The following is a 139,462-nucleotide window of genomic DNA, read 5'->3' as shown; positions in this document are numbered from 1 at the left end:
TAGGGCTAAAACAAATTCTGGGACTAAGAGGTGAAAAATATGGCTGCCTGTGAAATCTGAGGTCTGGGCAGCCAATTCAGAACCTTTGTTTAGAATCAATAATGGTTTTCCCAATAACAAAGCTATTATAAACTGTCCTCTTATGTGATTACTGTGAGCTATATACATTCCAAATCTTATGATTTTAGTATGTCAGCCATTGTGTCTGCCTCCAAAAGCACCGGCTGTGGGCTCCCAAGTATGTTCTTTCTCTGAAGCAATTCTATGAATGTTCGTAAATCAGTATCAGTAGGATTGGGATCCTGAGGTCACCCGGCTTCTTACTGATAAGAGCAAAAAAGCATGAGGTAGCAAATAGATTTCCTGGTAAATATAAACCCCGCTAAAGGCCAGTTTAGTTCAATGTCCAAATCTCATAACGTTTCACATATCTTGACATTTTTGTTTCTAACCTCTTCATCTTTGGAAGGTACAGTGATGTGAGTGCATACCTTCCGGTATCCTTGAGTTTTGTTCCAGCCAGATCCATGGATGAGCAAAGGATGAAAGAAAACAGTGTCTCCCTTCTCCATCACAAGGTGCACTCGGGGGCTGTTTTCATCATAGTCCTGGATCCCGTAGAACATTATGTTAACTCCCCCCTAGAACACACAAGAAAACCAAAGTCTGTATTAGAGGAACCCGTGATTCAGAATTTTATCAATGACTCATTAGGAAAAGCAAAGGTTTCCTAAGTTCTGCCAAGAGAAAGAGATAAATAGACTCTTAAGCTGTAATATATACAAAAACTTCTCAGATATCTGGTTGTAAAAATCATGGATTTGGGGGACCAAAGGAAGAATCTGAAATTTCCACTTAGCCTTCATTACTGAATTGTAAGTGAAGATCTAGACCATCTTTGCATTTTGCGGTTAACACGGGAGATCCCCTTTCCAGCCTGAATCTTAACCTCTCTTTCCCAACATGATGTTCTCTTCACCTGGAACTTTGCCTAAATAATTCTTCTTTGGCTAAGGAGTTCCTCTGAGAAGCAAACTGTTCTTCCAAGCCAACAGAGAGAAAATGCTCAAGTTTCCTCAGCTCAGAAAGCACTCATGTCACATCCAGAGTAAAGAAAGAAGAATAGTCAATTAAAACATTGTGTTTTTTTATAACTACTTCCAAAGTTACTGCTTCAGTAATGGTTATGGGGGGGGGCACGGTATCCCATTCTCCTCCCTAAGGCTCTCCCACATTCTTCTGGGGGGAAGGGCCGCTTTCCTGCTGGACTGTGTTGGGACTTTGACCCAGTACCCTTCTCTCCTGGCCAGGGTGGATTTGTGACCTAAGCTTGGTCAATCAGACCTCCCACTGTTGTCCTCACTTTGAATCTGAACAGAGGATTGATCAAAGACCCTGGTCATGGTCAAGATTCAACTGTCCCCACCAGGTGTCCCAACCTGACTGTTCCCAGGGAACGGTGACTCCCACTTTCCCTCTCCCCAGAGCCAGCCAGGCTTTCCATGGACTCAGCACGTGCCTGCGTCCCTCCAAGACACTCCCTTTGGCTTACGTCAGCCACAGCCCGCTTCTGTTGCCTGCACCAAACTTTCCCTAAACCTCAACTCAGTTTATGAATCTTACCGTTTCAGATTTTATATCCGAATCCAGACTCAAAGATTTTCACTTGGCACTAATCCCCAGTGCAAGAGTTCTAACTAATTGAGGCAGAAGTCCTGAAACCCATATTCTTTACTTCCTACAAAACCACATTCATTCTTCCTGCCTTAACAACACGTGCTCTCTCATTCTGACCATCATTATGGGGTTTGCAGGCCTTATTGTCTGATACCTAAAACACTCATAATCTCCTCTCTGGTTTCTCTGCCTCTGGACTCCTGACCTCCAGTACATCCTGCTCTAGACCTCAAGATTATCATTCCTGAAGAGCCAATTGAGCTCACCATTCATGGGCTCAAAAGCATTTGATAGTTTTCTCACACCAACAGTTCAGTCAATAAACCATTCAATGGGCACACAATGGCATGCTACTCCTCCTTCCCCAGAGCCTTCCTTGGTCTCTCTAGCCGGGAAGAGATGATTCCCCCCTCTTCTTTATCCTAAGGGCCAGCGATCAGTGCATAAGAATTACTTGGCATTTGAGACATGCATCTGGTGTTGTGAGTGTTTATGTCTGACCTCTGCCATGAGGCTTAATCATCTCAGATCCTATACAGCGCCTACCAGAGTTTCCCACGCTGGTCAGCTTTCCAAAACTTGTTGAAAGAAAAATGATTATCTTACCTGACATCCTTGAATTTTCTCTGATCCTAATTCCAAAACCTAAAACAATGTTTTGCTAGGAAAGGAAATGCCATCTCATCGTTAAAGTTCTTTATGGATACTGATAGGAAATCAAAACAATAAATCTTCTGGTTGAGATATATCCACTAGGGGCTCCTGGGTGGCTCAGGGAGTCGGGTGTCCGACTCTGGATTTTGGGCTCAGGATATGATCTCGGGGTCATAAGATCAAGCTGCATGTGGGGCCAGTGCTCAGCAGAGTCTGCATGTCCCTCTTCCTCCCCCGCTGCCTCTCTCTGCTCCCGCCACCTCTCACATGTGCAAATATCGTGAGCTCTCTCCCTTTACCTCTCTCTCTCTCTCTGCGTCTCTGACTCACATAAATAAATAAAATCTTAAAGAGAAAGAAAGAAAGAAAAGAAAGAAAGAAAAGAAAAGAAAGAAAGAAAGATAGATTTATCCTGTATGCAGACATACCTCCCACTTAGGATAACCATGTGGCTTCAGGTGGCCTTTGTGTGTGCCTGGGAGCACACACAGGCAGCCATTGTTCTCGTCGATGTGCTCCATGGCTGTCCAAGCACAAACTATGTTATTGCTGGGCCGGAAGGGGAAATAGTACAGATCCTGGTGCAAGGGATGACGGGATGTCTTCTTGCCTGAAACAGAACCTGCTGTTAAAACACACCTGAACCTCAGAATTCGTCGCCTTTGCCCGCAAAACCAGAACAATGACTATCGCTACAAAACCCAGACGACGGAAACGGCACTATAGAAAATCAGCATGCCCAGAGAAGCACCACACTGGAATATCAAATCCACAGGGTGACTCCAGATCCTACACTTTTTTTCTGGGTTTCTGGTAGCCGAGGACTCACACCATTCTCTAGCAACTCATAACATATCATGATCTGTGTTGTGCTTTATTCCTTTGTAACTCTGGTTTGAGCACAGAGCATAGTATTCAAAACAAAGTTTGATTAGTTGAAGAGAGTAGACAAATTTGAAGTTCCCTGTTAGCCTTCAAAGTGGCTGATACAAACACTATCAATGAACTAAATTAATAAAAGGCCGCCAAGAAGTTCCTTGTGAAACTAGAGGCACTTGGTGCACAGTCATTGTGTAGAATCAGAGGTCACAGAACCACATTTCCGTGGTTCCCTGTTTGCGCTCTGAACTTGGTGTTCCCCAGTCCCCAACCCCGACCTCTCTAAGCAAGACATCCAGGGTGGGAGAGATTTCGTGGTGCTACGCTACAGGCCAGTCACATAAAGCTCTGCTGGCCTCTTTTCTCCAGAAAAAGTGGAAAAGGATAAAGAATCTTGAAGGACCCATTTATTACTCCTGGTAGAATACATTTTCTCAGCATGGCCCAAGAGCTGGGGCTAGCTTAAAAATGCAGATTCCTGGGGGCGCCTGGGTGGCTCACTCAGTCAAGCATCTGACTCTTGATTTCAGCTCAGGTCTTGAGCTCAGTTTCATGAGTTCAAGCCCCGCTTTGGGCTCCATGCGGGGCATGGAGCCTACTTTGAAAAAAAAAATTTTTTTTGGACGCCTGGGTGGCTCAGTTGGTTAACCGACTGCCTTTGGCTCAGGTCATGATCCTGGAGTCCCTGGATCGAGTCCCGCATCGGGCTCCCTGCTCAGCAGGGAGTCTGCTTCTCCCTCTGACCCTCCCCCCATCTCATGTGCTTTCTCTCTCATTCTCTCTGTCTCTCAAATAAATAAATAAAATCTTTAAAAAAAAAAATTTTTTTTTAAATACGGATTCCTGGGTTCTAGCTTCCAAACCAGTTTCTCTGGGAGTGAGATCTTAGGAGCTACATTTTAGCAAGCACAAGAGCAACTGTATTTTGTGATTTTAAGAGCAACTGTAGTATGTGATTTTTTAAATTTATTTTTATTTTTTGAGAGAGCGAGAATGAGAGAGAGAGAGTGTGTACATGGGGCGGGAGGGTCAGAGGTAGAAGCAGACTCCTTGCTGAGCAGGGAGCCCGATGCGGGACTCGATCCCGGGACTCCAGGATCATGACCTGAGCCGAAGGCAGTCGCCCAACCAATGAGCCACCCAGGTACCCTAGTATGTGATTTATAAGAATAGTTTTAATTTTGTTAGGAATAATAATGTCTTCAATCAGGAAGGCCAAATTCACACTATCATAGGTGAGAATGGTTAACAAAGCTTAGAGGTGATGATTGTAATCATAGGAGCCTATGGTATATGAACAGTCATGTTCATTAAACCAAACTTTTGAGTAGCAAGCCAGTCGTCTGAAAATCCAACAATAACCCTACAGTTAACATCTGAGATCACTACTGTACTTCACCATTGTTATGACGTATGCTATTTTAAGACTTAAATAAAAGGACATATATATTTATTTATCAAAGTTTAACATTTATACACACAGGTATAGTTAGAACACCTTAAATTATTTTTTTCTCTTTTCTTTTTTTATTTTTTTGGCTTCTCCATAACAAGTAAGAGGCCTTTACCAGAATCTGGAGGTTTGTTTATTAGCATTGTATGCATGGCCATAATATTGGGTCCAGTGAAGCACTCCACATATTTCAGAATCTAAGAGAAAAGAGGAGAAAACGTTTCACGAGAAATGCAATGCACAAAAGTGGCACAAAGTACAATTATCTGTACAAGAGCCAAGATGCCAAGAATTAAACACTTGGTAGGAGCGCCTTGGTGGCTCAGGCAGTGAAGCCTCCAACTCTTGATTTCAGCTCTGGTCATGATCTCAGAGTCAGGATCGAGCCCTGTGTTGGGCTCCTTGCTCAGTGGGGAGTCTACCTGAGATTCGCTCCCTCTGCCCCTCCCCTCCAAATAAATAAATAACTATATTTTTTTAAGAAACCACTTGGTATTTCACGACACTGCAAACAAAGAATGAAAAAGTTGGAACAGGAAATCTTCAACATTGAATTAAACAGGCTTTTCCGAGCCAGTTGGAAGCCCAACCGCTTTTTCTACAAGAGAGACAAGTGTTTCTCTGAGGTATCACCTGGGAAGGACAGAAATACTCTTCTCTCAACTGGAACTGTCCACAGCTGCCCAGGGAGAAGGCAGCTTCCTCTTTCCCCCACCGAGACTCCTCATAAGAAGGGACCATGAGGGGCCCCTGGCTGGCTCAGTCGGTAGAGCATGCAGCTCTTGACCTCAGGTCGTGAGTTCAGGCCCCACGTTGGGCGCAGAGCCTACTTAAGAAAACAAGGAGGGACCGTGAGAGGCCCCAGCACACATGCAGCGGCCATGCATACCCCAGAAGAAAACAGAAGAGCATCTGGGGCCACTTCACAATCAGAGCACCTCCCATTCCCCAGCTCTTCACCGAGGCCCTCCAAAGCAGACAGAGTGAAAGGAAACGGGGGTACGGTGGGGAATGAGATGAGCAGGTCCCTGCCCCCATGGAGTCGATTTTCTGGTGGAAGAAGGGTCTTCAATAATGACATGGGCACGGAGGCTTGAGACCAAGTTAGCAATGAGCATGGGACCCGGGCTCTGGCAGCTGGGGTGCTACCTCCTTGCGTCTAACCCACCAAGGGAGGGGTACGTGCAGAAAAGACTGGGCATTGTATGCCTACTACCTGCCAGGGGCTTTATGCATCAGCCCACCTAAACCTCACAGCGGTCCCTGAAAAGTAATGCGTCCATGCATTAATAATCCTTTAAAGAGAACACCCCACACAAATGAGGCTAAAGCTAATAAACTGCCCAAGTTGGCAGAACCAATTAAACGAACAAGATGGTATTCAATCTCCAATTCTGTCTGACTCCAAAAACAAGCATATTCTACTGCTTTCTACTTGATGCCCTATAAGGAATATTGGCAACTTGGGAATGAAATGCTTGAAATGGTACCAAAATCCTAGGAGTCAGGACTCATACTTCTTGTTTTTATAAAGCGTGTCAACTTTTGGGATTCCCTCAGGCCAGTGTTTTCTTTCTTTCTTTCTTTCTTTTTTAAACTAATCTCTAATCCCACTGTGGGGCTCGAATTCACAACCTCGAGATCAAGAGTCTCATACTCCCACGACTAAACCAGCCAGGCGCCTCCGACCAGTATTTTCTAAATCCCAGTGATACTCAAGAGCCATTTTACCATTTCTATCGTACTTTACAGAGCTGCCCGATACAGTTAGCCAATAATTTCCCTAAATCGACTCACGTCTTTTCCTGATTTATTCCTGAGGTCATAGGATGGATGTGCTGGTTATTTTTTCCAATACACATCAAAAAAATACCCAACTACTAAAGTCATACCCTCCTCCTAAAAATCATTTCATGAACCAGCAGATGCATGCATGAGTCACACTTTAGAGAGGTGGGAAACCTGGACGTCCTGGTCGTGCTTACTCTACCACATGTTGCCTCTAACTTCAAGCTTTTCCTCCTTGATCAATGCTCACAAGTTCCATTTCCATAGCAGGACTTGAGTTTGGGAAGAATGGATAGTTCAGAGGGGCCACGTCCCCTCTTGTCCCCAACCTTAGGGGCTGGACATCAGAGGTGGCTTACCTGTACCGTCTTTTTCAGGAGGCAGATTTTCTTTTCTTAAAATATTTTTTAACTTTTTTTTAAAGATTTTATTTCTTTGTCACAGAAAGACCGAGAGAGAGAGAGCAGCAGGCAGAGGGAGAAGCACGATCCCTCCCCACTGAGCAGGGAGCCCAATCGGGACTCGATCCCAGGACCCTGGGATTAAGACCTGACCCGAAGGCTGACGCTTAACCGACTGAGCCACCCAGGTGTCCCATTTTTTTTTTTTTTAGACTTTCGTTATTTATTTAACAGAGGACAGAGAGAGAGGGAACACAAGCAGGGGGACTGGGAGAGGGTGAAACAGGCTTCCCGCTGAGCAGGGAGCCCGACGCGGGGCTCGATCCTAGGACTCTGGGACCACCCCTGAGCCGAACGCAGATGCCTAATGACAGAGCCACCCGGGCACCCCAGGTGTCCTAGTTTTTAACTTTTTTTTTTTTTCTAGGTTTAAGTAACATCCACACGCAACCTGGGGTTTGAACTCACACGCCAGAGATCAAGAGCCACAGGCTCGGGACACTTGGGTGGCCCAGGCGGTTAAGCAGCCGAGTCTTCATTTCGGCTCAGGCCGTGATTTCAGGATCCAGAGATCCAGCCCCATGTCAGGCTCTGTGCTCACTGGGGAGTCTGCTTGAGATTTTCTCTCTTCCTCTCCCTCTGCCCCTCCACCTGCTCGCGCCTCACTCTCTCTCTAAAATAAATACATAAATCTTAAAATAAAAAAAAAGTCGCGTGCTCTACCAACTGAGCCAGGCAGGTGCCCACGTGAGGCAAATTTTCTAATCACCCTTGGGGTTATAATTTCTAAGATGTACTATATGCAGTGTGTCCTTTAAACCATTCTCCGTAAATGGTTCATAAACTGTGATACATTTATGCAGTGGGATGCTACGCAGTAGTTTAAAAGTATGATATAGAGTAATATATAAGTGATACGGAAAGATGTGTAAGATCTATTATAAGTGGAGAAAACATGGCGACAACCAGTATGTTCCCACGTGACACAAAAGGTGTGGGTAGATAGGTGCACCTGCATAGCCATGAAAAAATTCTAGCTGAATGCACCAGAAAGCTCAGCAGTGAATGGGGCTGGCGGGTGGGAGACTTCCTTTCTCCTGTTATGCCCTGCTGTGCTATGTGGATATCTTCATAACTATGAATTACTCTTAAATAATAATAATTTTTTAAAACCGACTTTAAACCTGAACACAACCTTGGGCACCTGGGTGGCTCAGTTGGTTAAGCGACTGCCTTCGGCTCAGGTCATCGAGGACTCGGGATCGAGTCCCACATCGGGCTCCCTGCTCAGCAGGGAGTCTGCTTCTCCCTCTGACCCTCCCCCCTCTCATGTGCTCTCTCTCTCTCTCTCATTCTCGCTCTCTCAAATAAATAAAATCTTTAACAAAAATAAATAAATAAAAAATAAATCTGAACAAAACCTTAAACCTCTACTGACCAGATTCATGAGAAAAAAAGAAACAAAGGGATGTCCAGTGATGAGGACCTGCAATGTCCCTCCTGTTGTTATGCCATATCCAGAGTCGGAGAGGCTCTGTCTCTCTCTAAGGCAGAATTCCTAACCTTCTCAACCAAGGATAATGACCAAACTCCAGACAGGGTTTCTCCGTCTGGACACTACTGACATTGGGGGCTGGATAATTCATTATCTGGGGGAGGGGGCTATTCTGTGCACTGTAGGATCCCTGGGCTCCATTAGCAGCATGTCCGGCCTCTACCCCGAGAGAAGCCGGTAGTACAGGGTCCCCACCACGTGACAACCCAGCATGGCTCCAGGCACCGCCAACTGTCCACCTCCAGTTGAAAACCACTGCTCACCAGCCACAAGACAAGGGGGCCAGAGAAAGTGTAAGCAGCAATTCCAGAGGCAAGCATGCAGGTGGGCTATTGGATTAGAGGGAAAGAAAATGCAGGAAAGCTCTCGAACCTCAGGGAGAGCACAGTATCTGAAGAGTTCCTTGTCTTCTTGGAAATCTTGGACCTTTGAAACTGTCTTTTCACTTGGCATATATTCTGATTTTGCAATGGACACATCTCTCATTATCATCATTTGCTCTGGTTTCACCTCCCCCTGGCAGATCCTTTCAAACTCGCTCCTAGAAAATTAAATTGGCAGATGATGTCATTAGTGCAGGCTCCAGACACCTGGCCTGGCCAGTTCTGTGGAAAGATTCTCGAAGATGGAGGGGGTGGTGTCTCTGCACCAGGCTGACCTCCGGGCCAGGCTCAGGAGTTCTGAGGACGGGGAAGAGAAACCGGCCAGCTCAGAAGCCCCCTCTCCTCACCGTGAGGCTGGAATTCACTGCGGGAACTCACATATCCTTTAGCCTCCCAGAACAGTGGGGAAATGTCTGTGATTTGGTTGCACCTGAGTAATCAGGGCAACTACTTCTCTCATACTTACCACGGGCCAGGCCCCCTTCGAAGGACTCTTGTGTACTACACCTTATTCAGTCCTCACAACAACGCTAGGGCATAAGACACACAACAGGAAGTAGCGGGGCTAAGATTAAAGCCAGCTGGTCTGGCTCCAGAGCTCATGTTCCTAACCACTTCCCAGTGAGCCAATCACTGAAAAATATCTGAACACACACACGCTCATCTTACTCACATTCCTACTGCAAACATACAACATTTCTGTAAAACAACGAAGGGTTACTGTACCTAAAGCGTTCAATATCAGCCTCAGATACCAAATTTTTAATGACAAGAAACCCATTTTCTTCATAAAATTGTCTCTGTCCTAGGCTTAGATCATTATTATCCCGAGTATACCTAAAGGAGAAAAAAAAATTTCAAATAAGTCCAAATGAAAAATCACAACCCAACAATATGTATCGAGAGCCTGACAAATGTTCATACTCTTCCACCCAGCATTTCTATTTTTTATTTACTCTAAGAAAATAACCTGAACAGTGTTTTAAAACAAGTCTTTGGGATTTAAGTTTATTGATTTTTTTTTTTTTTTAGTAATCTCTATCCCCAACATGCAGCTCGACCTCACGAACCAGAGATCAAGAGTCACATGCTCTTCCGACTGAGCCAGCCAGGCGCCCCCAGTCTGACCATTTTTTAAAACGTTTAGATCCAAAACGTTAACTACTGCTATCACTAAAAAAATAGAAGAATAATTAATTAATTATATCCACTCAATGGGACAGGACTCAGGCATTAAAAATGAAGAGCATGGGGCCCCTGGGTGGCTCAGTTAAGTGTGGACTGGTTGTTAGGACTCAGGTCATGATCTCATGGGTCCTGAGATCAAGCCCCAAAATGGTCTATGGGCTCAGCGGGGAGTCTGCTTGAGATTCTCTCCCTCGGCCCCTCCCCCCACTTGCAATGTGTGCACTTTCTCTCTTAAATAAAGAAATCTTTTTAAAAAAATGAAGAGCATATGATAGTACGGACAGTGCTTACTATAATAAAATGTATTTAGATTTGTTTATAACCAAGACACTACTTGAAAACAAATGCAAAGAAATACAAGAAAACATTTTTTAAGTGATTATCTTTACATCATGGAATTTTGGATGACATTTTTAAATTCCTTTTATTTCTCTGATTTTCCTATTTGTTCTGTAATGAATATGCACGGTTTTTCAGGTGGGGAAACAAATTCAATAGACTTTATGTTTTAAATTGTCTAGATCATACATTCTCAGAAGAAATCAAAGTCACAAAATCCAAGTAAGTGCATGGCAAATGCACAGTCTCAGATCACCCAGTCCTTTCTTCTGGATTGGAACTGTGGCTCTACGAGAACATTCTATGGAGATCAATGTCTTCCCCTACAAAGGTAATTTAAGATAAACCAAAGATACTAGCTAATATAGCAATAGGACCACAAACTACAGGCTAACTTAAATGAGGTATAACATGCCTAAATTTGAAAAAATCAGATTATACACTTCTGATACTTTTCCCCTAATTTTTAAAATACATATAAAAAATAAAGTTTTTTAAGGTCTTCACATTTTCCCCTAGCTCTAATTAGAACAAGTCCTGGCAACAGCCAATTTGTAGAATGAGTTTTTTAAAGAATTTATTTATTCACTGTAGGGAGAGAGAGCACAGGCAGGGGCAGGAGCAGAGGGAGAAGGAGGAGCAGACTCCTTGCTATGCACAGACCCTGACCCGGGGACTCCTTCCCATGACCCATGAGATCATGACCCGGGCCAAAATCAAGAGTCGGACGCTAACCCAATGAGCCACCCCAGGCGCCCCTGTGTAATGAATTTTCACCAGACAACATGAGATGTATTTTATATCTTAGTTACCACTAGAAAAAGCTTTATATACATTGTATGGTTAAAAATGACAATTCGATCTACTTACTGGAATTGTGGAGGCTGGAAACCGTTAGGAGAAACAGCCCCTGAAGTGGGGTGAGCTACCTAGGTGTGAATTAAGGCAAATAAAATGAAATTTAGGAATCGATCTTTTCTAGAAACAACAGTCTGCCCAGGATTCCCTGGCATCAGGGAAGACTGGGTTGCACACATAGCCGCTGACAGGTACGCACGGTTGCTTACATCATTTCATTTCAGGAAGTCCAGACAAGGGACTGGAAGACCCAAGACCTTTATCGCCATGCCTGCAGCCCAGTGCAGGAGGCCTAGACCCGTAGGGCTCACTAACCGGGTCCAAGGTTACCCAGCAAAAAGGTGCCTCAGCGCAGATTTGATCCATTCGCTTTACTTCATAGCGTCCACTAGTTTATTCCACGTGACTATTTCTTCCACTAAACTGCTGAACAAATAAAAAGTGTAAGGTTAAAATCTAGAAGTGAGGAGAACTGTGCTCTTCCAAAGATGGGTACTGAATGCAGTGGGAGTCCAGTCCAAAATACAAGAAACTTTTGGCTTCTTCTTCTTCTTAAAAAAAAAAAAAAAAAAGCACTGGGTGGTGTATGCAAACTGAATCATGGAACACTACATCAAAAACTACTGGTGTAATGTATGGTGATTAACATAATAAAATAAAATTTTTTAAAAAGTCTATTAAATAAACAGTGGCTCTAGGAAAAGTATGGTCCACATAGTTCAGTATAATTTTAAGTATCTTAAAGAGCTAGAAATTATGGAAATTCTTTCTGGTTTTCTATCCAGGGAACCACAGATCATTTACTTAGCCTCTCCTTCTTCTTGTCCTCTTAATTTTTTTTTCATTGTTTCTTTAGCTTAAGGAGTGACGGTCTGAATGTCACCACTCATACACATGTTATTTTCTGTCATGTCTTTATGTAACTGGGGGCAGTATAATCCTCTGTTCTCCCTGAGGCAGAGAGGTTAATGACCTTTGTCAGCCACGAGCAAGATGTGGTAGACAGAAAGCAATATTTCAGTCCAAAATCCTTCTCCCTACCATTGTGGATTCTGGTGGTGGTGGTTGCCCAAGTTGGAGCCCAATTCGGGGCTTGAAGTACAACCCTGAGATCAAGAGCTGAGCTAGAATCAGGAGGCAGGTGTTTCAGGGACTGAGCCACCCAGGTTCATTTTCACAGTAGTCACAGACTGGACCTGGAAACCTTCATTCTGGTTCCAGTTTCCCCAGTGCCCGTGGGTTGGTGGTTCTCACCTTTGGGCATGTATCAGAAACAAGTGAAAACAGACGGCTGGGCCCCACTCCCAGGTATGTGGAATCCATGGGTCTGAGATGGGCCTAGGAATCTGCATGTCTAACAAGCTCGCCTGTGCCGGGCTCTGGGCGGTCGGCTCACGCGCGGCCAAGTGCAGAAAATGCCAAAGGAGCTGAGCGCAGGCCCCTCCGTCAGGACTTCCACTCTCCCCTCGCAAGGCAGGGAAACAGGCCCTAGGAGGGCCCGGAGGGCTGGGGCGGAGCCACATCAGCCCCTGAGGTCGGCCCCGTCACGACCCCGCTGGGAGCTTGGGGCCACCCGCGCCGGGACGCCCCGCTGCCCTGGCCCCCGAGCCCCGCTCCGTCCCGGGTGCCCGGGACACCTGACACCATCACGGGGACGCGGGCGCGGAGGAAGGGGAAGAGCTCGCTGGGCGGCTGTGCCAGGAACCCTGGAGGCCACCGCACTTGCAGCCCGAGCCCCGCGCAGCCCAAAGGATACGCGCGCCCCGGCCGTACCCCGGCCGAGGTGTCCCAGCACAGTGCGCAGGCGGGCGCCAGCACGGGACTGGTTCATGGCTCCGGCGAGGAGTCGAGTCGACCAGGCCTCGGTCCTGTGTCCGGGCGGCGGGCGGGGCGACGAGCACAAGGAGCCCTGGCCGAGCGCGCAGAGCTCCTGGGATTCCGCCTTGTGCGGAGATGCACTGAGCCTCCCGGGCCACCGTACAGTGAGGACGTCCTGCCCACAGCCCCAGCGCCTCAGTGATCACAGAGGTCGTCCCAGCCGCACGCAGCCGGGGAACTGTTGTTGTAGGGCTTAGCGACCGGGTTCAGGTCGCCCAATGAGAATTGAGCCAAAACATGACCCGTATAGCCAAGGCCTAGTTTCAATTTAGTTTATTCCACGTGACTGTACCTCTGGCTCAGCTGCTGAAGTAACAATTCAGATATCAGCCCTAGAAGTAACACGTGCTGTTCAAGAGATGCAGCTTAATTGCTTGGGAATCCAGTCTGAAATATTAGAAACACACTGGATGTTCCTTAAAAAAGAAAAAAGGCACATGAAGTAAATGACTCCCTGAAGCTTGTCTCATCCACACAGTCTAGTATTATTTTAAAATTTCCTAAAGAACTAGAAATTGTTTTTATTTTATTTTAGTTTTTTTACTTTAATCTCTACACCCAAACGTGGGGGTGGAATTCACAACCCCAACATCAAGAGTCACACATTCCACCAACCAAGCCAGCCAAGCACCCTTTCCTTCCTTCCTCCCTCCTTCTTTCTTTTTTTCTTTTTCTCTTTCTTTTTTTTTTTTCTTTCTTTCTTTCTTTCTCTTTCTTTCTTTCTTTCTTTCTTTCTTTCTTTCTTTCTTTCTTTCTTTCTTTCTTTCTTTCTTTCTTTCTTTCTTTTTTTCTTTCTCTTTCTTTCTTTTTCTTTCTTTTTCTCTTTCTTTTCTTTCTTTCTTTCTTTCTTTCTTTCTTTCTTTCTTTCTTTTTTTCTTTCTCTTTCTTTCTTTTTCTTTCTTTTTCTCTTTCTTTTCTTTCTTTCTTTCTTTCTTTCTTTCTTTCTTTCTTTCTTTCTTTCTTTCTTTCTTTCTTTCTTTCTTTCTTTCTTCTTTCTTTTCTTCCTTCCTTCCTTCCTTCCTTTCTTTCTTTCTTTATTCTTTCTTTCAGTTACTTCGGGGACAAGTATACAGGATTTGGCCACCATCATCTAGGTCATAAACATCCATTACCTCTCAAACTTCCCTCCTACACTCTTTTCCTCATTATTTTGTGTGTATGTGGTAAGAACACAACGTAAGATCTACTCTCTGAGCAAAGTTGAAGTAGATAATGCTAGCTATTGACACAACCATGCTGTATGTAATCTCCAAACTATTTACCTAGCATAACGGACACTCTGTAGCCTTAACCCATCCCCTCTCCAGTCTCCCCTCCCTCAACCCCTGGGAACCCCCATTCTCTCTGCTTCCATGAGTTTGACTCTTAAATTCCTCCTGTCAGTGGTAGCAGGTACTTGTAGCCCTGTCACTGGCTTCTTTCACTTAGCATAGTGCCCTCAAGGTCCATCCATGTTGTCACAAATGGCAGGAGCTCCTTCCTTACTAGGGTTGAATCATATTCCATTATGTGTGTCCACCCTATTTTCTTTACCCTTTCACTTGGTGACAGACACTTAGGTGGTTGCCGTATCTTGGCCCTTGTGAAAAGTGTTGCAGTGAATGAGGGAATGCAGATATCTCTTGGAGATCTAATTTCAGTTCCTTTGGATATATACCCAGAAGTGGGATTGCCGGATCATGTGGTACTTCTATTTTTAGTTTTTGAGGTCCTTCCATACTGTTTTCCATAATGGTTATGAGAACCAGAAATTCTTTCTGGATTATCTTTCTCGTGGAGTCTCGGCAGATGATTGACCTAGCATCTCGCTGATTCTTTTCTCTCCCTCGTTTTTCTCATTGTTTCTTTGTCTTAGAGTTACTTCCAGAGAGTCTCACCTTATAAACATGTTATCAGTTTTTTTTTAAGATTTTATTTATTTATTTGAGAGAGAGAGCAGGGGGAGGGGCAGAGGGAGAGGGACAAGCAGACTCTGTGCTGAGAGCTGAGCCCAAGGAGGGGCTCCATCTCGAGACCCTGAGATCACGACCTGAGCTGAAATCAAGAGCCAGACGCTTCACCCACTGAGCCACCTGGGTGCCCCTAAACATCTTATCATTTCTTAAGGGATGTCTTTATGTAATGTGGTGAAACTGCCATACTCACGGAGAAAAGCAGGCCGGGACTCAGAATTTAGTTTATTAGCTGCTGCCTATTTCCTCTGAGGGAGGGTGGAGATTTCTCAGCATCCAGAGCAAGGCTTGCCCTTTGGCCTTCATCTTTGGGTTCTCTCTCCTTTTTCCATGATTACTCCTTACCCAGACTCTCAGGTTATTTTAGGTTGACAGAAATGTCCTGGGCCTTCCCTCATGAGCTCCTAACCTCCTTGCCCACAAATTGATCATCACATGGCGGCAGCTGATCCTGATCTCGTTGACTTGACTGCCAGGGGTTTTCAGGAGAGGCCCTTATGTTTATCCTAGTTAAAAGTGAAGCATCTGGCCTTTGGCAGGTACTGGAAAGAGAATCTGCGTGTTTCTGCTTCTGAGAATACAGCTCCTGCACCGGGCTCTCGGGGGAATAGCTGAATCCTTACTGCCTTCTCCTGGTGGAAAGCAGGCACTGCTAGGAAGAGGCCAATGTAAATTAAGTTCAGGCCAACCCAGATGATTTAAAAGACAAGACCTTCAGCCACACAGGCCCTGAAAGTTATTGGCTTTCCTGACCAATGGGAAAGAGTGAGATGAAACTCCACACACCCGTAGGTTTAATGTTCCGCCCGAAGACCTTGTTTTCCAAGTGTGTGAAAATCCCTGCCCGCTCTGCCGTGAGCTGGTTTAAGTGGAGGGTCGTTGAAAGAGATGAAGGAAATCTTTGAATGTTTCCAGTTATTGTCTGCCTTTTTAAAATTAGAGGATGCTGGGTTTAAGATGTCTCACTGAAGAGCCCTTGGGGAATTAAAACAATAATTTCTCCGTGGGTAAGTTGATGAATGTCACTAGCTTTTAAAAACAGTGATTTGGATTATTTGGAGATTCCCCAAGTGCGCATCTTTAACAACTGTGTTATTAAAATAAAAATATTTGATATTTTGGCCAGCCACCTGCAGCCCTGCCCATCTGGGCTTTCTCAGCTACCGTGGGGCAGGTCAGCGCTCCCAGCAAAAGCCAGCCGACCCCTTGTGCAGTAACCCCTATCTCCGGTCTTGACTGTTCCAGAACCTCGTTCAGGCGATTCTCCTCCTCTTCCCCCTCTGTTGGATCTCCCCCTTCATCAGCATAGAAGCCTTCCGCCAGCGCCGCACTGGTGATAACCTCTTCCTCCAGCTCCCGCTCATGCATTTCTCCGCTCCTTCTGCGGCAAAACTTGAAAACATTGTGTAAATTTCCCGTCTCCGGTTTTTCTCCAATTTCCTTTGGAAGCCGATCAACCTTTTACCCTCCCCATTCCACCAAAAGTGGTGGTCAAAGTTGAGCTGCCATCACCAAGTGGGGTGGTCAACGGCTGATTCTCATTTTGAAGCTTATTAGACCCCAAACATCACAGGACCCAGGGAAACACGGACGCAACTTGCGTCCCTGCTCCTTCTCCGTCTCCTTTGCTGCGGTCTCCCTCATCCCCCAGGCTCCTTGGACATCTCTTTTCTATACACACGGGTTTCCCTAGTTATCTCTGTCTCATGACTTTAAGTTCCTTCTGTAAACTGTCGACCCCCAAATTTTTATCTCTGGCCTCAACTCTCCAGCGAATTCCAGACTCTGTGTATCCAACTGCCTGCTTCCACATCATCACCAGGATTTGTAACAGACATCTCAAAACAGAATTCCTGCCCTTCCCCCCTCAAAAATCATGCCCCCCACCAAAGAAAAAAGTATGTCTATGTCCTAAGCCCCGGAAAGGGTGAAAGTGACCTTGTTTGGATAAAGGGTCTTAGCCGATATGATTAAGGATCTGAAGCCGAGTTCATCCTGGATTATTTGGGTGAGCCCTGAATCCCAAGGAAAAATCTCTCTGGGTGGCTGACATCTCACTACGCCCTCTCCCATCCTGTTGAGCACCACTGATCTCTGGTATTTTGTGACGAAGGTGGGACAGGGAGGAAGGAAACAAAAAATCACACACACACGGGTACACACACCTCACTGCACTCATTCCCGTGCTTTAGACCTGACTTACGATTTCAGAATCTGTCCCATAAAGATCATGGTCTTTTCACATGAAAATAATTTAAGGAAGACAGGATAAAGATACTTCTAAGAGCACAAATATAATTAAGGTATGTGCTGTATTCTTTTTTTTATGGTTTTATTTATTTGACAGAGACACAGCGAGAGCAGGAACACAAGCAGGGGGAGTGGGAGAGGGAGAAGCAGGCTCCCCGCCGAGCAGGGAGCCCGATGCGGGGCTCCATCCCAGGACCCTGGGATCACGACCTGAGCTGAAGGCAGACACTTAACGACTGAGCCACCCCGGCACTCCTAGGTGCTCTATTCTAAGACAAGCTTTCTATAAATCATGTCCACACAAAGCGATGCAAGCATATTTTCTCCAAGCCTGTTTCTGATAGAAGCCATAAGTAAAACTAGTTTGAAGAACTGACCCGGTGTGCAGTGCTGAGATTTGTAATCTTTCAGCACGAACTCGAAATTCAAAGATACAGATGTATAAATCCAGCAGAAGATGAAAGGATAAAATTATCACTTATGGAACTGTTTGGGTTGAGAAATGTCAAGAGGACTGGGGTATATTATCTAGCATGAAATGCGGAAAAATCAACCAACAAACCTTTCCACACTTCTTGAGCACCTCACTTGTACAGGGCTGTCTGCAAAGTAGAGAGGAAAACAGGGGACAGCAACCCTCAGCAAGAACCTACCTAGCAAGGGCGGACAAGCTGCTGGAGGCATTTCTCCAGAGAAGAGGGAGAGAGGGTGGAACGAGACACTGCTGGGGGGAAGCGGGGTTCTGGGCGTGATGCCAAATTGCTCAAGAATGAAGAAAGGGACCTGTCAGTCCTGCTGGAACATTTTAGCCTTCCATGGCCCCTTTGTATATAGTCCAGCTTGACATTTATCATTTTATACATATATATGTTTATATATATATAAACATATATATGTTTGGGGTGCCTGGGTGGGTGAGTCGGTCAAGCATCTGCCTTCGGCTCAGGGCGTGATCCCAGGTTCCTGGGATGGAGCCCCACGTCATCGTCATCGGGCTCCCTTCTCAGCAGGGAGTCTGCTTCTCTCTCTGCCTCTCCCCCTGCTCCTGCTCGCGCTCTCTCTCAAATACATAAATAAAATCTTCAAGTATACATTATTATTAATGTAGTCACTATATTGTATGTTAAATCCCCAGAACCTATTTATCTTCCAAATAGAGGTTGGTACTCTTTCACCAACAACTGCCCACTGCCTTTACTTCTAGCCCCTGGCAACCACCATTCTACTCTCTGGAGTCATTACAGATAATTTTTAAATTGTGTGTTTGTGTGCCCGCGTCTATGTTTCAACCATTTGGCAGTAGTCATGAGCATTGTTAAGAAAACTCTAGACTTTATCCATTTTAAAATCCCTGCCAAGTATGGAAGTTAAAAAAAAACCCAACAATTTCATATTGTTGTCTTAATTTGGCTGGCTAGGGGGACTGACAAGCTTTTATAAATACATTGGTATGTGTAATTTTGTGAATCGCCTGTAGATGTCTGTATTGGGGTAGGTGAAGCTCTACTACTGTAGTAACAAGTAAACCCCGAAATCTTAGTGGCGCAACAAAATACCGTTTCCTTCTCGGTCACGTCACAGTCACACGGGAGTCAGCAACTCTCCTTAGTGCAGCAATTCAGGGGTCCCCACATCGCTTTGTGATGCTGTCCCCTAAAACCTGTGCCCCTTGAGGACACCAGTGAGAGCCAAGCGACTGTCATGGTGGCCGCTGAGAACTCTAGAGACTGGGGCAAGCTCCAACCTCTGAGAACCGGGAGTCCAGTGGAGGGTAAAACCATGACTCTGGAAGCCAGTGAGCCAAAGAGAAATGCTATCAAGCCCGGGGGGGGGGGAGGTGGGGGCGGGAGAGATCCCCGAGAGGATGCGTCATGTCCAGAGCTGCCCTGCTGTTTGACGATTCAGGTATTTGGGGATTGGATGTTTCTCTAAACTCCTGGCCCCAAACTGCTAGCTTTGCCGGTACTACAGGAAAGCAAATTATGCCACAGTCTGCCCGCAGGCCCCGGGGATGGGGCTTGGCAGCAGGGGCTCGTGAGATCTTCCTCCCTGCTGGCCCCTGCAGGGCCCGGGAAGCAATTCTTGTGAATAGATTTATTTACAGAGTACACTGTTTGAGCCACCACTTGTTTCCTCGAACAGAAATGAACACTGGCAGAGGGCTCTGGAGGGCTGTGTAAATAGCTACTTTTATTTTCATTTAAGATGTTTATTCATTTTCTCAAAGAGAGAGAGGGAGAGGGAGAGAGAGAGCGCCCACAAGCAGGGGGAGCAGCGGGGAGCGGGGGAGAAGCCGACTCCCAGCTGAGCAGGGAGCCTGATGTATGCGGGACTCTCCCCCCAGCAGTGTCTCGTTCCAGCCTCTTTGGTGAGTCCATGGTTCACTGGGGCTTGGTTCCAGGGCTTTGGTGAGACCATGGCTCACTTGGTTGAGCCATGTTTAGGTTCAAGACATGGAGACTCAACCAGAGGCAAAATGCTATTCCCATGCTCTACTTTAAGAATCGGTGTTTGAATCTGTTGGTTTTCCGTTTGCACCCTGGCATGTTCAAAAACTGCATATTAATATGCAGAATTTTAATGAGAAAAAGTACAAATTGCTGTGGAAAGTAAATTACATTGTCTATGCCACCAATACCTCATCTAGAGAAAAAGGGTGCTCTGAGCTTGCGAAGGTAGGTAGGGAGAAATCTAGATCTCTGTACACACACACATGCACACACAAGACCGTTCAGTATCTGAGGCACCATTATCTATGCTCGCTTTATTCCTTCTGAAAATAAAGTATAGGAACAGTATAGTATAGTATAGCTATTCTGGTCTCTCTTTACACAGTAAGATTGTAAAACTTAGAATTCAGATTTAACTCTTTTAAAGGCAACGTTAAATTCAGACCGAAACTGCTGGCTCATACATCTAAAATCAGAACAACTTAAACACTTGCATTTATTCATCATAACGCATGCAGAACTTGGGAGACTACTACAGTGTACTAAGTCATTTAAAAAATATTTAGCCCAAAAGTGCATATTGCTTATGTCATATTTGTTTCTCTTCCTGGACAGAGTTACAGTCAATGTTTCCACACAGCCTGTGCAAATAACAAGCTAAGCTTGATATTCCTTGGCGAGTCACTTGTGTGGCCCGAAGGATAATTGAGCTTACCAGGGCCCAGCCTTTTCAGGCTGTATGTAAAAATCCTGTGCATTTTAACAAGCTGTATTTTTGGATGCGACTACATCATAGGACTTGAAGAAAAGAAAGCACTATACCAGGAAGCCAAATAATGAACTCCCCACCAGTCGTGTGATACGCTAAACAGATTTTGCTAAGAAGTCAAACTGCACTGTCCTGTCTTCGCCTCTCCTAGCCCCCTGCTCCGTCCTTCCGTCTGCGGTCCCAAACCTCAGTGCACTTGGCCCCGTGGGGTGCTCGTCGAAGACGGATTCCCTAGACCACCCGACCCTGGACTCCGCGGGACCGTGGCGGGACCCGAGAATGTGCCTGTGACAAGCACCCGCCAGGTGATCCTAATGCAGGCGATCTGGAATGCTCTCTGGGAAACCACGCTTTAAAGACCCGTTCTTTCCCCTCGGAATCACATGAATTACCCAGACCTCTAGGTACCCACCATTTTATTAATACGAATCTTCCCGAAGATGGTTTCCTCGGGTGCAGAATCCGCTTAGCTCTCTTCCTCTCAGCACGCCTGCCACCGAGGAAATCACCAGCATTCAAGGCATGATCAACATTAAAAAGAATTCGGAGTTAGTCATCACTAGTGAATCCAAAAAAAAAAAAGCCCAACAGTACGTTCACCTTACTCAGAGGTTTCCAACACATTTTATTTTGTAGACCACTGGCCTGTAGCTTTCTTTTGAGGACCAACATCTGTATAAATCCCTAGAAAACGTCCAAGGAATGTCAGTTCCGAAGCAGCCTTTCGGGTCCCGCACACCGTACTATGGCTTGAGTTCCAGCTACACTTGCGAAAAGGCTGCCCTCTGGCTTCTGATGGAGGACGGGCGCATCCAAAGGAAAGCCTCTAGGGGCTGTCCTTTCCGGAGGGGTGGCTCCCTTTGGCAAGAAGAGGATCTGTCGCCAGGGCTTTGGTGCCCGTAAACATCAGAGACTCGCAGGGCCGGCTGCTTTCTCTCTCAGGTGGACACTCGAAGAGTCAGCGCGCTGGTGCTTAGTGACCGCGATCCGTCCTTATGGTTTAGTGGGTTAAAATAGAAGGAAGCCTCTGTTTTTAAGTAACACAGATAAACACCTTTTTAGATTGCCTATTTGTTCTAGCACTACAAAATTTAATTCAAGAAAATATAGGCCCCATGAAAGACTTAAAAGTTTATAAAACTAAAATCTAGTTTTCCCCAATAATGTGCCTGAGTTGTCTCATTTGTAAAATGGGGATAGTGATTGGTGTTTAGACTGTAGAGTTGTTGCAAGAACTAAAAGCATCAGTATAGGAAACTTGGGTGGCTCAGTCAACTAAGTGCCCAACTCTTGATTTCAGCTCAGGTCATGCTCTCAAGGTCGTGAGATGGAGCCCAGCATCAGGCTCTGCACTGGGCGTGGAGCCTGTTTAAAAGATTCTCTTTCTCTCTCTCCCTCTGCCCCTCCCTCCGTGCTCACTCTCTCTCTCTGTCTCTCTGTCTATCTCTCTCTCTCTCATAAATAAATAAATAAATCTTGGGTTTTTTTTTTCAGCACCAATACAAGTTCAGGGCTTACAACAGTGCTCAGTGCCCAGGGCGGCATAATACAGGTGTTAGCTGCTGATTTATTAAAGGAGAAATTGTTATTATTCAAACATAATCTACTGCTAAGGCACCCCGTACATGGTACCGACTGACCACACAGGAACCTCAGAGGCTAACTTCCCTAGCAAACGCCTGGAGGGCCAGAAACACAACCCAAAAGGGCAGGGCGTCCATACTCTGGGAGAAGAGAAAGACTCAGCAGTTCAACTGCTCAGCGGCTCACTCACTCTTCCTCCTACAGCAGTGACTCCAGCAAGCCCCTGTGTAAATGCCCTAGGACTAAGGAGCAGGCTGTTTGTTGTGACACACTGGCCACTTGCTGCGCACTCCCTCCCCTTTCCTGCCTCACGTCCCTGTCGCTCTTTCTGGTCTCCTGGGACTGCATTCCCCACTTAAGAGTTGGGACATCCGCTTCTGCCTCCAGCCCCGATGGTTAAGGAATTGGGGCTAAGGTGGACCTTTCCCATTGCATATCCTCCAAGCTTCACCAAGGAAAATAAAACACAGCTCCCGGTTTTCTTTGGAACTGTGAGTAAAGAGCATCGGCAAGGGGACGTCTGGGTGGCTGAGTCAGTTAAGCGTCTGCCTTCGGCTCAGGTCATGATCCCAGGGGCTTGGGATCGAGTCCTGCATCGGGCTCCTTGCTCAGCAGGGAGCCTGCTTTCCCTCTGCCTGCACCTCCTCCTGTTTGTGCTCGCTCTCTCTGTCTTCCTGATGAATAAATGAAATCTTTAAAAAAAAAAAAAGCATCAGCAAGTATTCTGAGTATGATGTGATAGAAAATGCCTGGACTGGGGATCAGAACTCCTGGATTTGCCAATATCATCTTTTGCCCAAAACAACTAAATTCCTTTTCAGAGAGCATATTACCATAAAATGCAGCAACATATATTCTTCCTCCCTACTTCACACTAATACACGTTACACCTGGCCCTTCTTTAGTTCCCGCTGTACTACTATAAGATCTCTTTTGATATCCCACCCACAAGCTGGATGCCTTTACTTCAGAAGACAGGCCTTATCACTCCCGGTTTTCAAATGAACACTGTAAGACCCAGAGAGGTTAGGTAATTTACCCCAGGTCCCACAGCTCTTTGGCATCAGAGCCAGGAATTAAAGGCAGGTTTGTCTGACCTCCAAGCTCATCTTCTTTGCACTGCTGTTCTGCTTGTCCAAGGAACGAAATGCATATAAAAAGATGCTAAACTCCATAATAATAAGATACTAATAAATGCATAGTAAAATGTACTCTGGGAGTTGAAGACTCTGCTACCCACATTTATTCTCATAAAGGCCATGTTGAGTCATTTTGCTCTGGAAATAAGACACAAAAATCAGTAACTCAGGGAGACAAAAGTTATTGCTATCCTACTGGTCAGTCCCTACTCCTTCATTTTGCTAACAAGCATCTCCGGACCATCCTTGCCATAATTTTTAAAAAATTGTCTCAGGCCACTAACGAAGATTGGCTCTCTCTAAACTATAAGAGGTGTAAAGTACACCAAGAAATACCAATGCGACCAAGCAATCAAGGAATCTGGATGCTGGAAGAATAAAGGCATATATTAAAACTATAATCGTCTTTGGAAGTGGGTTACCAAAGAGAACAGAAGCAAGGTTGAAGCTCCTGAAGCGTCATCGGCTGCTTGAAAGCTTCAAGGTGCGTGTTATGTGCTAAGTTGTTTCCCAACATTCCTAACCCCCAGTAGCTCAGAATGTGACTGTATTTGGAGATAGGGCCACTAAAGAGGCAATTCGGGGCAAATAAGGTTATGGGGATGGGCCCTAATCCAGTCTGACTAGTGTCTTTGTAAGAAGAGGTCGGGACACAGACACACGGAAGGAAGACCATGTGAGGACAGAGGGAAGACGGCCAGCTAGAAGCCAAGGAGAGAGGCCTCGGAAGAAACAGGCCTACCTGCACCTCGAACTCCAGAACTAGAAGGCTGTTACTAAGCTGCTCAGCTGGGGTGTTCGTGATGGCAGCCCAAGCACACTAATACAGTGTGTGTGTCATGGACAAGGCTCATGGGCTCCATACTTTGTGACCACAGTCAAGAGTGAGAAATCCAGGGGCGCCTGGGTGGCTCAGTACGTTAAGCGGCTGCATTCGGCTCAGGTCCTGATCCCGGGGTCCTGGGATCGAGCCCCAGGACTCCCTGCTACACAGGAAGCTTGCTGCTCCCTCTCTCACTCCCCCTGCTTGTGTTCCTTCTCTCGCTGTGTCTCTCTCTGTCAAATAAATAAATAAAATCTTAGAGACAAAAAAGAAGAGTATGTGTTCTGTTGCTTTAGGATGGAATGTTCTGTATATATCTGCGAAGTCCATCTGGTCCAGTGTGTCATTCAAAGGCCTCATATCCTTGAAGATCTTCTGCTTAGATGATCTGTCCAGTGCAGTGAGGGGGGGTGTTAAAGTCCCCTACTATTGTTGTATGGTTGTCGATGTGTTTCTTTGCTTTTGTTATTAATTGGCTCATGTAATTGGCTGCTCCCATGTTAGAGGCACAGGTACTTACAGTTGTTAGGTCTTGTTGGATAAACCGTTTAGTTATGAAGTGGCAGAGCCAGAATCCCAAAGCCCTCCACCTTCCTGTGAAACGCCCTCCCCCAGAGCATCCAAGAGGAGCGTCTGTGTTCAGGCGGGTGACAGCAGAATCTTTGCACCAGTGTTGCATTTGCAAAGCATTCCTGCTTAGAGTCAACCAGAATTCCTGCCCGCTTTATTAGTATGGTGCCTTATAAGCACTAAACCCAGAAAACAGCTTTGTAACGTATCATCACCTCCTTCTTACGGTGTTGTTTTACTTGTCTCACCCTCTAGCTTCAGTCTCACTGTCCACAAAATGGGTCCGTCACTGAGTCCTTGTGAAGTCGTAGTTATCATTCAGTTGTCCTTAGAAGTATGAGCTAAGAATTTTACTTTGGTTAAAAATATCAAACACGGGGCGCCTGGGTGGCTCAGTTGGTTAAGCGACTGCCTTCGGCTCAGGTCATGATCCTGGAGTCCTGGGATCGAGTCCCGCATCGGGCTCCCTGCTCAGCAGGGAGTCTGCTTCTCCCTCTGACCCTCTTCCCTCTCGTGCTTTCTATCTCTCATTTTCTCTCTCTCTCAAATAAATAAATAAAATCTTTAAAAAAAAAATATCAAACACAACGCCACCTCACACGCATGAGCATAGGTACTGCCAAAAACGAACAAACAAACCACAACAACAAAATAACAAGTGTTGGTGAGGATGTAGAGGAATTAGAGCCTTCCTTGTACACTGTTGGTGAGAATGCAAACTGGGACAGCCGCTCCTGAAAACAGTATGGAGGTTCCTCAAAAAATTAAAACTGGAAATACCATATGATCCAGCAACCCCATTTCTGGGTATATACCCCAAAGAATTGAAAGCAAGGTCTCCAGGGTGGCCTGGGTGGCACCGTCGGTTGAGGGTCTGCCCTCAGCTCAGGTCATGATTTTGGGGTCCTGGGATCCAGCCCCCCATCTGGCTCCCTGCTTAGCAGGGAGTCTGCTTCTGTCTCCCTCTGCTCCCCTCCCCTGCTTTTGCGAAGGGGGGGTGGGGGCCCTCCCCACTCTCTCTCTCTCCCCCCTCCAAGAAAGAAATACAACTAGGGGTGCCTGGCTGTCTCAGTCCGTAGAGCATCAGACTCTTGATCTCAGGGTCGGGAGTTGGAGCCCCACATTGGGTATAGAGATTACTTTAAAAAAAATAAATCTAAAAAAATAAGGAATACCAAACTAAAAATAAAAAAATGTTGAACTCGGCACAAACATTTTCTAGAGCTTATGAGGAATGAGCCAACTTCTCAGTCCCAGTCACCAGCTTTTCCAGCCCCCCAGCCTACACGGGAGAGGTCTGATAAAGAGAGCAGTGGAATTAGAGGTGGTTGGAACACTCAGAAAAAAACATGTCTGGGACCCGAAATCGGTGCCGAGGCTTGCGGGTCAAGTGTCTCAGCGTCCAGGAGGATGCTCTCTTCTGTAGGAGGGACAGCTACAAAAGTGAGAAGTTTGGTGTTCACACCGAACAAGCCAGAAGTAGCAAGTGCCTCGTGCGTGGGGGTAGCGTGAGTGGCCGGGGCAGCGGGGAGGTGGGAGGAGGAAGAGACAGGGCCGTCAAGGGGTCCTACCATCCCTGTTTGGGAAGGCGGAGTATTAACATGGACAAAACCGTGCTTTCAGGGAAAGTATCCAGTGCCAAGTGTCGGTCCGTGCCGAACCTCCAGGGTGGGGGTGGGGTGGGGTGCAGGAGCTGAGTTGCAGGGCTTCCCTGGGTTAATAAGGAAAGACTGCGCACAGGTGGAGCTGGTGTGAACCACGGAGCGTTATTACTAGAATTGGCCTTGGGAAACGTGACCATGTTGTGGACAGTAATTGTTCATTCAGTCAGAGGCTGATTCAATTAGAAGTTTTGCAACGTGGCTCAGTCTGTGGCTTACAAAGGGGGAGCTCCCAGCAGACACCGGGAGCAAAGGTCTATTTATCCCAGGCTGTCAGCACCAATCGCCGTAGAAGGGGATCCTTTCTATTCGCTTTGGTCTGCACTTTGAGTACCTGCTGTAGTCCTTAGAGGTTAGTCTCTGGGCAGATAAACACTCTCCCAGGGTAAATCCCCTTTACACCCACTGTGAAACCAGGCTGTTCCTCATTCTGCCAAGACGCCATGGTAGTCCCATGCCCGCTCCTCATTCTGCAGCTGACCTGCACGCCCAGCTTTCCCAGAGGGGGCCACACGGACAAAACGAGCCGTCCTAACTCATCCCGGCGTTGTCTCTTCCACCTCTTGTCCTCTTGCGGGGAATGGCTGCTTTGATATTTGTAAAATGAATGAATGGACAAAAGGGACAGGGATAAAATGGGAAATGAATGGTTTCCTGGTTGACTAGTTGGCGTGCACTCAAAAATGCATAAGGGAAATAACGAATTGTGCTGTCTGGTGTTCCTATTGGAGTTTATTTTTTTTTCTTTGTTTTTTTATTATGTTCAGTTAGCCAACATATAGTAACTCATCATTAGTTTTTGATGCAGTGTTCAGTGATTCATTAGCTGCAGATAACACCCAGTGCTCATCACAACACGTGCCCTCCTTCATACGTGTCACCGGTTACCCCGTCCCCCCACCCGCCTCCCTTCTGTAACCCGCAGCTTGGTTCCCGGAGTGCAGAGTCTCTCCTGGTTTGTCTCTCTCTCTGATGTCTTCCCATTCAGCTTTCCCTCCCTTCCCCTGTGGTCCTCCCTGCTATTCCTTATGATCCACATGAGTGACACCATGTGATTATTGTCTTCCTCTGCTTGACTTATTTTTCAAATTTCTTTTACGTTTGAAATAAGTCTCAAAAGGATTTTTGGTGCAACAGAGCTCCATACGTGCTGTTGACACAGGCATTCCTTATGTACATTTTATGTCCAGTCATTCTGTAACCCAGTTTCCTTAAACCCTGTCAGGGATAGTCTTGCCTTCTCCGGTTTCCAGTTGGACCTGACCTTAAATAGGGTGTCCTCACAAAGAAACCGACAAAAACAGTGAATCTCGATTTAGGAAAACTTGTGCCTAGCAGATTGACAAGAAAGGGACTCTGTGTTAACTTCTTACCAAATTATATTTTTTTTAAAAGATCAGGACTACGTCTCTTTGCTGCCCCCAGCTGGTGTAGAAATACAGCACTGAAAAAAAGAAATTCCCCCGAAACAAATAATGCAATATATGTTAAGAAAAAAAAAAAAAAGCAGCAGCAGCAGCAGATAGCAGGAGGGGAAGAATGAAGGGGGGGAAATCGGAGGGAGAGATGAACCACGAGAGATGATGGACTCTGAAAAACAAACTGAGGGTTCTGGAGGGGAGCGGGGTGGGGGGATGGGTTGGCCTGGTGATGGGTATTAAAGAGGGCACGTTCTGCGTGGAGCACTGGGTGTTCTGCACAAACAGTGAATCAAGGAACACTACATCAAAAGCTAATGATGTAATGTATGGTGATTAACATAACAATAAAAAATTAAAAAAATAAAATAAATTCCCCCATGGGGTGCCTGGGTGGCTCAGTGGATTAAGCCTCTGCCTTAGGCTCAGGTCAGGATCAACAGTGTCCTGGGATTGAGCCCCTTGTAGGGCTCCCTGCTCAGAGGGCTATCTGCCTCTCCCTCTGCCCCTCCCCGCTGCTCATGCGTGTGTGTGTGTGTGTGTGTGTGTGTGTGTGTGTGTGTGTGTATGTGTGTGTATGTCTCTCTCAAATAAGTAAACAAAATCTTTAAAATAAAATAAATTCCCCCAGTTCGTGCCCATCAGAAATCCAGACTATCTAAAAAATTCCCTTTAGTTTAAAAGAGTTTAGGTTTCATTCCAAACACTGAGGGTTTTCAGCTGCCTTACTCAATAAAAAATAGCAGATGAAGCCACCGTTGTCTTCCTTTGTCAGGAACAGAGAAAAATGACTTGGAAAGATCCGGTCTATTTTTTTAAGGCCGCTGCTTGGGTTGGAGAAGTCATGCAAGGAATCCTGTGTCAGAGCATGAGCATCCGCCCTTACTTTTACTCCACAATGCCCTTCATTACACGTGCCTGTGTTAGTGTTCTAGATCTGAGAAGTCTCTCATGCCATGAAGTCAGTGGGTGGTGGGTTTTCCAGAAGAGGGATGCAAAAGTCCCTATACCCTGAGTTTCAAAGGATTCCATTCGGGCCCCTGGGTGGCTCAGGCGGTTGAGCATCTGCCTTCAGCTCAGGTCATGATCCCAGGGTCCTAGAAACCGGTCCCACATTGGGCTCCCTGCTCAGTGGGGAATCTGCTTCTCCCTCTACTCCTCCCCCCTGCTCGTGCTCTCTCTCTCTCTCATGCTCTCTCTTTCTCCCAAATAAATAAAATCTTTAAAAAACAACAACAACAAAGGATTCCTTTCTGCTGGGGCAAAGAGCTAACTGAATGAAAGAAACTGATTGAACACACTTAAATGAGACATCAAACACTTTTATTAGGTGCAGCCCTCACTTAGTTCTCCTGAAAACGGTAATCGGCCACTGTTACATGTATTCATCCATGAAAGCAACAGCTCTGCACACAGAACTAATCACGTGCCAGGAGTTACCAGGTCTGCACGTGCAGTGATTTGGAAAGCAAGTGATAGAAAAGATTAAGGCAGCTTGTTAAGAAAACATTCTCCCTAGGCACCTTGATTCCTTGTGGTTTTCTCTCAGAGAGCTCCAGCAGAGGGCTACCTCACAGGTTGATCCTCTTTCCTTTCACCAGCCGCCCTCGAAATCTACACAAATCCTGGAAATAAAGCCAAACACAGTGAGTTGATGGAACACTGGGAATCTGTTCAGCATAAGACAAAGGAGATTTCTAGCATCTGCCAACAGTTAAATGGAAAAACTCTGCACAGGAGTCCTGTCAGTTAGTAAATAAACCATATTCCAGGACTCCAAATGATGCACTTGCCCACATCTAGACTAGTGTCGAACAAACTAAGAGAGCCAGTCCCCAGGAGGTCAGCCTGTCTTATTTGGCTCTGCTGTTGACCACAGGTATCTTCAACCGGCTGAGCACGGTGTTTGGTCACAACTGCCCACACTGCCGCCCTCCCCTTGTCCTGCTTTCCTTTAGACACTGCCCCATTTTGAGTGATCTGCTCCTAAGTGAAAATGATGTCATGAGTTTGGGGTTCATTTGTTTTTTCCCTTTGTTCTCAACAAAACAATTCAGACTTTTTTTGTTCCTTGTTTATTTTTGAGCAGACAGCAAGGTCAGGTGGAAAAAACAGGTTTCGAAATTCGACCTCATTCCGAAATGTAGCTCTTTCGCTTACGTCACTTTGGCCAACCTCTTGGACTTTTCACTTTCTCCTTAAGAGCGTGGAGTGAGGGGAACCTGGGTGGCTCAGTGAGATAAGTGTCCGACTCAGGTCATGATCTCAGGGTGGTGGGATCCAGCCCCACGTCTGGCCCCTCGCTTAGTCGGGAGTCTGCTAGAGATTCCCTCCCTCACTCTCTCCTCTCCCCTGGCTTGTGTGCACTCTCTCTCTCTCAAATAAATAAATAGATCTTAAAAAAAAAAAAAACAGTGAGAATGATTGTTCCACTGGGTTTTGGTGAAGAAAGTAAGAATAGGGCTATGAAAGTGCTCTTGTACCTCACAAAGAACTTTATCGCAGAAGTTAACATCATCATTCCAAGTAAAGCTGAGAAACTATATCTGCGAGACGAACATTTTATTTTTTTTAAAGATTTTATTTATTTATTTGAGAGAGAGAGAATGAGAGAGAGAGAGCACATGAGAGGGGGGAGGATCAGAGGGAGAAGCAGACTCCCGGCCGAGCAGGGAGCCCGATATGGGACTCTCGATCCCGGGACTCCAGGATCATGACCTGAGCCGAAGGCAGTCGCTTAACCAACTGAGCCACCCAGGCTCCCGAGACTAACATTTTAAAATAAATACAGGAGGGGCACCTGGGTGGCTCAGTCCGTTAAGTATCGGACTTTGGCTCAGGTCATGATCTCAGGGTCCTAGGATTGAGCCCCGTGTCAGGCTCCCCACTCAGCAGGGAGTCTGCCTGTCCCTCTCCCTCTGCCGCCCCTTCTCCTCCCCACCTCTGTGTGCCTCTCTCTCTCTCAGATAAACAAAAGATTTTATTTATCAGAGAGAGAGAGAGAGAGAGAGGCACGGCAAGAGAAGGAGCACAAGCAGGGGGAGTGGGAGAGGGAGAAGCAGGCTTCCCGCTTCCCATTCGAGCCGGATGCCAGGCTCGATCCCAGGACCCCGGGATCATGACCCGAGCCAAAGTCCGACGCTTTTAAAAGATTTAAAATCTCTTTAAAAATAGGATGAAATAAATACAGGAGGCAATTCATTTATCACGACCTGAAAAGCCTCAAACATAATGTATGCCTGCTTTAAAATTCAGAGTGTTGCACGGAAGCCCCACTTGACAAGATACGGTGCCTTCATAAGGCATTTTAAGTACTGGACCAAGGAAGGAGGACAAGACTTTCTACCATCTGCAAATGTGAAACGAGAGCCTTTTCAGACGTGGGATAGATTCACAGGTTCAGAAGGGAGAAGTGAGGTTCTTAAGCTGGGAAGGAGTTTCAGAAGATGACTCCCAGTGGCACGGTAGCTTAGTGTTGGTGTATGGTACTCTTCCCAGGACCGGAAGGCCCAGAGTTATCACGACAGTCGGTCTCCTTGGGGGTCCTGTCACCCCCGTAGGAAACGCATGCATTTATGATTAATGCACATTAAAACATAGGATCAGCTTCTTGGTTCAGAGGCTAAAATGGACTTCACCTACAAAGTAAATACGTTTATTTGCCTTGACTACAGTTTGTCTGCTAATCATCATCAGCGTTGAATGTCCACTAGTTACGAAGAATTTACAAGTGATGTGTGTTAAGTAGAAAGGGATATGAAATAATGTCTCATGCCCCCTATTGATAAGCATCAGTGGTTTCTGAAGTCTGCTCCATGACACTCCAGATGTGAACTGACCCAAGCAAAAACCTGCTTAAGAATTGCTTTCTGGGAGTCTTATTGGATTTACATATATGTAAATACTCTGCTGTATACACATAAAGGAGGCCTGTGAGTGAAAGCCCAAACCTTTAACTTCCTTCTGTGCATTCAGAAGGTAGCCTTTGTGCTTCACTTGCTCTCCTCTAGACCTGTGTTCTGTTTCCACCTGTCTGTCCTTGAACAGGATAGCCTGCATACCACAGGGCGGCCAAAGACATAAAGAAGCCTGGGGTGCTCAGGTGCCCCCCGCCTGGGAAGCAAGTACAAGCTGAAATCCCACTGTCATTCTTAGTGGGTCTCAGCAAAGCTTCTGCAAGGCGCTCTAAACAAAGCATGCTATACTTCCAAAGTACATCAGGTATGAGAGTTAAGCAGCTGAAGGAAAGAAGAAAAAATAGTCTTAACCTATCATCTCAGACAGACGTACCCTCAGCGTGCTGTCTTTTGGAATTCCATGTAATTTGTTTGCTATCTCCATAACCTCTCTCTCAAAGATTTCTTGACTGGTGCCTTTGACATCGATGTAGTGGCAGTCCGAACTGGCGAAATGGCAGGAAATTGCCTGTGCAGTGTGACAGGATTAATATTGGGGGAAAAAAAACCATTCCATTAACACCAGCAACCAAACAGGGAGACTTCTTTTAGAAAGTCAGCTATTTCACTCAGCGTTTGATTTCTAGAATGTTCCGTGGTGTCCTGTGTTAGTCTCTTCAGGGTTCAGTGACCCCCACCCCCACGCCCCAGGGACAGTTAAAGGCTGACTGAGAAATGACAAGAGGTTTTGAGCTCCCTGTGATACTTGTTTTCAAAATGGGCAGGGAACATAACGACACGAGTAAGAGGACTTTAACTTTTGAACATGTGATTTGTCTAGTGTGTGGATGTCCTCAAGTCCTAAACAGGAATGTGTTCCGGGGTTCTTCATCATCTTCCTAGAGAAGTTAGTTACTCAGCTGAGTTTGTGGTGGGTTGTTATTTCAATGGCTACAGATCGTGAAAAAAAAAAAAAAACAACCCACAAAAATACCTTGCAGAAGAAAATAATATACACGCCCACCCCTCTCAAATCAAACAGACATTTGAAGTCCGATAGCATTCACGTACAGTCCCCATCTTGTTTCCTTCTGAAGGTAAGATGGAGGTTACTTGGTTCTCCCCATTGTTGAAAAAGTTATAAGCTGATCTAAACTTAAACCCCGCTTTCCTAGTTGCAAGTTAGTTCTCTTGAGGTGACCATGTCTACTGGAAGGACTGCCTGCTTTGCCCAGAACATCAGACTTCTAGGCGGTAGAGTCACAGACTCCATTTCCCACAGAAGCCCCCACACCACGCCAAGGAGGAGTGACACCTGAGGCCAAAGGGGGAAAGTGCACACCCATATACATGGGTTTATGTATTTCTTTTAAGGGTTCATATTTTCCCAAACATTAAAGTAGTTGAAAAACTACTGAAAAATTGCAAAGTCAGTACGTTAAATCTCAGATTACTTACGTTTTTTATTCTGTAACTTTTATTTTCAAAGAGTAATCATTCTATACTCTCTCTCAACTTTTTAACATGGACCGTTTCAATATGTAGTGATCCTACCTCAGTTTATGATCCTGATCATATAGCAAGTAATATAATTTTCTGACTCATACAACTTTCAGATCTTTGGTCTCAGCTTCCTGTTCTTATACACACACAGACACATACGTTTCCATTTTTCATTTCAAGTTGAATTTTGAGGCTAAGGATCCCTGATTAAAGGCCCGAAGTGGTGAAACTCAGGAACACTCACATCATTTGTGTCACTGGGGCCGTACCCTCTGCTTGAAGAGTTCCGAGGGTCCTGCTGGTGGAGAGTCTGATCTAGTCTTTATTTAAAATGTTGGCATTGTGTTCCTCATGGATAGTTTTTGCATTAATTTTGATTTTCTAAATACTGCCCTAAAATATCATTTAACTTGATTGCTGAGGGGGTTTTTTTTGGCATCTTCCCCCCGCCCCCGTTAAATTTTGCCCCACAAAAGAGTGCCTTCTTGCCTCTCTCTCATCCCGGCCCCGTCAACCTGATGGAAATATGAATGAAGGAATGGAAGGTGAAACCTGGTAGCTAAGTCTTCACTTCAGGGAGACAACGGGGGTTGGTGTGACAAACTGGAAGCCTTCACTCAGCCCCAAAGAAGCCCCCAATATTTAGTATCAAGACCATGTTATATGGGGAAATGAGAGTCCATAGTACTGTCAGATCTGCTGAATTTTTGAGAAGCGAAAAATCTGGGAGTATGAGAAATGCCAATTTTTTTTAATGTAAGCGATGAAATCATTAGGTTTGTAAAACATTCTAGGGCTAAAACAAATTCTGGGACTAAGAGGTGAAAAATATGGCTGCCTGTGAAATCTGAGGTCTGGGCAGCCAATTCAGAACCTTTGTTTAGAATCAATAATGGTTTTCCCAATAACAAAGCTATTATAAACTGTCCTCTTATGTGATTACTGTGAGCTATATACATTCCAAATCTTATGATTTTAGTATGTCAGCCATTGTGTCTGCCTCCAAAAGCACCGGCTGTGGGCTCCCAAGTATGTTCTTTCTCTGAAGCAATTCTATGAATGTTCGTAAATCAGTATCAGTAGGATTGGGATCCTGAGGTCACCCGGCTTCTTACTGATAAGAGCAAAAAAGCATGAGGTAGCAAATAGATTTCCTGGTAAATATAAACCCCGCTAAAGGCCAGTTTAGTTCAATGTCCAAATCTCATAACGTTTCACATATCTTGACATTTTTGTTTCTAACCTCTTCATCTTTGGAAGGTACAGTGATGTGAGTGCATACCTTCCGGTATCCTTGAGTTTTGTTCCAGCCAGATCCATGGATGAGCAAAGGATGAAAGAAAACAGTGTCTCCCTTCTCCATCACAAGGTGCACTCGGGGGCTGTTTTCATCATAGTCCTGGATCCCGTAGAACATTATGTTAACTCCCCCCTAGAACACACAAGAAAACCAAAGTCTGTATTAGAGGAACCCGTGATTCAGAATTTTATCAATGACTCATTAGGAAAAGCAAAGGTTTCCTAAGTTCTGCCAAGAGAAAGAGATAAATAGACTCTTAAGCTGTAATATATACAAAAACTTCTCAGATATCTGGTTGTAAAAATCATGGATTTGGGGGACCAAAGGAAGAATCTGAAATTTCCACTTAGCCTTCATTACTGAATTGTAAGTGAAGATCTAGACCATCTTTGCATTTTGCGGTTAACACGGGAGATCCCCTTTCCAGCCTGAATCTTAACCTCTCTTTCCCAACATGATGTTCTCTTCACCTGGAACTTTGCCTAAATAATTCTTCTTTGGCTAAGGAGTTCCTCTGAGAAGCAAACTGTTCTTCCAAGCCAACAGAGAGAAAATGCTCAAGTTTCCTCAGCTCAGAAAGCACTCATGTCACATCCAGAGTAAAGAAAGAAGAATAGTCAATTAAAACATTGTGTTTTTTTATAACTACTTCCAAAGTTACTGCTTCAGTAATGGTTATGGGGGGGGGGCACGGTATCCCATTCTCCTCCCTAAGGCTCTCCCACATTCTTCTGGGGGGAAGGGCCGCTTTCCTGCTGGACTGTGTTGGGACTTTGACCCAGTACCCTTCTCTCCTGGCCAGGGTGGATTTGTGACCTAAGCTTGGTCAATCAGACCTCCCACTGTTGTCCTCACTTTGAATCTGAACAGAGGATTGATCAAAGACCCTGGTCATGGTCAAGATTCAACTGTCCCCACCAGGTGTCCCAACCTGACTGTTCCCAGGGAACGGTGACTCCCACTTTCCCTCTCCCCAGAGCCAGCCAGGCTTTCCATGGACTCAGCACGTGCCTGCGTCCCTCCAAGACACTCCCTTTGGCTTACGTCAGCCACAGCCCGCTTCTGTTGCCTGCACCAAACTTTCCCTAAACCTCAACTCAGTTTATGAATCTTACCGTTTCAGATTTTATATCCGAATCCAGACTCAAAGATTTTCACTTGGCACTAATCCCCAGTGCAAGAGTTCTAACTAATTGAGGCAGAAGTCCTGAAACCCATATTCTTTACTTCCTACAAAACCACATTCATTCTTCCTGCCTTAACAACACGTGCTCTCTCATTCTGACCATCATTATGGGGTTTGCAGGCCTTATTGTCTGATACCTAAAACACTCATAATCTCCTCTCTGGTTTCTCTGCCTCTGGACTCCTGACCTCCAGTACATCCTGCTCTAGACCTCAAGATTATCATTCCTGAAGAGCCAATTGAGCTCACCATTCATGGGCTCAAAAGCATTTGATAGTTTTCTCACACCAACAGTTCAGTCAATAAACCATTCAATGGGCACACAATGGCATGCTACTCCTCCTTCCCCAGAGCCTTCCTTGGTCTCTCTAGCCGGGAAGAGATGATTCCCCCCTCTTCTTTATCCTAAGGGCCAGCGATCAGTGCATAAGAATTACTTGGCATTTGAGACATGCATCTGGTGTTGTGAGTGTTTATGTCTGACCTCTGCCATGAGGCTTAATCATCTCAGATCCTATACAGCGCCTACCAGAGTTTCCCACGCTGGTCAGCTTTCCAAAACTTGTTGAAAGAAAAATGATTATCTTACCTGACATCCTTGAATTTTCTCTGATCCTAATTCCAAAACCTAAAACAATGTTTTGCTAGGAAAGGAAATGCCATCTCATCGTTAAAGTTCTTTATGGATACTGATAGGAAATCAAAACAATAAATCTTCTGGTTGAGATATATCCACTAGGGGCTCCTGGGTGGCTCAGGGAGTCGGGTGTCCGACTCTGGATTTTGGGCTCAGGATATGATCTCGGGGTCATAAGATCAAGCTGCATGTGGGGCCAGTGCTCAGCAGAGTCTGCATGTCCCTCTTCCTCCCCCGCTGCCTCTCTCTGCTCCCGCCACCTCTCACATGTGCAAATATCGTGAGCTCTCTCCCTTTACCTCCCTCTCTCTCTCTGCGTCTCTGACTCACATAAATAAATAAAATCTTAAAGAGAAAGAAAGAAAGAAAAGAAAGAAAGAAAAGAAAAGAAAAAAAAGAAAGAAAGATAGATTTATCCTGTATGCAGACATACCTCCCACTTAGGATAACCATGTGGCTTCAGGTGGCCTTTGTGTGTGCCTGGGAGCACACACAGGCAGCCATTGTTCTCGTCGATGTGCTCCATGGCTGTCCAAGCACAAACTATGTTATTGCTGGGCCGGAAGGGGAAATAGTACAGATCCTGGTGCAAGGGATGACGGGATGTCTTCTTGCCTGAAACAGAACCTGCTGTTAAAACACACCTGAACCTCAGAATTCGTCGCCTTTGCCCGCAAAACCAGAACAATGACTATCGCTACAAAACCCAGACGACGGAAACGGCACTATAGAAAATCAGCATGCCCAGAGAAGCACCACACTGGAATATCAAATCCACAGGGTGACTCCAGATCCTACACTTTTTTTCTGGGTTTCTGGTAGCCGAGGACTCACACCATTCTCTAGCAACTCATAACATATCATGGTCTGTGTTGTGCTTTATTCCTTTGTAACTCTGGTTTGAGCACAGAGCATAGTATTCAAAACAAAGTTTGATTAGTTGAAGAGAGTAGACAAATTTGAAGTTCCCTGTTAGCCTTCAAAGTGGCTGATACAAACACTATCAATGAACTAAATTAATAAAAGGCCGCCAAGAAGTTCCTTGTGAAAGTAGAAGCACTTGGTGCACAGTCATTGTGTAGAATCAGAGGTCACAGAACCACATTTCCGTGGTTCCCTGTTTGCGCTCTGAACTTGGTGTTCCCCAATCCCCAACCCCGACCTCTCTAAGCAAGACATCCAGGGTGGGAGAGATTTCGTGGTGCTACGCTACAGGCCAGTCACATAAAGCTCTCCTGGCCTCTTTTCTCCAGAAAAAGTGGAAAAGGATAAAGAATCTTGAAGGACCCATTTATTACTCCTGATAGAATACATTTTCTCAGCATGGCCCAAGAGCTGGGGCTAGCTTAAAAATGCAGATTCCTGGGGGCGCCTGGGTGGCTCACTCAGTCAAGCATCTGACTCTTGATTTCAGCTCAGGTCTTGAGCTCAGTTTCATGAGTTCAAGCCCCGCTTTGGGCTCCATGCGGGGCATGGAGCCTACTTTTAAAAAAAAAATTTTTTTTGGACGCCTGGGTGGCTCAGTTGGTTAACCGACTGCCTTTGGCTCAGGTCATGATCCTGGAGTCCCTGGATCGAGTCCCGCATCGGGCTCCCTGCTCAGCAGGGAGTCTGCTTCTCCCTCTGACCCTCCCCCCATCTCATGTGCTTTCTCTCTCATTCTCTCTGTCTCTCAAATAAATAAATAAAATCTTTAAAAAAAAAAATTTTTTTTTAAATACGGATTCCTGGGTTCTAGCTTCCAAACCAGTTTCTCTGGGAGTGAGATCTTAGGAGCTACATTTTAGCAAGCACAAGAGCAACTGTATTTTGTGATTTTAAGAGCAACTGTAGTATGTGATTTTTTAAATTTATTTTTATTTTTTGAGAGAGCGAGAATGAGAGAGAGAGAGTGTGTACATGGGGCGGGAGGGTCAGAGGTAGAAGCAGACTCCTTGCTGAGCAGGGAGCCCGATGCGGGACTCGATCCCGGGACTCCAGGATCATGACCTGAGCCGAAGGCAGTCGCCCAACCAATGAGCCACCCAGGTACCCTAGTATGTGATTTCTAAGAATAGTTTTAATTTTGTTAGGAATAATAATGTCTTCAATCAGGAAGGCCAAATTCACACTATCATAGGTGAGAATGGTTAACAAAGCTTAGAGGTGATGATTGTAATCATAGGAGCCTATGGTATATGAACAGTCATGTTCATTAAACCAAACTTTTGAGTAGCAAGCCAGTCGTCTGAAAATCCAACAATAACCCTACAGTTAACATCTGAGATCACTACTGTACTTCACCATTGTTATGACGTATGCTATTTTAAGACTTAAATAAAAGGACATATATATTTATTTATCAAAGTTTAACATTTATACACACAGGTATAGTTAGAACACCTTAAATTATTTTTTTCTCTTTTCTTTTTTTATTTTTTTGGCTTCTCCATAACAAGTAAGAGGCCTTTACCAGAATCTGGAGGTTTGTTTATTAGCATTGTATGCATGGCCATAATATTGGGTCCAGTGAAGCACTCCACATATTTCAGAATCTAAGAGAAAAGAGGAGAAAACGTTTCACGAGAAATGCAATGCACAAAAGTGGCACAAAGTACAATTATCTGTACAAGAGCCAAGATGCCAAGAATTAAACACTTGGTAGGAGCGCCTTGGTGGCTCAGGCAGTGAAGCCTCCAACTCTTGATTTCAGCTCTGGTCATGATCTCAGAGTCAGGATCGAGCCCTGTGTTGGGCTCCTTGCTCAGTGGGGAGTCTACCTGAGATTCGCTCCCTCTGCCCCTCCCCTCCAAATAAATAAATAACTATATTTTTTTAAGAAACCACTTGGTATTTCACGACACTGCAAACAAAGAATGAAAAAGTTGGAACAGGAAATCTTCAACATTGAATTAAACAGGCTTTTCCGAGCCAGTTGGAAGCCCAACCGCTTTTTCTACAAGAGAGACAAGTGTTTCTCTGAGGTATCACCTGGGAAGGACAGAAATACTCTTCTCTCAACTGGAACTGTCCACAGCTGCCCAGGGAGAAGGCAGCTTCCTCTTTCCCCCACCGAGACTCCTCATAAGAAGGGACCATGAGGGGCCCCTGGCTGGCTCAGTCGGTAGAGCATGCAGCTCTTGACCTCAGGTCGTGAGTTCAGGCCCCACGTTGGGCGCAGAGCCTACTTAAGAAAACAAGGAGGGACCGTGAGAGGCCCCAGCACACATGCAGCGGCCATGCATACCCCAGAAGAAAACAGAAGAGCATCTGGGGCCACTTCACAATCAGAGCACCTCCCATTCCCCAGCTCTTCACCGAGGCCCTCCAAAGCAGACAGAGTGAAAGGAAACGGGGGTACGGTGGGGAATGAGATGAGCAGGTCCCTGCCCCCATGGAGTCGATTTTCTGGTGGAAGAAGGGTCTTCAATAATGACATGGGCACGGAGGCTTGAGACCAAGTTAGCAATGAGCATGGGACCCGGGCTCTGGCAGCTGGGGTGCTACCTCCTTGCGTCTAACCCACCAAGGGAGGGGTACGTGCAGAAAAGACTGGGCATTGTATGCCTACTACCTGCCAGGGGCTTTATGCATCAGCCCACCTAAACCTCACAGCGGTCCCTGAAAAGTAATGCGTCCATGCATTAATAATCCTTTAAAGAGAACACCCCACACAAATGAGGCTAAAGCTAATAAACTGCCCAAGTTGGCAGAACCAATTAAACGAACAAGATGGTATTCAATCTCCAATTCTGTCTGACTCCAAAAACAAGCATATTCTACTGCTTTCTACTTGATGCCCTATAAGGAATATTGGCAACTTGGGAATGAAATGCTTGAAATGGTACCAAAATCCTAGGAGTCAGGACTCATACTTCTTGTTTTTATAAAGCGTGTCAACTTTTGGGATTCCCTCAGGCCAGTGTTTTCTTTCTTTCTTTCTTTCTTTTTTAAACTAATCTCTAATCCCACTGTGGGGCTCGAATTCACAACCTCGAGATCAAGAGTCTCATACTCCCACGACTAAACCAGCCAGGCGCCTCCGACCAGTATTTTCTAAATCTCAGTGATACTCAAGAGCCATTTTACCATTTCTATCGTACTTTACAGAGCTGCCCGATAGTTAGCCAATAATTTCCCTAAATCGACTCACGTCTTTTCCTGATTTATTCCTGAGGTCCATAGGATGGATGTGCTGGTTATTTTTTCCAATACACATCAAAATAAATACCCAACTACTAAAGTCATACCCTTCTCCTAAAAATCATTTCATGAACCAGCAGATGCATGCATGAGTCACACTTTAGAGAGGTGGGAAACCTGGACGTCCTGGTCGTGCTTACTCTACCACATGTTGCCTCTAACTTCAAGCTTTTCCTCCTTGATCAATGCTCACAAGTTCCATTTCCATAGCAGGACTTGAGTTTGGGAAGAATGGATAGTTCAGCAGGGCCACGTCCCCTCTTGTCCCCAACCCGAGGGGCTGGACATCAGAGGTGACTTACCTGTACCGTCTTTTTCAGGAGGCAGTTTTTCTTTTCTTAAAATATTTTTTAACTTTTTTTTAAAGATTTTATTTCTTTGTCAGAGAAAGACCGAGAGAGAGAGAGCAGCAGGCAGAGGGAGAAGCACGATCCCTCCCCACTGAGCAGGGAGCCCAATTGGGACTCGATCCCAGGACCCTGGGATCATGACCTGACCCGAAGGCTGACGCTTAAACGACTGAGCCACCCAGTTGTCCCATTTTTTTTTTTTAGATTTTCGTTATCTATTTAACAGAGGACAGAGAGAGAGGGAACACAAGCAGGGGGACTGGGAGAGGGTGAAACAGGCTTCCCGCTGAGCAGGGAGCCCGACGCGGGGCTCGATCCTAGGACTCTGGGACCACCCCGAGCCGAACGCAGATGCCTAATGACAGAGCCACCCGGGCACCCCAGGTGTCCTAGTTTTTAACTTTTTTTTTTTTCTAGGTTTAAGTAACATCCACACGCAACCTGGGGTTTGAACTCACACGCCAGAGATCAAGAGCCACAGGCTCGGGACACTTGGGTGGCCCAGGCGGTTAAGCAGCCGAGTCTTCATTTCGGCTCAGGCCGTGATTTCAGGATCCAGAGATCCAGCCCCATGTCAGGCTCTGTGCTCACTGGGGAGTCTGCTTGAGATTTTCTCTCTTCCTCTCCCTCTGCCCCTCCACCTGCTCGCGCCTCACTCTCTCTCTAAAATAAATACATAAATCTTAAAATAAAAAAAAAGTCGCGTGCTCTACCAACTGAGCCAGGCAGGTGCCCACGTGAGGCAAATTTTCTAATCGCCCTTGGGGTTATAATTTCTAACATGTACTATATGCAATGTGTCCTTTAAACCATTCTCCGTAAATGGTTCATAAACTGTGATACATTTATGCAGTGGGATGCTACGCAGTAGTTTAAAAGTATGATATAGAGTAATATATAAGTGATACGGAAAGATGTGTAAGATCTATTATAAGTGGAGAAAACATGGCGACAACCAGTATGTTCCCACGTGACACAAAAGGTGTGGGTAGATAGGTGCACCTGCATAGCCATGAAAAAATTCTAGCTGAATGCACCAGAAAGCTCAGCAGTGAATGGGGCTGGCGGGTGGGAGACTTCCTTTCTCCTGTTATGCCCTGCTGTGCTATGTGGATATCTTCATAACTATGAATTACTCTTAAATAATAATAATTTTTTAAAACCGACTTTAAACCTGAACACAACCTTGGGCACCTGGGTGGCTCAGTTGGTTAAGCGACTGCCTTCGGCTCAGGTCATCGAGGACTCGGGATCGAGTCCCACATCGGGCTCCCTGCTCAGCAGGGAGTCTGCTTCTCCCTCTGACCCTCCCCCCTCTCATGTGCTCTCTCTCTCATTCTCGCTCTCTCAAATAAATAAAATCTTTAACAAAAATAAATAAATAAAAAATAAATCTGAACAAAACCTTAAACCTCTACTGACCAGATTCATGAGAAAAAAAGAAACAAAGGGATGTCCAGTGATGAGACCTGCAATGCCCCTCCTGTTGATATGCCATATCCAGAGTCGGAGAGGCTCTGTCTCTCTCTAAGGCAGAATTCCTAACCTTCTCAACCAAGGATAATGACCAAACTCCAGACAGGGTTTCTCCGTCTGGACACTACTGACATTGGGGGCTGGATAATTCATTATCTGGGGGAGGGGGCTATTCTGTGCACTGTAGGATCCCTGGGCTCCATTAGCAGCATGTCCAGCCTCTACCCCGAGAGAAGCCGGTAGTACAGGGTCCCCACCACGTGACAACCCAGCATGGCTCCAGGCACCGCCAACTGTCCACCTCCAGTTGAAAACCACTGCTCACCAGCCACAAGACAAGGGGGCCAGAGAAAGTGTAAGCAGCAATTCCGGAGGCAAGCATGCAGGTGGGCTATTGGACTAGAGGGAAAGAAAATGCAGGAAGGCTCTCGAACCTCAGGGAGAGCACAGTATCTGAAGAGTTCCTTGTCTTCTTGGAAATCTTGGACCTTTGAAACTGTCTTTTCACTTGGCACATATTCTGATTTTGCAATGGACACATCTCTCATTATCATCATTTGCTCTGGTTTCACCTCCCCCTGGCAGATCCTTTCAAACTCGCTCCTAGAAAATTAAATTGGCAGATGATGTCATTAGTGCAGGCTCCAGACACCTGGCCTGGCCAGTTCTGTGGAAAGATTCTCGAAGATGGAGGGGGTGGTGTCTCTGCACCAGGCTGACCTCCGGGCCAGGCTCAGGAGTTCTGAGGACGGGGAAGAGAAACCGGCCAGCTCAGAAGCCCCCTCTCCTCACCGTGAGGCTGGAATTCACTGCGGGAACTCACATATCCTTTAGCCTCCCAGAACAGTGGGGAAATGTCTGTGATTTGGTTTGCACCTGAGTAATAAGGGCAACTACTTCTCTCATACTTACCACGGGCCAGGCCCCCTTCGAAGGACTCTTGTGTACTTCACCTTATTCAGTCCTCACAACAACGCTAGGGCATAAGACACACAACAGGAAGTAGCGGGGCTAAGATTAAAGCCAGCTGGTCTGGCTCCAGAGCTCATGTTCCTAACCACTTCCCAATGAGCCAATCACTGAAAAATATCTGAACACACACACGCTCATCTTACTCACATTCCTACTGCAAACATACAACATTTCTGTAAAACAACGAAGGGTTACTGTACCTAAAGCGTTTAATATCAGCATCAGATACCAAATTTTTAATGACAAGAAACCCATTTTCTTCATAAAATTGTCTCTGTCCTAGGCTTAGATCATTATTATCCCGAGTATACCTAAAGGAGAAAAAAAAAATTTCCAAATAAGTCCAACTGAAAAATCACAACCCAACAATACGTATCGAGAGCCTGACAAATGTTCATACTCTTCCACCCAGCATTTCTATTTTTTATTTACTCTAAGAAAATAACCTGAACAGTGTTTTGAAACAAGTCTTTGGGATTTAAGTTTATTGATTTTTTTTTTTTTTTTTTAGTAATCTCTATCCCCAACATGCAGCTCGACCTCACGAACCAGAGATCAAGAGTCACATGCTCTTCCGACTGCGCCAGCCAGGCGCCCCCAGTCTGACCATTTTTTAAAACGTTTGGATCCAAAACGTTAACTACTGCTATCACCAAAAAATAGAAGAATTAATTAATTATATCCACTCAATGGGACAGGACTCAGGCATTAAAAATGAAGAGCATGGGGCCCCTGGGTGGCTCAGTTAAGTGTGGACTGGTTGTTAGGGCTCAGGTCATGATCTCATGGGTCCTGAGATCAAGCCCCAAAATGGTCTATGGGCTCAGCGGGGAGTCTGCTTGAGATTCTCTCCCTCGGCCCCTCCCCCCACTTGCAATGTGTGCACTTTCTCTCTTAAATAAAGAAATCTTTTTAAAAAAATGAAGAGCATATGATAGTACGGACAGTGCTTACTATAATAAAATGTATTTAGATTTGTTTATAACCAAGACACTACTTGAAAACAAATGCAAAGAAATACAAGAAAACATTTTTTAAGTGATTATCTTTACATCATGGAATTTTGGATGACATTTTTAAATTCCTTTTATTTCTCTGATTTTCCTATTTGTTCTGTAATGAATATGCACGGTTTTTCAGGTGGGGAAACAAATTCAATAGACTTTATGTTTTAAATTGTCTAGATCATACATTCTCAGAAGAAATCAAAGTCACAAAATCCAAGTAAGTGCATGGCAAATGCACAATCTCAGATCACCCAGTCCTTTCTTCTGGATTGGAACTGTGGCTCTACGAGAATATTCTATGGAGATCAATGTCTTCCCCTACAAAGGTAATTTAAGATAAACCAAAGATACTAGCTAATATAGCAATAGGACCACAAACTACAGGCTAACTTAAATGAGGTATAACATGCCTAAATTTGAAAAAATCAGATTATACACTTCTGATACTTTTCCCCTAATTTTTAAAATACATATAAAAAATAAAGTTTTTTAAGGTCTTCACATTTTCCCCTAGCTCTAATTAGAACAAGTCCTGGCAACAGCCAATTTGTAGAATGAGTTTTTTAAAGAATTTATTTATTCACTGTAGGGAGAGAGAGCACAGGCAGGGGCAGGAGCAGAGGGAGAAGGAGGAGCAGACTCCTTGCTATGCACAGACCCTGACCCGGGGACTCCTTCCCATGACCCATGAGATCATGACCCGGGCCAAAATCAAGAGTCGGACGCTAACCCAATGAGCCACCCCAGGCGCCCCTGTGTAATGAATTTTCACCAGACAACATGAGATGTATTTTATATCTTAGTTACCACTAGAAAAAGCTTTATATACATTGTATGGTTAAAAATGACAATTCGATCTACTTACTGGAATTGTGGAGGCTGGAAACCGTTAGGAGAAACAGCCCCTGAAGTGGGGTGAGCTACCTAGGTGTGAATTAAGGCAAATAAAATGAAATTTAGGAATCGATCTTTTCTAGAAACAACAGTCTGCCCAGGATTCCCTGGCATCAGGGAAGACTGGGTTGCACACATAGCCGCTGACAGGTACGCACGGTTGCTTACATCATTTCATTTCAGGAAGTCCAGACAAGGGACTGGAAGACCCAAGACCTTTATCGCCATGCCTGCAGCCCAGTGCAGGAGGCCTAGACCCGTAGGGCTCACTAACCGGGTCCAAGGTTACCCAGCAAAAAGGTGCCTCAGCGCAGATTTGATCCATTCGCTTTACTTCATAGCGTCCACTAGTTTATTCCACGTGACTATTTCTTCCACTAAACTGCTGAACAAATAAAAAGTGTAAGGTTAAAATCTAGAAGTGAGGAGAACTGTGCTCTTCCAAAGATGGGTACTGAATGCAGTGGGAGTCCAGTCCAAAATACAAGAAACTTTTGGCTTCTTCTTCTTCTTAAAAAAAAAAAAAAAAAAAGCACTGGGTGGTGTATGCAAACTGAACCATGGAACACTACATCAAAAACTACTGGTGTAATGTATGGTGATTAACATAATAAAATAAAATTTTTTAAAAAGTCTATTAAATAAACAGTGGCTCTAGGAAAAGTATGGTCCACATAGTTCAGTATAACTTTAAGTATCTTAAAGAGCTAGAAATTATGGAAATTCTTTCTGGTTTTCTATCCAGGGAACCACAGATCATTTACTTAGCCTCTCCTTCTTCTTGTCCTCTTAATTTTTTTTCATTGTTTCTTTAGCTTAAGGAGTGACGGTCTGAATGTCACCACTCATACACGTTATTTTCTGTCATGTCTTTATGTAACTGGGGGCAGTATAATCCTCTGTTCTCCCTGAGGCAGAGAGGTTAATGGCCTTTGTCAGCCACGAGCAAGATGTGGTAGACAGAAAGCAATATTTCAGTCCAAAATCCTTCTCCCTACTATTGTGGATTCTGGTGGTGGTGGTTGCCCAAGTTGGAGCCCAATTCGGGGCTTGAAGTACAACCCTGAGATCAAGAGCTGAGCTAGAATCAGGAGGCAGGTGTTTCAGGGACTGAGCCATCCAGGTTCATTTTCACAGTAGTCACAGACTGGACCTGGAAACCTTCATTCTGGTTCCAGTTTCCCCAGTGCCCGTGGGTTGGTGGTTCTCACCTTTGGGCATGTATCAGAAACAAGTGAAAACAGACGGCTGGGCCCCACTCCCAGGTATGTGGAATCCATGGGTCTGAGATGGGCCTAGGAATCTGCATGTCTAACAAGCTCGCCTGTGCCGGGCTCTGGGCGGTCGGCTCACGCGCGGCCAAGTGCAGAAAATGCCAAAGGAGCTGAGCGCAGGCCCCTCCGTCAGGACTTCCACTCTCCCCTCGCAAGGCAGGGAAACAGGCCCTAGGAGGGCCCGGAGGGCTGGGGTGGAGCCACATCAGCCCCTGAGGTCGGCCCCGTCACGACCCCGCTGGGAGCTTGGGGCCACCCGCGCCGGGACGCCGCGCCCCCCGCCCCCGCTGCCCTGGCCCCCGAGCCCCGCTCCGTCCCGGGTGCCCGGGACACCTGACACCATCACGGGGACGCGGGCGCGGAGGAAGGGGAAGAGCTCGCTGGGCGGCTGTGCCAGGAACCCTGGAGGCCACCGCACTTGCAGCCCGAGCCCCGCGCAGCCCAAAGGATACGCGCGCCCCGGCCGTACCCCGGCCGAGGTGTCCCAGCACAGTGCGCAGGCGGGCGCCAGCACGGGACTGGTTCATGGCTCCGGCGAGGAGTCGAGTCGACCAGGCCTCGGTCCTGTGTCCGGGCGGCGGGCGGGGCGACGAGCACAAGGAGCCCTGGCCGAGCGCGCAGAGCTCCTGGGATTCCGCCTTGTGCGGAGATGCACTGAGCCTCCCGGGCCACCGTACAGTGAGGACGTCCTGCCCACAGCCCCAGCGCCTCAGTGATCACAGAGGTCGTCCCAGCCGCACGCAGCCGGGGAACTGTTGTTGTAGGGCTTAGCGACCGGGTTCAGGTCGCCCAATGAGAATTGAGCCAAAACATGACCCGTATAGCCAAGGCCTAGTTTCAATTTAGTTTATTCCACGTGACTGTACCTCTGGCTCAGCTGCTGAAGTAACAATTCAGATATCAGCCCTAGAAGTAACACGTGCTGTTCAAGAGATGCAGCTTAATTGCTTGGGAATCCAGTCTGAAATATTAGAAACACACTGGATGTTCCTTAAAAAAGAAAAAAGGCACATGAAGTAAATGACTCCCTGAAGCTTGTCTCATCCACACAGTCTAGTATTATTTTAAAATTTCCTAAAGAACTAGAAATTGTTTTTATTTTATTTTAGTTTTTTTACTTTAATCTCTACACCCAAACGTGGGGGTGGAATTCACAACCCCAACATCAAGAGTCACACATTCCACCAACCAAGCCAGCCAAGCACCCTTTCCTTCCTTCCTCCCTCCTTCTTTCTTTTTTTCTTTTTCTCTTTCTTTTTTTTCTTTCTTTCTTTCTTTCTTTCTTTCTTTCTTTCTTTCTTTCTTTCTTTCTTTCTTTCTTTCTTTCTTTCTTTCTTTCTTTCTTTCTTTCTTTCTTTCTTTCTTTCTTTCTTTTTTCTTTCTCTTTCTTTCTTTTTCTTTCTTTTTCTCTTTCTTTTCTTTCTTTCTTTCTTTCTTTCTTTCTTTCTTTCTTTCTTTCTTCTTTCTTTTCTTCCTTCCTTCCTTCCTTCCTTTCTTTCTTTCTTTATTCTTTCTTTCAGTTACTTCGGGGACAAGTATACAGGATTTGGCCACCATCATCTAGGTCATAAACATCCATTACCTCTCAAACTTCCCTCCTACACTCTTTTCCTCATTATTTTGTGTGTATGTGGTAAGAACACAACGTAAGATCTACTCTCTGAGCAAAGTTGAAGTAGATAATGCTAGCTATTGACACAACCATGCTGTATGTAATCTCCAAACTATTTACCTAGCATAACGGACACTCTGTAGCCTTAACCCATCCCCTCTCCAGTCTCCCCTCCCTCAACCCCTGGGAACCCCCATTCTCTCTGCTTCCATGAGTTTGACTCTTAAATTCCTCCTGTCAGTGGTAGCAGGTACTTGTAGCCCTGTCACTGGCTTCTTTCACTTAGCATAGTGCCCTCAAGGTCCATCCATGTTGTCACAAATGGCAGGAGCTCCTTCCTTACTAGGGTTGAATCATATTCCATTATGTGTGTCCACCCTATTTTCTTTACCCTTTCACTTGGTGACAGACACTTAGGTGGTTGCCGTATCTTGGCCCTTGTGAAAAGTGTTGCAGTGAATGAGGGAATGCAGATATCTCTTGGAGATCTAATTTCAGTTCCTTTGGATATATACCCAGAAGTGGGATTGCCGGATCATGTGGTACTTCTATTTTTAGTTTTTGAGGTCCTTCCATACTGTTTTCCATAATGGTTATGAGAACCAGAAATTCTTTCTGGATTATCTTTCTCGTGGAGTCTCGGCAGATGATTGACCTAGCATCTCGCTGATTCTTTTCTCTCCCTCGTTTTTCTCATTGTTTCTTTGTCTTAGAGTTACTTCCAGAGAGTCTCACCTTATAAACATGTTATCAGTTTTTTTTTAAGATTTTATTTATTTATTTGAGAGAGAGAGCAGGGGGAGGGGCAGAGGGAGAGGGACAAGCAGACTCTGTGCTGAGAGCTGAGCCCAAGGAGGGGCTCCATCTCGAGACCCTGAGATCACGACCTGAGCTGAAATCAAGAGCCAGACGCTTCACCCACTGAGCCACCTGGGTGCCCCTAAACATCTTATCATTTCTTAAGGGATGTCTTTATGTAATGTGGTGAAACTGCCATACTCACGGAGAAAAGCAGGCCGGGACTCAGAATTTAGTTTATTAGCTGCTGCCTATTTCCTCTGAGGGAGGGTGGAGATTTCTCAGCATCCAGAGCAAGGCTTGCCCTTTGGCCTTCATCTTTGGGTTCTCTCTCCTTTTTCCATGATTACTCCTTACCCAGACTCTCAGGTTATTTTAGGTTGACAGAAATGTCCTGGGCCTTCCCTCATGAGCTCCTAACCTCCTTGCCCACAAATTGATCATCACATGGCGGCAGCTGATCCTGATCTCGTTGACTTGACTGCCAGGGGTTTTCAGGAGAGGCCCTTATGTTTATCCTAGTTAAAAGTGAAGCATCTGGCCTTTGGCAGGTACTGGAAAGAGAATCTGCGTGTTTCTGCTTCTGAGAATACAGCTCCTGCACCGGGCTCTCGGGGGAATAGCTGAATCCTTACTGCCTTCTCCTGGTGGAAAGCAGGCACTGCTAGGAAGAGGCCAATGTAAATTAAGTTCAGGCCAACCCAGATGATTTAAAAGACAAGACCTTCAGCCACACAGGCCCTGAAAGTTATTGGCTTTCCTGACCAATGGGAAAGAGTGAGATGAAACTCCACACACCCGTAGGTTTAATGTTCCGCCCGAAGACCTTGTTTTCCAAGTGTGTGAAAATCCCTGCCCGCTCTGCCGTGAGCTGGTTTAAGTGGAGGGTCGTTGAAAGAGATGAAGGAAATCTTTGAATGTTTCCAGTTATTGTCTGCCTTTTTAAAATTAGAGGATGCTGGGTTTAAGATGTCTCACTGAAGAGCCCTTGGGGAATTAAAACAATAATTTCTCCGTGGGTAAGTTGATGAATGTCACTAGCTTTTAAAAACAGTGATTTGGATTATTTGGAGATTCCCCAAGTGCGCATCTTTAACAACTGTGTTATTAAAATAAAAATATTTGATATTTTGGCCAGCCACCTGCAGCCCTGCCCATCTGGGCTTTCTCAGCTACCGTGGGGCAGGTCAGCGCTCCCAGCAAAAGCCAGCCGACCCCTTGTGCAGTAACCCCTATCTCCGGTCTTGACTGTTCCAGAACCTCGTTCAGGCGATTCTCCTCCTCTTCCCCCTCTGTTGGATCTCCCCCTTCATCAGCATAGAAGCCTTCCGCCAGCGCCGCACTGGTGATAACCTCTTCCTCCAGCTCCCGCTCATGCATTTCTCCGCTCCTTCTGCGGCAAAACTTGAAAACATTGTGTAAATTTCCCGTCTCCGGTTTTTCTCCAATTTCCTTTGGAAGCCGATCAACCTTTTACCCTCCCCATTCCACCAAAAGTGGTGGTCAAAGTTGAGCTGCCATCACCAAGTGGGGTGGTCAACGGCTGATTCTCATTTTGAAGCTTATTAGACCCCAAACATCACAGGACCCAGGGAAACACGGACGCAACTTGCGTCCCTGCTCCTTCTCCGTCTCCTTTGCTGCGGTCTCCCTCATCCCCCAGGCTCCTTGGACATCTCTTTTCTATACACACGGGTTTCCCTAGTTATCTCTGTCTCATGACTTTAAGTTCCTTCTGTAAACTGTCGACCCCCAAATTTTTATCTCTGGCCTCAACTCTCCAGCGAATTCCAGACTCTGTGTATCCAACTGCCTGCTTCCACATCATCACCAGGATTTGTAACAGACATCTCAAAACAGAATTCCTGCCCTTCCCCCCTCAAAAATCATGCCCCCCACCAAAGAAAAAAGTATGTCTATGTCCTAAGCCCCGGAAAGGGTGAAAGTGACCTTGTTTGGATAAAGGGTCTTAGCCGATATGATTAAGGATCTGAAGCCGAGTTCATCCTGGATTATTTGGGTGAGCCCTGAATCCCAAGGAAAAATCTCTCTGGGTGGCTGACATCTCACTACGCCCTCTCCCATCCTGTTGAGCACCACTGATCTCTGGTATTTTGTGACGAAGGTGGGACAGGGAGGAAGGAAACAAAAAATCACACACACACGGGTACACACACCTCACTGCACTCATTCCCGTGCTTTAGACCTGACTTACGATTTCAGAATCTGTCCCATAAAGATCATGGTCTTTTCACATGAAAATAATTTAAGGAAGACAGGATAAAGATACTTCTAAGAGCACAAATATAATTAAGGTATGTGCTGTATTCTTTTTTTTATGGTTTTATTTATTTGACAGAGACACAGCGAGAGCAGGAACACAAGCAGGGGGAGTGGGAGAGGGAGAAGCAGGCTCCCCGCCGAGCAGGGAGCCCGATGCGGGGCTCCATCCCAGGACCCTGGGATCACGACCTGAGCTGAAGGCAGACACTTAACGACTGAGCCACCCCGGCACTCCTAGGTGCTCTATTCTAAGACAAGCTTTCTATAAATCATGTCCACACAAAGCGATGCAAGCATATTTTCTCCAAGCCTGTTTCTGATAGAAGCCATAAGTAAAACTAGTTTGAAGAACTGACCCGGTGTGCAGTGCTGAGATTTGTAATCTTTCAGCACGAACTCGAAATTCAAAGATACAGATGTATAAATCCAGCAGAAGATGAAAGGATAAAATTATCACTTATGGAACTGTTTGGGTTGAGAAATGTCAAGAGGACTGGGGTATATTATCTAGCATGAAATGCGGAAAAATCAACCAACAAACCTTTCCACACTTCTTGAGCACCTCACTTGTACAGGGCTGTCTGCAAAGTAGAGAGGAAAACAGGGGACAGCAACCCTCAGCAAGAACCTACCTAGCAAGGGCGGACAAGCTGCTGGAGGCATTTCTCCAGAGAAGAGGGAGAGAGGGTGGAACGAGACACTGCTGGGGGGAAGCGGGGTTCTGGGCGTGATGCCAAATTGCTCAAGAATGAAGAAAGGGACCTGTCAGTCCTGCTGGAACATTTTAGCCTTCCATGGCCCCTTTGTATATAGTCCAGCTTGACATTTATCATTTTATACATATATATGTTTATATATATATAAACATATATATGTTTGGGGTGCCTGGGTGGGTGAGTCGGTCAAGCATCTGCCTTCGGCTCAGGGCGTGATCCCAGGTTCCTGGGATGGAGCCCCACGTCATCGTCATCGGGCTCCCTTCTCAGCAGGGAGTCTGCTTCTCTCTCTGCCTCTCCCCCTGCTCCTGCTCGCGCTCTCTCTCAAATACATAAATAAAATCTTCAAGTATACATTATTATTAATGTAGTCACTATATTGTATGTTAAATCCCCAGAACCTATTTATCTTCCAAATAGAGGTTGGTACTCTTTCACCAACAACTGCCCACTGCCTTTACTTCTAGCCCCTGGCAACCACCATTCTACTCTCTGGAGTCATTACAGATAATTTTTAAATTGTGTGTTTGTGTGCCCGCGTCTATGTTTCAACCATTTGGCAGTAGTCATGAGCATTGTTAAGAAAACTCTAGACTTTATCCATTTTAAAATCCCTGCCAAGTATGGAAGTTAAAAAAAAACCCAACAATTTCATATTGTTGTCTTAATTTGGCTGGCTAGGGGGACTGACAAGCTTTTATAAATACATTGGTATGTGTAATTTTGTGAATCGCCTGTAGATGTCTGTATTGGGGTAGGTGAAGCTCTACTACTGTAGTAACAAGTAAACCCCGAAATCTTAGTGGCGCAACAAAATACCGTTTCCTTCTCGGTCACGTCACAGTCACACGGGAGTCAGCAACTCTCCTTAGTGCAGCGATTCAGGGGTCCCCACATCGCTTTGTGATGCTGTCCCCTAAAACCTGTGCCCCTTGAGGACACCAGTGAGAGCCAAGCGACTGTCATGGTGGCCGCTGAGAACTCTAGAGACTGGGGCAAGCTCCAACCTCTGAGAACCGGGAGTCCAGTGGAGGGTAAAACCATGACTCTGGAAGCCAGTGAGCCAAAGAGAAATGCTATCAAGCCCGGGGGGGGGGGGAGGTGGGGGCGGGAGAGATCCCCGAGAGGATGCGTCATGTCCAGAGCTGCCCTGCTGTTTGACGATTCAGGTATTTGGGGATTGGATGTTTCTCTAAACTCCTGGCCCCAAACTGCTAGCTTTGCCGGTACTACAGGAAAGCAAATTATGCCACAGTCTGCCCGCAGGCCCCGGGGATGGGGCTTGGCAGCAGGGGCTCGTGAGATCTTCCTCCCTGCTGGCCCCTGCAGGGCCCGGGAAGCAATTCTTGTGAATAGATTTATTTACAGAGTACACTGTTTGAGCCACCACTTGTTTCCTCGAACAGAAATGAACACTGGCAGAGGGCTCTGGAGGGCTGTGTAAATAGCTACTTTTATTTTCATTTAAGATGTTTATTCATTTTCTCAAAGAGAGAGAGGGAGAGGGAGAGAGAGAGCGCCCACAAGCAGGGGGAGCAGCGGGGAGCGGGGGAGAAGCCGACTCCCAGCTGAGCAGGGAGCCTGATGTATGCGGGACTCTCCCCCCAGCAGTGTCTCGTTCCAGCCTCTTTGGTGAGTCCATGGTTCACTGGGGCTTTGGTTCCAGGGCTTTGGTGAGACCATGGCTCACTTGGTTGAGCCATGTTTAGGTTCAAGACATGGAGACTCAACCAGAGGCAAAATGCTATTCCCATGCTCTACTTTAAGAATCGGTGTTTGAATCTGTTGGTTTTCCGTTTGCACCCTGGCATGTTCAAAAACTGCATTGTTAATATGCAGAATTTTAATGAGAAAAAGTACAAATTGCTGTGGAAAGTAAATTACATTGTCTATGCCACCAATACCTCATCTAGAGAAAAAGGGTGCTCTGAGCTTGCGAAGGTAGGTAGGGAGAAATCTAGATCTCTTTGTACACACACACATGCACACACAAGACCGTTCAGTATCTGAGGCACCATTATCTATGCTCGCTTTATTCCTTCTGAAAATAAAGTATGGTAACAGTATAGTATAGTATAGCTATTCTGGTCTCTCTTTACACAGTAAGATTGTAAAACTTAGAATTCAGATTTAACTCTTTTAAAGGCAACGTTAAATTCAGACCGAAACTGCTGGCTCATACATCTAAAATCAGAACAACTTAAACACTTGCATTTATTCATCATAACGCATGCAGAACTTGGGAGACTACTACAGTGTACTAAGTCATTTAAAAAATATTTAGCCCAAAAGTGCATATTGCTTATGTCATATTTGTTTCTCTTCCTGGACAGAGTTACAGTCAATGTTTCCACACAGCCTGTGCAAATAACAAGCTAAGCTTGATATTCCTTGGCGAGTCACTTGTGTGGCCCGAAGGATAATTGAGCTTACCAGGGCCCAGCCTTTTCAGGCTGTATGTAAAAATCCTGTGCATTTTAACAAGCTGTATTTTTGGATGCGACTACATCATAGGACTTGAAGAAAAGAAAGCACTATACCAGGAAGCCAAATAATGAACTCCCCACCAGTCGTGTGATACGCTAAACAGATTTTGCTAAGAAGTCAAACTGCACTGTCCTGTCTTCGCCTCTCCTAGCCCCCTGCTCCGTCCTTCCGTCTGCGGTCCCAAACTTCAGTGCACTTGGCCCCGTGGGGTGCTCGTCGAAGACGGATTCCCTAGACCACCCGACCCTGGACTCCGTGGGACCATGGCGGGACCCGAGAATGTGCCTGTGACAAGCACCCGCCAGGTGATCCTAATGCAGGCGATCTGGAATGCTCTCTGGGAAACCACGCTTTAAAGACCCGTTCTTTCCCCTCGGAATCACATGAATTACCCAGACCTCTAGGTACCCACCATTTTATTAATACGAATCTTCCCGAAGATGGTTTCCTCGGGTGCAGAATCCGCTTAGCTCTCTTCCTCTCAGCACGCCTGCCACCGAGGAAATCACCAGCATTCAAGGCATGATCAACATTAAAAAGAATTCGGAGTTAGTCATCACTAGTGAATCCAAAAAAAAAAAGCCGAACAGTACGTTCACCTTACTCAGAGGTTTCCAACACATTTTATTTTGTAGACCACTGGTCTGTAGCTTTGTTTTGAGGACCAACATCTGTATAAATCCCTAGAAAACGTCCAAGGAATGTCAGTTCCGAAGCAGCCTTTCGGGTCCCGCACACCGTACTATGGCTTGAGTTCCAGCTACACTTGCGAAAAGGCTGCCCTCTGGCTTCTGATGGAGGACGGGCGCATCCAAAGGAAAGCCTCTAGGGGCTGTCCTTTCCGGAGGGGTGGCTCCCTTTGGCAAGAAGAGGATCTGTCGCCAGGGCTTTGGTGCCCGTAAACATCAGAGACTCGCAGGGCCGGCTGCTTTCTCTCTCAGGTGGACACTCGAAGAGTCAGCGCGCTGGTGCTTAGTGACTGCGATCCGTCCTTATGGTTTAGTGGGTTAAAATAGAAGGAAGCCTCTGTTTTTAAGTAACACAGATAAACACCTTTTTAGATTGCCTATTTGTTCTAGCACTACAAAATTTAATTCAAGAAAATATAGGCCCCATGAAAGACTTAAAAGTTTATAAAACTAAAATCTAGTTTTCCCCAATAAATTGTACTTTTAGCCAAAACCCTCCCAACGCTTCTAAATGATACTAAAGGGGGCATCTGATTATACAAGAGCAATAAAAAAAAATTAAATATTTATTTGAATAACAAGTTTCAGTTTGAGCTGCGACGTTGGCAATGCAGATTTTTTAACACAGATCACAAAAAGCGTGCACAAAAAAGTACTGGCACCAAGGACAAAATAATGCTAAGAATTCGGCTAAAGAACTGCTGAGTTTAGGAAACCAAAAATCCTGAAATCACTATACAAAATAGAAAATGTAGTAACCACTACCATCCAGAGAACAGTCTTTATTATTGATTATATTTCAAAATTATTTGTGTAGTTAATTATAGATTGGGTTGTAAATGAGTATTATACATGAACGCCCTTCCAGAAGGCCAATTCCCTGTGCACTAGAGAACATCTAATTACATTGCAAAAAGGATCCTTGCTTGCTGTCCGTAAAGAAAACAGTTAATGGTATTACTGTAAATATTAGGAAAGCTACAAAAAAAGAAATTAACTTTCTTTTTTTGTCCCCAAAGTGCTTTCCATGCAGAGTTAAGCACTTGCCTTGTTGAACTGAACACACTACGGGGAAAATGTTCTGGGTCAAAAGAGACGCTCTTGAATGAGAACGCTGGGCTTTACAAAGCAAGGACTGGAAGGAACCATGCAACCCTCTCGCTCTTGGGATACCACTGTGTCACTGACCAATTCCATCTTTCCAGAATACCATCCAAGACACTTACAAAAGACCAGACTGATAATGATAAATACGCACAAACTGAACAGACACCAAGTGCTATCTGACACCACGACGGGTATGTCTGTGCTATGGGAAAGCACCTTTAAAAAGAGCCTATGCGGCAAGAGATAAGTGTCTAAAGATTCAAAATGAATCAACAGTATTGGATAACAATATAATTCTCAACTCAGAAGCTGCCTCAAGATTAGGTGCATCTTCAGTTAATGTAACAGGAAAAAAAGGCAATGGATTTTATTTTATTAATTGCATCCACTCACAAATCGACCTAAGGTCACCAGATGTGTAGACACAATGAGATTTTTGTGGTCGTTTATAGTCTTTAATTGAAATGATGAAAAAGGAAATAGATCTATTTAAAAACAAAACCAAAGAGCTACTTGGGTCGAGATTAAGAGGTGGCCCCCGGGGTGGGGTTCACGTTCTGAGTGGCCACCTGCGGTGCGACTTCGATGATCCGGGGCTTGTCTATGATTCTGGCCGTGCGATTGCCCTTCTCCACGATCCCAATAATCCATGCTTGGTGGCCTTCCCCGTATTTGGGAGACTTGATCTCTGCACAGAACCGGGCGGCTTGCTCTCTCGGTAAACAGATTAGGAGGCCTCCTGGCAAAGGGAAAAAGAGAGAGAAAGGATCATCGTCCGTTGGGACGCCGGGCCGGCAGTTTCTCCAGACGGCCCTCCGGCCACCAACCTGTTTCTAAGTGAGCTGCCCTTTCTAGTCAACTGACTTCCCGCAGAGGACACGCTACAGCAACGCGCGGCTTCTTGGTGAACCACTATATTAAAGGGACACACACATAGTGAAGCTTCAACTGTGACAATAACCTCATATGAATCACTGAACGCCGTGCAGGAGGGAGGTTTTTTTGAAGGCGCAGGAACATACATCGTAGCTACTTTCTTCTTCCCACACTGAGAGAAGTATTTCAAACCAAAAGAGAACTTTTCTTTTTTGACTTGATTTTCTACGTGGATTCCTCCTTTTATAAAAAAGACTTTCTGTATTTTTTTTTTTAACTTAAAAGTTAAGATCATGAAGAGGTGTATGCCTCAAAGTATCGCGGTCCTGTCACTGGCTCTGTCATCTTCAAAACAGAGAAAGCATAAAATATTTTTACGAGAGCCTCCCTCACGACGTTGGCAGCTAGGACAGAAAATTTTATGTATTCCTAAGTAGAAATAACAGAGTCAAGAAAAAAATATGTATCTATACTTTTAACAAAAAGTAAAAACTTCTCACTTTTGAGTAAAGGAAACAGACGGAATCTGACGGTAATCTCTGCGGACTCCAGGCCCACCAGGTGGTGGGTGCCATTCCAGCCCGATGAAGGACCAACAGTTCCGGTGCCTGCTTGGAACTTTCTTACTAGAAACTGGATTGTAGTTTGTTGTTGTTGTTTTAAGGACAGGAAATTGAAGGGTCCTGTACAGAGGCCGTGGGAGGCCTACTGGACAACCGCAGGCCCTCCCAGAGAGCTGGTGGGTGGGCAGGGCTCTGTGGCCCTCGCCTCTGGCTGCACCCCCAGAAGCCCACTGAGGCACTGCTGGCATTCCTGCGGGCCAGGCCCACCCCAGACCGCCGCAGTCAGGCTTCCTGGGAGTCAGGTCTAGGCACCGGTATTTTTACATCCCCAGATGATTTCACTCTTTTGTCAGGGAAGGGAAACTACAAAGTTAGAAAGAAAAGAGAAATATGAAAAACTGAAAGGAGCAGGAGGATATCCAGGGTGAAACACAAGAGTCCAGGTAAGGGGCACTCTGGAGACATCATATATCATCTCATTCTTAAAATAGCAATTTTGGACATTTTCTTCAAGGAAAACATATACCATGTTCAATGTAACGGAGAGGGATCACAGTTCATTCAAATGCTAAGTTTCCCATGAAGGCCGAGGAAGGACCCATTTCCCCATATTCTCCCTCCCTCCAGTCCTGTCACCAAACAAAACACTGATTTCACGCTGTTGGATCACACACAGACGGGCAGGAGTCAGGTGACCTGCAGCACCCGGGGGGAGCTGACAACATTCATGCTAAGGCGGCCAAGGTTATCTACCAGCACTGACCTCACACACAGTGGGGTCGTGCTCACGTACTTGGCTTCTTCCTTGTCAGAGGACTTTCCGTTAGCCTCGCTAGTTTAATCCTCAGATCTGGGCCCAGGATCCTTGTACCTGATGTCTCCGGGCAGGTCCCGTGCATGAGGCCAAACATGTTTCCACAGGCCTTGCTCACAGCAGCCATCTTGGCCAGGACAGGAAGGTTGTGGATCACGAAGGACACCTCGTTCCTCTGCTGCTTGGCCAGGTTCTGCGCGTGACCCAAAATTCCAAAGCCCGTGATGTCAGTGGCGGCGTGGGCATTGAACGTGTGCATGAGCCCCGCAGCTAAGAGAACACAGAGGAGCCGTTTATTATCTGGTGACATAAATGAAGATGGAGGAGAAAGCCACCCTTCTTCAACTCAAAATTTTAAACACACTTTGATGTCAAAATTCCTAATTTGTCAGGGAGGTGGCACATTGGAATAATGAAAATGTAATTTCTAAAAAAAACCCAACCAACAAAACAACAAAAACCAGAGTGAATTTTTGAAAGCTGATTTTTTTTTAAAGGTTTTATTTATTTGGGATAGAGCGAGAATGAAGAGAGATTGAGAGAGAGCACAAGCATGGGAAGAGGGAGAAGCAGGCTCTCCAATGAGCAGGCAGCCTGAAGTGGGGCTCAATCCCAGAACCCTGAGATCATGACCTGAGCTGAAGGCAGACACTTAACCAAGTCTGAGCCACCCAGGCGCTCCTGAAAGCTATTCTACAAGAACCATTTAGAACTATCAGCAGCTTCAATCAACAGTAATTTTCCAGTGAACTAAAAAAAAAAAAAATCTGTCCAGAAGAATCAGATCTAAGCCATCCTAAAATCAAAGAACAAGACTTTTTAAGACGGACCTAAATTCAAAGCATTCTTACTACAAGTGAATTGCCTAAAAGGTTAATTTTCTAATAAAAAAATAGTTCTTGGGGTGCCTGGGTGGCTCAGTTGGTTAAGTGACTGCCTTCGGCTCAGGTCATGATCCCAGGGTCCTGGGATCGAGCCCCGCATCAGGCTCCCTGCTGGGCAGGAAGCCTGCTTCTCCCTTTCCCACTCCCCCTGCTTGTGTTCCTGCTCTGTCTCTGTCAAATAAATAAAATCTTCAAAAAAAAAAAAAAGTTCTTGAAGTAGTTTCAAGGTTTAAAGAAAATTGAGCAGGAAGTACAGGAGGTTCCCGTATAGTCCCCACCCCCTTCTCCCATTATTAACATCTAGCATTAGTGAACTACCTTTGTTAAAAGTGATAAGCCATTACTGATGCATTATTAGTAAATGAAGTTCATAGTTTACATAGGCGCTTACTCTTGATGTTGTACAGTCTCTGGGCGTTGACGAATGTGTGACAACCATCAGAGGATATACAGACAATTTTCACTACCCTAAAAATCCTATGCTCCGTCTATTCTTTCCAGCCCCCCCCGCCCCAACTCCTGGTAACCACTGCTCTTTTGACTGTCTCCATAGTAGTGCCTTTTCCAGAACATCAGAATTGGAATCGTAGAGTGCTCTTTTCAGATTGGCTTCTTTCACTCAGAAATATGTTTTTAAGTTTCCTCCATGTCTTTTTATGGCTTGATGGCTCACTTCTTCTTAGAACTGAGTAATATTCCACTGTCTGGATGGACCAGTTTACTTATCCATTCACCTACTGAAGGACTTCTTGGTTGCTTCCAAGTCTTGGCAAATATGAATAAAGCTGCGACAAACATCCGTGTGCAGGTTTTTGGGTGGACAGAAGTTTCAGTTCAGTATGATAAATACCAAGGAGCACAACTGTTGGATCATATTAGTGTTTATTGTATTACTATGTGTGCTATAAGGACTTTCTCCTGGTCTGTGGCTGGCCTCTTTTATTCTTCATGTCTTTCATGGAGCAGAAGTTTTTTATAAAGTCCAATTTGTCAATTTTTTCTTTAATGGATTGTGCTTTCAGTGCTGTATCATTAACAGTCATCACCAAACCTAAGGTCACCTACATCTTCTCTCAGGTTATCTTCTAGGAATTTAACATTTAGGTCTATGATCCATTTTGAGTTAATTTTTAGGAGAAGTGTAAGGTCTGTGTCTAGATTTGAATTTCTGCCTGTGAATGTCCAGTTGTTCCTGAGCCCTTTGTTGAAAGGATGATCCTTTCTCCATCGAACTGTCTTTCCTCCTTTGTCAAAGATCAAACTCTGTTTTTGTGGGTCCATTTCTGGATTGTGTATTCTGTTCCACTATTATTCTTTGACCAGTATCACACTGTGGCAATGACTGTACCTTACACCGTCGTCAAACTGGGGTGGTGTCTGTCCCCCAAATGCTCTTCTTCAACACTGTGTTGGCTGTTCTGGGTCTTGCCTCTCCATATATAAACTCAGAACCAGTATGTCAATATTCACAAAATAACTGGCTAGGATTCTGAACAGGACTGCACTGAATCCATACATCAATTTGGGAAGAACGGACATCTTGACGATATTCTTTCTATCCCTGTACCTGGAATACTTCTTCATTTATTTACATCTCTTTAACTTCTGTCATCAGTTTTACAGTTTCCCTCATATGGAGCATGCACATACTTTGTTAGATTCATACTGAAGTATTTCATTTTGGGGGGAGTAACAAAGTCTAATTTTTAAAAAATTAAGTACCTCTTTCTCATGAAATGAAATACACCCTATGTTTACAGGAGTACCCTGGGAGGGAATGTGTGTTTTTTTTGGCACATTTTCTCTTTTTAGACCAACATTTCTTACTTAAGTGCATTCTCAGCAACAGAGGTGGAGAGAAGAATCGACATTTCTGGTCCATCACGGCGGCCGAGCAACCAGACATCCCATTCTATTAACGCGCCCAGGGCAGGAGGGCAGCTGATGACATTTAATAGAAGCCAAGACGTGCACTTCAGAAGCTCTTCCCAGTGCCATCTTGGGGGAACTTAGAAGACCAGAGAATACAAGAGGACACGCCAAATCCTAGTCAGTAATAGGTATCAATCACCACCTCCTCCCTGCATAGGGATTACTATTGCTAATGTTTCCTACAGGAATTTTAATGGAACACAAGAAGCACAGAAGGGTAGTACACTACGTCGAACTCCTGTGTGCGCAACGAAACCCAGCTCCAACCACTACCACCTTTCTGAAGGGGTCTTGTCTATCCCAGCCTACTTGTTGGGGAGTGGGGTGGGGTGGATCACGTTAAGGCAAACCCTAGTCCTACTACTTCGCCTGTAAATATTTTGATATGTAACTCTTAAAGATAAAAACTTGTTAGGGACAGGCGCCTGGGTGGCTCAGTTGGTTAAGCGACTGCCTTCGGCTCAGGTCATGATCCTGGAGTCCCGGGATCGAGTCCTGCATCGGGCTCCCTGCTCGGCGGGGAGTCTGCTTCTCCTTCTGACTCTCTTCCCTCTCGGGCTCTCTGTCTCTCATTCTCTCTCTCTCAAATAAATAAATAAAATCTTTAAAAAAAAAAAAACTTGTTAGGGACACCTGGGTGGCTCAGTCGGTTAAGCGTCTGCCTTCAGCTCAGGTCATGATATCAGGGTCCTGGGATCGAGTTCCACATCGGGCTCCTTGCTCGCTTGTACTGTCACTCTCTCTCTCTCTAGCAAATAAACAAAATCTTAAAAAAAAATAACTTGTTAACCACAATACCACTGTCATTCCAATGCAATTAATATTGTATGTAACAGATCTCTCTTAAACCTCTGAATTTTTAACAGTTTCCCCTTTTTCTCCCCCATGCCGTTTGTTGTGCAAATGGATTCACCTGTTCTGTAGAGGCTCCTGCTTTCTGGATTTGGCTGTCTTCCCTGATGGTGACATGTTCTACTACCTTACATAAAGCCCATCCTGGCAGACAGGTCCAAGGCTCGATGAGATAGATTCAAGTTCATTTTTTTCTGGCAAGAGTACTTCATTGGCAGGGGTCAGGGGCACTTACCACCTTCACCTGAACCTTTCACCTAACAGTTTTTGCAGCTGCTGATGACTGTTGTTGAGTTTCCTTAAATCAAGGGGGCAGCAAGAGTGGCAAGTGTGTGATTCAATCATTTTTCCTGCATTTATGAGAAGTGACTATTCTAAAGAATTTGCATTTCCCAAAGTACAGTCCACACAAGAAAGGTGAAATATGTGATTGATTCATTTATTTTCAGAATGTGTTGGTGGCTCTAGCAACTTCCAAAGGTGGCCCAAAATGTTAATTATCGTTAGGGTCTCACTGGTGTTCAGACAGTCGCTATGCTACAGCTGGCTTCAGCCACTCTTCTTCTTGATGTTCACATCGCTCCTCTCCCCGTTTGACTGGTGGGAGCCTCCTCAAGATACAGTGTGGTGACACGACCCCCTTGGTTGATACCTCCATTACTTTCAGGCACAGGAGGTCCCAGGCTTATCTTCTGTACTTCCTTTCCCAGAGTTGGAATCAGCTGTTTCCCCAAGGAGTCCTGGCACTTTTTCATGGGAAATGTTAACTTTCAGATCAGAATCTGGGCACTAGGAGTTCATTACCACTAGCTTATCGCTGCTTCTAGGCCTTCTCGACAGACGCGGTAATAAACATTTTTAGGGAAAAAAAAAAATCCTGAGTTCATACTGATAATTCCAAAGTAAAGATTACAGTTATTAACTTAGCTTCTTCGGTCTTACTTCTTTTTATTCTTGAAATCTTTGTTCCAAACTGTATTAATTTATCTGTTTTATCATATTATCCCAATATTCTCACAAACAGAAGCCCACTGAACAATGATACATCTTTGTGGGGTTTTGTCCCGAGGATACATATTGAAAATATCAGGCTCAAAGTGATTTGAAATAATTCTTCCCCATGTGGTTTTGCCACTAACTTGATATATGTTAGGCAGCTTTTTAAAAAATTTGGTTTAGGGCGCCTGGGTGGCTCAGTTGGTTGGGCGACTGCCTTCGGCTCAGGTCATGATCCTGGAGTCCCGCGTCGGGCTCCCTGCTCAGCGGGGAGTCTGCTTTTCCCTCGGACCCTCCCCCCTCTTGTGCTCGCTCTCTCTTTCTCTCTTAATCTACCTATCTCTCTCAAATAAATAAATAAAATCTTTTTAAAAAGCAAATAAATAAAAAATTTAGTTTAGAATTGTAAGCAATGCTATTTTTTATATAGTTTTTTTAACCACAGAAAACATTCATTTTGAAGGCAAACTTCGGAGAGGTCTACTTCCTCCCTATTCCCTCTTAGATCGAACTATTTTTATTAGTGATTTATTTTCCCCTTGTTCCTTTTTGAAAGTATAAAATACATATTACTCACATATGAACATACAAAATGTAGCACACCACATACGTCCTTCTGTCCCTTTCTCGTTCGTTATCTTAGAGCGTCCAGGAATAGAGATCTTGCATTCCTTTCAATGGCTGTCTAGTATTCCACTGTATGCACGTCGACTAGACAACTCTGTGACCTACTGTGGACGTGTGGACTGTTTCCCTCTTTTGCAATTATAATCAGTGCTTCACTGCATAGTCTTACAGACATGCCATTTCATATTCTGGCCACTGCAGCTCTGCGGCAGAGTCACAGAAGTGGGACCATTAGTTCAAAATACATGCACACATAATTTGGTAGGTATGATCACATACTCCTCCATAAGCTTCTGCCATATGGTCACCACCAGCAGTGTACAAAAGTAAGGATGTGGAATCTGAAATGCTCAAATACGAGGAAACTGAAAATTCATACAAATAAGAATCAATCCATTACAAATCCCTTACTGTTAAACGACTTAATTTGAAGAACCAGAAAAGGGAAAAAGACTACTTGTACATAGTAAGTGGCACAGGAATAGAGAGGAAAAGCCTTGGTGGTAAGTGATGAGAGCCTCTCCTCTGATGAATTAAATTATTACAGTTAGGAATTAAATAACTGAAATAAGAATTAAATAATTACAATTTCACTTTGGAATACAGCCAAAGAAATATTCCTGGAATGCAGAAAACAAACTATGAAAAAATCTGATCCCCCAAAAAACTATTCAGGAGTCAGCAAGAGGTAAATTAATTATGATGTATCTCTGGTGGATCATCTAGGCATTAAAAATTATGTGTTCTAGGGTATATAATGTGAAAAAAAAAGAATTCAGTAATATTAAGTGAATAAAAGCAGATTCCAAATACAAATAAAATGTATGATAACCATTAGTTGAAGACATGAACAATAAAACAATAAAACAGTAAGCCACCAACCAACCACAGGAAAAAATCCTGGAAGAAGACATAAATATACAATAACAGAAGCTGTTCTGGGTGATGAGACTATGGATAAAGTTTCTTCTCTCCTTTTTCATTTTTTAAGAACTTCTATAATCTAAATCTATCGAGATTCTCCCAAAATCTAAATATTTTTACAGTAAAAAAAAATATATATATATATAAAAATAAATGGGAAGAGAAAACACATTACAAAAATTTTTTGAATGTAGCAGATCACTGTATGTCGTGGCATGAAGGCCCCCTGGGAAATTAGTGAGCACCGTCCAGAAAATCCACAGCACTGACCTCTTACACGTTGTAACCAGAAGCCCGGGCCTAGAAAGTTCTCAGCAGGAACAGTAGACCAGACAAGTCAGTCATGGCGTAGAAAAGTACATAGTGGTGAAAATGAATTAAATGTAAGTACATACACCAGGAGTAACGCTCAGGAACATTAAGTGTGAACCAAAACAGCAGGAAAAACACATAGGTAGGATTCAAATAAGCAAAAACAAAAAATAACTAACTGCTTAAAGATAGAAGTCTCTGTGATAAAAAGACTTTACAGTGATGACAATGAACGTGAGCTTCAGAGCCATAGCTGCTCCTACACAGGAATTCAGGGGCGGACTGTGGGAGGGGCACCTCTGGGCTTCCAAGGCCAGGCTCTGTTTCTCATACCAGACGGTGTTGCACTGCTGATCCTTAAGCCCTGCACAGATTTTATAAAATTCTTTTGTATCAACTTGGGATCTCATTAAAAAAAAAAAAAAATGTTTTCACGTTTTTAAGTAACTTTATTTTTTCTTAAAGATTTTATTTATTTATTTGAGAGAGAGAGAATGAGAGATAGAGAGCAGGAGAGGAAAGAGGGTCGGAGGGAGAAGCAGACTCCCTGCTGAGCAGGGGGCCCGATGTGGGACTCGATCCCGGGACTCCAGGATCATGACCTGAGCCGAAGGCAGTCGCCCAACCGACTGAGCCACCCAGGCGCCTTTTAAGTAACTTTTAAATCACAGTGTCAGGCAAGATCTTTTAAGATCCGCTGGTCAACCCTAATATTTCTTCTTTTAAATAACTGAAGTGTTACAAATATTTGGTTCAAAGTCATTTGGAGAAAGGTGAAGAATAGAGGGGATAAGACAAAGAAAATGCATTCAAATCCATTTCTTTTTTTTAGAGAGGGAGAGGGAGATGGAGAAGCTCAAGCATGGAGCCCAGCTAGGGGATCGATCCACAACCCTGCGATCATGATCTGAGCCAAAATTAAGAGTCGGACGCTTAACCAAGTCAGTCACCCAGGCGCTCCCCACATTCAAATCCATTTGATTGTCGGCTCAAGGAGTCCTGAAAAACTAAATGAGTGATTTTTTTTTTTTTTTTTTTAATTTAAGTAGGCTCCATGCCCAGCATGGAGCTCAGTGCAGGGCTCGAACTCACAACCCTGAGATCAAGACCTGAGCGGAGATTGAGAGGCAGACGCTCAACCAAGTGAGCCACCCAGGCACCCCAAAGAGTGACTTTTTTTTAAGGAAAAGATTTTTGAACTTCATCTTCCAAGTTACGAAACAGAAAGCCACACAACCCACGTCCTTAAATATAACATGCCATTAATGATGAGAAAGAAAACTGGTATTTCCAGAAAAAAATCGTAAAAATTTCCATCACTAAGCTTATCAAAGTTGATGAAATGTGTGGTACTGGAGAAAGAGCAGTTTTTATAGTCAAACAGTTTTGGGTCTGAGAACAGGATCTGCCTGTATTAATGCATTTCCTCTTGGCCAGAGGGGAGAAACAGGGTCCAATTCACACGATTATGGGAAAAAAAAAAAAAAATCCATGAAGTACCAAAAAGAAAGCTAGCATGTTGTATGCAAAGTCAACTCACCCGGTCCATATTTAACGAGGACCTACAGTGAGAACGAGTCCCTCCTTCTGAGTGCCGGGGCGACCGACCGCAGTGAACCAAACCAACGGAAATACCCGCCCTCTGGGAGCTGACATTCTACACGCTGGTTCGCTTCCAAATCATCTGCACAGATGGTTTTCTAGAAACAGTTCCTCTGGCATGTCAGAGGTCAGGACTTCAAAGACCCAGGAGAAGAGCTTCCTTCTTAATTACACAATATGCCTGGTATGTTCTACATCCATATGAAAGCCAAAAAAAGGGGGGGAGGAAGTGTAAGATACTTGAACTATACCAAGTAATTCCCCTGGCAAGCCTTGCTGCTTTCTAGAAGACGAACTGTGGTTCCTGAACTTTCCTGTTTCATTTTAATCTGCTTTTGAAACTTAGTGTAGTACCAAAGTATTTGCTCAATTCCTGGGCATAAAGACTGTGGAATAGCTTCAATCTCTTACTTAACTGTTCAGAAGGAATAGATGATAATACTTAAAAGCGGTACAGGCAGTAGTTGCAAATCCCGGGTCCCCACTGGTGCGCTGTGGGGCCTTGAGCGAGTTACTTCTCTGTAAACAGAGGACACTAGCAGCTACCTACTAAGGCTGTCCTAAGAATGAAGTAGGAAACTAGGTCAAGTTCCTGAGACTGATTACCAGATAACTGGTAGCCACTATTTATCATTATCATTACTTTCTACCCGTATTGAGAAGCTAGACAAGAAACGAAATGTAAAGAAAAAAGTGACAACACGAATGTCATTACTCGTTTATACACACAAACATGGGAATTCAAAGTAACAACGTGAACACCTCGAATTGATAAGTCAAATGCTTCTGAAAACATGCTACATAAGTTTCCTTTCCATTTTTATTGGGGCACAGAGGAATTCGATACTGCCCATCATCCCAGAAATTTAGGACTGGAAGGAACAGAGAGAAAACAGAACCTCAACTCTGCTTCATCAGTTCGGCAACTGAATTCACGAATCCATTCCCTATTCTCTGCTTCTCCTCTACGCTCGGCACCGCTGTCACTGTGAGGGCATCTACGCCGGGGGGCAGGGGGGGACAGAGGTACTGGCAGAGCCACAGCGCCCTGGGACCCCAGGGACACAGCTGAAAGCGTGCTGCTGCAGGAGGAGGAGCTGCCGTGACCCCACGACCCCATCTAACGTAGTGTTTCCCCCCTAGTCCTCAGTCTTTCCTTGTCTCTCCTGCAAGTCAACATTTAAAATGCATTTCTGCCAGGAACACACGGGACCTCGACTGGTGATCTAGGACCCCAAACCAGGTACCAGCAGAAGGGGGTCTGCAGTACCGGCCCGATCTGGCTCCTGGCCTGTTCTTCCAGCCAAGACTGTGATTTTTCACATGTTTAAGGAATTGGTGCCAAGGGAGGAGGGGCAATGCAGCCGAGACTGAACGTGGCCCGCAAAGCCTAAAATGTTTCCCGGCTGGCCGACCCCTGCCAGAGACAAGCCCTCCCGCCCCAGTACCTGTTCTGTTCAGCCTCGCCATGTTCATCATTGCCTCCTGGTACGCCAACTCAACGTCTTCTTGAGTGACCACTAGTTTGATCTTATTCCATTTTTCAGGCTAGTACCAGGAACAGAGGTTAGGAGGAAAAGGGGAAAAATGTGATTAATCTAACCACTAGAAGAAAAAGAGTGTATTTTGGGGGGGTCACCTTCTGGGGGTTTCGTTTATCTAATTTTGTACACAAAGTTACGTTTTCTTTCGCTTCCTGTGACTTGTGTTTTTGGTGCCCCGTCAGATGCTGAATCATGCCATCTGTTCTGTTCCTGACCACCCCCTCTTCTGTGGTCCAGTCGTGCAGTTTCCTGGCCACGTAAACCTGGCAGGACACTGGGCCACCGTGCGGCTTCCCCCCACGGCTGGACGCGGCTCACACCGGGAATGGCTGCCGACATACTCTGCTGCTCCTCCCCATCTCCTCTAACAAGCTGAAAGCTTGCACTGTCATACAATCACATTTTTACCGACGTGACCTAAATTCTGCCTCAAGCCATCTCGATGGACACACGAGGGTGAAAACAGCTTTGACTGCACGCACCCTGAGGACAGCCTGGGGTGACCACAGAGGTGGTCACAAAAGTCAGGAGAAAAGAAGCTTCCCTTTTTCCGCAGTCTGATTTTCCAAGACTCTAGCATCATGATACTATCATCCTGCTCCATGAGTGGCCACCATCCAGGCATTCTTTTTCTTTTTCTTTTTTAATAATACCCAACAATCTACTACCCAATGCAGTAACTGAAGTCCAGCCATGTGCTCTTCCCTTAACCCACAGCTCCCCATATCTCCCCCAGAGCCAGTAACTATTCCAAAGTTTATATTCATTCTTCTCCTGCCGTACAAAATACATATTCTTGTACATACAGATGCCAAAATAATTTACTCTCTGGTTGCCTCTGACCTTTATGAAAGGGTATTATGCAGTTATGTAATCTTTGGATCTTCCTTTTCTCAATTCTGAGCATTAAAAAAAAAAAGTAAGGGTAGTGTCAGGTTGTGAGTAGGGAGAAGGATCCCAAACCCCTCATCTTTGAGGACCCTCTGCCTCACCTGCCTTCTTTCAGCAACCTTGCTAAGTTACTCAGACCTGGCCCTTTGCATGAAGAGGCACCGTGGATTCCTGGCCAGTCGTGGCCTTCCAATGTGACTTACAGGTCATCATACCTGATGGGAGGTCTCCCCTCATCACTGGATGGAAGGGAAAAGTAACTCAAGGATGTGGCTTAGAGATTTTCTCTACTCTGCCGTATCGAGGAAGATATATCTGGTTGATCAATAACATAAAAATTTTTATTCTTTTTCAACTCTTTCTCAAGAATGGTAGTTCAGATGACAGTGGCAGAAATTAAAAGCACCAAGATACCTAAGAGTATGCCATAACCGTATTAATTTTTGAATTGTTATGGCAAGGAGAAGAACCCTAAATGAAGTGTGATCATAGCTCAGCGGAAAAGTGACTCAGGATAAATATCTTCATATTCTAGAGGCTTTCTGCACAAGGTAATTACTTCTCAAAATGTTGGAGTTACTAATTAGTTTAAAAAGACAACACAACCAAACAAAACAACTGAAAACCTCATGAATAGAATAATTTAAATTGTCAACAACCCTGCCTGTATTTATACCCCCAAACACTACACTTTCCGTACATTCTCCTATGATTTCTTTTAGTGATGCTTAAGATACGAAAGATAAAGCACTCCATACATGGTACTGATTTAATAAAAGAAAACAGACAGTCCCTAAAATTTGTGAAGGACATGGCTGATATTCCACTCCGGGGTAGTGGAAATGAAGGAGCTCAGTTCTGGAAGACAGGGTGAAGCCACGGGGACGACCTAGATGTGAAACGTGCAAACAAGTCTGAGGGGCAGGGCTTGCTTACGGATGAGGAGCGGCGCTCACTCCAAAGCAGACACGTCTTCTCGAGAAAGCGTACTCCACAACAAGCACACCAAGGAGACACTCACAGGACCCCGTGTGCAGAGTGAACGCCCCGATCTCCACACCCACCAACAAAAACGACCCCAGTCCCGCCAACGTGCTATCCACCCCGCCCCCATGGCAGGCGGCGCTCCACTCACAATGTCCAGCCACTGGTGCACAGCCACGGCCACCTGTGTCCCCAGGGGCTTCGTCAGCACAAGCACGTCCCCCGGCACTGCGTTATCTGGCCTGAAGAAAAGAACAAGGCAGTTGAGTGTAATCAAAGACATAAACTCACTACCAATAGAACAGGAGAAAGAAAAGGCTGGTCCAAGTGCACGTGTGTTTGCAAAACACTTAAAATTTAAGCCAACCACCACCAGGGCAGTAGAACCTTCCTTGGAATTGTTACTGAGGCCATTGCTGGAGCAGAAACACTGAAAGAAGTGAAGGGTCTGCCAGTTACCTTCAGGATCGCCCACACCCCCAAGGAGTGGACAAAGAAGGAGACCACAGCCTTCAAAGGCAAAGGCCTCATCGGGCCACGCTCGTGTGTAATTCTCAGTACAGACCCACCATGGTTCAGGGGCAACAAGACTCCTGACACCAAGACCGTTTCTCACCATCACTCATGAGATAGAGACCCGTGGGATGTGGCTCCAACCTGCGGGTTTAATGTTTTGGTGATTTCATCAAAGTTCTCAAATTCAAACTGACCAACACTAAGTTCCCTACTTGGCACCCAGATAGACTCCTTGGTTGTTCCCTGTCTTAAAGACAGAAGGCCAACACTAAAAACACAAAGGCCGACCCCCCAAGCGAAACCCCTATCACATTGCGCCCTCACTGCGGGGCATGGCCAGCCCTCGTGTCTTTCTTGCGTCGGTTCACGCTGTCCACCCAGCCGCTCTGCCCTCCAACAGTAGAGGACTATGTCACCCATGCCGATCACCAAGCCAGGGGCACAGACTTAAAATCAACCACTAGCTCCCCAGTTCATCCCGTGATCTCTGTATCCACTGTTCGCTTTGAAAAATGTTCATGTGGTAACGGTATGTAAGAAACTTTCCTTTTCCAAAAAGTAAGCCTTGAGACATGAATGTCTTTCAGGTGTGACTCAGCCGCACCTTGGCGCTGGTATGTTCTTGGACAGCACTGGTCATGTGCCAGCCACAAGCATTACGACTCACAACTACCGGGTGATGTTCAAGTTCATAGGCACTACTGGATGAAATATAACGACATGTGCACGCTCATTCCTGTTTTACAAACCAAACATACATGCTGTTGACCAAAAAATCCACTGAAGCTTGTTTTATTATGTTTTCCTAATTTTTGCAATTGCTTAAGTTCTTTTTCTACTGAAAAGCTGAAATGCGGGAGGCAGATGGACCCACGATCCTCTGTGCAGAAGCCTGAGAACGAAAAACATAAAACACAGGAAAACAAAACTCTGGTGTAAGTAAAATGCAAGACCCTTCACATGAAAGCTATCAGACAATGTCTCTAAAAGGAGCTCCCATCAATTAAAAAAATGGGCAAAAGACAAGAATATATAAAAATATGCTCAACTTTCCTCACAAAGGAGTAAGGTTTAAGCCACCAAACAGACTGGCAAAGAACTGAGAGGCTTGTGTGCGCACTGTGTTGGTGGGGGGGGGGGGGGGCGTGGCAGTCTTGTTCACTGCTGGCCAAGCCTCTACGCAGGGCAATCTGGAGAAATCTATCATGACTCTGCACATATATTTGACCTAGCCATTCTATTTTGAAAAATTTCTTACCAAGAGTTACGCATATACAAAATCATCTACGTGTAATGGTTACATGATGAAGTACTATTTGTAATGTCAAAATAATGGAATAACCTAAATGTGAATAGTAAATTGGCTCAAACTTGGTAAAAGTAGTTCCCTTGTCCAGGAAAGGAAACTGGTGACAAGGACGGGGGGACTCTGCACTGTAGATTTTTCTCTAACGTTTGAACACCGAATCATGTGAGCACACTGCCTGTTAGCACCTGCTCACTGAAAAAAGCCAAACAGGGATGCCTGGGTGGCTTGGTCGGCCCCACGTCAGGCTCCCTGCTCTGCTTCTCCCTCTGCCCCTCCCCGCCCCACTCGTGTGCAGGCTCTCATGAATAAATAAAATCTTTTTTTTTTTTAAAGGTAAACAAATGGAGCTTCTACTTCCTTCAGAAAATAGGACATTTTCTTTTCTTAAAAAGACATCAAACATGTAAAGTTAACTTCTTTAAGACAGAATCTTTCAAAGAAAAAAAGAGAGAGAGAGACAGAGAGACTCTTTCCCAAAGATCTAGAAATGGCCAGAAAGCACATGAACAGAGGCTCGTACGATTAGCTACCAGAGAAATGCCAATTTCACACCGGGACATGGATCACCTCACACCTGCTAGGCTGGCTATACCAAACGTGCACACAAGTCTCGAGGACTAGTGAGGATGCGGACACTGGCGTTCTCCTATGTTGCTGTTTTGGATGTGAAATGGAGGCACTGTTGGAAACCAGGGTGATGGTGGCTCAAGCTACAGTTACCATGTGACCCGGTAATTCTTAGGTACATCACACCATGGGAAATGCAATGTATGTTCACAAAAACTTGCACACAAAAGTTCACAGCAGCATCATCTGTTAACAGGTGGAAACAACCCAAAGGTCCATCAACTGTGAACACGTGAACACACGCTGGTCTCTCACACCACAGACTGTCATTCAGCCGTAAAAAGGCACGAAGCAGGGACAACATGCCAAAACACAGAGTCTGAAAACGTCACACCAACTGAAAGAAGCCAGACACAAAATATTGATGTATCCTAGGATTCCATTTATCAGAAATGTTGAAAATGGGCAACTTCACAAGATGGAAAGTAGATTAGCGGTTTCCAGGACGCAGGGAGAAGGGAGTTGGGAGTGACTGCTTACAGATACAGGGTTTCTTTTTGGAGTGATCGAAATGTTCTGGAATTGGACAATGGTGATGGCTGCACAACCTTGTTAATACTAAAAACCAGTGAAGTGTATACTTTAAAAAGCTGAATTTCATGGGGTGCCAGGCACAGTCAGTTAAGCGTCTGACTCTGGTTTGGGCTCAGGCCCCACGTCGGGCTCTGGGCTCGGCATGAGTCTGCTTGTCCCCCTCCCTCCCCCTCTGCCTCTGCCTCTGCTCTAATAAATAGATAATTATTTTTTTAAAAAGTTGAATTTAATGTGATGTGAAATTTTGTTATATGAATTGTACTTCAATAAAAAAACCCCAAAATTAAAAAAAATTAGGAATAAAGTACTGTTTTGTTCCACAAAATGATGAACCTTAAAAATATCATGCTACTATTGGGTGCAGTGAAAGGCAGAATGGGAGCCAGGGGAACACGGAGTGACAGTGAGGGGGATAGGTTTCCAGCTGGGGTGACGGAATGTTCTACAGTCATCTCTGGAGATGGCTACATAACTCTGTGCAACACCACCAATGGGATGCGAATTCCTATTTCAATACATCTTTACTAAAAAACGAAAAAGAAAGTGAGAACCAGGCCAGGCGATGGGAAACAAAATCCACTTACATGATAAATTCATTGGGCTGGCAGACAGTCGTGGCCACTCCTCCCAGAACAATCCAGGGGTTTAACACCGTCTGGCCACCAGTCACAGACGTCCCTGCCTCCTCTGCTGCGTCCTTAAAACCCTGTATAATTAAGGGCATCACTTTGTCCCTTTCCTAGGGTTGAAATGAACACAAATGAAAAGTCACATAAAATTCAGTTCAGAACCCAGAAAAGAGAATCTACGCTTAGTGTCATAAAGAAGATCATAAAACCCTGGAAGGGCTCCTGCGGTTTACAGCCAGGGCTGGGGATCAGAGGAAGGAGGCGGCAAGGGCTGACGCTGCAGCCATTTTATCAGGAGTCGGAAGGCGCTCTAGGTTACAATGTGAACGGAGCCCAGACAACACAGAATTAAAAACTGGAATTTGACTGGCTCCACAGATCTGCCCTCCAGCATCTGAGGGGCCAGCTCTTTCAGGGGTCCTTAAGAGTTCCAGCGCCCTCCTCCAGATGCTGTGTGGAAGCCATGACCAGCTAATTTCTACGAGGCGCAGCAAACCTCTTTCGGGGGCACAGAAACAGGTACCTTTCAAAAAGAATCTAATGGAAATCATCCCTGAGTCAAAGGACAGGGGCTGGTGGCAAGGCCATGGACACGGCTGTGTGAGCACGTGCCTGCACGGGGCACCCCGCTGCGTCACTTCCCCGCGGTGTCACCCCCAACAGCAGTGGCGTGCGCCCGGGGTCTGTAAGGCTAGGCCTGGGCCACAGGCCTGGTGCGGAGCTGCTAGGACTGAGGCCTCAACTTTAGTAAAGCAAACAAACATGCCTGTCTTGGCTTCGGTCTACCTGGAAGAGAGAAGGGGAAGCAGGTGGTGGAAATGAGAACAAGAATAGGTCAGAGTCTCTATTTTAATTCACGGATAGTTGCCAAAAAATAAACGGGGAGCCCGACAGAAGAGGAGAGCCGTGCAGCGTGGGTGCCTCCTGTTACGGACGGGGTGGGGGGACAAAGGGCAAACCAGTCAAGTGACACCAGCAAGAAAGCAGACTACTTACCCTGTCGGTCATTTTATTACTGATTCCGAGGAGCATCAGCATATTGTCGCATTCCGTGACCCCCATGGCATAGAGGTCACTGAGGACGTTGGCACATGCTATCCTGCCCTGGAAGAGAGGGGGGACGTGAGAGAGGACAATGGGGGACTTTCCGTGTGTGCCTACAGAGCACCTCCCAGGACAACTCGGGGACTTTCCAGGGACGTGGTCCCCGCTTTCTGTGTCCTTTACTTCATCACACAACCACGAGGCCATTCCTTCACTGTTTCTCAGACACTCCTGTGACCACCTCTTCTTTCTTGTGCAGAACACAGAATTTCTGTGTTCTTTCCCATTCTGAATATCGGGAGAAGCCTGCAATGTATTTAGATGGGGGAACCGGGGTTGGGAGCAGATGCTGAGCCGAGCAAGGCTGGAGCTAATGGGTCTGGGAGGAGAGCTTATGGAATGAAGAAGTTGGAAGACAACGGTCTTCTAAAGCAAACTTGGGAAACAGCCACGTATTCTAAACAGATTCTAAAAATATGTTCACTTTATTGGTTATAGAGAAGATGATTTTTATAACACAGGGAGGGAGAAATTTTGGTAGCTTCTTTTCAAGGCTGTAGAAGATAAACAGGAAAAACATTTTGCTTGAGAAATCAAAAAAATAGAAGAGAGAAAAAACATCTAGGCCTGAAGTCAGACTGTTTTCTAAAGCACGTAAAAAGCATTTCCAGTGAACTATATTATTTTGTAAGAAACTTTTTAACTCAACAGAAATATGATAAAGATTTTTTTTTTTTAATATCCACTGGAGATTTTTTAAATATTAAGTTGTCGGGGGTACCTGGCTGGCTCAGTTGGTGCAGCTAGTGACTCTTGATCTCGGGGTTGTAAGTTCAAGCCCCATGTTGGGTGTAGAGATTACTTAAAATAAAATCTTAAAAACAAAACAAAACAGGGGCGGGTGCCTAGGTGGCTCAGTTGTTAAGCATCTGCCTTCCGCTCGGGTCATGATCTCAGGGTCCTGGGATCGAGCCCCGCATCGGGCTCCCTGCTCTGCGGGGAGCCTGCTTCTCCCTCTCCCGCTCCCCCTGCTTGTGTTCCCTCTCTCGCTGTGTCTCTCTGTCAAATAAATAAATAAATAAATAAAATCTTTAAAACAACAACAACAAAAAAAAACAATGGGCGCCTAGGTGGCTTAGTGGTTGAGCATCAGACTCTTCATTTTAGCTCAGGTCGTGATCTGAGGGTCGTGAGATCAAGCCCCATGTCGGGCTCCATCCGCGCTGGGCACAGAGCCTGCTTGAGATTCTCTCTCTCTCCCCCTGCTCCCCAACCCCCGCTCTGAAAAATAAATAAAAAATAAATATAAGTTGTCATTTCTAGATAGTAAAGGAGAAAATGACAAATTGTTCTTCTGACATATTCTAATCAACTCCCAAGTATGATCATTTCAGCAGCTGGCTCAGTACTCGCTAAGGTTTTCTTAGGACTTCCTGGCAGAATGGCAGTGAGCTCGGAAGTGACAACAGCAGGGGCAACAGGGCTTTTGCAATTCGGAGGTGCCTGCCACTTGGGGCTGTAGCCATGTTCTGTCCCCTCTCTGATGCTTTTAAGAGATGCTGGCTAGAGGCACCTGGTTGGCTACGTCGTGATCCCGGGGTCTGGGATGGAGTCCTGCATCGGGCTCCTTGTTCAGCAGGGAGCCTGCTTCTCCCTCTATCTGCTGTCCCCCTGGCTTGTGCTCTATGTCAAATAAATAAATAAAATCTTAAAAAAAAAGAGAGAGAGAGAGATGCTGGCTAAAGGCTAAATTCTGGTCCTAGCCGCCTCTGCCACCTGGTCAGATGGGGCACCTGTGGTCTCTCAGGAGTATTGCTCCAGAGGAGAGAACAGAAGTGCAGGGGCCAGTCAGGTTTCTAGTCAACTATCTGCTTGTCACTGGCACCTGAGAGGTGACCTTCCACCTCCCCGCACTAAGCTGTCTCGGGGCCCAAGTCCCTATGCGTGTGGCTTGAGTTCAGTGCCCTGGCACACAGGGAGGCCCATTTCTTAACAGCATGATGCTCCCCGTTTCTCCATCGGCTCCTCGTCTGGTAGGGGGTTAAAGTCGGGCAGACCAGGAGGTTGCTGGCGTAGCCATGCACTGGGCAATTTGGAAGTAGATCTAGGCAGGGCCGTGATCAGTAGCCAGGAACTTAACACCGCAGATCAGATATGCATTCTACATGGTGACACATGACACACTGAGGTGCCTAGTGACCAGAGTTGGAATCGACAGTCAAGTAGCTTAACTGTGGTGAGACGCTAAGCTGTTTATTTCTGGAAGGAAACACCTAGCATCAGTCCTGCTACCGAGTGTGGTAACACCTCGTAGCCTCAAACACAGGAATGTGGAGTTTACAAATGTCAGAGGAAGAAGGAAAGAAGAAAACTAAGCACGTCCGTCAACAGATGTGCTGAGGACACAACAGGCGCTTGCGCCCAGACACACCCGCAGGTACAGGAGCAGCAGAGGGGCTCCCCGTGCCTGCCCCCACTGCCTTCCGTCCGGTACCGAGCCTGAGCAGGGCAGACCCAATGGCTGCGAGTGCAGAAGGCAGGGCAGCGCTGGCGGGATGCTGACAACTGGCGTGTCAGGAAAGCCAAGTCCCCAGCCCCAAACCCAACCAACAAGCAGTTCCGGATGTAAACACACACCCGGGTCAAACTCACCATCATGTAAGGGTCATCGACGATAGGATAGATGTAATCCGTGGTTTGAACCAGAGAGAGACCGCCATGCCTCAAAGGAATGACGCAAGTATCCATTCCAATGCCTATAAAGATGAAAGTCGTCAGCGTCCAAAAACCAAAAGGAAAAGCCATTTCATTTTATACCATCAGTGTTGCGAATAGGAGCGGTTTCGTGCACGATGCTTATGGAGCACTGAGCCCTGCCAACAAAGCAATGTGTTTCCTATCAAGACCGTAAGTGAAATAAACGTGAAACATAACTGGCTTAAGATGGAAAGTGAGAATAAAATTTGTTAGTCATGAAGACTCAACTTCAATACCGTACAATTTTTAGACTTTAATGATGCCTCCAAAGGAAATTTTTCCTTTGTATTACTGTATCATGTGGCTGGCACCACAGAAAATTCCTTTAAAGATGAGAAAGCGTTAACGGAACTTGGGTTGTCTTAGCTACAGTTACTTTTCGAGTAGATCTTTAGGCGTTATTCTGTTTTCCCCAATAAAAGTCTGTAAGATCTTTTATACATATAAGTGTTATTATTACTTCTCCATTTTAGTCAAAAATGAAAATGAAAATGGGGAGGGCGCCTGGCTGGCTCAGTCAGTGGAGCGTGCGACTCTTGATCTGGGGGTCGTGAGTTCGATCCCCATGTTGGGTGTAGAGATTACTTAAAAATAAATAAATAAGCTTAAGTGAGAGTGAGAAAGGGCGGGAGGGAGGGAGAGAGAGAGGAAGGAAAGAAGGACAAAGTTGGAACAAGTATTCGTTTCCACTCAAGCTTGGACAGACACCGTGGCATCTGTGGGATCTGGTATGTAGGTTACCAAAAGTGTTTTTTAAGAGGAAACTTTAAAATTCCACGTTATTTCTCTTGCGGAAAACTTGTAAATGTCACCTATACTGGCACGCTATCAAGCCTGCAGGCAATAGTTCAATTTATTAAAAATCGTTTCTAAACATTTAGAAAGATAATATGGACAACGGATGGTCCAATTAGAAATAATTCCCTTTTCCTGAAATTGGTTTAGAAACAGTCAAAACTAAGCTACTATAGACAACATTTCTTTGGAAATCACCTGTAATGGGGACATATTCAAATTCAGACTGGCCCTCCCACCAAGCAAGCTGAATAGAGTGCTTTCCCTCATCTCTCTCGAAAGGATACCCACCTGCCCCCTTATGAGGATTTCAACTGGGCAGCACAAGAGCTGAAGGTGGAGAAAAAAAATCAGGATAAAATACCAAAGGAAGCAAGTGGATGGCACCCTCGTAATTCAGAATTGCAAACGGAACAAGAATAAATCATATTTGCGTCACACTGAGGCGAATGTCTGAGCACCTTTCATATTCTGCTTGAGTAAAACTGCTGCAGTGTAACGATCTCAGCACCACAACGGCAAAATACCCACGAGAGGCCGCATCACAGAGGCACCTTATTTTCCCAGGCCTTGATCCATTATTACTAAAGCAAAAATAAAAATCGAGGTTAATAAAAAGTCACAGACTTTGTGAAGGCGGGCTGATTTTCCACCACACAAGATGGCAAGGCAGTGTCCGGATGGCAAGTCTCACGGGTGTGTGACAATGAAGCACACTGCCCAGGTCATGAGGGTCCATGTGCATCAGGTGGGAACACGTGTGATAATTCATCTAAATGACATATGTGCACACCTCCCAGAAACTTCACCTGACAACTGCTTTTGAGCACTTAAGTGGAAATGGCAAGAACCACAATTTTACTCATCCTGAGTCTCCCTAAATTGACCCAACAGGTCATTCTGAGGATATTACTGTTTGCTTCAAGAAAGAGCGAAATACAGTTTTCTTTGGGGTTTTCATGTATAAACCACAGGACTCCTGAAGGAAACCAGACATAGCTGCTGAATGTTAGCTTTAAATGTTTCTCATCAGGGCGCCTGGGTGGCTCAGTCGGTTAAGCATCTGCCTTTGGCTCAGGTCATAATCCCAGGGTTCTGGGATGGAGTCCCGCTTCAGGCTCCTTGCTCAGTGGGGAGCCTGCTTTTCCCTCTCCCTGTGCCCCTCCCTCTGTTCATGCTCTGTCTCTCTCTCAACCAAATAAATAAATCTTTTTGTTAAAAAAATGTTTCTATTCTGGTTAATCCAAATTTGAATTAAATAAATTTGATTTGTGAAGGATTTAATTTCTATTTATATGTATTATCAGAGCATTTTAACTGATGACTCTTGAGCATGTTTACCAAAAAACCCAACATTTCATTAGCAATATTTTATATCAATTATGTGTTTAAATGAGGTTTTTAGGATTAAGTAAAATATGTTAGAATTAATTTCACCCAATGCTCTAGGAAATTTGAAATTACACGTGTGGCTCACATGGTATTTCTCTCGTACAGCATTGGTCCATAGTGACTGGGGGAGAGAGGGCCTATCTGAGATGAGCCACTGGCCTTAAAAAACCAGAGGATCAAGTTGAGAGCGAGGGACAGTCCAGGGAGAGGACAGGTGGTAACAGACGAAAATACCACGGCGGGGGGGCGGGGGGAGCCTCAAATACCAGACCAAGCAGTGTTATATTTAATTACCAGTGGGTGGTGGGGAATTCTGGGTTTTCAGCAAGACTGAAACCATCCATCAAGCAGAAGAACCCAATGATCATACTACCACCACTTGCTGGCAGTGATCAATACTTGATATAGCTCTTATGTCTCAGGCAAGAAACACTTATTTTAACATTTCTTTAGTGAGAATACATCTAATCAACACATGTACATTTAACAACTGTCACCATCTTAGGATCCAGGAAATGCCACTCGTTTAGAGTTTAAACACATTGGTGTGTATATATCATGTGTCTATCTGGGTAAAGATACACACCCGTAATTTCTGATACTTCCAACACTTAGAAACAGTAAGTATGATTATCTCATTCCCAAGATTGGGACACTGTCGCTCAGATTAACATTAGTGACTCGTTAATGACTGTGTCCAGACAAGAATCTAGATCTGATTCCAAAGCGAAGTTTTGGCTATCTAGATGTTACCACTTCGGGACGAGGTTTAATACTATGCTTCCTTCAGCACCCACTTGCTTGTAACCTGGGGTCCTTCTGCCCCTGGAGAATGCCAGGAATGCTCAATTTTATGAGTGGGCCTTTTTCTGGGAAAGGTTCACGGCTTCCAAATGCTTCCCCAAAGCCCTAGGTGACTATACTCCTTTGCACTAGTATTCTTCTAACAGCTTTTTTCTGCCTCTCCACTTACTGTCCCCATCTGTCTCTCCCCTTTGCCACTGCTAGGTTGTACCTTGCAGCCCCTATTCTCACTGCAAACATGTTGGACTTAGAAACCGGGTGACAAACGGTATGGTGCGGGGAGGAATCAGAAAACATGGACTCCAGGTCCTGACCCTCGCCAAGTGACACGGGATGGGTTACCCGGCCTTCCTGTGCATCATGGGGCAGAGGGAAGAGCAATGAACTGACATTTTCAAAGTGCTTAACAGTGCATGGCATGCTCATAAGGTCAACAGGGGAAGTTATAAAGAGGAATTACTACTATATCCACGAGGCTTTTATTGCATTTGGTTTTGCCCATTTGGCAGCTTATTTCTCTTGACATAGTTATAGGACAGCTTTCTCAGTACATTCTTATTTCTTGACAAGACAACATCTAATCCAACCCATTCACGTGGCATTTCTCCATGCTCAGACATCAGCTAGATGAAGCTGGTTTTCGAACTGAGCTCCTGGGAGCCAGCCCAGCGGCCCTTAGAGTGTGGGGTGTGAAGTTTCCTCTCCTCCAACCAAAGCAGCTCTGCTTTTATATCTCCTTTACATATCAGGGAAGAAAGGAGCATCCTGGGTTGTGAGACAGAATGTTTTAAGACAGAACTGCACAAACAATGGGTGAAAATGAACAGAATGAAAACCTTATGTAAGAAAGCTGATCGGGTCACACACCGTAACTACCAAACATTCAAACTCCTAGAATACACACCAAACACTCAGAAGGCCAAGTGAGCACAGTCTTATGCCACGTCCTTAACGCACCAGACAATAAAAGCTAACAAACAATATCCCAATAGGCTAGAATTTCTTTCTGAGCTCTGTGCTTGGGAAGAGGCAAACCACTAAAACATCAGGAATTTAGTAAAGAAAAAAAAAAAACAACACACTCTCTGTGCCAGATGACGCCCTAGGGTCAGGCACACATTCAGTCCGGTCTTCTCCCCCCTCCCTAGCAGAGCTCATCCAACAGTGCATACTGCAGAGGAACCCAGGGGCCCCCCCCACCCCATCACTGCCCTCAACGTGCTGCACAATGACACGTAAGCACTAGCTTTCCTAAGGCAAAGAAGAGAATGCAAGCGTTTTAAGGAAAATTTTAGAACAGATGCATAAAGGAGTTTCTGCTTAATCCTCAGCTAACTACAAAATTCAATTTAGTAAAAAATTCTCTTACCGTAACAGAATTGTCTCAACTGCACACTTAATAGTTTAAAAATGGCTAGAGCACATTTCTTGATGCTTTTCAAGTACTTCCTCCAAATAAGTTACAATATTAGAATAGTCATCATTGCTTTGCTTTTTGAAAAAGGCACCATGGGAGGACAGAAGTTTGGCTTTTGACTCATTGACTTCAATTGCAGCCAAGATGCTCTACTTTGGGGAAGTATAAAAGAAGTAATGGTTCACATACCAAGCCTTGGCATAACTGCTCCCAGAAATTGCTCATCTTCTTGGAAGTGGTTCTCTTGTAAGGATTCCAGCAATTTCTGCAGGACATCTTGGGGCACTTTGCAGCCAGTGCCCTTCAGTTCAGTGAATCTGGTTAGCCGGAAGCTCTTGTCCAATTCATAACTTTCGGGGTTAAAGGACTCCCGCGTAGACATGGTTCTGGGGCGCACACACCTCACAGCTGGGCTCCTCCCCTCCCTCTCCTAGCGGTTGGTTTCTTTACAGATCCACCTAGGTAGCGCCAAAACACAAAAGACACCATTAAAAGAATTCTCACCAGTACTTGCTAAGAATCAAGTGAATACAGGACAGTGACAAGTGTGAGAAAAGCTGCAATCATCCAGACTGCATAGGGTGATCGGAGGCCATAACAGTTCATTACAGTGAGGCATAATCCAGATCGAATCATTTTTAAAAAGTGACTGTACCATCACAGACATCTTCTACTGAAGAAGACCTGACGTCTGTGTTCCCATAACTGTGGCTCTGAGGGGCAGCCAGGACACCTCCCCTGAAGAAAGCACTATGGGCCAGCTGACACATGACACAAGGCCATCTTGAGCAGTAGGTCCCAAAGGTTCTTCTGGCGGCCAGCATTATGAGAAAACTTCTGGTCACTTCATCTGTCAACCTAGAAGCACTACGGTTGAGAAATTAGAAGGCCTGGCTAAAGGGACTTTTCTGGAAAGCCTCTTAGTATCTTCTGCTATCTCACACAGAAAAATAAAATGCCCATTAGACAGACACTCTGCAGGAAAAGGATGCTGACGGAAACGCACTTGATGAAATTCTTCACGATGCTCAATTCAATTTTAGAAAAGCGTGTTTTCACTCTGGGCCAAAAGTACAACATGATCCAAAACTAAGGAAGCCTCACTAAAGAACACAACTCGAAAAGTGGAATGGCTGTTTAACACAGCAAGATTAATTTTCTCCAAGAGAGCAGTGGAAAGTTCTCTAATGTTTTAATGCAGTGCTCTTTCCTAGAAAGCAAACATCCCGCCCAACAAACCAGTACACACACATCATTGACAAAATAAATATGCTTGCCCCTGCTCATTACGGTTTCATTGCAGAACTAAAATGAGAAATTAAACTGTACTAAATCACTGGCATTTATGGTACTTGGTACCACTGGAAGTTTCTAGGGCAAACCCTTCCAAATCTCAAGTCTCAGAGGTTAAACCAGAATCTTCTATGTGGTCCCAGGGTTTACAAACCTCCAGATTGGTATTTTATTGGGCATAGAATTACAAACACCCCAAGTTTCAGAGTCAGTTTCCCCTATAAAATTTATGATTAAGAACATAATTCCCATTTATAGAGTTTCTGATCTCCTGGGAAGCACATCACTCATTTAAAATAAATCTCTCTCTCTCACACACACACACTCACAAAATAACTAAATAAAATAAATCTCACAAAGCCCGAGTTTGGGCAGTAATCCAAACTGTCCTTACAAAAACATGTTTGGGGTAAGCAATCATTTCGGTTTGAAACCTACAACTGTGCAGGAACAAACCTTCCAAGATTCCAAGAAATCAACCTGTCCAAAAGGAGGGTTGGCAGGGGAGCAAAGCAAAATACCAGAGGGGAATTCTGAAGCCATTTTAGAGTTAGGAAAAGTCCAATAGCACTTTGACTTGGAAGAGTTTGGAACAAAACAAGTCCTTTGCTCACAAAACGCCTCGCACTTAACATCGCCTCACTCCTACCAGGGGGAAAAAAAAAATCCAACTCACGAGGCATCCAGTTATTTTCCTACCTCCAACCCTACCCTCCCCCCCCAAAAAGAGGCGGGGAATTTGAGGGACTAACTTCCTTTTAAACATAATTTATATTTTCCCAGATTTTTAAGAGGAAAAAAGTTTAAAACACCTGAAGTCCACAAAGCACTCAGGAGTTTTAAAATTCGAAATGGAACGAGGGACACACATCCCACACTCACATCCGAACCTTGAAAACTTACAGTTTTTGGAGGGTGGGTGAGCGAAAATGGGGGGGGGGTGCTTGGGGAAATCGTAATTAATGGGGGGGAGTACATTTGCATAATAAGAGATAGTCCGCTCCAACCCAGAATCCGCATGTTTACACCTTTAAAACAATGATATGAATATTTAAAGACAACGGTTAACCCTTTCCTTCTCGGCCACCTTAATTTTTTTTTTTTTTTTTTTTAACCGCGTGCGTCAGGCGGGCCGCACAGCTCGGGAAGCACGGTAAGCGGGGACGGAAGAGGGTACAGCCGCAGCCCCGTACCTACCTCCCTACCCCCAAGCCCCTAAGCCCAGGAAATAAACAAAGGGGTGGACTCCGGGCCCGGCGCGCGGGGGCCGGGCGCTCTCCATGCAGCACGCGTCCAGGCGGCAGCCGGAGCGCGGAGCCCCGCACGCCGGGGACACCTTAAGTCTCAGGCTGCCGCCTTTAAAGGCAGACCGGGCCTCGGCTCTTTGTGCGGCGCGGCGCTGCGGGCTGGCCGCGGCCGGGCGGAGGCAGCGCGGCACCGCCGCCGGCTGGGCCATGCCCGCCCGCTCTCCCGGCGGCGGCGGCGGGAACGGCAGGGAGGGCGCGAGGCGCGCACGGCCAACCGGCCGCGGCGGGGCGGGCGCGAGCGCGGTGGGACCCCGGCCCTCGGGGCCGGCCCGGCCCGGGCGCCCAGGGTCAGGCGGCGCCCGCGGGCCGGAGGGCGCGCGCGTGGGGGCGGGGAGGGCCCCGGAGACGCCGCGCGCCGCGCCCGGAGCCCGGCCTGGGTTGTCCCCGCCGCGCGCGCGGGCCGCCGCCGCCGCCGCACAAAAATGTCGGCGGGCGAAAAAATTAACCCTTGCGTCGCCGCCGCCGCCCTCCCCCTCCACTCCTCCCCCGCCCTTTCCTCCCTCCCTCCTTCCCCGGCTCCGCGCGGCGGCGGCGGCGGCGGCGGCGCGGGCGGTGCTTCTTTTTTAAAGCGGCCCCACCAAGCCCTGGCTCTGCCCCTCTCCAGGCAGCGCTGGAGAGCGCCGGCCGTGCACGGCTCCCGGCGGGCCCGGGCGGCCCGGAGGGGGATCTGCACGGCCGCCATGGGCCTGCGGACGAATATTCCCCTTTAAGCCTGGCGTCGCGCCCCCCCCTCCCCAAGCCAGGCGCTTACCGGTTCGCTTTGCGCCCTCCTCCTCCTCCCGAAAACGGGACTCCGGCGCTCCCACAATGCACCGGGCGCGGCCGGGCTCCCTTAAGCGTCGCCTGAATAAAAATGCCGCTCCCGGCGGCGGCGGCGCGGAGGGCGGGAGGGCCCGGGCCGCGCCTGGGCGCCGCAGGGGCTCGGCCTGGCTCGGCTGGCCCCTGCCGGGAACCGGGCCGCCGCGCTCCGCCGTGCGCCGCGCGCGAGGGGCCTTTAAGGGCCGGCTACCGCCCTTTAAGAGGCGGCGGGCCGCGGCCGGAGCGGCTCGGTGGCTGCGTGCGGCCCGGGAAGGGGGCGGGGGCGATGTGCAGGCCCGAGCGCGGCAATGATTGGTCTCGGGGGAGGGGTGGGGGGTTGCAAACCCGAGGAGCGGTGGCATCCGTTGCATGATGCAAAAAGGATTGATTTCAAAAGTTGCGAGTTGCACTGGCAGCAGCCTTTGGCGCCCGGGCCACCACCTACTTTTCCTCGACCCGCCGGAAGGGCCGGGAATGTTTTCCAAAACCTGGCCGGGCTCCACCGCGCTACACCCCTGCGGGACGCTGTACCTGCTCCCCGAGCGCCGCCGTCGTTTCGTGCTGGGAGACAATGACCGTGGAAACACTTTGAAAAAGAGTAGGAGCAGAGGAAAAGCCGCCTCTGACACGAGGAAAGATTTTTTTAAAACATAAACGGCGCGTCTGATTAGTAGTGACTTCTGTCCTCTCTCCTTTCTATTGTTTAGCCTGGGCTCGGGAGCTAACGTGAGGCTTAGTGGATGTGCCGCCATCCCGCAAAGTTTCTTGAATGTTCAACGTGCTTGGTAGGGAGTCCGAGCTCAAGGTTCCTCGGTTACATTGTTTGCTCTTCACATGTCCAAGTAAACATGGCAGCCTAATACTGTGTGTGTTTGAATTAACACTGATAGAAGAGCTTCCGCATGTGAAAGTGCTTTCTTCAGGTTTTCGACTCTCTAATACATTGCTGATTAAAATAAAGCAAAAACGCTTTCCCAATACTACGTCTTTTAGGGCTTCCCTCAAAACCAAGGAGTGTGGAGGAACGCCGACCAAACTTTTCTAGGGTGGTTCAGCATTTTCTAAATGGATTTGGGGGCAGGAATGTTTTTGTCACCGAAAGGGGCTTTATGTTTGGCATCAGGTTTGCAGGCTATGCAGATGCCCTTTTCATTCTTAAAATTTCTGCTTGACGAGTCCTCAGGGTCTTATTCTCGGTGAGGATACAGAAGTGATGTAACCTAGCAGACCGCCTGATGCAGGCTTTTCCGCTCTGTGGTTTGTTTTTTTTGTTTTGTTTTGTTTTTTTTCTCGGTACCTCTACAGTAAGTTAGGAAAGCATAGAGTAGCCTGGATTCTCTGATGTGAGTGGTTGGACTTCTGTAAGAATGGCACAACCCTGTGTTTGACAAAGCTGGATCTGCCTCTGAATCACCTGGGAAGATGCCTGTATACACAATCCCCAGGCAACTCTCCAGACCTCCTGAATCAGGCAAAGGGGATGCAGTATCTTTATTCCTCCCATCCTCTCCCTTTTGACATTAATTTTGTGAGTTCTTGTGGGGTTTTGGTTTTGTTTGTGAGGGTTTTTTTAGCAAGAAAAGTCACAACTTGAAAAAAAAAGTTTGGGGGGATTAGGGGCAAGGTGTACCTGAAGATGATGTGTCATGCTGGGGAGTTTGGTATTTATGGTAGTCAGCAGAGTTTGGCAGATTTGTTTTTTAAAAGTTGAGCTCTAAAAAAAGGCTGTACCACATCTGGGAGGATGTCCTCCCCCAGAGGGGAAAACGGGGCCATATCTCTAGGAGGTAATTGTAATAGTCAAGACTGAAGTTGAGGGGATTCGAAAGGAAGCGGCAGGACTGTAGACAAAAGAGTTGAGGGGATTTAACATGGGGTTGGAGGAAGGAGCATAAGATGACCCCCAGATTTCTAGTTTTGCGGGACTGGGTGGGTAGTAATCCTAACTGAAAGAGCAACTATGGGAAGGCAAACAAGTTTAGGGGTGAGTTCAGCTTTGGAAATGTTCAATTTCAGGCACCTGCCAGATATTCTAGACTGAATGCAATTGGTCAAACTAGGGCTTGGCACTTGGGGTGGGGTGTGGGCTCTTGAGTCTGAGATGCAAATGTGGGATCCATCAGCATGTAAATGGGGTTTAAAGCCTCGGAAAGAGGTGGGATTAACCAGGAAGGGGAGTTCAGGATGAAAGTGAAGGAGACCTTGGACAGAGCCCGGCGGGGCTTCCTAATGGAATGGCTGGGCGAGCTGGAGGCTGATCCCTGTGGACTCTGTGGGAGGCCAGCATCCTCAAAACCTACGCCTTCCCGCAGCACTCCCCACCCCCGGGTGTGGAGGTCTTAGCAGCTCCACGACAACTGGAGTCAAATTCTTCTGGGCAGAGGCTGAAGACTCTTCACTAAGCTAGGGATGCCTTCATTCCATATGGAGTCCGTCTCCATCCTTGGGGCCCGATAACCTACTGGATCTCTCCACCCCCCTTTTTTGCTCTAAATGCATGGCTCTCTGTGCTTCCCCCCAGTTGGCTTTTCTCCCCCCAACCTTTTTCTGAGTCCTCCCCCGTGGAGCCATCAAAGCCCCATTCCACTGGGAGCCTTCTTCCCTGAGTTTTCAGGTCCTATGGGCTCCAACTAAAAGATGGTTCTCCTGGATTGCTTTACCTGGTGGACCCTTGTTAAAAAATACACATTTACCAGCCCTGCCCCAAAGATTGTATCTAGCTGGCATAATGGGTTGAGTCGGGAGAAAGAGTCTTTGACCAAACTTTAGTCAGGCTCCTGAAACTTCTAGCTAAGCCCATCTACCTGCTCCCTTGCAAAATCCCATTTTAGCAAGATCCCCTCCCCCACCCTCAATATCTAATTGGGTTCCCCACCCCCCACCATCCCCCAGGTGACCGTCTGATCACCTCCCCCCCCACCACCTGCCTTTAGCAAGAATCTTGTTAGGTCAGTTTAGCCAGAATCCCCCCCACCCCTGTTATTTCCTCTTAGTAATTTTCCACCCACGGGTCCTCACCCCTGCTCCTTGACTATAAATTCCTCCTGCCCATGCTGTTCGGAGTTGAGCCCAGTCTCTCCCCCCACTGCAAAATTCTCTTTCGATGTTCCTGAGTAAAGTCTGCCTTACCATGTTCAACACATGTCATAAACTGTTTTCTTTAATAATAATTGTGTCCCCCACCGGAGATGTGTTGAAGTATTAACCCCTGGTACCAGTGAATGTGGCCTTATTTGGAAGGGTCTTTGCAAGTGTGATCAAGTTAAGATGAGGTCATGGTAGATTATTGTGGGCCTAAATCCAATGACTTACAAGAACAGGGTGATTTGGGGACAGAGACACACGGGAAAAGCCCATGTGAAGACTGGGGCAGAGATTGGAGTGAGGCACCTTCAAGCCAAGGAACGCCAAGGATTGCTTCTGGTCCCCAGAGGCGAGGAAGACCCTTCACTAGAGCCATCAGAGGGAGCACAGCCCTGCCAACACCTTGACTTGGGACTTCTGGTCTCCAGAACTGAGGGAGAATACATTTCTGTGTTCTGCATTAAGCCGCCCAGTGTTGCCATATTTGTCACGCAGCCCCAGGAAACTAATAGGGCTGGTTGGGGGCATATGTCGGGGGAAGGAGTACTAAGAATCCATGCTTTTAATGGGCTCCCCTGCTGATGCTGGGGGGGGCAGTGGGCGTGGGGGGGCACTACTCTAAAGAATTCTGCTTTCTCAGACACTCAGAGGGACAGGAGATTGCCTGTTCTGCCTCCCACATTCTACGAGCTCCAAAGCAGTCTTGGGGACATGACTTGCCTCCTGTGCTGACTTTCTCACTTCGGGTGTTTACTATCCAGCATTACCACCATCTGTTGCCAGGACAGTCACTCCCCTACACTGCTTGCGTTGTGCCCGTTCAAAAGTGGCCCCTGATTTGTCATCATGGGGGGTAGGAGGACTCTCTGGTCATGACTAAGACCTGGTAGGTGATGGACACCCCAAATCGAATAACTTTTACCTTCAGTTCAGCTGCCCGTTCTCGTGTGTGCGCTCTAAACTGTCTCTTCTCTGGGAATATTAAACATCAGCATCCTATCTCTGGCCCTATACTCCTCTCACTTCTTTACAGCCGGCCACCTGCACTGCCCCCATATGAGAATCACCGGTCTCTCAAGATGGTCCCTTTTCCTTCCATCCAGCCTGGAGCCTTCAGTACACTCCACGGTCTTATCTCCTGCACTGTCCTTTGACCACATCTGCCCTCAGACATCCAGCCTTACGTCCCTTCCCTCCACCCTCTTCCCTACCACTTTACCAGGCGGAGAAACTCAGAGCTTAGAGATTGTGCTCTGACAGATGTATGATATCCAGTGCCCACTGGCCTTTCCCAACAGCTCAGAAATCCTTAAGTATGCTCTTCCAAATGTTCATTATTATCTCCAAAGTCTGTACCACACTGTACTGCCCTCAGGAGCAGATGCAGCTCAAGGAGAAAATGGCTGCCCTCAGAGGAAACCCTCCAGTTTTCCCACTCTGTCCCCACCCCACACCTCTGACCATCAGTGTCTCAGAGGGAGAACCATCTCTGTCTGTCTGAGTCTGGCCCCTCCCTGGGCACCAGCTGTCCCCCTCCAACAATAGCTAACTCAGGTTGAGGACTTACTCTACCCCCCACTGTATAGATTCTTTTATGAACATTGACTCTTAGAATTCTCCCAACAACCTTGTGAGCTAGGTACTGTGATATATTTTGCTTTCATGGTGGAGGAAACTAGGGCTCAGATTGATTGAGTAACTTGCCCAAGATCACTGTCTTCCATAAGGTTCCTCTGAGGCAGATCTTGAGATGAGGATTTAGAGGAAGGGAGCTTATTTGGGAGGTGATCTCAGGAAGTACAAAGGCAAGAAGTGGGCAACACAAGTCAGGGAAGGAAGAAAGTCCAAAAGAATGTAAGTGAGTGGGTCACCACCATGGGCTCAGCCCTGTTGGCAGCTATCTGGGAACCTGTAAGCCCCTTTGAGAGGCAGACTAATGCCCCCGACCCCAAAGATGTCTGTGTCCCAATCCCTGGGGCGTGTGAACGTGTTATGTAACAGGGTAAAGAGGAATTCAGGTTGCAGATGGAACTAAGTTTGATCTTAAGGAGGTTATCCTGGATTACCTGGGTGGGCACAGTGTAATTACAGGGTCCTTAACGTGGCAGAACCAAAAGAGAGACCCAGAGACATGGCAGCGTGACAAGGATTCAGCCCAGTGTTGTCAGCTATGATGGAGGAAGGGGCCACAAATCAGGGGAAACAGGAGCCTCTGGAAGCTGGAAAAGGCGAGGAAACAGAGTCTCCTCTAGAGCCTCCAGAAAGGACTGCCCCCTGCAGATACTTTGATCTTCGCCCGTGATGTCCCCGTCCAACTTCTGCCCCACAGAACTGCCCGATCACAAATGCGCCTGTGTTCACAGAGTTAGTGGTCATGTGTCACCACAGCAATAGAAAACAAATACGCCCTCTTGGAATCACAGCACTGGCAGACAGGGAGGCTGAGACATTTCTCCAGTGAGTCCCCTGGGCCTCCCTCTCCCTGGACAGGAGCCTCAGAACTTCCTCCTGGAGGAAGGAGCCCTGCTGTCCGGGACAGGCAGGTGACCGAGGGGGGCATGCTGTCCGTGGGTTGGACGCTGTCCTTGAAACTCGGGCGAACTCCGAGGTGGGCCGGGCATCGATGGCATCTCCAGCTTCTGCCACAGTGCCCCGTGATAAGCAGTCAAACCAGGACTCACACTGGGGCTGAGTCTGGAGTCCATGTGCCTGGTCCTGAGGGCCTCCCTGCAGCATTCGAGGCCACGAAGAAGCACATTCCTCTCCTCCTCTCGAAGTTCTCGGCAGGTTCATGTTAGCGCTTCCCTCATTCTCCTCCTAACCTCTTTGGCTGCTTCATCTTTTTTTTTTTTTTTTTTTTTTTTTAAGATTAGCCATCAGGGAAATTCCAATCAAATCCACGCTGAGATACCACCTTACACCAGTCAGAATGGGGAAAATTGACAAGGCAAGAAACAACAAATGTTGGAGAGGTTGTGGAGAAAGGGGAACCCTCTTACACTGTTAGTGGGAATGTAAGCTGGTGCAACCACTCTGGAAAACAGTGTGGAGGTGCCCCAAAAAATTAAAAATAGAGCTACCCTATGACCCAGCAATTGCACTACTGGGTATGTACCCCAAAGATACAGATGTAGTGAAAAGAAGGGCCATATGCACCCCAATGTTCATAGCAGCAATGTCCACAATAGCCAAACTGTGAAAAGAGCTGAGATGCCCTTCAACAGACGAATGGATAAAGAAGATGTGGTCCATATATACAATGGAATATTACTCAGCCATCAGAAAGGATGAATACCCAACTTTTTTTTTTTTTTTTTTTTGGTCATCATATTCTTCCATGTTTATTGTGAAAATACACAGGAATAACATTGCTGGGTCATAAAATAAGCATTTTTTAGTTTGATAAGAAACTGTCAGAAATTTTTTCAAAGTATTTGAACCATTTTATACCTCCACCAACAATGAATGAAGTTTAAAGTGCTCTACATCTGTACCAACGTTTGGTTTTAACATTCTTTTTTTATTTAAGATTTCCAGGTCAGCATGAGGTTTTTTAAAAATTTTTTTATTGTTATGTTAATCACCATACATTACATCATTAGTTTTTAATATAGTGTCCCATGATTCATTGTTTGTGCATAATACCCAGTGTTCCACGCAGAACGTGCCCTCTTTAATACCCATCACCAGGCTAACCCATCGCCCCACCCCCCTCCCCTCTAGAATCCTCAGTTTGTTTTTCAGAGTCCATCGTCTCTCATGGTTCGTCTCCCCCTCCGATTTCCCCCCCTTCATTTTTCCCCTCCTGCTATCTTCTTCTATTTTTCCTTAACATATATTCCTCATGTTACTTCTTTATCCTTACTGGAAAGTGGCAATGTGTGGTGGTAGGGTATAGGATCATTTCATAAATGTGGGAAGATTGATTTGTAACAAATAATAAGAAAGACAAAAGAAATGTAAACTTGATTGAACCATTCTTTGATGCACGTCCCATCGCCCATCGCCCCACCCCCCTCCCCTCTAGAACCCTCAGTTTGTTTTTCAGAGTCCATCATCTCTCATGGTTCGTCTCCCCCTCTGATTTCCCCCCTTCGATGAATACCCAACTTTTACATCAGCATGGATGGGACTGGAGGAGATTATGCTAAGTGAAATAAGTCAGGCAGAGAAAGTCAATTATCATATGGTTTTACTTATTTGTGGAACATAAGGAATGCCATGGAGGACATTAGGAGAAGGAAGGGAAAATGAAGGGGGGGAATATCGGAGGGGGAGACGAACCATGAGAGACTATGGACCCCAAGAAACAAACTGAGGGTTTTAGAGGGGATGGGGGTGGGGGGGTGGGTTAGACTGGTGATGGATATTAAGGAGGGCACCTACTGCATGGAGGACTGGGTGTTATACGAAAACAATGAATCCTGGAACACTACATCAAAAACTAAAGATGTATTGTGTGTGACTTAACATAACAAAGTAAAAAATAAAATAAAATAATAAAATAAAATAAAATAAAATAAGATTTTTTTATTTAGGGCACCTAGATTGCTCAGTTTTTTAAGCATCTGCCTTCAGCTCAGGTCATGATCCCAGGATCCTGGGATTGAGTCCCGCATTGGGCTCCTCACTCAGTGGGGAGTCTGCTTCTCCCTTTACCCTTACCCCCTGCTCATGATCTCTCTCTCTCTTTCAAATAAATAAATAAAATCTTTAAAACAAAACAAAACAAAAGTTTCTTTAAATTTATTTAAGTAATCGCTACACCCAGTGCGGGATTCGATCCCAGGACCCTGGGATCATGACTTGAGTCAAAGGCAGAGGCTTAACCGACTGAACCACCCAGATGCCCCTTGCATGCACTTCTGACTGAGCTAGATATTTTCATTATTCTTTTTTGATGCCTCTAGCCGTCTTTCCCTCCCATTCACACCCCACGCTGATGTTCGTCAGGGTTGTCCTGAGGTCCTCTTGCTCTTTTGTTGCACATGGCTCCTAAGCGGTGTCGTCAATACAGTGGCCACGCTTCGCGGTGGAATACTGAGCACTTGGCATCTCTGGGGTGAGATGTGCTCTCAGTGTAAAAAAAATGCACTGGAGCTTGAAGACTTAAAACGAGAAAAAATGTAAACTATCTCAATAGTTTTTATATCGATCCATTTTGAAATATAATGATTCGAATAGTTGGGTTCTATAAAATAGATTATTCATTTCATATGTTGCTTTTTACATGTTTTAATGTGGTCACTTGACCGCTGAAAAGGGCATGGCGGGCTGACAGCGTATTTCTGCTGGGCGGCGCTGCTCTGAAACCTGCCCCAAACACAGGCATTCACGTGCATCCGCCAGCGGCTCTCAGCACCTCACATTCAGCAGATGTGAGGACCGAAGGAATCGTTTCCTTCCAACCCTGACCCCCCCCACCCCACCCCCGCACTCTGCCATCGACTGTACCCCTTATTGACTATCCTGGTGAATGGACAGTTATCCGTGGTGTTGTACATGCTGGGACCTCAGCAGCTCTCCCCAGTCCCCCTTTTTCCTTTTCCAGTCTTCACTATCATCCAGCTCTTCTACCACCTCAGTACTGTGGGTATCCAGCCCTCCCCTCCCCTTCTCTCCTCCCTCCCTCCGCCCCCCGGCCCCCCCCCTCGCGTCTTGATTCATTTTCTCATCTCTCACCTTGAGGATTGTGAAAGTATGCTAATTTATGGTCTTTTTGTTATAATGTTCATTGATTCCATTCAGTCCAAAGAGATTAATGCTGCCAGAACGGTATTTATCAAAGGCAAACCTGACCGTGTTCTTTTCCCTGCCTGAAACCTTCAGGTGGTTTGCGCTGCCTCTGGCTCTGTTTCTCCAAGTACAGAGCTCATTCATGGGTGTGCGCGGATGATTTTAGGTGCTAGATGCAAGAACATTTTTACTCTGATAGTTGTGTATTTGTCTTAACACGCATTGGAAAGATAGAACTAACATATAAAACCTGTGATTTTGGGGACATTAATCTTAAGGACAAAAAAAATGAGTCAAGAAAATTTTAAATTTTTTAAATTGTTATTTATTTTAAATAAATATTTAAAATAAGTAAATATTTTAAATATTTAATTGAATATTTTGCCACATTTATTTAAATATTTAATATTAATTAATCGAATATTTAAATAAATACATAAAATATTTAAAATAAATATTTTAAAATATTACTTTAAATTTTATTTATTTTTTATATTAGAGAGAGAGAGATAGGATCTCCGGCAGACTCCACGCTGAGTGCATTGCCCAATGCAGGGCTCGATCTCACAACCCTGAGATCATGACCTGAGCCGAAACCAAGAGTCGGATGCTCAACCAACTGAGCCACCCAGGCGCCCCTTTATCTGTTTATTTATTTGAGAGAGAGCATGGGGAGGAGGGGCAGAGGGAGAGAGAGTCTCAAGTAGACACTGCTCTGAGCATGGAGCCCCGTGGGGCTCGATCCCATGACCCTGAGATCATGACCCAGCCGAAATCCCATTCAACCAACTGTGCCACCTAGGCGCCCCGGGTCAAGAAAATTTTAAGAAACAGTGACCCACGTTAAAGTAATAGCATTGTTCAAGTGAATTTCAGATACGTTTCAGACTCTTTACTATGGTTTTAAAAAAACCAAAACCTTGTAATCCAGCTTCTGCTTTTTCTCCCTTAATCCGTTCTCCAGAGGCACTTTCTTCCGATTCATCAGCTATACAGCCAGACTGAGTGGGTGCAGATCTCCAGGCTCACCTCCTCTCTTCCTCTGCTTAGCGTCTCAGCAAGCGCTATTCCTTTGCTCATACCTACCGTGTCCCCCCTTCTGGCAAATGAGAACTAAACCTGTAAGATTCTGCCCCAAGAGGCTTCTCTCGAGAGTTCTCTGGCAACTCCACGGGGAGAGACTGTGCCATCTGCGGTAGGCAGAATCGTGGCCCCCAGCGTTGGCCACATCCTATTACCTGTGAATATGTTACTGTATGTGGCAAAAATGACTTTGCAGATATAATTTAGTTAAGGATTTTTTGGATGAGGAGATTATCCTGGATTATCTGGATGGACCAATGCAACCACCAGGAGTAGAGTGATTGGGAGCCACAAGCCAAGGAATGTGGTCGGCTTCTAGAAGCTGCAAAAGGCAAGGAAATTGGTTCTTCCCTACAGCCGCCAGAAGGAACACAGCCCTGCCACCCCATTCTGGTCCTCATCTTGGAACCAATCCTGATGATTTGTAATTGTGCCATATACCTAATCTCCCTTCTCTCCCCCAAACCCCTGAGTTCCTTGTAGAGACTGTCTCGAGTATCTTTGCCTCCCAGTGCCTAGCGCATTCCCTGGCATCGGTAGGAACAGCAGGAGAGTGTCATTCTGGAACTGGGGGGACAAGGAATTTTAAGAAGGTGGGAGGGGCCGACATTGTCAGGTGCTAGAGAAAATCAAGGTAAGATCAGAATTGAAAATAGGTCATTGGGTTTAAGTGGTCCCTGATGGCCTTGGGGGGAAGTACTTATGTGCAGGGCCTAGGGTGGAAGGCAGGGTGTAGTGTGCTGGCGAGACAATGAGTGTAGACGCCTCTTTTAAGAAGCATGCCACAGGGGGCAACTGGGTGGCTCAGTCGGATAAGTCTCTGCCTTCTGCTCAGGTCATGATCCCAGGGTCGAGTCCCACATCAGGCTCCTTGCTCTGTGGGGAGCCTGCTTATCCCTCGCCCTCTGCCCCTCCCCCTGCTCACATGCGCACATGCATGTGCGCGCGCACGCGCTCTCTCTCTCAAATAGATAAATAAAATCTTTTAAAACAAAACAAACAAAAAACCCCACAATTGCTTGCTGTGTGCTGGCCCTCTTCTTGGAGCTCTACATATATTCATTCATTCAGTCCCCATAACAACCCTATGCAGTAGGTACCATCATCATTTCCATTTTAGAGATGAGGAAATCAAGGCACAGAGAAGATAAGTAACTTGCCCAAGGTCACAAAGGCAGAAAATAGAGGACTTGGATTTGAACTCAGGCCCTCTGTCCCCGATCCGCAACCACGGATGGAGGCACTCAGTAAGCAGTGGTCAAGTGAATGAGGACTGGCGCCAGCTTCTCGCTCTCCCCGGTAAATACCAGGATGAGTCTGCTCTCCTGCATCTCTCTTCCTTGCCCCTCCCAAGGGGCACCCTCAGCATTGTCCTCTCATAGGCGAGGCGTTGGTGAAAGGTCCAGCCGTCTACTGGACCAGGTTGAGGCCGCAGAGATGCCTGACATCTTATCCTTTAACCTCCATCTGGAGGCAGGACCCCCAAAACTCGGTTCCATTAGCATGACACCTTCCCAGACGCCCCCCCTTCCCTCCCCCTACATCTTGGCGGCGGCCAGAAGGAGGATTCACCAGGCCAGCCCTCGCTTCTCAGCAGGTTGCCGGAATAGTCTTTCCACATCTCCCCCTGCGGGCTTGGCTTCACCGCCTAGAATTGTCTGATAGCGGGGCTTAGCAACTTGAAAGCAAGTGTCCAAACCCTACTGAAGGTAGGTTTCTGTGGGGGAGACAGAAATTCAGACGCAGAACCAGGAGGGCCAGAGAACCGAGGAAGGCAAGATGGAGACTGAACAGGTCAGGCAGGAAAGCGACGTGGAATCACTCGTTGTGGATACGCTTGCAGGCAGCGTTGTCCTGGCAGGTGGATTCTGGAAAGGAACAAGTCCCCTAAGACACATTTTAGGCTGCATCTTGATCTTTGGGAGGGGAGGTCCTCTCTGTTTTCTCCTAGGCCCCTGTTGAGGCTTATTTGTATAACTGCACATTTTTCCAGATCAATTCTCCCAAGGGCTTAGGTTCTGGATCCCTGCCTGGATAAGAGAAATTGGTTCTGTTTCTTCATGCGATAAATTTTCCAAAGGATCCAAATCCTAATAAAAATGGAAATAGCTGAAAGACCAATAAAATATGTTTTCTTGCACAACATAAATATGTGTTCTCCCTACATCTAAATACCTTTTCTCTCATTCCGTCTTGCTTGCCTTAAAAAGTCAGGTTAACAGTGAGTCTTACCTTTGAGCAACTACTGGTTTGTAGGCACTTGTGCTCAGTATGGGGACCCTAAAAACAGGTCAAAATCCCGATCAATGAAAGGATTGCTGTAATACCAAGTGCTAGGTGGAGGTCTCAGAATTTTTTTTTTGCGTTTGGAGGGGAATCTATGAACCTTCTGATATTATGTGCAAAATTGTGTCTACTTGTGCATTTCTGGGAAGAGCGTTCCTAGCTTTCACCAGCTCCTCAGAGGGGTCTCTGACCCCAAAACTGAGTAATATGGTGGCAAGTGCTATGGGAGAACAATTTGAATTTGGAGGAGAAAGTTGAAATATAGGGAGTACATTATTTTTCCATTAACTCATTAATGCTACAGTAATTTCAGTAATCATCATTCACTTTCATCAGTGGTCTTTTACAATCTGCAGTAAAAACCATAGGTTTTTTGGCAAGACATAAAAGGTCACGAGAAATTTAAGTCATGGCATTGGCACTTCTGTGTTTGGTTTCAGAAACAGTGACTTGATTACTTCTAAACGAAGGACACTTTAAATAGTCAATCCCAGTTAAGAATTCCACCCCCAGGCCTCCCCCAGGGTCTCCTGAGTGACACCCCTCTCCCCCGCCCCGAGCTGGGGGCTCCCTCTGAGACCTCCTCCCCACAACGCCCTCCCCCGCATTGTGCATGGCTCTGTGGTTGGGCTCAGGAAGTCTCACTGAACCATCTGAGGTGGCAGACTGGTGGCAGGATGAAGGATTCTGACTCTGTATGCACTAACACAAGGGGACATCTATCTGATGAAGACAGACAGAAACACGATCCACAGTGTGGTCGGTCAGGGGGGTGCTCGCCACTCGAATGCAATTAACAATGAGGCAGTTTCCGAAATTCTGGCTCTGCGCCTCCCAAAATGAAGCCACATTCCGTAAGAGCCCACCATGCCATGGTGTTTTCCCCAGCAAATCCTGTTTCTCTTGAGCACAAAGGTGATTACTTTGGTACTGTAAAGTGTAGATGTCATTGTTTGCACCCAGAGAGTATCTAATGCTACAAAATTATTAAGTTTTCCCTTTGTCTTTCTCATGCATGAGGGATAACATTGGGGGGGTATTTTTTTTTATTGCATGTTCCGTCCCTCTCCCTTCCTGTCTCCGCCGATTAAAATGAGTCAAGTTTTGCATCTAATGTCCAAAAATGCACAGACTACCCCCTTCTAAATCCGGAGACCCTGATAGCCGCCGCCTCTTGATTATTTACACAGTTCTTCACTCAACCATTCAATTCTCTTCAATTCTGTCTTTTTTTTTTAAACTTATACATTTTTTTATTTTTTATTTATTTTTTTAAAAGATTTTATTTATTTATTTGACAGAGAGACACAGCGAGAGCAGGAACACGAGCAGGGGGAGTGGGAGAGGGAGAAGCAGGCCTCCCGCGGAGCAGGGAGCCCGGTGCGGGGCTCGATCCCAGGACCCTGGGATCATGACCTGAGCCGAAGGCAGACGCTTAACGACTGAGCCACCCAGGCGCCCCCAATTCTGTCTTTTAAGAAAAGCTGCTCTGGGGGCACCTGGCTGGCTCAGTTGGTGGAATGTGCGACTCTTGATCTCAGGGTTGTGAGTTCGAGCCCCACGTTGGGTGTAGAGATTACTTAAGGAGAAAAAATAAACACAGCTCCTGCCTTCTTATCATGTAGCCTATCCCAACCGTTTCTGTCACCCCCAGCCTCCTGTACTGCAGGGATTCTGCAGCGTAGGAAGAGAAGAGTCTTGATGACCTGGGTTTGAGCACATCTCTTCCCATTTTTCTGCATCACAGGTAACTGGCTCTCTTCTCTCCTCCACTCATGGTTATACTGTAATGAATGGTGGTTGTTAGAAGCCAGATTCTCCTGCGTATTTGGCAGGGACAAGAGAGGAGGGCAGAGAGGTAGAAGAGTTAAGTGGAGAAGCTATGTGTATGTGGATGCACGTCTCAGGCTTCCTGTCTATTTCCTGTTCTCAGAATTGGTTGAATTAAAAATTGGCCCCAGAGCTAAGTCCTAAGTTAACTAGAAGTCACTGTTCTCCAAGCAGAGGAGCAAGCTATTCATTCACAGTCTTTGTTCCCAATGCTCAATCCATGACAGACTTTACCCTTTCCCCCCCACATGCACAATCCTCCTTAATTATCTCCTCTGGCCAGAGGTCACTTGGGGAAAATACTTACAAATCAAGTTCCTCCTACCCAACGGTGACTGTCCTTACCTGGCACTCTGTGTTGGCGCCGTGCTGGGCCTATGCTCAGGAGTGGACGTGGCCTTGGGGCCTCCAGACTCGAAATTAGACAGACATGATGCAAGACGAAGAAGAAGGATAAATAAATAATGGCAGGGGCGAAAGTTGTTTTTATTTGAACTCCCTTCAGAGCACACGCATCTGGAACACGGGGTCCATGTCTGGTTTTGGACGTTGTTCAGGTTTGGCCCTCCTCGGCTCGAATTTCTCTGTGCAGAGCCAATCCTCTGTCCTTCGAGGCATTCCATTTTGATGCTTGGCAAGCAGACGCAGCACATGGATGGTTGTACTGGATGCGCACTGAGAAACTTTTTGGCCTGGGGACTCTGTGATTCCTTTGAGGGAGAGGCACACCGCTGATGGTTTGCTGGTGGTGATTTTCTCTGCTCAGTCTGGCTTCCAGGTGATCCTACTTCTCTGAATATCACTCAAATCCATTCACTTTCATCCTTCCCCACTGATTCTTCATAAATTCATGTTTCACTTGCCTGAACAACTTGCAGTGGTCTCTGGCTAGGGACTGGATCTTTGTTACCTTCCAAGGTTCATCCTTGGGTGCTGGTAGTGGGAGGTGGGGCCTTTGGGAGGGCCTCAGTGTGGCTGAGATGAAGGTCATGAGGGTGGGGCCCCATGATGGGATTAGTGCCCTCTTACTCTCTGCCCTGTGAAGAAGACACAGCAAATGTCAACACTTGACAAGTGACATCTGCAAGTAGGAAAGGGCAGCTTCACCAGGCACAAATCTGCTGGCATCTTGATGTTGGACTTCCCAGCCTCCAGAACCGAGAGAGAATGTTTGCTGTTTCAGCCTCCCATCTGTGGTGTTTTGTGAGAGCCGGGCGAGCTAAGTCTCTAACTGCTTCCACGCTCTTGTCCCAACCCTCTAACACATCTCCCCGCTTTCATCCAGAAGCACAGCACAGAGAATGCCTGAAAACCTAGAGCCCCATTGTTTCTCACTCAGTGTCAAGATGCTGACACCCCACTCAGCTGCTGAAGGAAGGCCTGCCTTGTGTAGCGAGTGCCTCCCTCTCTGAAATTCCTGGAGATGTCCCAGGTGCTTGTATGTCCCACAAAGCAAGCCCAGTTCCTATGGCTCATCACACAGTGCCAGATACTCTTGTCCTCGCTCTTGAAATGTGGAAGGTGAATACCAGAGGCCCGCAGAAGTCAAGTGCGTGGAGGCCAGTGTGTCTTCCATTGCTTGAGCTTTGACCTAAAAAATTAAAAATGCCAAAAATTGTGAGTGGGAGTGGTATAACTGAAATGTATGTATTTCACAAATTAATGCTTTTCACATCCATACACAAAAATCAATGCATTATAATTGTGCAAGTTGCAAGGTAATTATAAGGTTTATTGAGGAAAAGTAAATCTTTACACTTATAAAAGGAAGTATCTGAGTTTATGTCCTCTGAGCAAGAAGGATTTCTTTCCCTTTTTTTTTTTAATTTTATTTTTAAGTAATCTCTATACCCAGTGTGGAACTTGAGCTCACAACTCAGAGATCAAGGGTTGCATGCCCTACCGACTGAGCCAGCCAGGCACCCCGAGAAGGATTTCTTAAACAAGACAAAAAACACCTATCAGGAAGAAATATATGGGTAAGTTTGGCTGTATTAATACTTAAAACTTCTGTATAATAAAAAAATTCTTAAACCAAATTAAAGGACTAGGAGTAGATATTTGTAACTTGTAATCAACAAAGGAATACTTTCTAGAATATGTAAAGAACTCATACAAATCAATAAGGAAAGGAAATCCAACGGAAAAGAAATGGTAAAAATATGAATGGGGAATTCACAGAAGAGGCCGTCAGAGTTGCGAATACATGAGAAGACATTCAACTTCCCCAGTAATCAGCAGAATGCAAATTAAAACAAGGAGCATTTTATGGCCACTAGATTAGCAAAAATTAGCATGACCACATGTGGTCAGGAATGTGGGGGAATTGGGGCTGTCTGATGCTGATGGCAGGAACAGAAATTAGTAAAGCCATTTTGGAGAGCAATTGGACGCTCTGCAGTGAAGTTGAAAGGTGCATATATCTTTGGACTCATTAATTCCTCTAGTAGGTGGGTGAATGGACAAAGAGACATACACAAGGGTATTTGTAAGAGCCAAAAATTGGAAATAATTTAAATTTCCATCAGAAAGGGGGGCGCCTGGTGGCCCAGTCAGTTGAGCATCGGCGGACCCTTGGTTTCGGCTCTACACTTACCATTTCCCTCCTAGAGATGTTCTTGGACAATGGTTTGCAAAGGCTGGTCTCACCTGGGAAGTTATTGGAAATGCAAATTTGGGGGCCGCCCCCAGACCTGTTAACTCAGATGCTTCCAGGGTGGGGCCCAGCAGTCTGTGTTGTGATGAGCCTTCCCCGTGATTGTGGTGCTGGGGCAAACTTGGGGAACCCTTGCTCTTCTGTAATGACGAGATTGCTGCCTGCTTTCAACGCCCTATCTGAGGGGGGGAAGTGTCCATCCAGAAATTTCCCAGAAGTGCTACAGCTCCCATGGAAAAGTGGAATATTGCTATATACCTGGGTATGGCCAGGCGGGGAGGGGGGAGTTCTGTGCTCCACCAGCCCACAGACACTCCCCCCCCCCCCCCCCCGCCCCCTAGCCCTCACTCCCAGCCCCTGTCTGGTCAAAATATCCTTCTATCCTCCTTAGCTTGGCTTTTAAGTCCCTCAGGAACCTGACCCCATCTGCCCTTGTCTCTCACCTGAAAGCACCTTAGGTTCTGGAAAAACAGCAGTACTTGCTCATAGAAGATACTCCCGCTTTCCTGTCTCTGAGGCTTGTATTTTATTTTATTTGTATTTCTTCTGTCTGGAAGAGTTTCCGTATATGACAACTCCATTCCCCTCCCCCACCCCATCCCCACAGACATAGCTTATCATTTCAGATCAGTCTCAAATGCCTTTTCCTCCTTCTCTAGCTAGAGGCAATTGCTTCTTCCTTTGTGTTTGCTTGGTAGAGGGTTTTATCAGCCTCTGTAACCTGCCATTTATCTCTTACATTCCATCTGGCATTCCAGTTTATGCATATGTCTTATTAGGTCATAAAACCTTTTATTCAAACATCTTAGTCAAGTTGAAGGCTTTAATAATGCTGAGCATATTTTCAAATTCAAGTGATACAAATATGTGTATTATTCAAAAATACCTAAGACATGCTCTGTCCTCAAATTTCTGGAGGTCTAGAGGGTGACAGAGACACCTATAAACAAGGCGACAGAGCTAAGGACAGGGCGATGGGTTGCCGGGAGGACAGACAGACTGAGTCAGCTTGGGAAGAGGTGCAGGGGTGGAGGTGGGCAGAGGTCGGGGAGAAGATGATACTAGATGCTGTCAATGAGGAGATGCTGAGACCAGGCACAGACCTCCTCCCCTATTTTGGGGGTTTGGGTGTTGGGCAGAAAGGTATATGGGGCAAAGAAGAGAAGTAAGTTCAGTTTCACAGAAGCCAGGGCAAGAGTATGGAGCTATAAACAGAGCGAAGGATAGGGTGATGTGTTTTTTGTTTTTTTTGTTTTTTTTTTTTTAGCACAGAGATGCCATAGCAAAAGGACATCATTAGTGCAAGACTTAGTGTGGGAAGTACGCAAGGTGCATAATCCCGAGTACAAAGATCACGTCTGTGCCTTGCAGTTTCCCTGGAAACTGAAGGCACCTCTTAGAATGTAAGTCTTGGTTGCTGTTTGAACTTCTTCATTTGCATGATTTAGAATGGTATTTTTCAATCTGGGGACTGCAGATATATTTAAAAGAGATTTTTTCCCCCTTTAAAAAGCGTCTATTACCGAAGCACTGAATTAACAGTTTTCTTACCTGTGGGTTTTGTGCAGTCTCATTGTGGCCAGTAGGAGGCAGCACAACCTAATGTTCTGTGTCAGGATCCTCCTTGCCGGAGTCAGCTCTGGCCCTGGGAAGGAGGAACTGCCCACCAGTTCTGTGCTTGTATTCTTTTCTCTATATCCTGGGAAAGGTAGGAATTAACTAATAGCCAGACATCTTCAAACGTTCAATGATGTGGTGGTGCTGTGCCTTGTTCTCATTTCTGCAAATGGAAACTGGCATGTAATTCACAGCAGACATATAAAATGTAAAGTTCCAGGAAGAGACCTGGTGGATCTCCCGTGTGCAGATGTAACTGAATTAAAATAAACACCTCACCAAACTTCCACCTACAGGTATGAAAAAGTGGAAAAGCGTGAAGGAGAATAAACATATAGCTATAATAAGATATTATGTGAAAAATGGTCATGTGATCATGTATGTGTTTGGACTCCCTGCCTGCTACAGTCTCTTACAGATTCATAATGCGCTTTAGTGTACCGGAAGCTCAGGTAGCTCTGTCCCATAGAAATAGAATACGAGACCCAAGTGCAGTTTTAAATTTTCTAGCAAGCCACATTAAAAAAGTTAAAAAGGGGGGGGGTGCCTGGATGGCTCAGTCAGTTGAACATCCAACTTTTTTTTTTTTAAAGATTTTATTTATTTATTTGAGAGAGAGAATGAGAGAGAGCACATGGGGGGGAGGGTCACAGGGTGAAGCGGACTCCCTGCTGAGCAGGGAGCCCGATGCGGGACTCGATCCAGGGACTCCAGGATCATGACCTGAGCTGAATGCAGTCACTTAACCAACTGAGCCACCCAGGCGCCCAGAACATCCAACTCTTGATTTCCGTTCACGTCATGATCTCGGGGTTGTGGGATCGAGCCCTGCATCTGGCTCCACGCTCAGCATGGAGTCTGCTTGAGATTCCCCTTCTCCCCCTCTCTGCCCCTCCCCCAGCACCCCCATCCCCGCTCCTGCTCTCGCTAAATAAATAAGTCTTTAAAAAAGTAAAACATAAAAACGTAAAAAGGAACAGATAAAATTAATTTTAATAATATATTTTATTGAACCCAGTATACTCAAAATAGTATCATTTCAATGTGTAACCAATATTTTAAAAAACCGAAGCCTCTTAGTCTTTGAGATGGGGTGTGTATTTTACACCTCGAGCACATCTCAGTTTGGATTAGCCACGTCCCGGTCTCAAGGGCTCGGTGGCCAACACGTGGCCAGTGCTACTGTATTGGACAACCTGGGCTCAGAGGACCCGTGCCTAGAGGGAGTCCCAAGGAAAATCTGAAACATCACCAAGAAGGTACAGGGAAAATAATGGAAAAGAATCGAAGGTGCATTTAGGTTCACTTAAAGGCCAACATCTTAGAAGAGAGCCTGTCCAGGAAACGTGTTAAATGAAAATGATTTAAATTAAGATGAAAAACTCTTCCTTGCAACTGCATTTCTCCTAATACCGGCGGGCAGAGATCAGGCTGGGCGCTTGTGGTCGAGGCCAGGAGGTGGTATAGCCTTGTGTTTATTTGCTGCTTTGGCTTCTAGTTTAATCTTACGTTAGGTGCTTCTGGGTGTCTACAGGTTGAGGCTATGAAGTATTGGGCGATTTTTTGGTTTGTTTTTTTTTAAGATTTTATTTATTTATTTGAGAGAGAGAGAGAATGAGAGATAGAGAGCACAAGAGGGAAGAGGGTCAGAGGGAGAAGCAGACTCCCCGCTGAGCAGGGAGCCTGATGTGGGACTCGATCCCGGGACTCCAGGATCATGACCTGAGCCGAAGGCAGTCGCTTAACCAACTGAGCCACCCAGGCGCCCTTTTGGTTTGTTTTAATCTGCAAATCATGTACAGTAACAGCAACTACTTCTCAAACTTTTTGGCAACAGATAAGTTTAACTCCCCATCTCATCCCAGCTTTCTGGTTCCCAAACTTTCCACTGTGTCTGCGTGCTGGCATTCTCCTCCCTCCCCCTCCTGACTGCCCCCCTCCCTTTGTCTCATCTTTGGGCCAGGTTCCCCCAGACAGAAAAAGTGACAAACCTGAAGTTTTCGGTCCCCTCCTGACCTGCTCTGATTCGTCCCCCCCACTCGTGCCTCTGTAAAAACGTTGTACGATCCACCATGTTAATCGGAGTGGTCCTTTATCAGTGCTGCATAATTGCGCCAGGGACCGCGATCATAAGTCAGAAGACCTTCTCTAAACCTTTCTGCGAGGGCTCTGGATATTGTTGTGTGGGAAGAAGATGGCAGTGGAATTAGACACTGAGTCTTTGTGGAGAATGTCCCACCTACCTCGAAACTCATCCAAAGGCTATTTGCTTTTCCCTCTCAAGTACTTCACTTGTTCCACGGTCTGTTAACAATTTAAGAGCCAAATCCTCCTCTAGGGTTACTGAACGGGTATCTCCTTTTGTTATGAAAGAAGGTGTGTAATTATTCTGCCCGGGTTCGGACACCCGATCCAAGCCAGCAGATCTCCCGAGGATGCTCTTTAAGGGCTCACTTCCCCAGTTACATTCTCCAGTGGGCAGTGCCATGAAACTAAACCTGCTATTGGTTTGCCCCTCTTGGAAACCAGCAAACATCTGCCCGGCTCAGAGGAGCCTACGTAAACATGCACAGCTTAACTCTGTCATCTTGTGACTTGTGCGTAGATCCAGGCAATGGAGTTGGGACCACATGCTTTCGATAATTTTTTTGGCAAGTGAGCGCTTCCTGAAGCCAGGATTTCTCATTATCCTTTCCCTTCCTTAGCTGTTGAGAAAAATACGTACATATTTTGTTGATTGCACTTTTTGAAAGTCACTTGTCTGTTTTTTGGTGTCTAAAACAACTTTTATAGCCAAGAGTGTTGGTTTTGCGTTACTTTCCCTCCTGTGGGTGAAGTGACTTTCCTTCTACCGTGGGAGCAGAAAGAAGTGGGCAGGGAAAAATGACCCGCAGAGGAAGAGGGAGGGTGGGTTAGGGCAAGGTGCCCCCATGCTCCTGTCTGGGGCTCCGGTGACTCCCTCCTCCCAGTTCAGGTTTGCTCTCAGGAGCTGATAAAAGTCATTTATAACTTAGGTGTTTATTGGTTTTTGTTTTGTTTGTTTTAGATATAATACACGGATCATAACATTCAATTCTTTAAAGTGCTTTTTTATTTTTAAAAAATATTTCTTTGAAAGATTTTCTTATTTATTTATTTGAGAGAGTGAGAGATCATGAGCAGGGGGGAAGTGTAGAGGGAGAAGCTGACTCTGCATGAGCAGGGAGCCCAATGTGGCACTCGATCCCAGGACCCTGGGATCATGACCAGAGCCGAAGGCAGACGCCCAACCTACTGAGCCATCCAGGCGCCCTACCGTGCTTTTTCAGTATATTCCAAGATCTTACCACCATCACCCCTATGTAGTTCCAGAATAATTTCATCACCCTAGAAAGAAACTCTGTACCCATTAGCTGCCACTCTCCTTGCTGCTGTGAACATTTCTTTCTGTACAGGTTGCTGTGTGGACATGTTTTCATTTCTCTTGGTTATATACTTCGGGGTGGAATTTCTGGGTCAATTGGTAACGCCATGTTGAACTTTTTGAGGAACTATTCTCCAAAGAAAGGGACTGCTCCATTTTCGCCAACAACGCAGGAGAGCACCGGTTTCTCCAGGTCCTCGCAAACACTGGGTATGCTCTGTCTTTGGGTTATGGGCGTCCTCATGGGTTGGAAGTCGTTATCTCCTGGTTGTCATTTGCATTTCCATAGTAACTGATGATGTTGAATGTCTTTTTCTGTGTTTATGTCATTGCATATCTTCTTGGGAAAAATGTCTCTTCAAATCTGTTGCTCATCTCTCAGTTGGGTTATTTGCCTGCTCATTGTTGAGTGGTTAAGAGTTATTTGTGTATTCTGGATACTAAAGATTTGCAAACACTTTTTCCCATTCCGTGAATTATCTTTTCCCTTTCCTGACGCCATCCTTTGAAGCACAAACGTTTTTAATTTTGAGGTAGCCTGAATTATCTATATTTTATTTGGTTGCCTGTGTTTAGGATATTTTTAAGGTATGACAACCTCCTTCAGTGTACTGACGTTTTATTTATTTATTTTTTTAAAGATTTTATTTATTTATTTGACAGAGAGAGACACAGCGGGAGAGGGAACACAAGCAGGGGGAGTGGGAGAGGGAGAAGCAGGCTTCCCGCGGAGCAGGGAGCCCGATGCGGGGCTCGATCCCAGGACCCCGGGATCATGACCTGAGCCGAAGGCAGACGCTTAACGACTGAGCCACCCAGGCGCCCCTAAAGATTTTATTTTTAAGTAATCTCTACACCCAGTGTGGGGCTCACACTCATGACTGAGATCAAGAGCTCCGCTGACTCAACCAGCCAGGTGCCCCCTCTCTGTGTATTTTAATGCAAGTAAAATTCATGTAACATAAAGCTAACCATTTTAAAGTAAACAATTCAGTGGCATGCAGTACATTCTCAGTGTTGTACAAGCACTACCTCTGTCTAATTCCGAAACATTTTCACCACCTCAGAAAAGAAACTCCACACCCATTAAGCAGTCACTCCCCACTCCCTGTGCCCTCCCCCCCCCCCCCCCCCCCGGGCCCAGCCTCTGGCAACTACCCATCAGCTGGACCTCTCTGTGGAGTCCCCTATTCTGAACATTTCCTATAAACGGTCATACAGTATGTGACCTTTTGTATCTGACTTCTCTTCACTTGGTATAATGTTTTGAGGTTCATCCATGTGGTAGGATGTATCAGTTCTCCATTCCTTTTCTTGGCTGAATAATATTCTGTTGAGTTGCCCTGCTAATATTTTTTAAGCAAAATTAATTCCTTACTATCCAGAAGCAGATAGACCAACGGTCTCTCCCAGCCCTTTGCCGTGTTATGTAACCACAGCCCGCCGAGCAGAATGTTGCACTAACTGGATTGGACCTCTCAGTCACTGTAGTCAAAGCCGACTCTAATTAATCAGATAATGTGAGCCATTCCAATTTAATTCCACTCGAATAACATCATGACATCTGGGCACTATCAGGGATTATTGGCAGGAGAAAATAGATAAATATGATTAAAGCCTCTGAATGGATTTGATTCCTTTTTTTTAAGATTTTATTTATTTATTTGAGAGAGAGAATGAGAGAGAGAGAGCATGAGAGGGATGAGGGGCAGAGGGAGAAGCAGACTCCCTGCTGAGCAGGGAGCCTGGCATGGGACTCGATCCCAGGACGCCAGGATCATGACCTGAGCCGAAGGCAGTCGCTCAACCAACTGAGCCACCCAGGCGCCCTGGATTTGATTCCTGTCTGAGGCATGTCATGCACCGCTGTTGTGAACGGTCAACCTACCTACTGTTCTCATCAGTAAAAACACCCCCACAGCCTGCAGTCACGGTGGGAAAAAATGCTCTGCCCTGGGGCTATTCCAACTCTAAAAATATGTGATTCCGTGGGTCCTTAGTTTACTTCTGCCCAGAAGGGCTCAAATTTCTGCATCTAGAGACATTTGGGGGAAACCTCCAGTGTGTATGAGGTCATCAGGAGCACCCACCTCAGGGCAGTGAGGATGGGGTTTAGATTTGGGGGGACACTTGAGCTCTCACATAGGAGGTGGTCACAAAAGCTAGCCGGACACGGGCATCTGGAGAGCCAAGGGTATGGGTTCTAGTATGCCGGCTGAAGGAGTTGAGTTACCTTTGCGTTTCTTGTTTGGCTTCTTTCTTTTTTTCTCTTTCTTTCTTTCTTTTCCTTCCTTTTAAATACTTTTTTTATTTATTTGAGAGTGAGCAAGCGAGCATGAGTGGTAGGGAGGGGCAAAGGGAGAGGGAGAAGCAGGCTCCCTGCTGAGCCGGGAGCCCAACCCGGGACTCGATCCCAGGACCCTGAGATCATGACCTGAGCCGAAGGCAGACGCTTCACCGACTGAGCCACCTGGGTGTCCCTCTTCTTCGGTGTCTTTTATTCTTTCTCAGGGATAGTGGGAGAAACCAAGGGGCCCTCACTAAGAAGGGAAGGAGCAGAGCCGGTTTTTTTAAAGCAGTGGCCACCCCATGAATGAAGTGGGTAGGGAAGAAAGTTGCGATTTAGAACTGCATGAGGTGGTCACGTTGAGTCCTTGGGAGGCGGGATCAGAGATGGAAAAGGATGAACCTCTCAAAGCCAAAGAAACCGAAAATGCTTATTTTCGGTAATAACCGAAAAAACTCAACCAAAAAATGCTAATGATAATCAAAAAGCGCTTCCGACTTATAAGTGAAATCAAAGGCTATATTATTTGTCTTTCTTTGGCTTATTTCATGTAGGATGATACCCTATAGGTCCATCCATGTTGTTGCAAATGGCAAGATTTTATTCTTTTTTATGGCTGAGTGATCCTCCATTATATATATGTACCACATCTTCTTTATCCATTCATGTCTTGATGGACGCTTGGGTTGCTTCCATATCTTGGCTATTGTAAATAATGCCGCAATAAACCAAGGGGTGCATATATCTTTCGTACTTTTCTTTTTTTTTTAAGATTTTATTTATTTGTCAGAGAGAGAGAGAGAGAGCATGAGCAGGAGGAGCAGAGGGAGAGGGAGAAGCAGGCTCCCCGCAGAACAAGGAGCCTGATATGGGGCTCAATCCCAGGACCCCGGGATCATGACCTGAGCTGAAGGCAGACGCTTAACCAACTGAGCCACCCAGGCACCCTGCGTGTATCTTTCTGAATTAGTGTTTTCATTTTCTTAAAGTAGACGCCTGTCAATGAAATTACTGGATAGGATGGTACTTCTATTTTTAGGATTTTTTCCCTTCATGCTCCCTTTATTTATTTATTATTTATTATTTATTTATTACTTAGTACTAACTCTACCCCCATTGTGGGGCTTGAATTCACAACCCCAAGATCAAGAGTCCCACGTGCTACTGACTGAGCCAGCGAGGCACCCACGCTGTCTTTTGTTTTTTGAGGAAACTTCCTACCGTTGATCATCACGGTGGCTGCACCAAATTTACATTCTCACCAACAGTGCACGAGGGCTCCCTTGTCTCGACATCCTCTCCGACACTTGTTATTTCTTGTCTTTTTGATACTAACCATGTGGATTGCCGGCATACTATTGTGGTGAGCATTTTATCATGTTTAATTGTTGGGCCACTAGGTTGTACACTTGAAACTAATTTAATATTACATGTTAATTATACTTCTTCAGTTAAAAAAAAAAAAACTAGGGGCGCCTGGGTGGCTCAGTTGGTTGAGCGACTGCCTTCGGCTCAGGTCATGATCCTGGAGTCCCGGGATCGAGCCCCACATCGGGCTCCCTGCTCAGCGGGGACTCTGCTTCTCCCTCTGACCCTCCTCCCTCTAATGCTCTCTCTCTATCTCATTCTCTCTCGAATAAATAAATAAAATCTTAAAAAAAAAAAACAACACTTCCCACTGTGAGGTATCGTAGAAATTGTCAGCATTGGTTGCACATTCTGGTGATGCCACTGAAGGTCAGGATGTGCCACTCCAAAAAAATCCTACCTTGGTGCAAGGATTATTTTGAGCTGAAGGCAATTGAGGATCAACAGATGCAGGAAGAGTTCTCTGGCCTCCCCTTATCTGCCTAGAAGCAGGGCATCAATTTCCTTTTGTGACAGTGTCCTGTCTTGTACCAGGAAAAGCAGAGCAACTTATCACTGGAGACAGAATCAGCACTGAGACGAGTCTGCGTAAACAGATGTTACTAAAATAACTCTTACCTTCCATTTGTTCCCCCATATATATCCTAGTCACTTCCCTACAATTTTTCATCCCTTGAAGCCCAAACCCTCTTTCCTTTGTTAAAATGGTATATAATGGGGCACCTGGGTGGCTCAGTCAGTTAATTATGTGTCTGACTTCGGCTCTAGTCATGATCCCAGGGTGCTGGGATCGAGCCCTGCATCGGGCTCCCTGCTCAGCGAGGAGTCTGCTTCTCCCTCTCCCACTGCTGCTCCCCCTGCTTGTGCTCTCTTGCTCTCTCTTGTCAAATAAACAAATAAAATCTTTAAAAATAAATAAATAATGAAATGGTATATAAGCCCCCAAGTCTAACTGCCTCTTTGAGTTTCACTTCTTCCTGTGAATATTAATAAACATTATGTGCCTTTTCTCCTGTTAGTATGTCCTTTGTTAGTTAAATTTGCAGGCCCTTGCTAATAGAACTTAAGAGTGTAGAAGAAAAGGTTTTTTCCCTCATACCATGCACCCTACAACATGTGTGGATGACCCTGAGGGGTTCTCTGCCTTTTGCCACTGGAGGTGAGGGTGCCTCCTCACAGCTTGATTCCATGCCTCGGCATTGTAGGAATTTGCCAAAGCTATTTTTGTGATGGCTGTCTATTAGAATTGTTTAGTAAATACCTGTTGACTGATTGGCTGAGGACATGTTAACAGGAATTAGCAGAGAACAACTTTCTTTAAGGAGTTGTAGTCAGACTCAGAATGGAAAAGGGAGTAGAAATAGTCAGATGGTAAGATGGGGCTTGGAAGAAGAATTGAAAACGTGTTTGCTGAGAAGTTTGCTGAAAAGTGTCAGAGGTACAAAGTGGTAATGTTGTTAGTTTCTTTCATTTTGCATAAGAAAAAAGGAAGCTCACCAAAGGTAAAAGGGACTTAATACAAACTGTTGGCTGATTTGAAAAGAATTGACCACCCAGTCATCTAGAAAGGATGTTTCTCATCAGAAAAATATTCCAAGGCAGGAATTTTGTTTAGAGAATGTAGATTACAAAGTCTCTTGACCGTAATCCCCAAAGACATGTTGGTAAAATTTAGTTTCCTAGAATAAGTATGTTATTAAGCTGCTGGAGAAAGACAATACATGACACATCTTAAAAAAAAAAAATTGGGGTATCGTATAGAGAAGATGAATCACTATGTTGTTCACCCGAAATGAATGTAACATCGTGTGTCAACTCCACTCAAATAAGAAAACTTTAAAGAAATATTTAGGGATCACAATGGGAGCCTCTGATTCAATTTTTCAATTGAGCCACGCCAGGCAGGACAAGAAACAAACTGCTTTTAAGTCTTAAATGAGAAATAACATGGTTACAAAAGGTTACTGTTTCAGTGTGTGGTTCACAAGCCGTTACAATGCCAGCCAAGGAAAGTAGGAGCCAAACGCGGGCTGTGGACCGAAGACCGGACAGCCCCATCTGGCAGGGGGATGGTGGAGACATCCTTCCACGTTTGAAGGCAGAGCAAGGTGACCCGTTACTGGAGAGCCTGAAGCGGACCAGTCTGGCTGTGCAGGCTTCGGGAGGTCCTTCGGCCAGGTGGTGAGATGCCATCTCTGAGATGGGGCCGTTTACCGCCTCCCCCCCTCCCCCGTCAGCCTAGAAGAGGCTGGGGTAGGGGTCTCCCCCCCAACCCACCGCCACCCCGGGGTGGCTCACATCATGGAGACCACAGGGCAGAGGAAAACAAAGAGGGGGAAAAAAAAGAACCCTGGATCGGGGGTATACACACACGAATAGGAAAAGTCTGGTCAGCTGAAAAGGAAGGAGAAAAAAAGGGAAAAGAAAAATGCAGCGTGGCTAGTCCTTGTGGTCAGAAGTGAGAATCCGTGAAAACTGGTCGTTCTTACTCTCTGTGGGCAGAAGTTTCAGCCGGGCCAAGGGCAGATAAAGGAATCCAAGGCTGATTGCCAAAGACCGGAGGTAAAAGACTCCGGAGGAGTTCAGAAGTTCAGGGAAATAAAAGAGGATTATCGCTGAAGGGTTCTGTGAACCAGAGAGAAGGTGAAATGACAGGAAGCCCTGGGAGTGGCCAGGGGGCGGGCGTGGGGGGTGGGAAGAAGGACAGGCACCGAGCGCCGCCCCGCAGGAGGTGTGCGTGTGGGGGGGGGGTGCTGCTGGAAGGCGGGCAAGCTCAGGTAAGCCGATTGAGGTGGGCTAGCCTTGCTTCTCTCAAAGCGCTTCATCAACCGAATGAGCTCCTAAAAAAACAGACGAGGCCGGAGGGGACAGTGGAGGACTGTTTTCCAGGCAGGCTCCGTTTTCCCAGTCTTGGAGAGCAAATTCCTTCTGCCATGGCCTTTCCTTTTTCGTGTGTGTTCAAAACGTGTCAGTGCTATCTGTGTATGTGCATACGTGTAGACATGTGCACCTGTACATAAATGTGCACACACGCACTTCCGTTTTACATAAAACCACGCCTGATGAGCGAAGGCATTCAGAGAGCAGCATGAACAAAGGAAGACAGAGAAGCAGCACTGCGCTCGGGGCAGCCCCCCCGCCCCGGGGGACCCCCCCCACCCCCCTCCACGGAGTCTAGGCGGTAGGAGATAATGAAAAATATGGAGAGGTAGTTAAGTGGGGTGTCGGCAGGGCAAATCAGAGCGCTGAGTTACTGCACAGAAAAGGAGGCAAATCAACAGGAAAATATTGACAGCAAAGGAAGAGAGAGGGAAATCTATGTAGATGATGGGTGTGCAGGATCAAATGGAGATCGACACACCCGAACGAATGAAATCTGAAGCGGAAGGCAAGGCAGGTCGTAATCAAAACCTGAAGCAGGAAGGCCCATTGAGGAGAGGGAAGGGCGTCACAATGTGGATAAAAATTAAGATAAAGAAAGACCTTTGAAAAGAATTTTGTAAAGATACAATTTTTAGTATGCTCAAGTTTCGAGGCTTTCTTAAGAGGAAGCAGATGGAACAGAATATTTAGATTTTAAAGGCCGAAATTAGAGCTTGAAAGGTAAGAAAGCAGATAAAGAATGTGTTTTGTTGTTGTTGTTCCGCTAGACTTACTGTTGATTTAAAAAATAATAATTTTCAATATTTGGTCATAGGGTTTTGATGCATTCTTAGAAATTTGAAATGATAGCCAAAAAAGGAATTCAGAGATAATTTTTTTAAAAAGATTTTATTTATCTACGAGAGAGAGAGAGAGAGAGGGAGAGAGAGGGAGCATGAGCTGGGGGAGGGGCAGAGGCAGAGGGAGAAGCAGGCTTCCCGCCGAGCAGGGAGCCCGATGCGGGGCGCGATCCCAGGACCCTGGGATCATGACCTGAGCCAAAGGCAGATGCTTAACCAACTGAGCCACCCAGGCGCCCCCAGAGATAATTTTTTTTTAAAACACAATCTATTTGCTCTATTTCTTTCAATCTCTCTGGGTATACACACGGGGCATACACACACATTCAGATATTCTTTTTCTGAAACATTTGCAGACATCATGATACTTCAGTGTGTATTTCCTATGAGTAACAGCTTTCCCCTACGTGCCCACAAAACCACCATCCTACCTAAGAAAACCAGTAATAATTCCACAGGCTCTAATGAGCCGTCCTACCAGCAATGCCAAGAATCGTTTTAGCTGTTTGTTTTTAAACAAAGAATCCAATCAAGGTCACCCATCGCATGTGCTTATTTTGTCTCTTGGGAGTCTGTACACTTTCTAGCCCAACCTCATCATTTGGGGCATGAGAAAAATTCTGTCGGGACAAGGTGATTTTGGCTCAAGGCCATTGCTCTGAGCACCTGCTCCATTTTACCTAGGCGAGATTTTATGGTTAAGATAGCTTTAAGTTTTAAAATAACTTAAAAATGATCAGTATCACAACTGTCATCATAGCACAAGAATTACCACCGCTCCCAGCAGTACTGAGCCCTCTCCGTGTGTCAGATGGGACCCGGGACATCTGCAAGCCGGAGCTCAGTTAGGTAAGGCTTCCGAACACCCCGGGCTGCCGGCGTGGAGAGCCCTCTAAGGTCCCCGTTGGTCCCCTTCGCACAGGAGAGACTCCCGAGGGCTGGCGGAGGACCCGGATGTCCCTTTACGGAGCCTTTTTACCACTCTCCTGCCCCGACCCTTCACAGCGCCAACGCATGCTGCCGCTTCTGAGTGTATTTCAAAAAGTTATCTGTAAAGTGCACGCGACTCTGGAGAAAAATGGCAAGACGAGGTAAAATCTTCAGCCTTTGCCGCTTCGCCCCATGCAGACTAATGGGAGCTGTAGGCCACGTTTTGACAATAAAGGGAGACTGTAGCACACTTAACACTAAGAGGAAGGACAGATTATGCAAATGAGAAGTGCTGTTTGTGTTGCCAAGTGAACCTCCATTCAGAGGCGAATTAATAGAAGTGGATCTTTCTCTTTCTTCTTTTCTTTTTTTTTTTTCCTTGTAAATGAAATGAAGATGCCAGGAAGTTTAGGGTAGATATTATGCTTTATTTGCCTTTCCATTCCCAGGATTTAGTGCATCATCCAGAATATATGTAGGTATTCAGATAATCCGTTGTTTCAGCAAATAGTTCCTGGACACAGTCTGTGTGGCTGGTCCCGTGCGGGCCCCTGCCCGGAGGTAAGAAACAGACACACAGGCTACTTCCAGGCTGTTCAGTACACAGGATGGACGATGGGGCAAGTGCCTGGTGTCCTGGGTACCAAGGGGGATCACCTGATACAGGTTAGGGAGGGACAGGAAAGGCGTCCAGGAAGAAGTGTCATTTCAGTGGAGACTGAGGGTAGAGTAGCAATGCAGGTTTGCTGAGCTGAATGGGTGGATTTTAAGGAGCTTGAAGCCACGGGGCAAAGTAAACCATTTACACAGACCTTTCGTGTTTGAATTGGCAAATGATAACTACGGTCCATGAGCTGCAAGAAACAGGTGACAGGGGTAGCCTGTGTGTAGGAAACCAAGTCACCAGGGCAGGAAGGTACACCCTTTTGCACCTCTTGAATTATTTACTGATTTTTTTGAATTATTAAAAATGAATGTATGTTCTCTCTCTCTTTTTTTAAGATTTTATTTACTTATTTGTCAGAGAGAGGGAGAGCACAAGCAGGGGGAGCGACAGGCAGAGGGAGAAGCCGGCTCCTCACTGAGCAGGGAGCCCGATGCTGGGCTCGATCCCAGGACCCTGGGATCATGACCTGAGCTGAAGACAGATGCTTAACCGACTGAGCCACCCAGGCGCCCCATGAATCTATGTTCTCGATGTAAGGTCACTGCAGGGAACAGACAGGGAAGGACGTAAACATATCCTCCTTCGGTTCAGTAAAACTTGAGGATGCCATGGAATTGACAGTAGTCGGAGGTAAGGAGCCATACTTTCCAGTCTGCAATCACTCTGTGGGCTTCTTCAGGGTCCAAAGATGGAAGACCGTGTTAGTGAAGCTGTTGGAGGGAAAGAATGAGAGTGAATGGGTTCGTTAAAAATCTTGGCAGTGTTGGGGCGCTTGGGTGGCTCAGTCGTTAAGCGTCTGCCTTCGGCTCAGGTCATGATCCCAGGGTCCTGGGATCAAGCCCCGCATCAGGCTCCCTGCTCGGCGGGAAGCCTGCTTCTCCCTCTCCCACTCCCCCTGCTTGTGTTCCCTCTCTCGCTGTGTCTCTCTGTCAAATAAATAAATAAAATCGTAAAAAAATAAAAATCTTGGCAGTGTTTAAAAGAAAACCTCTTGAAACAAATGGAGAGGGCGCCTGGGTGGCTCAGATGGTTAAGCGTCTGCTTTCGGCTCAGGTCATGATCCCAGGGTCCTGGGATCGAGTCCCGCATCGGGCTCCCTGCTCAGCGGGGAGCCTGCTTCTCCCTCTGCCTCTCTCTCTCTCTCTCTGTCTCTCATGAATAAATAAATAAAATCTTTTAAAAAAAAAAAGAAACAAATGGAGAGAAAATCTGGGAACAGAGGAGGAGAAAAGAAGACTCTTGGGAATATGGCAAATGCATCCCTGAAGCAATCAATCAATATTTTGCCATCCTTAGTTTTTTTTCTTAAGATTTATTTATTCATTTGAGAGAGAAAGAGCATGAGTTGGGGGCAGAGCAGAGGGAGAGGGAGACACTCCTCAAGCAGGCTCCCCGCTGAGCTCGGAGCCTGACATGGGGCTCCAACCCACAACCCTGAGATCACGACCTGGGCTGAAATCAAGAGTCGGACGCTCAGCTGCCTGAGTCACCCAGGCGCCCCTCCATCTTCGGGGGGTGCTTCACAATATGAATCAGGGAAAGAGGAGTTTTGATGAGGACGTTTGGAAAGGCGACGTGCCTCATGTTAGCATTACTGTGTTAGAGTGTTCAAGTGTGAATTTTTTTTTTAATGGAGTGATTTATTTTTTTAAAAATTTGCACAGGGGCAGCACTTTAAAGAAAACATAAGACTTCTGATAGTCCTGGGGCGAAATAAGAAGAATGCTCTGTAGTCTGCAGGAAGGGTGTACATGTTAAGTCAGAGGGCTAGAGTTTGAAACCTGGCTCCACACTCACTAGCTTTGGGACCTTGGGGATACTATTCCATGTCTCTACATTGTCATGGCTTTGTCAGTGTCATGGGGGCATAGCCCACGTGACAGGATTGTTTCTGTAGGCGACAATGGAGTGGCAGCTCACAGCATCTTCCTCGGGCTACTTCCACAGGGCGGGTTGGCCAGAGTCCTAGGACGCTGCCCATCTCATGGGTGGTGAGCATGCTGCCACTGGTCCTGGAAAAGAGCTGTGAAAAGTGTGATCAACCCACCGATCGACAGTTAATTCCCAGTTGCTTCCTGGGTAGGTCAGTTTTTTCAGCAGGGACCGAGCCCCGCTTCGGGCTCCCTGCTTCTCCCTCTCTCTGTAATCCCTGTCCCTCTCGTGTGTGCGCTCTCTCAAATAAATAAATAAAATCTTAAAAAAAAAAGACTATTAGGGGAGAATCATGTCGGGAAGTCACTTTCCTAGTCAAGAATCAATATCCTCTTTTTTTTTTTTTTTTTACGTTTATTTATTCATTCCAGAGAGAGAGAGAGACAGCAGTGGGGGGGAACAGGGGTCAAGAGGGAGGGGGAGATAGAGAAACCCAGGCAGAGTCCATGCCGAGTGTGCGGTCCGATGCGGGGCTCCATCGCACAGCCCGAGACAGACCTGAGCCAAAACCGAGAGTCAGACACTTCACGGACTGCGCCACCCAGGCGCCCCATAAGTGTCCCTCTTGCCTGGGTGTTTGAAGGCCTACTGTAATCCTGCCAGTGTGCGGCAAGAGGCAAATAAAGTGCTCTTTTAGGGAGGGAGAGGGTCAGAGAGGAAGGAAAGAATACACTAGAATGACTTTGGGGAGGCGGTAGCAGGAGAAGTATAGAGGTTGGGGAGTTGATTATAAGAGTTGGTTGAGCAAGTGCCTTGCACTTTGGGATGTTCGGTGAGACTGGTGGCGGTGGTAGTCTCTGGGTCACCAACCTGGAGAGCGTACTTTGGGCCATCCTGTGAAAAGCCTTTGTTGGCAGGCTGAGAAATTTCTACTTAATCGGGTAGCCGGCCAATAGGATTCCCTGAAGGTCTTCGAACAGCAGAATGACGCGGAATCATGTAACCTCAGAGCTGAAAGAAGAGGTAAAGGCCTTTGGTTTCACCCAAGGTTTCACATCTCTGTCTGCCAAGTGCAGGCTTGGGCGCTGCTTTCTCCCCGCCATGAGCTTTAAATGAGATGATACTTATAAAGCACTCAGCTCAGGGTTTGCCGTGGAGTCAAGCTCAATAGACACTGATATTGTCATTGCCATCCTACATGTGGTTCCTGTTAGGAAGGTTCTCCTTAAGCCTTCTTCCACATTTGTCCTATTTGAAAACAGTTAACCCGTTCCTATGGGAGCCTTCTCTTGTCCATACTGATTACTCCTGGTTTTGTCCACCTGCTCCCACTCTTGTACCTTTCTATCTCCTCCTTGTAAAATGTGGCACACAGAATCCAGTTGTTTGATCTCAGCTGACCAGAGCAGGCCCTTCCTTTCTCATTCTACAGACCCTGCCTGAATTGGAAGAAAAAGAACAAACACAAGGAACAAACTCTGATCTTTGCCAGCAGCATCATCAACCTGAATATAATACTGATTCGAACTCCCGCGCCCTTCCCACATGCACTCCTGCTAAGCTGCAACCTTTTCTACTGTCTCCTGGCACTTGGGCCCTGCACGCAACTTCAGATTGCTTGATGACAGTTGTGTTTCCCTTTAGTTTCGGGGATAATCGTGAAAGGCCTTGAAACAGGCAAAATGATCACTGAGGCTCTTTCAGAGGACTGCTGGCTATCAGCTAGCAGGTGCCGCCGGGTTGCCTGATTTTACAGAGCTCTGTGTCTTCCACTGTTTCGGATTGAACTGTGTTGCAACTGGAATTTGTAGAAAACCCATCGTAATGCAAGTAACTCTTGTCCACAGAGATAAGAATGAATTTTGTCTGGTGGACGTGCCACTGATTTCCACCCTGTGAAACAGGCCACTGGTCTTTTTTTTTTTTTTAAAGAATTTTTTTATCTATTTATTATTTGAGAGAGAGAGAATGAGAGCTAGAGAGCACATGAGAGGGAAGAGGGTCAGAGGGAGAAGCAGACTCCCTGCTGAGCAGGGAGCCCGATGCGGGACTCGATCCCGGGACTCCAGGATCATGACCTGAGCCGAAGGCAGTCGCTTAACCAACGGAGCCACCCAGGCGCCCAGGCCACTGGTCTTGAATCTATTCTATTAGCAAATTTTTTTCAGCATTTCCAATGGCTTTCATGTGTGTCTGTTCTTCAGCTACTGCTTTGAACCTGTTGTAATATTTTACTGCTTCCATCATTAATTAATGAATAGTTAACTGGTGGACATATGTTTATTTTATATTTGTATGAGAAACCTGATTTTTTTTTTTTAAGATCTTATTTATTTGAGAGAGAACACATGAGCATGCATGAGTGCGGTGGGGGGAGGGGGAACAGAGGCAGAGGGAGAAGCAGGCTCCCCGCTGAGCAGGGAGCCCGATGAGGGACTCGATCCCAGGACCCCAAGATCATGACCTGAGCCGAAGGCAGATACTTAACCAGCTGAGTCACCCCGGTGCCCCAGAACCTGATTCTTAAAAACAATCTTTGACACAGATTTTCTCATCCCTTCACAATTGGAGAGGTACAAAGAGGGCAGAAGTGGAGACTAATCAATCAAACACTAAAGACCTTGTTTTAGATTGGCGTGGGTCTGTTACGGAACCTGGACTGGATCGCCCGACGGAAGAACCAAGCGGCGCTCGGAGATCTTGGAGGATAGGAGGTTTATTTAACGCCCGCGGGCTCAGAGGAGAGTGGTCTCCAAAGGTCTGAGCCCCGAGCACAAAGGGGGCAATTTATGCGCATCTACTTCTGCATACTTGGCACTTTTGGCACGTGCGCGAAGCGGGGCAGGGAGAAGGACCGCATTGGTGCGCGCGGGAAGCAGAGCAGGGAGAAGACCCCGGAAGAGCCCCAGGGCACGGACTGGGACTCTCCCGCTGGCTCGGTCAGCCGTCTTAGGACACAGATTTTCCTTATCATTCCCCACTTTGATGCCCCTTTAAACACCTAGTTTAGAGGGCATCATCTTCATCTTCTAAGGGGCGACAGTGAGTAAGGAGTAACTGGAGCCTGATTTTAGCATTTTGAGTAGTGATAAACCTAGTAAGGGCATTAAGAATACAAGGACCAAATGCTACTATGAGGAGGAGCATTAGGAGGGGGCCGACGAGGGGGGCAAACCAAGGGAACCATCGTGAGAGGGTGTCCCACCAAGTTGTCTGCTGGAGTGATTCCCACCGGCGATGTCCTCATTCCTGTAACTGGGTCAGAGTTTCTTGGACCACTCCCGACTCATTGGCATAGAAACATCATTCCTCCTGTAGAAAGAGGCAGAGCCCCGTCTGTGCGGCTGTAAGTTGAGCCCACACCTGATTTGGAGGACCACTGAGGCCAGTGAATTGAGTTGGCACTGCAGGGCCAGGGCCGATTGAGTGAGGGCAGAAAAGTCCGCCGTGAGTTGTTGAGTTAGCCCCTGGTACTGAACCGGAGACATCCTGATGCCAGTGGCACCGAGGGTAACACCTGATGCGGCTGGCAAGCTCACGCTAAGAGGGATGGCCGCAGGGGAGCGTCGAGGGCGGCTAGGAGGTCTCCATATGAGTGAGGCATCGCTCCCGGGGAGCACTGAAAGATCGGGTAAGAGACTGACAAGCGCGCATGATTGATCGCGCGGGGTGATGCAGGTGTATACACCTTGATCACAAGCCAGAAAAGTGTTGTTAGGCGCACAGACCCGACTGTGGCCTGTGACGGGAGAGGAAGAGTTGCCATACAGCGGTACAGGAGCCAGAAAGGGATAATCTGAGGTTCCCGGTGCCGAGGCGGGATGTGACATGGTAGATTGGTTGAGGATGATACCTAGGTATTGGACAGGACTGGGCTTTATACAGATCCAGCAGTCAGACGCTAGGGTGGATTCGAGCGGTTAAGCGCTTGGTGGGAGGCGTTAATCATACCTAACAGTTGTGCTATAGATGCTTGCTGCGTGTGGATGGGGGACCCAGGGATGCGCCAGGGCGAGTTATTTTCTGTCTGACTCTGGGGGTTGGCTGTAAGGCTTGGAGTGAACGTGGACTTCATCATAAATTTGGCCGTGGGGTCGGTTCCCAGAGGGTGATACTGGCCCAACAGGAGAATGATTCCTGCAGCCCATGATGTGGCACTGGGTTCTAAGACTGACAGGGTGACCTGTATACAGTGATCGTTAGAGGCAAGAGGATGGGGTGGCGTTGCGTGACAAGGAAATGCGGATGTCACTGTGCTGTTTGAGGCGCCACCTGGTGGACCATCGTTCCATTCCCGGCCAAGGCGCCGCCCATGACTCACATCCCCAGGCTTGTGAGCAGAACTGAGGGCAGGTGTTTGGCTGTTGAGGCGTAGGGCCCCCACAGATGTAGATATCTACCAGCCGGTAACCTGAGTGAGGGCCGTGGTAGGAACGCTGTCTATGAGGTTCCCAGGAGGTGTCAAGAAGCTGGCATCCATCAAAACGGAGGTTAACCTTCGGTGTGTGCACATCCCAGGTGGAAGAAGTCAGTGGGGGCGCTGGTGCGGGATTGAGGGGGATAAGCTGGAAAGTCCATTTGCCAGTAACGGTGATACAAGAGTTTGCCCCCCCTGCCTGACCGGGCAAGCTAGAGGCAGTGCGGAGGAACGGCACACCAGGTAGCAGAAGACCGGGACTGACTGGGGCCAGGAAAACCATGGTGAAATGCGCTCAGGAGTAGACAGCAGAGGGCCATGAAAGTAGGATCTGTGACCTTAGGTAGGGGGAGCCATCGTGGTTAACCTGTCAGCAGATGAAGCCCGTGGACAAGTAAGTGCAGTAATACACCCTAGGGACACCCAATAAGCAATGACAATAGTAAGCCTCTGGGGGAAAGTCCAGTGAGGAGGGGTAACAGTGTAGAGTCCAACTCCCAAGATGAGGGAAATCACGCCGATGAGAGCCAGGGACCACGGTGAGCAGGTGTCTATCAGCCGGTGGGGTCTTGTCAAAGGTGAAGCCGGATTGGGTTCGTGAAGTCTGGCTGGACTCTCCACTGGCGCGGCTCCTCGTCCGAATGATGAGCTTTCTTCACTCTGGAGTGGTGGACCCACGGGGTGACACGTGAGACCTTGAGGGCAGTAGGTGTGGTTAGAACAACAGTGTGGGGCCCTGTCCACTGAGGTTTGAGGGGGTCTTTCTTCCAATCTTTGACCCAAACTGAGTCCCCTGTCTGGAAGGAGTGTACCTGAGATCCTAAGGAGGTTGGGGCCCTCCCGATGGTGTACTTTTGTAATTTACTTAGGGTGGCCCCCAGGGCCTGAAGCTGCTCCTTTATCTCTTTATCTCCAACCTGATGCAAGTTTCCTGGAAGGCTTCCCAAGCACAGGGGAGGCCATCCATATATTAATTTGAATGGAGAGAAACCTGATGTCCCGGGCGTGCAGCGAGCCTGCAGGAGAGCTAGGGGTAGCAGATCCGGCCACGGGAGGTTAGTCTCCTGAAAAAACTTTGCTAAGGTTCCTTTGAGGGTGCGATTCATTCACTCTACTTTCCCTGAACTTTGGGGATGGTAAGTGGTGTGGAGTCTCCAGGTGATGTTGAGAGATTTGGTCAAGACCTGCACAATGTCTGCCACAAATGCGGGTCCGTTGTCACTATGGTTTGTTAATGGCAGGCCGAACCGGGGCATGATCTCCCGCAAGAGGACTTTAGCTACTTCCCAGCTTTGCTCTGTCCTTGTCAGGAAGGCTTCGACCCGCCCAGAGTATGTGCATACTCTTAACTAGGAGATACCTGAACCCCCTGCTCGGCCGCACATCAGTGAAATCTACCTCTAGATCTTCGAAGGGGGTTGCTCCCACCCTCTGGACACCTGGCGGGGGCCGTGGTGCAGACCGAGCATTATTTTTAGCACATGTTATGCATCGTTCACTCGTTGCTCGGCATAGTGCCGGCAGCTGACTGATGTAGTAGTGCTTCTTGAGAAGAGGCTCTAATGCAGTTTTCCCCAGATGAGTGAGTCGGTGGTGTTCCTTGACCAGATGCCCTCCCGTTGCTGTTGGAACAAAGATGCACCCGTCTGGCATCATCGACCGTCCCTTTTCAGTCAGGGTGGCTCCCTCAGCCATGGCCCATCCATTTTCCTTTTTAGTATAACTGGGCGGAGGGACTTCTTCCGGGGGTGTCAGGGCCATGGTGAGGGAAGGGGCTCTGTCCACGTCCTCACTGGCTGCGGTCTTGGTTGCCTCATCTGCCAGATGATTTCCCCGCGCTGTGGGTCGTCTCCTTTCTGGTGTCCCTTACAGTGCAGGATTGCTACTTCCTTTGGAAGCCAGACGGCTTCGAGGAGTCTCAGTATCTCCTCCTTGTTCTTGATAGCTTTTCCTGCGGTGGTTAGGAGGCCCCTTTCCTTGTAGATGGCTCCATGTATATGTGCAGTAGCAAAGGCGTACTGAGAGTCAGTATGGATGTTGACTCGCTTGCCTTCACCAAGGGTGAGGGCTCGGACTAACGCATATCATTTGGCCCATTCAGCTGACCATCCAGCTGGTAATTCCTTAGCTTCTAGGACTTCAGTGGTTGTGGTTACTGTATAACCCGCTTTCCGGGCACCCTCCTGTAGGTAACTGCTGCCATCACTGAACAGCGTGAGCTCTGGATTCTTTATGGCTTGATCCCGCAGATCTGGACAGCTCTCATAGACTTCATCAGTCACCTTGGAGCAGTCATGGTCTGGTTCCTCCTCTTCTGTGGGGAGAAAGGTTGCTGGATTTAATGTCCTGTTTTGAGGGTGACCCGCGGGTTTTCACAGAGGAGCCTTGGTATTGTGCTAGCCGAGAGTTGGAAAGGAAGCCGTGTCCCTGTGCATTCATGAGGGACACAACTGCATGAGGGACCTTGACCTTAAGTTCTCGCCCAGGGTAAGTTTGTCCACCTCCTTGATGAGTAGGACTGTGGCTGCCAGTGCCCTGGGGCACGGTGGCCATCCCGCTGCCATGGGGTCCAGCTTCTTTGACAGGTAAGTGACCGGCCACTGCCAGGGCCCAACAGTCTGGGTGAGTACCCCGAGCACTATTTTTCCCTTTTCATGCACAAAAAGATTGAAGGGTTTTTCTACATCTGGCGGGCCCAGGGCTGGAGCCTGCCCCAGGGTGGTCTTTATCTCTGTGAAAGCGGCTTCTGCTTCCTCAGTCCAGGCAGGGGGTTCTCGATCTGGTCCCCCTAAGAGATCATAAAGGGGTCTCGCTATGGCTGAGAGCCCAGGGATCCAGATGCAGCAGAATCCTGCAGCCCCCGGGAGTTCTCGAAGGCCCCTTTCGTCTGGGGCTGTGGCAGGGAGGTGATGACCCTTTTCCTCTCTGGCCCTAGTTCTCTTTTCCCTTGGGTGAGGAGGACACCAAGGTGTCAGACCTGTAGTTGGCAGATTTGTGCCTTCTTCCATGAGGCTCGGTACCCCGAGTCTGACGGGAGCTGTAGGAGGGCCTTGGTGCCTTTTGTGCAGTCTTCTTGTGTGTCACTGGTGAGGAGGAGGTCATCCACATACCAGAGGAGGGTGCCTCGTGTGGCCTCCCTTGGGAAGCTGGCGAGGTCTGCGGCCAGTGCTTCCCCAAAGAGGGTTGGTGAGTTTTCAAACCGCTGCGGGAGGCGCATCCAAGGCAGTTGCATCTGGCGCCCTGTATCAGGCTCAGACCATTCAAAGGCAAACAGTGGCTGGCTCTGGGGGAGCTAAGCGGAGGCAGAAGAAGGCATCCTTCAAATCTAGGCAAGTGAACCATCTGGGGGGAGGGGCAGAGAGGGAGGGAGAGGGACAAGCAACTCCACGCTGAGTGTGGTGGAGGCCGGTGCGGGGCTCCATCCCAGGACCCTGAGATCATGACCTGAGCTGAAGGCAGACGCTTAACCGACTGAGCCACCCAGGTGCCCTGACGGCAAGTTTTTTAAGGCAAGGCAAACCGGAGGATGAGGAATGGAGTGAGCTGGAGAGTCAATTAACCACCCACTCAGATGCCTTAATTTTGCACTTGACTCCATCATGCCCTCATGCCCTTGACTTTCTATTGTGCCCAGTCTGCCCAGCCCTGCCTCGGAGAGCTGAATTCCCTGTCTTTATGGATGTTACATTCAACTGAGGTAGCCAGACAATAAGTAGTGGTATAGTAGTAATAGTAGTTAATAATAATAATAATGAGCATGATATAACAGGGCTGTGAACGAAGACAAGGCAGGGTAAGAGTTTAGAGGGCGCTGGGGAAGGGGTAGCAATTATCTCAAGATGGCTGGATTACAGATGGTTTGCGTTTTGTTTTCTTTGTATTTTTCTCTGGTTTCCAAAGTATTTTCAGTAAACACGCGCCCCTTTTGTAATTAGACAAAAAATAAAAGTGATCTGGAGATGTGTTCTAGTGTCCCACCTGGTTTCCACTCCTCCTCGGCTATTATGTGTCTATCCCCACAATGAAAAAGAGCACCTCTGGGGTCGTCCGAATCCATAGCCTCCACCACGGAGCACTGTGGTCCAGCCTCAAGACTCAGTAGGGATCATGGCTGATCCCTACTGAGCCCCCACCAGCAGAGCCCTTGTCCTCACCCAGTGCCACCCCAGGAAGGACGTCTGCAGCCCCTGGCTTGGCGCTCAGGGAACTGAGCCCACGGCACCTGTCTGTAACTTGCTTAGCGGTCATAGAGTTCATAGAGCAGAGTCATGTACAGATGCTAAATGGATAAGAGGCAGCTTTGGAATTCAGCATAGAGAATCTGAGGAATTGAAACCAGCTGTAGGCCGGTGTTTTAAGAGAAACAGCATAATATGAGATGTCGGACAGAGATGCTGGAGCCAGATAGTAAAGTTCTGTAGGTTCTTGGAAGTTCATGCTGTTAGGTCTCTACGTGTCACTTGTGGGGATGTAGACATCCTCCGGACGTCCTGGTTTCTTCGATTTTTCAAGGTACTCTTTAGCACGTTATCGCCCCACCTAGGAGATTCTCAGATAGAAAGTCTTTTCTTCCATGATTGGGTACAAGAATGAAAATGTAAATTCTGTGCTATGGATGCCAAGCTTGCTAAGACCTGGTTCCGGCCCTCGGGGGAACAGTGTGGTGGGAGGTGGGGCCTCGTGCCAGGAGAAGGACAAGATGTGGGAGGCAGTGGACACAGGAATTGGACCCTACGTGCAGGTATAATTTCCATAAATTATACAGCTCAAACGTGAATGAATTTTCAGGGTTGTATTTGTAGGGAGAATTATTTTTCGTTGGGATATCATTAACTGAATCCATTCCACAGCCTACCTTTTCACGAGAGAACACCACTGACTGATCACATGCTGGTTAAGCACAGAGTGGCCCCTCCTTCTGGCTGCTGGCACTGGACCCAACGCTAGTGCTCTTTGCTGAGGAACTTTAAAAGTCACGTGGATAGGGGCGCCTGGGTGGCTCAGTCGGTTAAGCATCTGCCTTTAGCTCAGGGCATGATCCCAGGATCCTGGGATCGAGCCCCACGTTGGTGTCTCTCCTCAGCGGGGAGTCTGCTTCTCCCTCTCCCTCGGTCCCCCCAACCCCCTGCTCATGCTCTCTCTCAAATAAATAAATAAATAAATAAAATCGTTTTTAAAAAAAAGTCACGTGGGTCAACTACAAAGTGAATTAGTGTACTGTGGTTCGTGAACGATAATACAGGGATGAGGTTTTACGTCCGTGCATTTTTTCTTTCTTCTTCTTCTTTTTTTTTTAGACTATTTATTTATTTATTTGACAGAGAGAGACGCAGCGAGAGAGGGAGCAGAAGCAGGGGGAGTAGGAGAGGGAGAAGCAGGCTTCCCATGGAGCAGGGAGCCCGATGTGGGCCTCGATCCCAGGTCCCCGGGATCATGACCTGAGCTGAAGGCAGACGCTTAACGACTGAGCCACCCAGGTGCCCTTGTGCATTTTTTTCTTATTGCTGCTGTGAAAAATCATCACAAACCTGGCGGCTTAAAACAACACAGATTTATTATCTTATGGTCCTGGAGGTCTGAGTCCAAAAGGAGTCTTAGGGGGCTGAAATCCAGACGTCTAGGCAGGCCTGCTTTCCTTCTGGAAGCTCCAGAGGAGAGTCTGTTTTCTTAGCTCTTCGAGGCTGCCCACATTCCTTGGCTCCTGGCCCCTTCCTCTGTCACGAAGCACATTCACTGTTCCAGTCTCGGCTTCTGTCCTCACGTCTCTTTTTTCTGACCTTGGCCCTCTTGCCTCCATCTCCATCTCCATTATCATTTAACATATATAACACAAAACTGGCCATTTAACCAATTTTTAAAGTGTACAATTCAGCGACATGAATTACATTCACAAGGTAGTGCGGCCATCTCGATTTGTAAAACCCTTCACTGCCCAAGTAGAAACTCTGTACCCGTTAGGCAGTAACCCCCACTCCCTCCTCCCCTGGCTGATGGTGACTGCAAATCCGCTTGTAACATCTATGAATTTGCCATTCTAAACATTCCATGTAGATGGAGTCCTGCAGTATTTGTCCTTTGTGTTTGGTAATTTTACCTAGCATAAGGTCTTCAAGGGTCATCCAATTTGTAGCGTGTTCTAGAACCTCATTCCTTTTATCGCTGAGTGATATTCCATTATGTATACATATTTGCACATATATTCATACCACATTTGTTTATCTGTTCATCTGTTGATGGACTTTGGGCTATTTCCGTCTTTGGTTATTGTGAATAATGCTGCTGTGAATACTGGAGTACAAGTATCTATTTAAGTTCCTGCTTTTCATTCTTTGGGGAATATACCTAGGAGTGGAATTCTGGGATAATGTGAAAATTCTATGTTTACTTTTTTTTTTTTTTTTTTAGGAAGCTCCACATCCAACATGGGGCTTGAACTCAGGATGCTGAGATCAACAGCCGCATGCCCTATAGGCTGAACCAGCCAGGCACCCCTATGTTTAGATCTTTGAGGAGCTGCCAAGCTGTTTTCCCTAAGTAGCTACATCACTTTACCGGCAGTGTACGGGGGTTCCAGTTGCTCCACACCCTTGCTAATGCTTGGTTGTCTGTCTTTTTGATTCCAGTTATCCTAGTGGGCGTGAAATGGTATCTCCTTGTGGTCGTGTATTTCCCTAATGACGAGGGATCAGATGCATCCTTTCATGTGCTTGTTGGATATCTGTCTATCTCCTTTGGAGAACTGTCTATTCAGGTCCTTTGCCCATGCACTCACTGAGTGGTTTGTCTTTTTGTTGTTGAGTTGTAAGAGTTCTTTACATATTCTGGATATTAATCCCTTATCAGACATTTGATTTGCAGATATTTTCTCTCATTCTCGGGTTGTCTTTTCACTCTCTTGGTGGTATCCTTTGCCTCCTTCTTCTAGGGATCCTTGTGATTATACCTAATAATCCATCTCAAGATCCCTAATGTAGGCCTCCACCTAGTGCCCTCTGACGCTAGAGTGGAAGGTCCCTGTCAGCTCCTTGAAGGCCACGTGCGAGGCTATTCTTGTGCTTGTGCGGGTGCTGTTGTGGGGCAGAGACGAGAGCAATGGCAGGGAGCCTCTTTTTGGGGGCAGGAAGGGTCCTATGGGGCCGGGTGCCCTTGGCCTGCAGAAGCTTCTCTTTGGGTATTCCTAGAATGTTCCACGTAAGGCTCACCCTCCCTCCTCCCAAAGTGGTTGATCGTTGGAACGAGAAGAGGGCCATGTTCGGGGTGTATGATAATATCGGGATCCTGGGAGACTTCAAAATGCACCCCAAAGAACTGATCAAGGGCCCCAGATGGCTTCGAGGCTGGAAGGGGAATGAGTTACAACGTTGTATCCGAAAGAAGAAAATGGTTGGAAATAGGATGTTCCTTGATGACCTGCACAACCTTAAACGCATCAACTACCTCTGTAAACACTTTAACCGACATGGGAAGTATCGGTAGAAGAGAGAGCTGGGAGCTGTGGAAGAGGCACATCTGTCACCCCGGAGAAGGGGAACAGTACTTTTCCTTATAAGGAAAGGAACGTGTATGCTCCTTGTAATAAAATGGGGCTTCTTTGGAATCTGTTATCCACACGCTTTATTTTACACTAGATGCTACTTTTACTCATTCCTGTAGACTTTGAAGTCTGACTCATCCATAAGTCCTATAGTCTTAGGTTTGGACTTAACCACTTCCCCTTTGCAGACGAGCCATACCTATAGCTTTTAAAAAAGAAAAATTATTGTTGGCACTTTTTGACATTTAGCCTTTCATATATTGAAAATGGTATTTTTAATTGCCTCATAATTCTGTTAAATGTATTTTTAAAAACACTTTCACATTAGTTGAAATATAGCAGATGAGTGGAATTATGCTTCTGCATTATTCTCATCAAAAATATTGGGTACCTTTTCTGAGCTGAGAACTGTAGGAATAACAAAATGTAATAGATAAGATGCTTTTCTAGTTAGGGAGTAAAGATATATTCACACATGTACACTTTAATAGGAGGCATTGAGTACCATATGAATGGTTTACATCCCAAGCCTGACTGATCATCAGAATCATCTTGGTAGTTTCGTAATTTCAAAAGCCTGCTCCCTGCCTCCAAAGATTTGTGACCTGTAGGGCCGAGCTGTTTTGCACATCTATGTGGTGTTGTTTTTTTAAACACATTTAAAAAATGTATCCATACATGCAATCCAAAATTTAAAATTACTAGAGGGTAATCAGGTAAAAAAAACAAACAAACCCTAATGTAATCATATCAGCAAGGTCTGTCCCTTTTGTGAGGTCATTTCCTGATAGGTTTTGACGAAAGGATGTGAGCATCTTTGGGGGAACCATTACTCTATCACAATTCCTTTCAAAAAAATGTCTACAAGGTCAGAAATTGTGAATGTATTTTTGCAAAAAGGTGAAACCAAGCAACTTTGCAGGGAAGAAAGCTGCCTGGTGTGCAGCTTTCACTTAGGGCTTCTGCCCTGAACCACCACTTTGGTGGGGACACCCTGTGCTGGGTTACTTAGCGTCTCTGTTCATTCTTAAAATGTGACTAATTGTCCTTCCTCCTGTCCTCCCGTGAGTTTGAAGGGTAAGAGATAAATAGACTCGGTTTGGGACTTTTTGTCCTCTGCACAAATCAGAAGTCCCAAATATAAAAGCCATTTTAGGGAACATCCAGAAAGCAGGAGCATAGCGAATGCACAAATACACACCAACAAATACAGTTTCTGTTTGGGTCTCTATCAGAAAGAAAAATCACAGACCCGTGAAGATTAATGAGACCACATCTCTGGAAACCTTTGAGCCCTTTGGAGGAAAAGCGCTTGGTCAATGCCAGCATTTCTGTGCCCCCCCCTCACCTTTTCTCTACTAGCAGCTGTTTTGCCTTTTGATGCCCTGTATCTGTCTCAGCACCCTGTAATTACGGGGAGTCTAATTGTGCTTGGGTGGAAAGGAGGGCAGAGGGTGAAGGTACCCCTGGTCGGAACGTGGGACCAAATATTGGATTAGCATCAGGGGAAGGCCCCACGAGTTCTTCCCTGACCCATGAAGTCACAGGCTTGGAAAGACAGCGGTTCTCCTGTGCTCCGAAAGCCTTGAAGGCAAACGTGTCCATGTTGTAGGAATGTAGCCAAGAGAAATTATCAGAAATGCAGGCAAGGGTGTATGCCGAAGATGTTTGTGAGCATTATTTGTAATTGTTAAAAACTAGAAACAACCTAAATGTCCAATGACTGGAAATGGTTGAGTCAACTGTCGCCTGAAACACCATGCAATATTATGCAATCATTCAACATGTCAACAGATCCTTTATTATTATTATTAAATTTTTTAAATTTTTATTTATTTATGTGAGAGAGAGCATGCGCGAGCACGAGCAGAAGGAGGGGCAAAAGGAGAGGGAGAAGCAGACTCCCTGCTGAGTGGGGAGCCCGACGTGGGGCTTGAACCCAGGACTCCGGGATTGACCTGAGCCAAAAGCAGACGCTTAACTGACTGAGCCACCCAGGCGCCCCTCAAAATTTTTTTAAGTAGGCTCCACACCCAGCACAGAGCCCAGTGTGGGGCTTGAACTCACAACCATGAGATTAAGACCTTAGCTGAGATCAAGAGTCAGACGCCTCAGCCCCTAAGCCACCCCGGTGCCCCATCAATGGATCCTTTTTAATGATGTTTGGAAAAGTGTATGATAAAATGTAACAGAAAAAGGCAAGACTCTGATTTCAATATAAACGATGCTCTCAACATTGTGAAATACTGGTGGATGGAACAACAGCAAGAAGGGTAACAGCACTTGTTACCATGAGTCGTTCCTTCGTGGTGGGATTCTGGATGATGGCAGTCAGCCATGCCCATGGCGGCCCTTGCTTACCATCTTGCTCCTTACTGTAGGTGATGGTAACCTGCGAGGTTGTTTTTTGATATCTGCCTTGCTTTGGAGACAGATCATAGAGCCAAAGTATTAAAAAAAAAATCTAGGAGAAAACCATAGCTAACAAATTCTGAGATTTGAACTACCGTAGGTGTTGTTTTCATTTACAAGCAGTGAGAGTAGAAATGAAGGTAACAAAACAATGCAGTTTCTCTACCTCCCTTGCTAAAAACTGAGCTATTTCCAATAAGTGAAACACAGCATTATTGGTCAGACTTGTACTAATGCCGTGTGCAGCAGAGCCTCCTGAGTCCTTACCTACTGTTATGGGCTGGATTGTGTCCCTTACCCCCAGATTCATATGGTGATGCCCTAACCCCCAGTCCCTCAGGATGCGATTGTCATTGGAGATAGACTTTTAAAGAAGTGATTTAGGGGCGCCTGGGTGGCTCAGTTGGTTAAGCATCATACTCTTGATTTTGGCTCAGGTCATGATCTCAGGGTCCTGGGAATGAGCCCCGCGTGGGGCTCCGTGCTCAGTGGGGAGTCTGCTTGAGAATTCTCTCTCTCCCTCTTCCTCTGCCCCGGCTTCCCCCGCCCCCTGCCCCATGCTCCTTTGTGTGCGGGTGTGTGCATGTGTGTGTGCCTGCTCTCACCCTCTTCTCAAATGAACAAATAGGGCACGTGGGTGGCTCAGTTGGTTAAACATCTGCCTTTAGCTCAGGTCATGATCTCAGGGTCCTAGGATTGAGTCCCGACTCAGGCTCCCAGTTCCTCCAGGAGTCTGCTTCTCTCTCTGCCCCTCCCCCAATTTGTTCTCTCTCTCTCTTTCTTTCTCAAATGAATAAATAAAATCTTTAATAAAATAAAGTAAAATCAATAAATAAATCTTTAAAAAAACTAAAGAGGTGATCTAGGTAAAATCAGGTCATATGGGTTAGACTGGTATCCTCATAAGAGATTAGGACACAGACACTGCTATGGATTGAATGTCTGTGGCCCCCCAGAATAGGTTAAATCCTAACCCCTAAGGTGTTGCTGTTAGGAGGTCGGGCCTTTGGGAAGTGATTAGGTCACGGAACCGTCATGAACAGGATTGGTGCCCTTATGAGAGAGACCCCAGAGAGCTCCCTCACTGCTTCCACCGTGTGAGGACATGGAGAACCAGGAGGTGGGCCCTCACCAGGCACCAAATCTGCTGGTGTCTTGATCTGGGACTTCCGGCCTCCAGCACTGTGAGCACTGCAGGTCTGCTATTTACAAGCTGCCTGGTTTCTGATCTTTCGTTGTAGCGACGCAAACAGACTCCCACGGACACGCACAGAGGGAAGATCCCAGGAGGACACGATGAGACGCAGCCGTCTGCAAGTCCAGGAGGGAGAACCCCGCACGGCTGGCTCCACAGTCTTGGGCTTCCAGCTTCCAGAACTGTGAGAAAATACATCGCTGTTGTATAGGCCGCCCAGCCTATGCTATGTTGTGATGGCAGATCTAGCAAACTATGCAATACACACACACACACACACACACACACACTAAAATGTGTTTGTGTCCTTTTTTTGAGGATCCCAAACACCTCAGGGCAGAGATAGTTAACAGAGTAGTTCGAGGTAGGAAGAAGAATGGGCGGGGGGTGAAGCGTACATGCCTTAGGTAAGGGCCCCCTGCTTCGGGACAGTGAAGCAAGAAGATGTGGATTGTTTTTTGTTTTGTTTTGTTTTTAAGATTTTATTTATTTATTTGACAGAGAGAGAGACACACACACAGAGAGAGGGAACACAAGCAGGGGGAGTGGCAGGGGGAGAAGCAGGCTTCCCGCGGAGCAGGGAGCCCGATGCGGGGCTCGATCCCAGGACCCTGGGATCATGACCTGAGCCGAAGGCAGACGCTTAAGGACCGAGCCACCCAGGCGCCCCATGGATTGTTTTTTAAACTAGAACTTAAACTGCCCTCCTCGGATTTCCTCCTGCAGGGCTCCGCATACCCGTTCCCGTGCTCCTCCTGTGAGCTGGGTCTCTCACTTCACTCACGGTGAGGGGCTGCACACTTGCCCACAAGGACCATCCCACCCAGCCCCTGTCCCTGGCGCCAAAGGCCTTCCCACCGCAAGAAGGGGCCTGAAAGGTAAGGTCAATGTCCATGTCAAAGGCAGCGGTGATTGATCCGGTTAAATTTGGACTTGGGGACAAGGCAGGTGGGGTTCATACCCAAAGGAGGTTGAGGAAAGGGTCTGCCGTTTCAGTGCTATGGGGCCTGGCCCTGCCTGGGCCTTTCTGTTCCCCTCCACCACCCCTGGTCCTTCAGATTGTGAGGTTCTGCTGCCTTCTGATCTCTTGCCACCTCTCGGGCTGCTTGGCTCTTTCCCCTGACAAGGGCCTGAGCGAGGGAGGCATTTTGCATCCCTGTCATCGAGCCGTTTCTCATCCACTTCAGTGACCTGGCCTGCCCGGAGCCCCAGCGGGCCTGTGGATTCCTGACAGATTGGGATGTGCTTCTGAGCGAGGGAATTCTGGTCTATAAATGGAATCTACATGAGTGCTTTGCACCTTCCCTTCCGCCAGCCGGCTCTAACTTGGCTTCGACAGTAGGAACTTCTGACTTCCTTGGTCCAACCATGGCATCTTCCCAGCTGTAGGCCTGGAGTTTCCATGGCTTTGGCATGGCTTCTGTCTGAGATGTTCGATTGATAACACCACAGAGCAACCTACAAATAGCACAGTAACCCCCATCTCTTGAAGACCGAGGAACTGCAGACTTGGCCCCCGGGTCCACCCGGCCTGGGATTGGGGCACTGCCCCTCCTGGCCCTGTGGGCTGGCTGAGGGCCATCCTGACCTTCGCTCGCACAGCAGGATGCCCTCCTGGCAGCACATTCATGGGACGTCTCTTGTCATAGAGTAATTTTTCCAAAGGCAATGAAACGATTTGTCACCCATAATTGTACCCCCCGCTTCCTTTGCTGGCTGACTTCTCATCCCTCTGCAGCCCAGCCCTGTGCTGGGAAGCCACGTCCAAATATGGTGAAAGGCCAGCACCTAGCTGCTTGTGAGCTATCAAGTCAGCCTTCAATTGGAAACATTTCTTTTTTGTTTTTGTTGTTGTTGTTGTTTATTGTGAAATGTGTTCTAGTACATGACATAATCTCTGTTGATAGGTAATACCGTTGGTTTTTTAAAAAAAATATTTGGGAGGCACCTGGGTGGCTCAGTCGATTAAGGGACCGACTCTTGATTTCAGCTCAGGTCATGGTCTCGGGGTCCTGGGATGGAGTCCCATGTCAGGCTCCCTGCTCAGCAGGGAATCTGCTTGAGGTTTCCCCCTCTCCCTCTCCCCTCACCGTACTCACACGCACGTGCTTGGGCTTTCTTTCTGTAAAATAAATAAATAAATCTTTAAAAAAAAAAAAAAAAAGAAATGTTTGGGCTCTGGTACCAGGCTGCCTGAATCCAAATCTGAGCCCGGCCGTTTGGAAGCTGCGTGAGCTTCGGCCCATTACTTCACGACTCTGGTCATTGGTTTTCTCGTTTGTAAAATGGGGTTGATGATATTGTACCTACTTCCTCTTCTTTTCTTTTCTTTTTTTTTTTTACTGTTCTCTGTGTTTATGAGTCTGCTTCTGGTTTGTTGTTGTCATTGTTGTTTGTTTGTTTTGTTTCTAGATTCCACATATAAGTGAAATCAAATAGTATTTATTTGTTTTTCTTTGACATATTTCACTCAGCGTAATACCCTCTAGGTCCACCCATGTTGTCAAAAATGGCAAGATTCTTTTTTATGACTGAGTAATATTCCACTGAGTGTGTACACCACATCTTCTCTATCCATGTATCTATGGATGGACACTTGGGCTGCTTCCATATCTTTTTTTTTTTAAAGATTTTATTTATTGATTGTTTTGAGAGAGAGCAAAAGCGAGAGAGATCACAGAGGGAGAGGGAGAAGCAGACTCCCTGCCGAGTGGAGAGCCCGATGCAGGGCTCCATCCCAGGCCCCCGGGATCATGACCTGAGCCAAAGGCAGACACTTAAGGACTTAGCCACCCTGGTGCCTGGGTTGCTTCCGTATCTTGGCTATTGTAAATAATACTGCAACAATTACATGCTCACCCAAAGTGCACGAGGGTTCCCTTTTCTCTACATCCTTGCCAGCACTTGTTATTCCTTGTCTTTTTGGTACTACTCATTCAGACAGGTGTGAGGAGATACTTCACTGTGGTTCTCATTTGCATTTCCCTGATGATGAGTGATATTGAGCATCTTTTCATGTATCTGCTGGCCATCTGGATGGGATGTCTTCTTTGGAAAAATGTCTATTCAAGTCCACTGCCCATTTTAAATTTTTATTTATTTATTTATTTTTAAAGATGTATTTATTTATTTTAGGGAGAAAGAGAGAGGGGGTAGGGGCAGAGGGAGAAAGTCTCAAGCAGACTCCTCACTGTGTGCGGAGGCTGATGCAGGGTTCGATCTCATGATCCTGAGATCATGACCTGCGCTGAAACCAAGAGTCGGGTGCTTAACCAGCTGAGCCACCCAGGTGCCCCCCATTGCCCATTTTTTAATCAGTTGTTTGGTTTTTGGTGTTGAGTTGTGTAAGTTTTTTATATAGTTTAAATGCTAACCCCTTATCAGATATGTCATTTGCAAATATCTTCACCCATTCACTAGGTTGCCTTTTTGTTTTGTTAATCATTTCCTTTGCTGTGCAAAGCTTTTTTATTTCAGTGTAATCCCAGTGGTGTATTTTTTGCTTTTGTTTCCCTTGCCTGAGGAGACAGATCCATAAATATGTGGCTAAGGCTGATGTCCAAGAGATGACTGCCTATATGTGGCATCTAGTTTAACCAACTGAGCCACCCAGGCGCTCCTGTGGTATCTACTTTAAAGATTATTATGAGGGTTGGGGCGCCTGGGTGGCTCAGTCAGTTATGCATCTGCCTTCGGCTCAGGTCATGATCTCGGGGTCCTGGGGTCAAGCCCCATGTGGGGCTCCGAGCTCCATGCTCAGTGGAGAGTCTGCCTCTCCCTCTCCCCCACCCCTCCCCCTGCTTGTGCTCTCTCTCTCTCAAATGGATGAATAAAATTGCTTAAAAAAAACTTTTATGAGGGTTATGTGAGTTTTAAACAATGAAAGGACTTAGAATAGTGCTGGGCATATAGGAAGCACTCAATAAATAATAATAAATAAGTCCTTTTTTATTGTGACGAAATACACAGAACATAAAATTTACCATTTTAACCATTTTTAAATGCACAGGTCAGTGACATTAGAGTACGTTCACATTGTTGCGCAACTATCACCACCGTCCATCTCCAGAACTTTTTCATCTTCCTGAACAGAAACTCTGTCCCGTTAAATACTAACTCCCCATTCCTCCTTCTTCCCAGCCTCTGGTAACCATTCTATGGATTTGACTACTCTAGGTTCCTTATATAAATGGAATCACACAATACTTGTCCTGTTGTGACTGGCTCATCTCACTTAGCATAATGTCTTCGAAGTTCACCTATGTTATAGCAGGTGCCAGAATTTCCTTCCTTTCCTTCCTTCCTTTTTTTTGTTAACAATTTATTTACTTATTTGAGAGAGAAAGACTGTGTGCGAGAGAGCATGAGCAGGGGCGGGGCAGAGGGGGAGGAGAAGCAGGCTCCCCGCGGAGCAGGGAGCCCCACCTGGCGCTCACCCCGGTGCCCCAATATCCTTCCTTTTCAAGGCCAAGTAATATCCCATTGTATGTGTAGAGACCACATTTTTTTTTTTTTTTTATCCATTCATCTACTGATGGACATTTGGGTTGTTTCTACCTTTTGGCTGCTGTGAATAATACTGCTGTGTACACAGGTGTACAAATATCTGTGTGAGTTCCTACTTTCACTTCTCTTGGGTGTATACCCAGAAATGGAATGGCTGAATCATGGGGTAAGTCTGTGTTTAATTTTTTTTGAGAGACCTCCATACTGTTGTTCATAGCAGCCGCACCATCATTCTCGTGTTTTATATACCACAGGCTGACAAATTCGAGCTCTATGCCTACAACGTCAGGTCTTTTCTGAGCTGTAGAAAGATACACACAATTGCCTACTCAGTCTTGTCAGTAAGATGTCTCACAGGCATCTTGAGATTAAACAAGTCCCAGATGGAACCTTTTACCCCACCTCCTACTCTTCCCCATTTTGGTAAATGGCAGTAATGAAGCATCTAGTTGCTCAAGCCGGAAACCTTCAAGCAGGGCCAGCTTCATAATTTGCCAGACTCAGTGCCCCAGCCGGGCAGGGAAGTCCGTTCCTTCTTTCCCCCGGTCTGTTGCCCCATCCCGCAGTGGATGAGCCACCTGCAGGGGCTAGCTGGCAGCCTGCAGGCTGGGACGTGCTCAGTCCCCTGGATGCAGGGTGGCAGAGAGCCCTCCACTGAGGTCACTGCCAGCCCGAGGTGGGGACAGCTCTTGCACTCGTCATGCGCCCATGTAGCTGGCCCCACCTTCGATGAATCATTGATTCCTGTTTCCCTCACCCTCTGAATTCACTTTGTCACCAGGACCTGTAAGTTCTACCTGTAAAATAAATCTCAGCCCTCTGCTACTCTGTCTCTACTGTCATGACCCACCTCCAAGCCACCACCTCCTCCTTCTGTCAAACCACCCAGCAGCTCTTCTTTCCTCACATTGGCCCCTCCCGCCACATTCCACGTAAGAGCCAGGGTCATTGTTTCCACAAATAAATTAGTCCATGTTTACTGCCCATTTTTAGAACATGGGCTCCTTGCCATACCTAGAACAAGATGGCAGCTTCTTGCCATGGCACACAAGGGCGCATACCATCCGCTTCCACCTACTTCCTCTCTTCTGTTCTCCAGGAGTGGTGTCCTGCTTTCTACACCTTGAAGGTGCCAAGCCTGTGATGGCCTCAGGGCAGGGTTTCTCAACCTCGGCACCATTGACTTTTTGGATAATTCTCTGCATAAAGGTTTGTCCTGTGCAAACCGTAGGATGTTTATTTGCATCCCTGGCCTCTAACCATTAGATGCCAGTAGCATTGTTCTCTACCACCACGTTGTGACTACCAAAAAGTCTAGACATGGCCAAATGTTCCCTGGGGGGCAAACTTTCCATATTCTTGAGAACCCTTCCTTGCAGCCTTGGGCACTGATTCGTCCCTCTGTCTAGATCGTCGCCCCCATATCCTACAGCACCTTCCCGCTTCTAGTGCTTTCTTGCCCTTCAGACTTCAATTTAATGTTGCCTTCTTAAAGAGGCCTCGCCTGACCAACCAATATAAAACAGCCGCTCCGTCATTCTCTTTCTCTAGTTTCAGTTGCTGTGTAAACCCCCACCAGTCTCTGATCGCTCTTCTGGGCAGTAATTTCCATCGTTTTGTTGGGTGCTATATTCCTAACACCAAGAATGGAACCTGCCACAGAGTGGGGGCTCAGTACATATTTGCTGAATGAATGAATTCATGACCCTTGGAGTCTGTGATCTTGCTCGTTCCTGTACACTTGTTAGGTCATTTTCATGTATTTCTAGTTCTTCCTCTGCTTTCCATTTTTTTAC

General features: G+C 46.4%; 3 protein-coding genes, 1 long non-coding RNA gene and 1 pseudogene across 7 annotated transcripts in view; 2 read left to right on the top strand and 3 right to left on the bottom strand.

The window, feature by feature from the left end:
* LOC114203622 (phytanoyl-CoA dioxygenase, peroxisomal-like) overlaps positions 1-13,232 on the bottom strand; it is an 18,116-nt gene extending 4,884 nt beyond the window's left edge. Inside the window, exons 1-7 of the mRNA XM_028096965.2 lie at positions 12,932-13,232; positions 11,188-11,246; positions 9,517-9,627; positions 8,780-8,948; positions 4,779-4,860; positions 2,760-2,941; positions 492-641 (exon numbers count right to left, since the gene is read on the bottom strand). Coding sequence (XP_027952766.1) covers positions 492-641; positions 2,760-2,941; positions 4,779-4,860; positions 8,780-8,948; positions 9,517-9,627; positions 11,188-11,246; positions 12,932-13,006 — 828 coding nt within the window. The 5' untranslated portion in view covers positions 13,007-13,232. The remainder of the gene's footprint in view (positions 1-491; positions 642-2,759; positions 2,942-4,778; positions 4,861-8,779; positions 8,949-9,516; positions 9,628-11,187; positions 11,247-12,931) is intronic.
* A 15,743-nt stretch (positions 13,233-28,975) lies between these two features.
* Positions 28,976-47,100, bottom strand: LOC114203621 (phytanoyl-CoA dioxygenase, peroxisomal-like). The gene is made up of 9 exons (XM_028096964.2): positions 46,799-47,100; positions 45,044-45,102; positions 43,372-43,482; positions 42,634-42,802; positions 38,644-38,725; positions 36,625-36,806; positions 34,351-34,500; positions 31,960-32,094; positions 28,976-29,294 (listed from the first exon to the last, which is right to left on the bottom strand). The coding sequence occupies exons 1-9, from the start codon at positions 46,871-46,873 to the stop codon at positions 29,241-29,243; spliced, it is 1,017 nt and encodes a 338-aa protein (XP_027952765.2). The 5' UTR covers positions 46,874-47,100; the 3' UTR covers positions 28,976-29,240.
* Positions 47,101-54,846: 7,746 nt separating this feature from the next.
* SEPHS1 (selenophosphate synthetase 1) lies at positions 54,847-85,160 on the bottom strand. 4 transcript variants are annotated; one of them, XM_088025807.1, is made up of 10 exons: positions 85,015-85,160; positions 81,853-82,121; positions 77,151-77,254; positions 74,451-74,558; positions 73,410-73,564; positions 69,991-70,081; positions 67,869-67,968; positions 58,349-58,561; positions 56,608-56,777; positions 54,847-55,233 (listed from the first exon to the last, which is right to left on the bottom strand). In XM_088025807.1, the coding sequence occupies exons 2-10, from the start codon at positions 82,043-82,045 to the stop codon at positions 55,180-55,182; spliced, it is 1,188 nt and encodes a 395-aa protein (XP_087881933.1). In that variant the 5' UTR covers positions 82,046-82,121; positions 85,015-85,160; the 3' UTR covers positions 54,847-55,179. The 4 variants fall into 4 exon arrangements, with proteins under 4 accessions (XP_087881933.1, XP_087881932.1, XP_087881935.1 ...); XM_088025806.1 differs by lacking the exon at positions 85,015-85,160 and adding an exon at positions 82,319-83,888; XM_088025809.1 differs by lacking the exon at positions 85,015-85,160 and adding an exon at positions 82,319-83,887 and having other exon boundaries at positions 54,847-55,268.
* On the top strand, positions 84,081-134,982 carry LOC114217313 (uncharacterized). The gene is made up of 4 exons (XR_003610955.2): positions 84,081-84,109; positions 133,207-133,344; positions 133,887-134,038; positions 134,348-134,982. It is a non-coding gene; the product is annotated as an uncharacterized LOC114217313 (long non-coding RNA).
* On the top strand, positions 129,106-129,495 carry LOC114217312 (large ribosomal subunit protein mL51 pseudogene; annotated as a pseudogene).
* Positions 134,983-139,462: the final 4,480 nt, after the last annotated feature.

The sequence above is a fragment of the Eumetopias jubatus genome, unplaced genomic scaffold (genome assembly GCF_037043125.1).
Source record: "Eumetopias jubatus isolate StellerSeaLion01/CBP00866 unplaced genomic scaffold, mEumJub1_p1.0 scaffold_8, whole genome shotgun sequence".
Lineage (NCBI taxonomy): Eukaryota > Metazoa > Chordata > Mammalia > Carnivora > Otariidae > Eumetopias > Eumetopias jubatus.
The sequence above is the reverse complement of the archived record's forward strand: the minus strand, read 5'-3'. Positions and strand labels throughout refer to the sequence as shown.

What these genes read in the sequence shown, in the direction of transcription:
- LOC114203621 (XM_028096964.2), bottom strand. Translation starts at nt 46,873, where the DNA reads ATGAACCAGTCCCGTGCTGGCGCCCGCCTGCGCACTGTGCTGGGACAC. An exon ending in GCTGATATTAAACGCTTTAG is followed by an intron (nt 42,803 to 43,371) that starts GTACAGTAACCC and finishes TTAATTTTCTAG; the next exon opens with GAGCGAGTTTGAAAGGATCT. An exon ending in CAAAAGACAGCACGCTGAGG is followed by an intron (nt 29,295 to 31,959) that starts GTACGTCTGTCT and finishes CTTTATTTCCAG; the next exon opens with GATTTGTGTAGATTTCGAGG.
- SEPHS1 (XM_088025807.1), bottom strand. Translation starts at nt 82,045, where the DNA reads ATGTCTACGCGGGAGTCCTTTAACCCCGAAAGTTATGAATTGGACAAG. An exon ending in GTAATAAAATGACCGACAGG is followed by an intron (nt 73,565 to 74,450) that starts GTAAGTAGTCTG and finishes TTTCAACCCTAG; the next exon opens with GAAAGGGACAAAGTGATGCC. An exon ending in CAGCCCAATGAATTTATCAT is followed by an intron (nt 70,082 to 73,409) that starts GTAAGTGGATTT and finishes TCTTTTCTTCAG; the next exon opens with GCCAGATAACGCAGTGCCGG.